Source organism: Anastrepha ludens, chromosome 6, assembly GCF_028408465.1.
Source record: "Anastrepha ludens isolate Willacy chromosome 6, idAnaLude1.1, whole genome shotgun sequence".
Classification (NCBI taxonomy): domain Eukaryota; kingdom Metazoa; phylum Arthropoda; class Insecta; order Diptera; family Tephritidae; genus Anastrepha; species Anastrepha ludens.
In genome coordinates, this window is record NC_071502.1 from 126,099,657 (window position 1) to 126,211,895 (window position 112,239).

Sequence of the window (112,239 nt, forward strand, 5' to 3'; positions counted from 1 at the left end):
TTGTGTTGTTTACAGTAACTTAAAAGATTCATCTCGGTCCAAAAATGGAATTAAATCGTGAACATTTTCGTGCGATTATTTTTTACAACTTTCGACGTGGATTAACTCAGCAACATTGCGTGGATGAACTTAATTCATTTTTTGGCGATGAAGCTTCATCAAGGACCAGTGTTTATCGATGGTGTGGTGAATTCAATCGTGGTCGTAGTTCACTCCAAGACGAATTTCGTGAAGGTCGTCCAAAATCAGTTGTTGTTCCGAAAACCCTTGATGCTGTGCGCGAACTGATATTGCAAGATCGTCATGTGACCTATCGTGAGATTGAGACAATCTTAGGCATTAGTGGGACCAGCAAACATTCAATATTGCATAAACATTTGACTGTCAAAAAAATTTGTTCGCGTTGGATCCCACACAATTTGTCAATCGCTCAAAAAAAGGCTCGTGTCGATTGGTCGAAGGAAATGCTCAAAAAATACGATCGCGGGGCTTCGTAACACGTCTATGACATCGTGACAGGTGATGAATCATGGATTTACGCGTATGAGCCCGAAAGTAAACAGCAGTCGACTGTATGAGTGTTTCAAGATGAGCCAAATCCAACAAAAGTTGTTCGCGCACGAAGCACGTCCAAGCAAATGGTCGCCTGTTTTTTCGGAAAAACTGGACATGTCGCAACCGTACCACTAGAACAACGGAGAACAGTAAATTCTGAGTGGTACACAACCATTTGTTTGCCAGTTGTCTTCCAAGAAATTAGGAAAACCAATCGCCAAAGACGGATCACTCTTCACCGGGACAATGCGAGCTCTCACAAATCGGCTAAACAACTGCATTTTTGAGCACCCAAAACATCGAATTAATGGGTCATCCGCCGTATAGTCCTGACTTGGCACCGAATGACTTCTTTTTATTCCCGTACGTAAAAAACAAACTGAGAGGTCAACGTTTTTCGACACCTGAAGAAGCGGTTGCGGCATTCAGAATGCATGTTTTGGAGGTACCTCATTCAGAGTGGCAAAAGTGCTTCGACAATTGGTTCAATCGCATGCAAAAGTGTATAGATCTTCTGGAGAATATTTTGAAAAACAATAAAGTGATTTTCGATGATTAAAATTTGTTTTTGTTCTCTAATTCCGAAATATAAAAGGCACCCCTCGTATAATTTATGAATAGACAATGCTTACGAACAAAAGCAAAAATAACGGAACTTTTTTCTGCGAATCCGTTCTCGCCGTATGCATTGTAAAATTTGTCTCAGAATTTATGGCAAGACTAATTATTTGATAGGATTTTGCAGCTGTTTTTCTTACAGTCAAAGGGAACTCCTATAAATTAAGGTGGGTGGCTGCGATGAAATAACATAGGCATCAAACTGAAAGCCAAAAACTCAAACGTTTTCTTATTCTGTATACTCTCTATGGAGCTTCTTATTTGAGATAAAATCTGTTTTCTAATTTTTGTCACGTGTCATAGTTGTATTTTATTCTAAGACATAAAATAAAAAATTGTTTCGTGTTTAAAGTAATATTTAAGCAAAGTCAAAGTTAATGAAAATTTTGAAAAAAGTATTATTTTCAGGATTTTTTGAATTAAGCCAAAAGATTATGTAACATAAATCCAATAAATATTACAAGAAAATATAAATATTGTATAATATAAGTATATAAAACGCGCCTAGATGTTGTTTTAAAATAAAACATTAAAAATAATTATGTGTCATTTAAATGTCGACCACGAACTCATCTACAGGCTGTCATACGAGAATTGAAAATTGCAAGGCCTCGGTCACACGAATTTTGCCATTTTCATAATAAGTTTGAAAATTTTATGTTTTTGTTATGGGGGTACACTCTTCATATGAACGTATGTGAAGTTTGGGTTTCAGAAAGCTGTGTGAATAATGGGAGCCGCATTCGCTAACAATAGAACAAAAACTCATTCGAACGCGGCTTTCTCAGCAACATTTAGAGCGTTTTCGAAAGGATAAAGAGTATTTTGTGCATCGATTCATCGCTAGGATGAGACTTGGGCCTATCCCCATCATTCTAGTAAAACAATAAATTCTGAATATTATTGTAACCTTCTAGACCAGATGAAGGAAACAATTCATGAAAAAGACCCACCTTGCAAAAGAAAAAAATTATTTTTCTTCAGAGCAATGCATTCTGGCAATGGCTAAAATCCATGAATTACAGTTCGCATTGTTGAGCATCCACAGTATTCACCAGATTTGACCCCTAGCGACTTCCATCTGTTTCCAGACTTAAACAAATTCATGCGTGGAAAGCGTTTTTCAACAAATTATGAGGTCATAAGTGCCTTCCAGATTCTCACTTCAGGGATGGAATTCATCAGTTGGAACCTCGTTGGAACAAGTGTATTGATGTTCTGAATAATAAAGTGCATTTAAAACCACAAAATTGTGTTTTTCTTATCGAACCGCATAACTTATTGAACAACCTAGTATTAATTATGTATGCGTGTATTTACAAACAACTGGCTCCGTTTTCATCATCGGTGCATTTTTTTACTTTTATTTAATTTTATTTTAGGTGCAAATATATATCTTAAAACAACTGTTTATATTTGGTCAATAAAATCAAGCAATTGCTTGTCTCTTAAGGTGTCAATGCCAATTTGCCAAAGTCTGGCAAGCATCTCTCACATACATATATGCATACATATTTACTTATGAATATTTGAATTTTATTTACTGACTGAAACACAAGACTTCAATTTAACCACCAAAAAGCAATGAGCAATGAGCGATAATTGCAAACATCAGCAAGTTCCTTGAGCTGAGCAATATGAGTTTATAAAACTAAGCCGTTTGTGGCGCTTTTCATTGAACGGTTTGGTAATTTAATATATTCAAAACAAATCTGAATCGGACAAAACCAACTAATTTCTAAATATGTCACTATTCCTATTGTAATGACGTACGTAAATACTTTGTTATACTAAATTTATTGTGTGCCGATGACAGTACTAAGTTAATACATTTGATTGACTGAATCAATTTCATCTATTTGTATTTGTTGGGTTGAAATTTTATCTTTGCATATTCTCATTTTGTTACAAAACTACTATTTTAGCTACTTATCTACATATGCAGGTGTGTTGTGAGACATTTTGTTGATTTTACTTAAGGCTCGTGCAATTTTATCTGTTCTATCTATATTTGTGCTGTGTCTTGAAATATGCCGCCTTATCTAATGCATACAAATATTTAAAACATACAAATGCTATATTAAAAAACAAAACAAAGAAGCAATACAAACTCACACTTATCGGACGATTTCAATACAATCGATTTTTATTGGATTTTCAATTTAAATTTTTATAAATAAAATTAGTTATTTACTCCATTCTGCTTATTTCATTTGAATTTTTAATGACTGGCGTTTCATCCTCGTACTGGTTTGACCAATTTTTCGCAAAAATTCATAAAATTCCAGCAATGCCCGTTTTGGCTCGAAACACATACACACACATACATATGTTGATTGCATCATCGCTAGTCGTAAATATCATCGACAACAGCATCGGCAGGCAGCCAGGAACATCATTCAAATCCCAGCCAGCGAACAGGCGTCATCATGGCAACGTCATTATTCCACACTCTGTACTCGCACAGCCGCTCATGTTCACTCATAGTGGTTTAGCTATGAATTTATAGCCTTCATTATTTAGTATTGTTGACAGGCATGTTGTTGCTGTCTGGGGATGGAGCAGTACACAAATGGCGCGCCGATTTCGCAAAACGAAAAAGCAAATATGAAATAATAAAAACAAGTCGATGAAGAATAGTAAATAGTGGATGACGTTGGGATTTGACATTTATCGACTCGACAGTATGCAGCTCTACACCTCTGTGTTGAAAATAAAAGGAGCGTGACGAGCTACCGAGTTTGAACTATGTTTTTGTGTTAATTTTTTTTTATGTTTTTATAAAAGTATATTGCATTCTAGAAAAAAGCTATCTAACTCAAAGCTCCACACTTTGTCCACGATAAATTTACAAAAATGTCTTGACTTGGCACCGAATGACTTCTTTTTATTCCCGTACGTAAAAAATAAACTGAGAGGTCAACGTTTTTCGACACCTGAAGAAGCGGTTGCGGCATTCAGAATGCATGTTTTGGAGGTACCTCATTCAGAGTGGCAAAAGTGCTTCGACAATTGGTTCAAACGTATGTAAAAGTGTATAGATCGTCATGGAGAATATTTTGAAAAACAATAAAGTGATTTTCGGTGATTAAAATTTGTTTTTGTTCTCTAATCCCGACATATAAAAGGCGCCCCTCGTAGAGTATGCCTTCTAGATTGAGCTATTCGAATCGCTGTCTCACAAAAGCACATACATACATAGCTACTTCCTGCTTTGTCATTCAGTTACAATCTATATATGTACATACGTAGATGACAAATATTGCATTCGGTTAACTTTCCCACTGCTCCTATACTTCTTAAATGAATACAGTCAAATTGCAAAAAAATTATACTTGCCTCTTGGACCCGCTAAGAGATTGGCAGGTATCATAATTTTTCGCCACAACCCAACAAACACTCGAAACTCGATAAACTGAATTTATAGAAGCAGCATAAAACCCCCACTTTGATGGTTGAAATATAAAATATGTGTGGTTTTTTTACATAAACGTTTATGTTTTTGGCTTTATTTCATTTTTATCTTTTTTATTTTTGTTTTTCCATATGTATTGGATTGTATGTATGTCAATTGTTTCAGAGACGATCAAAGATGATTTCTGTTTTGGAATTAATTCATCTCGAGCTTTGCCTCGATTTGTATTTTCGAAATGCAGCAACAACGCTTTTGTATTGTATTTATTTCGTTTGTTAATTTTGGTGCTATTTCATTAGTCTTCGTTTTTCTTTTGTTTATTTTATTTTTGGTTTTTATAGTTTTGCATATTTCATGTATGTATATTTAACACTTTATTATTACTAAATTATCAATTAAATATCCATTGTAAAAAATCATCGCTTTTTCATTTGGTTTTCGTTTTTTTTTCTTATTTGTATTTGTTCAAATTAAAAACTTACTAAATTACTTAGACCTTAAGCGTGTTTAGTGGTGTATTCTGGCGTACATTCATTACAAACAAGGGAATAACCATACTATATTTTTGTTATTTTCTATAATTCAGAATACATTAATGTATATGTATGTATGTAGTATTCACAACGCTGTCGAAACAGAGGATAGAAAAATAATATGCTGGAAGGAAGTAAGGTATGCATTTTTAACTAACATTTTTTACGGTTTAAAACACAGACTTCTAACACACTTGACGTTAAAAATCTTTATTACAAATAACATACAGATTCGTACTCACCACGTTTTAAAGTTAAGAGAACTAAAGCACAGCTTTCTGTAAAATAAGCGAGATTTGTTTCTCTGGCCATGTCGTCATCTTTCTTTAAGCTTCGACGTAGTTCCTTTATCGGGATTGTTACATTAGTCCCCTTCGTAAGTATATTTGTATTTCTTATTCAACACTTAGCACGAAGTATTTTTCAAAAATCCATTATTTCAATATTGTGGAGGCATCGGTTTCGAGTGCGGGTTCGGCTTCGAATTCGACTTCGAAATCAAGCGCACAATAGCATTTCGATTTGTAAACTGGCTTTACTTTTACATATTTTACCTTATTTGCTAGTTCTATTACTAGTTTGGTTTCTGCTTTTATTTTACTCACAACTGTATTTCCATGTAATAACATTTTAATTTGTAATACATTTTAAGGATAATTTAAGCCAATGCATACTTTTATATGAATTATACGTATATTCGTAAGTAATGCATTTATGAAATCCAATATTGTATTTGGGTTAAGTTAAACACAAAAAAAATGTTTCTATTTCGAGATTTCGGCTTAAAATCAAAAACGGAGCTTCTTCTATGTTTAACTCAATCGGCTTCGATGTCTGACTATTGAGTTTTATTTGTCAACCGCTGTCAATGTTAAACTCAAATGGAATTAAAAAATTGTATGCAGCTGCACAATGTAAGCCGAATACTGCGTTTGTGGAAGAAACTCGAGAGCACAATTTTCGCAGTCATAAGCGAGTTTTATTGTACTTTAATTCAAATAATCATTTTAATGTTCGCGTCATAGTTAAAAATTTAAATCTAATGAACAAAATCTTTCATCTGATAGCCGAAAAAAATAAGGATATGTAATCCTGTTGGCAAGAATCGCACTTTTAGAAATCTTTTCAACTTATTCTTCAAATGAACGATGATTTATCAACAGTATGTGGCGCTTTGGGAGACGCTCTTCATCGGAAGTAGAATTTTCAGTATCTAAAGCGCCCTTTTGAAATGCATGAGCTGTAGTGTTGTAACCATTCTTTCGATTTCTTTCACCGCTAGTTTAGAACTATTGACTATAATAAAATTAATTGAAACAAAAGAAATAAATAAGAGATGAAATTATAAAATAAATTAATATAACTGCACTCACAAGCATTGGATTCTAGCATAGATGTGTATGAACTCGATTTACTACAGCATTACCATAATTATTTTTTCTATTTTTGCTTTACTTACGCACTAAGGTGTGAATTTTGGAATTTCCGCCATGCTTGCAACTATTATATCTTGCCAGTTTTCATTTTCTTCCCTTTAAATGCGGCTACTCTCATTCGCATTCGCATTCGTATTCGCCACTCGCCAAACTAACGACGCTCTAGTACTCGCATGTAGTTATGTATTAACCACTACGTTTAGTATAGTAATTTAGTGTCTTATAATTCACGCACGATTTCATTGTTATTTATTCACTTTTGATATAATATTAGCATATTTTGTGTATTATATAATAGTAATAGTAACATTTAGAAAGCAGTTCTCTTCTTCTTGTATATAATCGTTTTTATGATACTTTTTTGTTTTTGCTTTACATTTTTGAGTTTATTTCTATGTGGGATAATATTAATGAATGGTCGCACGAATGCACATAACTCACCCTATAACTATGTATGAATATGTAGAAATATAAGCTAGATAAGAAATAACCCACACAAGGCGGTGTGTACGTGTACAAAAAGAAATATACAAAACAAACATTTGACACACATCTGTATATATAAATGTATAATACGAAATTTGGCTGTGTGCATATGTATGTATGTATGTATTTTCTTCATTTAAAAAAAAAAATTAAAATTTCAAAAGCAAGTAATGATTTTTGCAGCAATTAATTTTCACATATCGAAGTACAATACAATCAAACATTTTTAATTTAAATTACATTAAATTGAAGATGCTGCGAAGATGTTAAGGAACTATAGATGTGAAAAATATTCATATTTCGGTTTATGAGAAGTAATATACAGGAATAATACATTTCGGTAAATTTTGTACGAAGGACTTGGTTGGTTCCCTATCTGAAAGTGTTTTCCGTAAAGTACGATTCGTAGCAAAACAAAACCAAAAATGTGTTTTACTAAAACGGTGTATGTATGTATATATTTAAACTACTTTGTCAAAGTTTTTGTTTAAGAATAAAATTGTATGCTTACAACAAATGTAATATACCTAAATACAGCAAACAGCGTACGATCTGTTCCCAAATTTGTTTTTTTTTTTAATTTAGTATTTAGATTAACGATATATTACATTTAAATATTTTATATCTTTGAAATACTTCTTATCTAATACGAAAAAAAATTATAAATTTATGCTCGAAGAGTTAACTTCGAAAGATATTTTCGAAATTAGAAACGTTTGCCTGTATCCACCTGCGCAGCGCGATGGTAACTTGAACAATGGCAATCCATTCCCATTGAAAATGTGTATTCCTTCTTTATATTTTCGGAATATATTTTATGCAATTGGTATTTTTTTCGTTCAAAGCGAAAAATATCTGACATGCATTTTGTTCGTATAGAAAAATGCCTGTGTGCGCATATGTATGTAAATTAACGCATGAGAACACCGTGGACTTTTAGCAAGTGTGTTTTAGGGGTTTATTTTCACTGTTATTTTTTAACTACTACAATAAATTTGTATCATTTAAAATTTTTCAATACATATTCAGTTCATTGTTTATTCGTTTTTAGTTGTGTTTTCAATGCCATTGTTGTCGGATTTATGATCGCTAGATTATTATATACTATAATGGTAATTCCCAAAATTTCATAACTTGCGTAGCAAGTTTTTTTTTATTATTATTTTCTTTTTGTTGCATGTTTATGGAAGTATTTAGCTTCCATTTAAATGTTCGTATTTAATATGTAAAAAAGAATGTTAGTTGCATTTTTATATCTGCAGTTTGTAGATAAATTAAAACAAATAGGTCGCCGAGGGATTTTAACACCATCCACCTATTTTGTAACCTTACTACTCCGTTTTATCACCGACAAATATTTTTTTGATCACCGTTCGGCGGCTACTAACGCTGCTCGTACCAGACTGTTGCTGCTCTTATCTTCTATTGAATTCGGATTTTATAACTGCAAGTATTATCAAGGGTCATTTCATAACCACAGTTGTCAAAAATAAAAAACACAATTTCAGTAAAACCCATAGTTAATAGCTCACCTTCTATAATTTCTTGTTTGACCTTTTGAATCTCAGAGCGTATCTCTTTCAGTATATCAGCCTTTAGTGTGTCTAGCTCAGTGCTTGATAATGCCAATGACAGCCCATCACCATTAACCTGCTATACAACAAATAGTATATCATATATAAATGCAACAACATTTTGACATTATCTTGTCATATTACTGACCTTAAGTATCGTCTCCTCGCTGGCGCTGCCAAAACGTTTGCGCATCGGCCGCGGAGATTCGCTACCACTGTTCGATGTATTGTTTGAAGCAGCATTGCAGTTCGTGTTCGATGACGAGGAACCCAGCTTGTGTGGCAATGTGTTAGACTTCTCCCACGGACGCTGCTTTACTTCCGGCTCAGCTTCGGGCTAAGAGTATACCGAAGAGAGAGGTTTTCATTTACAATCTATGCCTTTCTCACTTTGGGAACTACTTGACGACTTACCTCTTTCTTCTCAGCCTGTGCGCGCCGTCGTGCCAATGTTTTAGCCATTTCATCCATCATGGAAGCCATACCTGTCGAGCTGCGGCCGATTGTGCCATAATTACCGCTGCCACCGCTCGAGGTGCTGCTTCCGCTGTTCTCTGTGGGTGCCGCCGAGGGCTGGTAGTGAATGAAGAATAGCGCATATATTGCATATCACAATCAATTTGGAATTAAACTCAATTTACCTTATTCTTCTTCAGCTTCGCCTGCTGCAACTGAGCCGCCAGCGAGCCCATGAGATCGGCTTGTGGATCTTCCTTTTTGGATGGTATCGCGCCTCCCGCTGGTGGCGGTGGAGGTGGTGGGGGCGCCGCAGCTGTTGCCGGCGGTGGAGGAGGCGCAGCAGGCGCTTGTGGTGCGCTACGATTTATAGTTGCCGGTGGTGGCATTGGTGCTGGAGGTACACCACCACTCATTAATGGAGGAACTGGAGCACTAGCGCCCCCAAACGGTGGTGGCGGAGGCGGTGGAGGTGCAGCAGCTCCCCCACCATTCTGCATAACTCCACTTGGGGATGGTTGTTGTTGTTGCTGATGCTGCATCTGAATCGGTTGGCCACCATATACGGCACTATTTGAGTTAACGGATGTGGGCAGCGCTGGCTGCGATTGCGATGAAGAAACATAGATTGGTCCGCCGACGCCGCTGCCGCCACCTCCACCACCAACACCATTCTGATGCGGTGGGGGCATCGGTGGCTGAGGCGCGCTCGGTATACATTGTGGCGGCGGCTGTTGCTGTTGTGAATATTGATGCAGATTAAGGTTCGGATTAGAATTAGATAACATAAAGTGGCTGGGCTGGTACTGTGATGACGATTGATGTTGTGGTTGGTTGCAATGGTTGGTGGTAGTAGTTGGTGTGATAAGAATGATGTTGGAGGCGAGCAGGTTGGATTTGGAAGGCAGAAACGCGTATACAAATCAGGCAATGAAGATAGACGGACGGGCGGACAGGCAGCAGGATTTTATTGGTTGGATGTTTACAATTTTTTTTTGTTGTACATGATCGTTTTTTTTTGCGTTCGAAAGCCAATTTTAAAACATTTTCAAAGTTGTGTGAAATAACCGAATTTAGAACCAGAGTTACAACAGAATATGTATATAAATAAAGCACACAAAAATGAGATGAAAAAAAGAGAAAATTAAGAAATAAGCAATCGAGCGTATGAGAAAGTTTCGCTAGAAAACATACCCAAATATATAAATATGCATATATCTACTATGTACATTATCTGAATTCTCAGCGGTTGCTTGTCCTTGATGGAAAATATTACCTGTGCTTGAGGCGGATAGCCGGTATTTACCAGCTGTTGTGCAGAATAGACGGCATGTGGAGCCTGTGGAGCTTGTTGCATCTGCTGTGGTGCGTGGTACTGTGGCTGGCCCGGAGCGGGCGGTATCTGTGCCTGTTGCTGCAATCCGTTCGACTGCCCCGCCTGCCCATATGTCGGCTGCGCCTGTTGCTGTGGTATTGTCATCTGCTGCGGTTGTGGAGCCGCTGGAGCGCTAAGGGAATTTCTTTAGTGGTGAAATGGATTTTTTCGGATAGGCGAATTCGATAAAGGAGGAATTTTTATTTTTGTGATGAGATGTGAATTGAGGATTTGAAAAAGTAATAAATGGAGGGTTAAATTGTGAAAGTTAGTAAGTAACGAATTGTATGTGGAATGAAGAGTATTTATAGCAGAAAAGAGTGCATTTTGATGCAAATACAAAAAAGGAAAATTCGTTAGTGAAAAAGTGGACGGTGTGGAATAAAAATAGAACAAACATAAAAAATACAAGAAAAGTGTAAATAAAATATATTCAAAATTTAAATTCAAGAAGTATAACTGAAGCAAAAAATAATTAAGAACAACATTATTTGGGCGGCTACATCATCAATGCGTATTTCAGACCATTTGTAAATGAGATATGATTTTTCAATTTGGATGCAGCCCTAATATATTCTACGAGACAACTTCGGAAGTAGGCTTTAAAATTTTTGTCACAAGTATGGAAATTGTATGTTTCAAAATTAAATCATTTAATGGTAGTTTCTTTGCATTTTTTGTTTTTTTGTATTGAACAATTATGCGCATATATAAATATGTATAGACAAATTCAATGCCCCAGACCAGATGTCTTATATACGTATATTTATAAGTAGTAAATTTTTATAGGAAATCATTACGGTGCCATAATTTTTTACGCCTCAACATGCATCTGGGCATATACATACGAGTATTTACCTGCTGGTGCGATGATGTCCCTGCGGGGTCGGTGGGCTCTGTGGTATGTTGTTTTGATTGGTCTGTGAAGTTGGCGTTTGTGCAGATGGTGTCATTTGTCCAGTAATTTGCTGTTGCTGTCGCAAAATCGCCGCATCCTCGCTAGTCATCGTACGATAGCCCATATCCTCCTCATAACCATTCCCATTTATAGGTTGACCGCCCATACCCATAGCGCCCATGACGGGATTGTTACCCACCCGGCCGCTGAGCACCTACAATATAAAAATAAATTCATAAATTTTTATGTACATACAAATATTACACTAATATGGCAACTCAATCGAAATTACTCACATCCAAAGCGTGCACCATTGCTCGGGCAAATGCTTCCGCATCATTTTGTGAGGAAAAGTTCAAACCATATACAAATTTCGAATCACGCCATTGATGAAATGTGGGCGTGGCTTGATTGTACTTGAGCCCCTTCAGTATGGAACAATTGATCACCACTTCGTGATCCTGAAGTTTGCGGCCAACAATGCGAAATGTGTTGTTCTGTTGATGGTGATAGATCTGCACTTTACTAAGACCAGATGAGGTGCCTGACGGTAACCACCGTTTCTGGTTATCATCATATACCATAACGGAGGCGCGGGCGCCAATAATACTTTGTTCACTGCAATAAATATAAGAATAAGAAAACAGAAATGAGATATGTGAGACATTTTTATATTATAATATAAAAAAGTAAATCAAATGTCAACAACTGGAATCAGATTAACAGGAAATGGCGTAAAGTGCTAAGCTCGTTTCCTCATACTCGACAGCTACGTACATTCTTTCATAAGTATGTGCATCAGGAACTCAAAACGAATGTAGCAATGGCAGAAAAAAGTGAAACGTAACACCTGATACATTGGATGCAGTATTAGCACATACAAACAAACATTTCCGTGGCATTGTGTGTGACGCTCAGCTAGCATTCTTTCTCACAATTGGCCACAGTGGCACAGCAGCATCGCATAACGAATGCAGTGAATCATTTCTAATGAAATCAAGAACAAATTCAAGTCATTGAGAAAACACAAGCATCGTTTCTTTGGCAGCAATAGAAAAATACAAATAAGTAAACGGAAGGTCAAACTCGAGTGCGGAAATTCTTCAGCAAATTTATCAGTGAATCATTATTATTGGCGAAGGCGATCTACTAAAATTAATCAGTTACAACTTTTCAGACCTCATCATAAATAGAATCGAGCGTAAGTAATCAAAGGTCTTCCTTCAATATGCCCTTAGGTCCTAGAATTTTCTGATCCTTCTTTGTCAAAAAAAGGATTCTTTAATTTACTAAATTTAGTATTATTTTTGTATTCTCCTCAAAATGTTATACTCTAGGTTATCGTGAGGTCGAAGTGCAAACTTCACATCAAATCAATCTATAGTTTTATACAGTGAGAACTTTTGTAGGCAGCGAAGAGAATAATGCATATTATGGCAAAAAGGAAATTCAAATAGGACTAAAGGTTTGCAAGCAAAAAGCAATGTATTAAGAATAAAACAACAATTTGGCAAAAATGAAATACAATAAAAGTAAAACGCTTATCTTTGCAGCAGTTTACACTTACTCAAACCAGCAAAAAACAAATCGGCAGAACAATGACTTAATGGATAAACGTGTGTGTTTACTCAAGTCCATGTCGGTGCTTATATGGGCCGACATAAATGATACGCGGCTAGTCGCGGCTAGCAAACATGCGCGCTACACAATACAAAAGAGTTGATTGTACGACGCACAACGGAAAGGAGGCCATTGTTTTGCAGGTACCAAAGTACGAATTGAAAAAGAGGACAACATAAATCAACGAAATAAGTTACAAATTATCAAAACAAAAACTGAGAAACGTAGAATTCTATGCGTACTTCGGAGGGCTTTGGCTGACGAAAACTAGATTTAAAGCAAACTGTTGTAATGCGAAGTTGACAGGGTAAAACATAGAAGCATTCAACACTTTTAATTGCATGTCAAGTCATCGATAAAAATCCAACTTTTGAAGGTTGAAAATTTTTACTGCTTGCAGTAATTACTTGTAGCGAATCTCAGCAGTCCACCTAACCGACTGCACCGCAGCTTGCCGAAATGAAAAAACTGCAATTGGCAAAAGCAAACATCAACAGAAGGCGGTCGAGTTGATGTGTTGTTGACCAAAAAACAGTAAGAAAAAAAGGTAAAAGCAAAGTCGCAACAAAATTAAAACGAATAAAAAATCATACTAAAGTGCAAAGCATACACGACAGAAAGGCAGGTAAAGGCTAAAGAACCAAACCAGTCGCATGTGACTTGGGGAGGGACATATGGCATAATAGTTCCAGTAGTGGCTGAATTAAGTCAAACCAGTTGAGTGCCAAGTTTGACGGTTATGCTGTAGCCGATTATGTGTTTCTCATTTTCTGCTGACGCTGACAACAACAAATGATGACAATGACGCCGATAACAAAAATTTATTAGGAGTTTTTATGTACCAACATAATTCGGTATTACGCTTAATGAAAGTGAACTTCTTGCTGGGCTGGTCGAGTTATAGTTGCACGTAAAGACATGATAGTACATATTATATTTTCACCAAGCATTTGAGCTAAAAGTGAAAATTTGTAAACTAAATTATGTATGTATGTATGTATGAGGCAAGGAGGCGTTGAGCTTTGAAAATTATATTTGCATGTTTACGCGCTAAATTGGAAAATTACAAGTGAAATTTAAAGGGTACTCGAGCGTTTCAAATATTTAGTTTCCAACTTTAATTGGCTAGAGTTCAAGCAAAATACAATACATACCAACATACATGGGAGTAAATAATATTACCATAGTAAATATCAAAAAACGCAAAGTTTTGGGTTTCTGCACACAAATCATGTGCTTATTGGAGTTTGCTGTTGTTATAAGCGTTGCGTTGAATTCGGATTGGAAACTTAATTAAACATAATTGAACGAAACTTGGGCGTTGTGCTTCCAATTCGAGCAAATCAAGGCCATGCGCATTCGATACAGACTGGAAAATACTTTGGATCTTCTTAAGCATTATTTCGTAGCGCACTAGCGGCTCTCGCTAAACACTAAAAAGTAGAAAATATCAAAAAACTTAGGCGTAAATATATATCGCAAATAAAATCGTCCGAACGGGCGCAGATTAAAGTTTGTATGCTTTAATGTTTTATGTTGGCCAGGCCAATGCTGTGTGCTCCATAAAAAATCCCAGCCGCTGCTGATGCTGCCAAAGTGTGATGCATACATAGCGCACATATTGAGGGCATGACTCACGAGGATATGTTATTGAACTCTCCACGGGCAAGTGTACGAGTATAAGTAGAATGCAATAAGAAAAAGGAAGTAAGTAAATGAAAATAAGAAATTAAATTCTGTGATGACACGTACGAGTATAAGAAAAGAAATTACAGTAGTGAGAACTGACAAGTGAGAAGTAGGAAGAAATGAACGAAATCCAACTCTCGTAGGGGCTATAACTGGTCAATAAACTCTTTCTGAAAACCTCTGCTTGAACTTACGGCTGGGCAACATAAATTCAATTTTAAATTTTATGATATCGATTATAGGGATCTTAGGGACAACAACTGTTGTTTTCTGAAGAAGTGCAGGATTGATTATATTATACATTCAAACCTGCACATATTGAACGCGTTACTCTCCTCACTTTCAAGTCTCTCGAGTTTTTTACAATGCGACGCAAAACATACAACTTAATACATGTATCGAAATCATTAAATTGCGAGCCAATAACTATGCAGTAACTCTTCAAGGATATCAATAAACATTTTACACATACCAAATCTTCAATTTCAACCAGCGAAAGTTTTGGTCACACAATCTGCTTATCGTAATATTTGAAAATTTTACCCGCAGAATATTTAGCAACAGTGAATTAGAGAATTCTGTCTCGTATTACTTGCAGCAGTTACGAGTATATACAAGGTGGCACAAAATAATCTTCAATTTTGTTTTTAAATAACATTTTTACTAATATAAATAAAGAAAATGATTTAGAATGGAAATGGAATGGAAATCTGCATTTTGACCTTTACGCATTCCATTTCTTGCTTGTCGGTTTATTTACCGCAGCTCTCTAATTCACAAATACCTAATATGATTGGCACACGATGCCATTTGCAAAAATCGTGTCTTCCGATAGGGTGATTAATTTTGTGCCACCTTGTATGTGTCGTCTATTCTACGTACACATTTCCAGCATCGCCTGTTGTTGACCAATTACTAATTAAATCCGCTTTGACCAAATTATGACGCGTTGGTTGAGGGTGATATTGTTCATTATGACTTTGTTGTAGTTGTTGCATCCTATATTGATGCAATTGTTGCAATCCGACACTGTTATCGTCGCCATCATTGCCTCCCTCTGACCTGTCGTTCTTCATGCGAATTGATGGCATCGAGTGCGTGTGTTGCAATTTACGTAAATTATTGAACGACAGCGAGGAAGAAAGCGGCGACGCGGATGCGTCGCTGGGAGGCGACGAACCCAGCAGTCTAGTACTTGTCGCTGCTTCAACAATAGGCAAAGCACCAAAGCCGGCAGTTTTACCCTTGTCGGCTGCCACAAAATCAGTATGATCATCGTCATCCAAAATATGACCATCATTGCCACCAGCAGCAAAGGTTGAGCGTAAGGAACGACGGGGATGGCAATTGTAGTCGTAGTCTAGTGAACGCGCGCCGCCGTTGACATTTACATTGTTGATCATTTGTGGTGCTTCATAGATAGGCGAAGTTGAAGTTGTTATTGGTGTTGTCGATGCATCAGGCATTGCCTTTGTTGTAGCCATGGGAAGCTGCAATACTAGTTTATTATGCTCATAGTATGAAACGGCCGAGGCGGATGTTGTTGCTGCGGCTACGGCTGCCACTGCTGCTGAATTGGATGGGCTCAGCAATTTATGCTGCTGATGACGATGAAAATACGGGTGGCGATGATCAAGCATATTAAGCTGTTGCAGTTCCTGTATGGAGTAATAGTAGTGCGCATCGTCTGGCTGAAAGTGACAAACGATGGAGGGGTTGCTCGCGGATAGCGACGGTCCAGAGGAGGATGTGCGCGACGGTGGTAGTGGGAAAAATGATTCATCATCATTATTGACAACTGCGGCGTTCGGAGCAGGCGGCAGTGCACCGGCAATGGTAGACCTTTTATGTAATTTGCGCATTGTTGTTGTGCTCATATCCATATCAACAGGATGTTGTTGCTGTTGCTGTGTGGGACTGCTTTGATAAGCAAGTATAATTGGACCATGTTGCGGTTGGCTTATGTATATGCCACCATCGGGGACATCCTGGCTGGCATGTTTGTGACTGGGCTTTTTACTTTTGAATGATGCTTTTGCATAGAGCTTTTTCATTTTTCACAATTATAATTTTTAGAGCATTTACAACAAATTCAATATTTTTTTATTACAATTTTGTGTTTTTTTTTTTTGCTTTTTTTTGTGGAACTCAGGAAGTAATTTTAAAAGAGCACCTAGTTTACCTAGCTTTTAAATAGTAGTAATGAGGAGTAACTGTATTCTCTGTTAGTTCGTTATTTACTTTTTACTGCGTGTTCATAACTTTTTCTCTGTATTCGCTGTACTTAAGTAAAAAAATATTAAACGTGCATATTATTTTTTCTTATTCCACAGCAATCGAAAGCACAATAAAAATCCAGTAAACGCTAACGCGAATTGGTGAAGAAAAAAAAACAAATCACTCGCACTCATCCACATCTACATAGATCAAAACACATTCTCTATGCTGAACTCGATTGCCAAAATTTCGCAATCGACTAGCTAAATAGACAATCGCCCGGTGGACAGCCAACAAGTCTCCAAAATATAGCAAATATCTTGCACTTCACAGCTATAAATTAACAACAGAACTCGCCCGCCAAACGCGATCACAACAAGACTTGATCAACAACTAAAACTCAAGCATGGATGTGGAATGTGTATTAATGGAAAGACTCGAAGCTAAGATTCAGACTGCGGTGGTAGAGCTAAAATCTGTATAAAAGCCAGCCGGCTGCCATCTAGCCAACGCCAACTGCTCGCTATGCCGATCAATTGACTCTCGAGAAATATTTTGGTATGCGGTTTGCGAGCGCGATAAAGTTCTGGAGAGGCAGTGAATGCAATGAGATACCTCAATGGATACGTACTTACATCCACATACACACGCACACATACACAACTGATTATTGGTATATCTTTCAGTTACTGACTATAATCATATTTAATGTTTTTGCCTTCCGCATAAAATAGTAAGTGTAAATATGAAGAAAATGTATTTGACAAAGCAAAGCGGCCAACTTGAAGGTGGTAGCGGAGGACGTGAACAGAATGAGGAACCATCAACCAGCAGAGAACATTACCGAAGAGAGCAAATAATTTACAGAGTCATAATTACTGAGCTCCCACCTCTGATTGTCTATTTCTATTCACTAACCGACCATTGCACCGCCGACTGCTAGAGCGCTGCTTGAGCTAGCCAAACAGATAGACAGCGATCAATAGAAGTCAATAAAAAATATTCATTTAACCATCACTGCCATCAAAAGGCGAAGTGCTCAGATAGAGAAACATAAAAATATGAAGAAATAAAAGTCATTACAAATAAGAGAATCGTTAGTGGTGCGAAACAATTTCTAGTCTCCGGCGCGCTGAAAGATATGGTATGTGTACTTGAAGCAATTGAAGGTATACCAGCAGCAGATATGCCCGTAGGTGTATACAAGTATGATACATATGTGTGTGCGGATGAGTTTGTAAATAAAAGTTATGGCAAGTACGTGTATATCTGGGCTGTTTGTGGCAGCATGTATGTATGTTGCAGATTTTATTCATTAAAGCAAATTGATATCATATGGAGAAAAGAAAACTGTACGGATAAACGAATATAAATGAAACCAAATTATGGGGCAATTAAAAAACGTGCGCGCATGCGTTTTCCACCAAAGGCTGATTACTAAGATACGAGTCAATACTGCGCCCTCAAGAAGCTAAACAAAAAAACCAAACAGGGAGCCACAAGAAATTATTAAATAGTGGATAAATAAATTCTTAAGCGCAACGGTGCATACTTTGTTTGGCACTAATTATGAATCAGTTGTTCGTGGATAGGCCAGTTGCCTTTTCTAGTGTCTTCCGTCTTGATTTTTGGGTCAAAGTAAAGTGATTTTAATTAGTTCCTCCCATTACGTAGTACTGAAAAGCTTCGTGTACATAAATAAGAATGGCTTTCTCGTTTATCTGTAAAAAAAATAAGAACCGAAAATTCAAAAATAAAAATCGACGGAATTAATTACTTATGGGTATTAAGTGTGCGCTATAGTTGCTTTTCAGCGCAATAGGATAAGCGCCTGAGGATAAGTGTCGTTCCAAATACAACATTTAGCTTACTCTCAAACCACTCAGCCACAATACTCTGATCACTTGGCATGAAATCGCTCAAATAGCCACAAGTGTTAAGAATAATTTAAAATTAGGAAAAATTTGAATTTGTAATTAATATTGAAAATATGTATTTACATATATGTATATTTTTATCAGTTCTCCAAAATTTGTTTTATGTACATAAAGGTAAACCATTAATGTTGATGACAAGAAAAACCATTAAAAAAATTTTACTGGGCGAAAATTATTTTAAAAACGTTAGAATATAATTTAACGTTTGCAATTACAATTCGAACACTGTATATTATGTATTTTTTATGAACTTAATTTTATTTTTTAGCTTTATCAAACTTGAAACCCCAGTCGGAACCTCTAAATCGATCGCCTTAAAATTATAACCATCCTAGTATACATATGAATTTAGATTTCAATGTCTCAAATTAAAAGTTTACGCAAAAGCTCATTGTGAATTCCTTTTATTTAAAGAGGCTAAACGTTGGCAGGCTTGAAAATTTTAAATATACCTCCATAATTGTAGGAATATTCGTTTGTTTAATTCAAAATCTCTGATTATTTCTCGGATTATTTACGAAAAGAATTATAACTAAATGAACCATGTAATATTTTGCTTTTTACTCAATTCGTATATGTGCGTGTGCGTTTTTTGTTTTTTTAACATACAGTCATGCATTTCGACTGGTTGGGTGACTAACTTCGACACTTCGATTTGGTTTGAAGTTTATCAACTTGGCACATTTTTTTTGTTTTAATGAAATATTTTCGTAACCTCTAGTACATACATATTACGAGTACTTGGCGGTTCAACAAGGAAAGCACAAACGTTGCTGTAGACATATATTATATTTTTATTTATCGCTTGACGCGACCGTGGTCAGCTTTTAAAGCATTGCAACCTACGAGTGAGCAAAGCAAATATCCCAAAGTATGCAAGGTTCGATTCTGCTTATCGTTGTTTCAAGTGAACAGGCATTTTTGCAATATTTTTGCATGGAAAACGCCGTAGTGCTGTTAAGCGATATCTTGGCATTTCTATGTCTGATGCATTGGACTTTCGAGGCATACAATAAGTAGAAAAGAATGAACATTTAGTTATACTTATATACAATTATAAATATACAGTGGCTCACAGAAGTATTGTGCATAATAGCGCGTATGTACAAATTTAAGATTTTGTATGTACTAAGTATCCGAAAATAAAAATGATAATACTTACACGCATTATTGAGCACTGTCTTAGCAATTGGGCTACACATCATGCACAAAAATTGTACCGTTAGGTGCATATAACAAAAAACGTGCGTAGCAATGAAAATGTGTGCTCACAAAAGTATTTTGCTTATTGTTTATAGATACCGTTACTGGACGCAGTTCAGTTACTTTTTCTGTTTTCGCTGAAGTTGTGGCTACAGGTGCGTATTATAATCAATTTTATTTGTAATTGAGTTCATTTCGTTTGTAATTGTGGTACTGTGCATATCGGAAATGCCAAAGGGTAAAGAACTAACTACAGCTGAAAAAACAATTATTTTACATCTCCATAATGAAAGAAAATCTACGAAATATATTTGCAATATGTTTAGTCATTGCCGCCAAACGATAGAAAATGTAATAAAACGGTGTAAAGAACGCGGTAATTTAGAAAATTTAACCCGTTTTGGTCGACCAAAGTTGCTAACTGAGAGAGAAGAACGCCAAATATTGAAAGAAAATCGCAAAAACCCACATTTATCAGCCCCAAAAATCAATGACAAAATAAAAGCAACCTTTCAGATTGAAGTATCCGATGAGACAGTGCGCAGAGCCCTCAGAAGCAACAATATTCACGGTCGTGCAGCAAGGAAAAAACCACTGATTTCACAAGTCAATAAAGTAAAGCGGCTTTTATTCGCCAACACCTATAAAACCAAAAGTTTTGAGTTTTGGAAAACCGTCATATTTAGTGATGAAAGCAAATACAACATTTTTGGTCCGGACGGACGTCGTATGGTATGGCAGAAGCCAAATGAAGAGCTGCGATTAAAAAATGTTAAATCCACTGTTAAGCACGGTGGAGGTTCCGTCATGGTGTGGGGTTGTATGTCGGCCCAAGGAGTCGGAAAGCTGGTGTTTATGGATGGAACGATGGATAAACATCTTTATTTGTCTATTCTCAAAGACAACTTACATTCCAGTGCAGAAAAAATGGGAATGTCGTCTAACCACTTTTTGTTTCAACACGACAACGACCCCAAGCATACAGCTCATGATGTCAAAATGTGGATACTTTTTAATACAAAACATTTGCCAACACCTCCCCAAAGTCCCGATATCAACCCCATAGAAAATCTGTGGGCCTATCTCGAAGAAAGAGTGCGAGAACACAAAATTTCGTCAAAAAGTGACCTTAAAGATGTTTTACTCCAAGAATGGGAAAAAATACCTCTTGACTTTTGTCGCAAGTTAATAGAATCTATGCCAAGGCGCTTGGAAGCAGTTTCCAAAAATAATGGTTATCATACGAAATATTGAATTAATAGAAATTAGTATATTTGTACACCACCTAGTCAAAAGCAAAATACTTTTGTGAGCAATGAATTCTATTTTATTTTACTTTTTTTACGTTTACATTGGAACATATTTTTCTTTTAAAGTTTTAATACATTGTTTATGTAGATATAAGGTTTATGTTTAAGAATTTATGAAATAATTAACAAATGAATTTAAAAAATATACAGGAATTGAAGCGTGAACTTATTTGTCTTCTCATGCAAAATACTTTTGTGAGTCACTGTATGTATGTATGCATGTGTATAGTTATGTCAGCGATGAGTGTCTCTAAACTCGATTTTTTCATTCATCTTTGTGAGGCTACACGAAAATTTAAAAAATTAACAATACTCATTCATTTGGCTTATTAAATAAATCAAAGTTAATTAAAATTAAAAATCAACAGGATATCGCCGCTAGCAGACAAAAAGCCGAGGCATCCTTGATCAAGAATGAAACTTTAACAAATGAAATAGTCAAAGGCGGAAGACATAAAACACAAAACTCCCTCAGACCATACAGACCTCAGCGAAAGGGATTTAAGGCAAAAATGTAACACAATTCAGAAGTTTTGCGTCCTAATGCGTTTGATAGGAAATGGCCAACATGGCATCAACAAAAAACACCAAAAAGTCCAACAAATGGGGAAAACCCCGAAATTATACATTCATACATACAAAATAGGTTAATGTGTATACGATTACATTATATGGTATATTGCTCGCCGACGGCAGACGAATAGACACTAACGACGTGCTACTTTGGCGCCAATGATGTGGCGGGTGTCCTGTCAGGACAGGATACTGAAAACAAGGCGTGTAAACTAAGATGGAAATGCGACGGAACAAACTAAATGGAAACAAGTGAGTAACAAAAACAAAAGTTGAATGACTGTTTGGCAGAGCAGGGCAGGACTACAAACGAAGGAAAACAGTAAACGGAATACGCATTTCACCAATCCAGCAACAACAATTTCGCATTGTTTATGATAGTAAATTTGCTTATGAGGTCGAGCGGCACTCCTGCGAATACTTCAGCGGAAATAGTCGAAAGAGGTAGATGAAGGGGTAAAGGAAGGGCAGTTTATGTATACAAATTTTAGAAGAGAGGGGGCATGTGGGCCCTGGAGTTCACATTAATAATTTGGAAATAAATAAATGGAGAACAAATTTGAATGGAGAAAAGAAGACGCGTATATTCATTAGTTTTGCCTCACGACAAATGCATATGTATATGTATATACAGTGGCGGTCAAAATAGTAGCATCGCGACGTACTGACAAATTTTGATTATTTATTTATTTTCTATTTATTTTTTTACACAAATACAACAAAAACCATATAACTCAAAGTTTTGAAGTTTGTATAAAAAAAAATATTTACAAATTTTCATCTGTTTAGGTAGGTTACAATGTTTAGAAAAATTCTACGTTTGCAGTTTTGTAGACCATCATATACATATTGTATATACTGTGAGCGTCAAAATAAAGTATACAAAGCATTTTGTTATAATATGGATTTTATTTCAGTCTTTTATAACAAAACAATATATTTTAATTTCATGTTTTTTAAATTAGTATTTGATTCCCTACTAATTACTAGAAAACAACAAAAAAAGAAATTACAACAACAAAAGTTGTAAGACAAAAACAAAATTTAGTGCATATTTTACGGGTCAAAATAAAGTGTACAGCGTACATCAGTAGCATTTTAGCGATGTTGTACGGTAAAAAATACCGTTATATTTGGTTGTTTACTTCCTTTTTCGATGCATTGAAACTTTTTTCATATTGTATTTTAATTGGTTGCGATGGGCAGAGTGAAAAGTTTTTGTCTACAGTAAATTAAATTCTATTATTTATTTTTTTAATAATGGGTAAACAAACTTCGACTGATGTTAGAGAACTGGTACTAAAGCTTCGCAATGAAGGTAAAACCTTTCGTGAAATTGGCTCTATTGTCAACAGAAGCCGTAATACTGTGAAAAAAATAGTTGACAAATAGAAAAAGTTCGGCAAAGAAGAAAATCGCCCAGGTGCAGGCCGTCCAAAAATTTTAAATGAGACTGAAGTAAGGTATATAGTGCGTGATGTGAAGAAAAATCCCTTTAAAAGTGCGGTCAAAATATTACAAGAAGTTTTAACTGCATCAGATACTAGCGTAAGTGCCAGTACAATACGTCGAGCGTTGCACGCAAATGGGTTACATGGTCGTGTTCCACGAAAAAAGCAGCTAATATCGACAGTTAATCAAAAAAAACGTCTTGATTATGCAAAAAAAATACGAAAATCGGGATGTTTGAACATTTGTGGGAGCACTTAGACCACCAAATCCGGAAAAGGACAATCACCAATATGGATATGCTGAGACTCGCTATAAAGGAAGAGTGCGATAAAATTTCATCTGACGTGACAAAAAAACTAGTTGAGTCGATGCCCCGAAGACTGTCTTCCAGACAAAATACTAAATCGATATCATTTTTGTAAAATATATCTCTGTACACTTTATTTTAACGCGTAAAATATGCACTAAATTTTGTTTTTGTCTTACAACTTTTGTTTTTGTAATTTCTTTTTTTGTTGTTTTCTAGTAATTAGTAGAGAATCAAATTCTAATTTAAAAAAACATGAAATTAAAATATATTGTTTTGTTATAAAAGACTAAAATAAAATCCATATTATAATAAAATGCTTTGTACACTTTATTTTGACGCTCACATAAAATATATATTAAGTTGCGTTATTGGTATCACAGAAACGATTATTTTCATTAAGTGTATGCGTGGCCACTAAAATAAGCCAAAAATATTAAACGTATGTAGCGAACGCTTTATTTAATAACTAATAATTAATATGAATTCCTCTCAAAGATCAGTCGGGCGCAGCATTGCACAGCTGAGAAGCAGAAGCTTTTTGTCAATCTTCCAAAACAAAAAACAATCGAACAATTTTATCGGTGAGTAACGTGGGCGGTCTAAAAAATGTGTTGCAAATGCCCTTAAGCCCAAAAAAATCAACAGAACGACATTGCGACCCCGACGACAGAAAACGGCTTTCACACTGATAATTTAATTATTACTCTTGCCAAAAGGCATTCTTTTAAGTCATCAAAGGCCATTGCAACTGAAGGTACCAACTTAGAGTCAGCGAGAACTGTACGGCATCGATTGTACAACATGAACCTACCGGGCAGAAAGCTCGTATAGCTCATCTGTATGTATGTAAAAATGGTAATATTATACATATGTATGTACTTTGGAGCGATGAAACAAAACTAAAATTATTTATTAATGATGTTGGGCGAAATGTCAAAAGTTCTGAAGGATAAGAGTTTTCACTGCGGTTCACAAAAAAACCAGTCAAGCACGGTAGTGGCAACATAATGATTTGAGGATGCTTCTCTTGGTATGGAGTAGGATCTATTCTCTCAAAACCAATAAATAAATGCTAAAATTTGCTGAGGAAATATGCCGCTTCGGTGGCTTTTTAGGCAAGATAATGGCCCAAAACACTCCTCAATGTATATATATTACATGAATGGTTTTTACAAATAATGTTAAAGTTATGGTTTGGCCAAGCCAGTCACCCAACCTAAGCTTCATTGAAAACCTTTAAGGATATTTAAAGAAGTGAGTCGGGAAGAAAACATGAGTAGAATTTATGGCAAAAAATCACAGAATTAAGGTAAGGTACTCTCACAGAAACCTGCCGTAGGATTATTAAGTCCAAGCCAAATCCCATACCAAAAGTCATTGACAATCCTGGTGGGCACAGTGGTTATTGATTATTTATATATTATATATAATTGGCGCGTACTCTCTTTTTGGATGTTTGGCTGAGCTCCTCCTCCTATTTGTAGTGTGCGTCTTGATGTTGTTCCACAAATGGAGGGACCAACAGTTTCAAGCCGACTCCGAACAGCAGATATTTTTACGAGGAGCTTTTTCATGGCAGAAATACACTCGGAGGTTTGCCATTGCCTGCCGAGGGGCGACCGCTATTAGAAAAATCTTTTTCTTAATTTTGGTGTTTCACCGAGATTCGAACCAACGTTCTCTCTGTGAATTCCGAATGGTAATCACGCATTGGATGGTTCCATGTGTAGAAGTCCACGCAAGTGGGGAAAGTTAATGATCCCCATTCACTTGGGAATGGCCAGGACGATTCTTCTGCATATGGTTCAAGCAGCTCACAACGGCCGGGATTACCCCACGTATCCTCTGGGTAGCTTCCGAACACCCGTTTGGGAGTGAGCTAACGTGAGAAGGCGAAACATTCCAGGATAGCTGGTTGTGCGTTGGGTTTGGGACCCGCCACTTAAAAATCCCCCCCAATGAAAAGTTTAAAAAAGCCACGGATGAGACCTCCCTATACTGATGACGACCACTGCAAACGAAATAAGGATTACGATTTGAGGGCATGCACCTGGAATGTCCGGTCCCTCAATTGGGAAGGTGCCTCTGCCCGGCTGGTTGATGTCCTCGTGAGAGTAAGGGCTGACATCACTGCCATTCAAGAGATGCGATGGACGGGACAAGGCAAGAAAAGAGTAGGACCTTGTGACATTTACTACAGCTGTCATGTAAAGGAGCGCAAATTCGGTGTTGGATTTGTTGTGAGAGAGAGACTTCGTCGCCAAGTACTGTCGTTCACTCCGGTGGACGAGCGTCTCGCAACAATCCGCAAAAAAGCCCGTTTTTTTCAACATATCGCTAATTTGCACCCACGCCCCGACGGAAGAGAAGGACGATGCGACCAAAGATTCCTTCTATGAGCGCTTGGAACGTTCCTATGAGCGCTGCCCCCGCCACGACATAAAAATCGTGCTTGGTGACTTCAACGCCAGGGCGGGCAAGGAGGGAATTTTTGGTCCCACAGTCGGAAAATTCAGCCTGCACAACGAAACATCCGGTAACGGATAGAGGCTGATCGACCTCGCCGGGGCCCGAAACATGGTATTCTGCAGCACCAGATTCCAGCATAAGAAGATTCCCCAAGCCACCTGGCTGTCTCCTGATCGACAAACACGAAACCAGATCGATCATGTTGTGATAGATGGAAGACACGACATGCACGAACAATGGAGCAACATTTATCGTTCTCTACGTACCGCCGCCGAAGAAGAAATCGGATTCCGGCGAGCCCGAAAAAACAATTGGTACGACGAGGAATGTCATGCTGCCGCAGAAAGAAAGGATGCCGCCTATAGAGCCACGCTGCGATCGGGCGCAACGCGAGCCATGTGGGATCGCTACAGAGAGCTGAAAAAGGAAGAGAGACTTATTATCCGACAGAAGAAACGAGAGGCCGAAATACGTGAGTGCGAGGAGTATGAGATGCTGGCCAATAGGAACAACGCCCGAAAATTCTACCAGAAAGTTCGGCGGCTTACAGGTTTCAAGACCGGGGCGTTTTCCTGCAAGAACAAAGTCGGCGATCTGGTGACTGACGTACAGAACAATATTAAATTATGGAGGGAACACTTCTCGAACCTATTAAACAGTGACAGCTGCGCATGTCACCGAGAATGTGAAGATTCCGGTATCCCAATCGTTGACGACGGAATTGTCGTTCCGCTACCCGATCATGACGAGGTGAGAATAGCAATAACGCGGCTAAAGAACAATAAAGCCGCGGGCGCCGACGGACTGCCGGCTGAGCTATTCAAACATGGCGGCGAGGAGCTGATAAGGTGCATGAATCAGCTCCTATGCAAAATATGGTCGGATGAAAGCATGCCTGCCGATTGGAATTTAAGTGTGCTCTGCCCAATCCATAAGAAGGGCGATCCTGCAATTTGTGCCAATTACCGCGGGATTAGTCTTCTAAATATCGCCTATAAGGTTCTAGCGAGCGTATTGTGTGAAAGGCTGAAGCCCACCGTCAACCAACTGATTGGACCTTATCAGTGTGGCTTCAGACCTGGAAAGTCTACCATCGACCAAATATTCACAATACGCCAAATCTTGGAAAAGACCCATGAAAGGTGAATCGACCATCTTTTCGCCGACTTCAAAGCTGCTTTCGACAGTACGGAAAGGAGTTACCTGTATGTCGCGATGTCTGAATTTGGTATCCCCGCAAAACTAATACGGCTATGTAAGATGACGTTGCTCAACACCAGCAGCGCCGTCAGAATTGTGAAGGACCTCTCCGAGCCGTTTGATACCAAACGAGGTTTCAGACAGGGTGACTCGCTGTCGTGTGACTTCTTTAACCTGATGTTGGAGAGCATCGTACGAGCCGCAGAACTGAATCGCTCAGGCACAATATTTTATAAGAGCGTACAATTGCTGGCGTATGCCGATGATATTGACATCATCGGCCTTAACAACCGCGCTGTTAGTTCTGCCTTCTCCAAGCTGGATAAAGAGGCAAAGCGAATGGGTCTGGTGGTGAACGAGGACAAAACGAAGTACCTCCTGTCATCAAACAAATAGTCGGCGCACTCGCGTATCGGCACCCACGTCACTGTAGACAGTTACAATTTCGAGGTTGTAAAATACTTCGTTTATTTAGGAACCAGCATTAACACCGATAACAATGTCAGTCTTGAAATCCAACGCAGATTCTCTCTTGCCAACAAGTGCTCCTTTGGACTAAGTAGGCAACTGAGCAGTACAGTCCTCTCTCGACGAACAAAACTAACACTCTACAAGGCTCTCATCATGCCCGTCCTAACGTATGGCGCAGAAGCTTGGACGATAACAACATACGATGAAGCGACGCTTGGAGTGTTTGAGAGAAAGATTCTGCGCAAGATTTTTGGACCTTTGCACGTTGGCAGCAGCGAATATCGCAGGCGATGGAACGATGAGCTGTATGAGCTTTACGACGACATAGACATAGCGCAACGAATAAAGATCCAGCGGCTACGCTGGCTGGGTCATGTTGTCCGAATGAATACAAACGCCCCGGCTCTGAAAGTATTCGATGCGGTACCAGCTGGTGGTAGCATAGAAAGAGGAAGGCCTCCTCCGCTTTGGAAAGATCAGGTGGAGAAGGACTTGGCTTCACTTGGTGTGTCCAACTGGCGCCGGTTAGCACCAGAAAGAAACGACTGGCGCGCTTTGTTAAACTCGGCCAAAATCGCCTAAGCGGTTATAGCGCCAATTAAGAAGAAGAAGAAGAATCACGCACCAACCCATTCGGCTACGGCGGCCGGTTATTGATTAAACTTCGATAATTTAAGCAGTACTTTTAATAAAATCACTAAGTTCTTTTACTATCGCTTCTATTTTCTCTTTCGTACCTATTCTTATGACCACATTAATATTTTCTTTTTATTCCTATTGTCACTAGTGTAAGTTTCAAAAGGTCCTTGAATTATTTATATTTGTTATATTAATCTATTAAATAAAAATCACATACAATTGAATATCTTTATTAAATAGTTAAAACTTTGCAATACAAATAAATGAAAAACTGGCAATACGTGGCGCTGCTTTTCTTTTCACTGCCACTATACGTATTATACAAGCAATGTTCAATAGAAAAATAGTTCCAGAACAAATGATGATATGTGCCTTAATATTAAGTAACACTTGGGGTTTCACTTAAATAAAGTGTTTAATAATGAAAACCATTGATTGAGAAGATCGCTTAAGCAATCGTAGTATCTGAACTATGAACTTCTAATGGAAATTGGAAATGGTGAACAGCTGAGGAAAATCTGGCCTGAATTGAATAATTAAAGTTGTTTTTAATGATACAAATTGGTAGGTAAAAAGGGTTTCTTAAAATGCATGACAAGCACAATTGAAGAATAAAAAATTAAATACGAGCTTATCTCGTGCGTTGTAAGCTTCCTACAAATGGAATTACTAGTCCCATGAGTCTATTTGACTGTGTAAATCAAATAACAGAAATCACTTTTTTTTTTAACCCGTTGCTCATCGGTATATATGTATATGTATACCTTCGGGTATATTTCTGGCATGAAAAAGTGTTTCAAGTAATAAAAACCAATTCAAAGACGGTATAAATTGTAAGTCCTTCAACTGATAGAACTTCAAGAAACTACATAGATTGAGGAGATTTGCCATTGTCTACCGAGGGGCGACCGCTCTTAGAAAAAACTTTTGTCTTCATTTTGGCGTTTCACGGAGATTCGAACATACGTTCTCTCCGAATTCCGAATAGTAGTTTCGCAGCAACTTATTTGGTTTTTCCAATTACTTTGGTTTTTCGCAACCTTAAACTGCTGTGAAATACTTGAACATTCGTTTTAATGTTTGCGATACAAATTTTAATATTAAAAATTGACAAAATACAAGTGTTGTCATTTATTCTACTTCAATATCAGCTGTTTATGGTTATGGCATGACAAATCGACACATGCTGTAATGTTGCAGCTTAGGTTGTGGTTAGGGCTATGGCGTTATGTCTACGGTACTTCTAATTGCAGCCTAACATAGGTATTTATATTTATCTCCGCGCAATGTGTATATTCTTGAGTGCGTGTTTGTGCCGGGCCTGTGCTGACAACCCCAGACTCAAGTGTACGGTTTGCATCAATTACCGCGTTAATCGCCAAGAAATCGTCACTCCAACGTTTGGGAACTCCAACAGCTATCTATCTCTATCTCACAGAAAACAATTTGCTAGAGGGCTAAGCCGCTGTTTTAGTATCGCTGATGAAGACGTTTTTGAGCGGTTAAGTAGAGCGCACCGAAGAGCGTGCCACTCTGCGTTGCTGTTTCCACTTTCGTACTTGCACCAACACTCCAGCTGAGGGGAGTGAGCACGTAATACTAGAGGAGTGGCAGTGGTGGAGTGGCACACCAACCAAGATGTCTCTAGCCGCTGCATACCACTCACTCACAGCACACACAATAAAAATTACACTGAATATACGAATGCACTTGTAGAGATACAAGTTTAAAGAATTCCCTAGTTAAGTAGAATTCTAACTATCACTAACTAACACAAGCATGCAGCTGCACACACACACTATATGTATGCAGAAGTACAATAAATACACAAAGTTACGGTAGCATGTATGTACATACAGATATGCATAGTTGCGCTACATGTCGAGCAGAAGAGTCGTTCAACGGCAATCTTTATGTTTTATAACATACCTCAAGGGGCTAAAAAGTGCAAACCAAAATAGGTTGCATAGCGTACTCCAGATGTTTAAACAAAAGCAAATACTATCGGCGTATATGTGGCCGAAGCAATATTTAGCAATGGCAGCGCCGGAATGCAGATCGCTAAGTGGAGTATAACCTGAAGCAGTCACGTTTGAAAATCCGAAATCGCCAAAAAGCTCTCCTACACGCGATTGTGCAAAATATTTTAACTTTGAATACGATTTTGAACATTGTATTGGAGTTATACAAGTTCTGCAGCTTCGTTTTAAATAATTGACACTTACTCATCGTGTTGGCACATATTTCCCATGATGCTGCAAGCGGCAGTTGATCCTGTGGCAGCAGCTTAGGCTCACTTTTTGGCTAACTCGCTTCAAAACGCGTTTCGACTGCGTTCGCGTCCTTCAACTGTGGTATCCTGCGGCAAATGAACACATTCAACGCGTGGCAAGCGATGTGTTGTACTACTCTTGCCGATTGCTTGACTTGAGCCACTCCATGCTTCACAAGCAGGCGATGAGAAGAAATATTTTGCATTTAATTTCACAAGGCATCATCACTGTCATCAGCACATCAACATTACACAGTGCCCACGTTCTTTAAATGTACATATGTGTTATATGTAATGGCTGTATGCTATGAGGGTTGGGAAAAGCCCACCGGACATACGACACACCCATGTTACGAGTTTACGTTTGTCACCGCAGTAGGCGTCCTTCGCGCCTTCTCTCATTGCTACCATTGTGCTATTTCCTGCCAGTTATGGAAAATGAGATAATGCAAACATCACCTACACCGCCAACAAACACACAGCCAGCAACATTAATTCAAGTCAAAACGAAGCCGCATGCCATAGTGCCATAATGTCACACTGCCACACTGAGCTAGCGCCCTAAGCCACCTACCCCACTCGCCGCTCTCCATTTGCCGTTTGCCCCAGTCGTTGTAAATACTCCACTCCTCAGGTTGCTGTGTTTTCAGCGAGTTTTAAGTGAATTAAGCAGTTTTGCGCTCATTCCGGAGTCACATTCGTATTCACGTTGAAAATTACTATATTTAAGTTTTCATATATACTCGAATAAGTAAATATGTATGTACGTATAACACCTGTGTACTTTCATACAAAATTATTCAGCGACATATGTATGAAAGCGCACATGCATTGGCAATGGTGCGTGTGTTGTGAAAAGCTTTTGCGGGCAGCACCAAATCATCAGATAATGATATTATGATGTTATTGCTAATATGCAAAGGAGACTTCAACAAACACAGTCAAAAACATTGAAAAACTTTGTGAGAGTAAAAGTGGGTGCGTTAGATGTGGTTGCCTCCGATAATCACAACAAAACAACTCACAGAAGTGCTGGCGTTTTGCTAAGGTATATCGCTCTTAAAATCCCCGCATCCTTTATCCAAGCCACCTACTCATTTTACCTCAATTATGCCACGTAGGGAAAAATGGGTCATTATTTATGTGTTTGTATTTGAGTATATGGTTTCAAACATAGTTCATCCGGAGCGTCCTTGAACACAAACAGCGGCAGCAACAACAAATGCAATTACAATCATTTCTCATTATATTTCCCGCTTTACCCTTTCCCTTTCAAACTTGTCGTAAATTGCCGCAATTGACTACAGAAAACTGATGGCAAATAATATACCAGTATAAGTGAGGCAACAAATAGCAATCAGTGGAACAAGTGCATATGTATGTATATGAATGGACGATCGTAAATTACAGACAATTACAAGCGGAATGAATTTCAGCTAGCAAGCATTTGTTATTAGGTACGTAGCAAAGCAGTTGGAAAAGCATTGTCTTAAAACTTTTGCGCATGTGATGAGCTTTTAAGAAATGTATGTTTGGTTTGTTTTAGTGAACAAGCTTGCAACTATAGGTGTTCATTCTATTTTTCTATATTTCCGGAATGGATAAAATCTCGACAAAGATCTCCTTTAACAATTGGATTCTGTTTTTTTTTTCAGATGATTCTGCAGACAGTTATGACATACACCTTTTGAGGCGCCTCTGGAGAATCGCCGGCACTCAATATTTTAGAAAATATTGTTGAAATGTTGCATTATTATATGACTGATTATTGACTGAATAAACGAACATTTTCTACATCACCAAAAAAAATCTTAAAAATATGCCTTTTTTCACCGAATTAACCTTGAATTCCTTATTTTTTTTCTTTGATTAATTTTTTTTTTTTGTATAAGAATAATTATTTTTTTAAGAATAATTTATGTATTCACCAAACAGTAGTTCCATTTTCGGAGAAAACAATTCTTCATGTTATCCAGGCCGTTGAGGGCAGGTGACATTTGCTTTACCGCCTTGTCAACAGAAGTTTTCTTCCCTTGCGTTTCTTAGCTCGGAATGTACCCACAAGCAGGTAAGCACTACCTACAAAACACCTAATAAGTATAATAGGCATGTTTTTTAAACTAAAATTATGTATCTTGACAGTTTCAAGCTAACTCCGAACAGCAGATGTTTTTCTTTTTTATGAGGAGCTTTTTCATGGCAGAAATACACTCGGAGGTTTGCCATTGCCATCACCGAAGGGCGACCGCTATTACAAAAAACTTTTTCTTAATTTTGATGTTTCACTATGGGTTATACAGTTAAATTAACGTTAATAACTTCCTTATCTTAACTGCTCAACTTCGTATGTTTATTTGAACACCAACGTTTATGATAGCACTGGCAAATGTTTCCTTTTTATTTTCTTTTGTTGAAAAACTTATTTGTGATGTAGTTTTAAGCGGAAATCAGACTCCGAGTTATCCATGATTACCGACAGTTTTTATGTCACCACATCGAGCTGCTTTTGCGGCAGCTATCTGGAGGATAAGGTGGAATAATCGCAACACCTACTCCCCAGCTGCCCTGCTTTCATCGATTAAAGCACCAGTGGAGATAGCAAGTTTGGGTATTAACGGCTTGCTGATTTTCATCATCAACAGGAAGCGGCGCAACTAGTGTCCGAATTTATAGGGCAACCGTCTAACCTAACCTAAAGTGAGCTACAGTTTTCTCTCCAAAGAGAAAAAAATCTCTACTCTACACACTGAAAAGATGTGGAAACGGCCTCTTAAACAAAGGGTTTTCCAATAACAGGTATGACAGGTGAATGAATTGCGCTATCGAGAGATGATTAACGATTTTTTATTTTCAACAAGACGACGCTACGTTCCACACAAGCAACGAAACCATTGATCTTTTACGGGAAAAGTTTCCGAACCGTGTTATCTCCCGAAGAGGTGATCACAATTGGCCACCGAGATCTTGTAATTTAACACTTTGTGACTTTTTTTTTTGGGGGCCACGTGAAAGAGAAGGTCTACGCCAACAGCCCAGGGTCGCTTCAAGACCTCAAAGATGGAATTCGTGAGGATATCGAGGACATAGGGCAGCAACTTTGCAATTCGGTTATGGAAAATTTCATGAAAAGGATATTGTCCTGAAAGCGTGGTCGTAGTGGTCATTTGCCTGATATTATTTTCCACTATTAACGGCATACCTTCCTCTTTATAATGAAATAAACATCCGATCATTTATATTAAAAAATAGCATTTTTCTTTGAATATCAAAATAACACCTCTTACTGGAAAACCATTTATTATCACCTTTACTCTACCTTCTGCCCGGAGGCAGAATTATGAATTCAAAGCTAAATTAAATAAGAATTACAACTGATAAAAGTTTATTTCAATAACTATTATAAAGAATACAATTATTAAAAATTAGTTCCTCTAAATGTGAACCGTTACGTCGGATACAATCCCTACCCGTGCCTCTCGCTGGAGAACTGACCTCGCGAACGATATTTTCTTTTAGTGTTGACATGGTCGCTGGGTTTGTTTCGTGGACTTTATTTTTGCGGTATCTACACAGAAAAAAGTCTATTGCAGTAAGATCGTCCGACCTGGGTGGCCAGGATATGTCACCGAAACGGATTATCAGTTTGTTAGAATAGAAATCATACAGTATCGTCATGGTCTCCCATCTAGAAGGACGTTCTCTAACAGAAAAAAATCATCCAGCATGCGCCGATAAGAGACACCATCCACAGAATTTGTTTTACCTCGACGATTTTCAAAAATGATGGTCTCATTATTCAACTGCTTGACAATGCACACACCAAATCGTTACTTTGAGACTGTTGATGCTTTCATAGTGGCTTCTGTTCTTTAGGTAACCAATAAGAGTAATTTTACTTATTAACACTTTCATTCAAATGAAAATGGACTTCATCACTCCAAAATATTGCGTTTGCCTTTCGAAATCGACCCCACATTGTCTCGCCGAAAATTCTACGCAAATTGTAAGACTTAAGCCCTTATACGAATTGTATTTTGATGGGGAGAAGCCTATAATCTTTCCTCAATATTTTTTGCACAATAGTTTCTGGGCACGGGTTGACGCAGATATGGTGCAAACTTATAGCGACGAGCTATGGGCCCTGGCCGTGGGCTGTTTGCAACGGAACTTGTTGCCCAAATCTTCTCTTAGAGTATCACGTAAACTTCGAATATTGTAACGTGAACAAAATCTACGAGTGGCTGCACTCGATGCATTGGCCTTGATATACCTACTCGATTGTGATCGCACGTTGTTCACCCGTCCACTGCGACACCGTGACTAAATAACCCGCACGAAAAACTAAGCTAACACGATCTCTTTCCCGCTCATACACTGAGTGGTTAGCGAGAAACTGCAAATTTAAAACCTAATTCTGCCACCAGACTCCCTGTACAATATTATTTTACATTCAGTTTAACTGAAAGATTCGTGACCGAAATATGCTTGAAAGTTTTCCATTGCCTACTGAGGCTGACTGTTTCAATTTTAGTTTTATAAGCCAGACACTACTACAAATAAACACACTAAAGCAGTGCTTTAGAGATGTAAGAGAACAGAAAAGGATCATAGAAAATTTTAGACATATCAGTAATGTGTAATGAGTGAAATTTTCAATTGTTTTCGGATACTTACGTCATTTTGTATAAAATATTTAAAAAACTGATGAACCGCTTCGTTCTAAATGGTTCTGTAGATTTTTTCTATTAAAAAGAATTTACTACTTCCGTCGAGTAAACAGCTATTTATTTTTGTTTTTGCTATCGATGTTGTCAAAGCTTTTTGCGTCCAACTTGTGAGAATATATATATATATATATATATATATATAAATGCAGTAAGAGGCGTTGGTTCTGAAACTTCCGGCTAGTCTTTCTTTCTGAGTTGCAAAGTAGACCGCAGTTAGATAATTTAATTATATTTATGAGATCTGCAAAACATAAAAAAAAATCCATTAATTACATAATTTTTCCCCATTAAGAAAATAAGAGAAGTAACAGTTCTCAATTATAAAATATTTCAATATTTTTTGTTTAAACGGAATTTTCGAACACACAAACACACTTGAATCGTCCCTTTAAGGAATCCTCATACTCAAATGAATCGTAAATCCCAGTTCACTGCATATCATTCATTGAAATCCTTTAAGAATCAATAAATACACAAAACCAACAGCACTAATGAAAGTAAACTAATAGCTTACCTTCTCAGAGCACTACGAACGACTTTTACACAAACAACACATTCATGACAAATACTCAAAAAGGACAAGAGTACTTACAGGAAAATAAAAACATGAACGCAAAGAAAAGAAAAAATCGATGAATTCACTCACGTGCGCACCACACGTTTTCTTTGCTTTCGAAGCAGAGAGGTGATGAACAGAGGGAAACCTTTTAGTTTTCCTTGCGCCTTCATCGATTTCCGCAATTGAGGCAAATGAAATGGTTTGTGGATGAAGACGGCCTGGGGAGGACGAAGGCGACGGCAAAGAATTCATAGCGCATGAATGGACGAATGAATGAAAGTCAAAAAACTCGCAAGAATGAGTGGAGCAAGTTTAAGAGAAATACGTGGAGAGCTAGTGGGAATGTGAGAAATATGGTATTGGACTGATTGGAGAGAAGGTAGTAAGGGACTAAAATGCAGTTAGTTGGTTTTGTCCGTTTGGTGGAAAGCGATGCAACAAGACGCATGAAATAAAATCAAAACCCATTGCAATCATGAAGAAAACAACATAATGAACCTTTTCTTACTTAGGTAGATTTGCATTTAAATATTTGTATGTATATGTATGTGCAAATTTAGATTTATAAGAACTTCTGCTTGTTTGACTTTTACGGAGCATTAACCTACGAACTTTATGCAATGGGCTATCAGAGCTGTTGCTGGGCAGTAAATTGAAGAGATTTGTAAGAATTCCACAAGTATGGACAACATTAGATTTGAAGATTATTGCAGCCGTTTTTGAAAATTCTACAATATATTTATTAGATAAGCAAATAGGTAGGTAAATAAATAAAGTGTGCTAAAATGATAATAGGGAAGGAATTCTTTTTGTCAGCATATTAACCTCTTCAAATCCGAGCAATAAGAAAACTGTAAACGAAAACTTTCATGGTAGTTTCGAGAACGCACAATACCCGTAAGATTTACCGAAGTACTTGTAATTAAATTCCAAGTCATTTAGTCTCAAATTCCCTCACAGTCTGTTTAGTCAATCAAGGTTTTCAGAAAAAAAGAAAAAGGGGTATACTAATTTTCGCTTAGTTATTGCGCATTTTTTTTCCATTAAAAAAAAATAGTGTATTCGTTACATGGACAGGATGCGCAATACCTCAGTGAAAAAAATAGTTTAAAAAACTAAAAAACACGCTTTTATTGCTAATCGAACTAAAAAGTAGAAAATAAATTTTAATGACAAAGAGACCTATAATGAAGTAATAGCGAATCGAACGATCAGTCATAGTCAACTACCTCAGAACAGAATTATAACAAAAATTAAGATACAAATAGAGTAATTCAAATTAGAGTTAAAAGCGTGGGATGCTTGATATAGTAAATATTACAATCATTCTATTGGCAACTACCTATGTACAGAGGGTTATGAAAGTGAAGCAAAATGCATCCCACGCTTTTAACTCGAATTTGAATTATTCTATTTGTAGCTTAATTTTTGTTATAATTCTGTTCTGAGGTAGTTGACTATGACTGATCGTTCGATTCGCTATTACTTCATTATAGGTCTCTTTGTCATTAAAATTTATTTTCTACTTTTTAGTTCGATTAGCAATAAAAGCGTGTTTTTTAGTTTTTTAAACTATTTTTTATTTTCTACTTTTTAGTTCGATTAGCAAAAAAGCGTGTTTTTTAGTTTTTTTTTTAAACTATTTTTTATTATGAATGAAAATTATTGTTATCATTGCAGTCAGTGAATTAATGATTCGATATATTCGTGTTATATAATATTTAATTCCTTTCTTATCGACTGTGAGTCTAAAGCTATGCAGTTATCGGCCGTGATAAAGAAGTAATCGGGATGAAGAACTTATTTCGTGGAGGGAGCCTGAGAAACTGATTTACAAGAATAAAAAAAGATTTTTCATTTTACAACCAAATTCACCTTACTTTTTGCCCACAGGTAAAAAAAAGAAAATATTAATCCTGGCAATCCTAATAAGGATAATGGAAAACTTTTATCAAATTATTGCATTGTCATCGGTCCTTGATAGGTGTGCAAAATTTCAAGTCGATCAGATTTTTAGAAGCCAGTGAAAATTAAGCTCAAAGATTCCGTTACATACATACATACATACATACATACATACACACATACATACATACATACATACAACCCGACCTAATAAAAGTGTGTTAAAAAAAGATTCAAAGATTCAAATTCACCTTACTTTTTGCCCACAGGTAAAAAAAGAAAATATTAATCCTGGCAATCCCAATAAGGATAATGGAAAACTTTTATCAAATTATTGCATTGTCATCGGTCCTTGATAGGTGTGCAAAATTTCAAGTCGATCAGATGTTTAGAAGCCAGTGAAAATTAAGCTCAAAGATTCCGTTACATACATACATACATACATAGATACATACATACATACATACATACATACAACCCGACCTAATAAAAGTGTGTTAAAAAAATAGTCCAAAACGCGAATTTTGAGCCACTTAAACCTTGTACTTTATTACACTATGCTTGAATCGGCTATGAAACTGCATACCCAGAATTTTCCTTTCCACTTAAACCTTGTACTTTATTACACTATGCTTGAATCGGCTATAAAACTGCATACCCAGAATTTTCCTAAAAATTCTAACTGAAAGACTGGAATATGTATGAAAATTTGAAAAGGAACGTTTCTTGATGCTATTCCATAAATTGGTTATATGCCAGAAAAATGAAACACTTACAATATTTTCATTATTTTATATTTACTCTCGCCCAGAAAACCCATATTTAAAAATAATAATTCGGCCTTTTTATATAGAGAACATAAAATTAAATGTTTAACATATTTTTAATAATCAATTAACACACAACATATTCGGCGCTAAATTGTTTTGGCGCTGTTTTCATGAAAACATTTTTTTTCCGTGGTCATCACTAAAATTTACAAGGAATAGTTAAATGATTTTATTACCATTGCTTTAGCATTCTTTTCTTCGGCATAGTCACCACAAAATATTTTGTTATTTTGTTTTTTTGACTGAATTCTGGAAATTCCAAAGTGCTCCTTGTGTTACTAAAAGTTTGATTCAATATCATAAAGTTGGTGACGACGTTAAGGGGTAACACCACTGTACACGCGTAAAAAAAACACGATTTTTAAAGAATTTTTTTGTATAGAAGGAAAGGGAAAGCAATCACTCTGATTTGGGAAGTTATTACTTATATACTAAAATACAAAACTACAAAGTTTGATCGAAAAATTTTACAAAATGGCGGCATTGGAGACATTTTTGTAATGTGGTTTCTCTTGAAGGAGCTCCGCGGCACGCAGCACAGAGGGTGCAAATTTTAATCTAGAAAAAAGAAACATTTTTTTTCTTAATTTAGATAAGAATAGCTAGAGAAACACGTAGGGGATTTAAAAAATATTTATTTTTGCGGAATTAGCAAGCATTTGAAGGAAAAAACTCTATTATGGACTAAAAAAACGGCACTTAAATAATTATAACAATCGTTTAAATTAATCTATCGAAAATCCCCTACGCTCTTCTCTTAAGAAGGTTATTATACATTATACTTAGTGAAAAACCTGATAAACAATATTTAAAATTGTTTGAGTTATGCTGCGTGCCAAATTTCAGAAAACGTGTTTTGAGAAAAACGCGTTTAAAGTTTGGAAATTTGGAGAAGTCGTTAGGTAGCAGTCACTAAGGCTTGGTTAAAAGCTTAAAATATTTATGAAATAAAATTTTTTGTTCTGTATTTTGAAAGGTTCAAAGAATTTTTAACCTTATAAAAAAAAATCAATTTTTTGAAATTTCTACAGTGGTGTTACCCCTTAAGAGCGTATGCGCATAAATATTCGCTTTCAAGCAATTACACCCCCGCCGGTGTACCACGATTATCTCATATGAACAAGTATCTAGGTTAGAATTTTGATGAAATCCGGATGTAGACATGTTGCCACAATTTAGCCAACTCCGTGTGTGCGTAAGGTTTGTGTCTGACATGACATAAACTTTTGCGAGCAACTGCAGTGCAGTCGTGTCCTTCATTAGCTAAGGATGTGTCCCCGTTTCCCAGTTCCCAGTTCCCTTTCAATATTTTAATAAAAACAAAACATAGCCAGTATTGAGGTTGGTACTTTGGCAGCCTAATGAATAGAGTTTACCTAAATGTGCATTCGTGCATACGCACACATCCATATGCGCATACATGTATACTTAATGTAAAGTGTATACTATTGAAAGTAGCTGCACTCTTGTCGAAAGAATTATGAAGGAGTTAAGGATAAGTAGCAACTAGCGACTGAGACTCGCGTAAAGCAACGGAAAGATGTTGAGCAATAAAACGAGAGTAAGGTGTCCACCACCAACAAAGAGTTGAAAAATGCAACACTGAGCCGACTTGCCAAATCCCAAAGAGACAAGTAAGCAAATGCCGAAAAACGATAACAATTCAGTTGGAGAATCATTTTATGAGAAGATGCAACGAAAGAAAAAAACATTTTCCACTGCGAACCACAGACAATAGCACCAGATAAAAAACTGAAGAAATGTCAAAAGAGAATATATATAACGGATGTCTAAGCAACACACATACACATATGTAAAGCTCCGGCAAACAAATGCACTTTTATATTTGTATGTATGTATAGGTATGTGTCTCTTATTCAGTTGTATTTAGCGAATCAGGGACGAAGATGTATTTACCAAAAATAGCAACTACAACAATATTACTATTTTACCGGCAGCCAGTCAGTTTGAGGCAGCAGATGAAACTCTGGAAAACTTGGGCATAAATGTAGGTCAGCCTTCGGAAGCCAGTCCGCAGCAGTCAAGGCGACCAAATGTGCGAGTTGGGGAAGTTGTGAGAATACAATTGAATATACGATACAGCATACCACATGCATCCGTAGGTATTTATATATACCGATACGTGTATGAAATTTACATAGTGCCTGGAGAGCTTATGTTTATATAAGTTATACATCACACATAAATCGAATGAGTACAATTTGAGAACAGAAAAGACTAACAAATCGCAATGTTGGTGGGGGAAACCAAGTGCAAGAGGAGGCCGTGCAAAAAAAGAAGAAAACTTGTAGATATGTATGAAAATATACATAAATAAATAAAAGCTAGTTCGGAAAAAATCTTACAAAACCCAGTTTATTTGACGGCAATCCATTCGCTTTGTTATATAAGATGAAGAAATTACAAAGTTTTGATGGATTTTGGCTTCCATTCAAATGGTTTGTCTTACTTTCATTGTTATGTGCATACGAAACGCATTTTCAATCACCGAGTTTGTGTAGGAAAGTGCGAAAATTACTTGGTAATTTTATTACAACAATTTAATGGCAGTTTCACAGCGTGCGTGAGCACAAACGGAAGGCCAACAACAACCACAACCAATTCATTATCAACAACGACATCAATTCTGTATACTAGTACTGCAACAACAACCGTATCACACAAACCATTGCTTGCCATCTCCCCACCTTCTTATGGACAACCTCACGCTTTAAATGAGCAGCCTCCCATAAAGTGATCACGAAACTCTCCTATAAAGTCCTCAACTTTGTCAACCACCAACAAAAAACAAAAAATAACAACGAACTTGAGCCAAAGCAAATTACCAAACTACTGGCTAAGCGGTGATACAAAGTCCACAAACAAATTTGCATCGAAACAAATACACAAGCGAACAGTGGGCAAAACTCTGTTCATAATGCTCAAAATTTGAATAGCGAAAAAAATAAAAATATTAATAATAAACCAAGGTGTGGAATGCATCAAGACACTAAAAAATGCTTTAAGTGCAATAGCAAATAGCAATTTTGTCCTAAAAATCCTAAGAAATAATGAAATACGAGTACATGCAAATGACTTAGGAACGTACATTCAAATACATCAAATGCTAAAACAAAAAGGAACAAAACTGCATACTTTCAAACCAAAAAATGAGAGGGGGTTTAAAGTAGTATTACGCAACATGCATCCTTCTGTGGACCAAGAAGAAATAAAGAGTGAATTAAGAGAAAAAGGTCATAAAGTCACAAATATATTTTATATAACATAAAGAACAACAAAAAAACCATTACCACTATTTTTTATTGAACTGGAAACAAACACTAATAACAAAGACATTTACAACATAGACAAATTAATGCACTGCAGCATCGTATCGTTTGAGGCGCCACATCATAAACGGACAATTGCACAATGCACGAAATGACAAAATCAACAGTAATACCAGGTATAAGTTATGCTGATGCAATAGCCTCATCAAATCCACAGGTAATAGAACCAGAACTAACTATCAAACCTCAAAACAACAAAGATATTGATGAACTCAAAGACATGATAAAAACTCTAATCACCCAAATGACTAATATGATGAACATAATTACAATGCTAATAAATAACTCGAATGGACGAAAGTAATAACACAAAAATTCTTATCTGGAATACAAATGGACTAACTCGGCAATATTTAGCGCTGAAGCGGTTTTTAATTGACAGAAAAATTGATATTGCGTTAATTGCAGAAACACATTTCACAGATAAAAGTTATTTAACATTTCCCGGATATAAATTATATGCAACTAATCATCCCGACGGAAAAGCTCATGGAAGAACAGCCATTATCATCAAAGCAAACATAAAGCATACTGAACGACTGCCCTATGTGTCACCTCACATCCAAGCAACGTCTATACAAATTGTTGACATCAATGGACCCATATCAATACCTTCTATCTACTGTCCACCACGTCACTTGATAAAGACGGATCAATATGATGATTACTTTAAGACATTATACAACAGATTCATTGCTGGAGGAGACTTAAAGGCAAAGCATTCTGACTGGGCTTCAAGGTTGACTAATAAAAAAGGTATATATTTAATTAACGCAATCCAAAAAAAAAATTCCAGGTTTATGTACGGGTGAACCAAATTACTGGCCTACGGATGTTAAAAAAATTCCAGATTTAATCGACTTCTGTATAACAAAAAATATTAACCATAACCAACTGAAGCTTAAACCAAGTTATGAACTATCCTCTGACCACTCGCCGATAATACTTGACTATACGTCAAAAATTTACCCTATAGAGATAACACCCCAAATATTTACAAAGAGGATTGACTGGGATGAGTATCGAAAACACATCTCCCAACAACTCATTCTAAGTATACCTTTGAAAACACAACTTGACATTGAGCGTAGCATCATACATTTTAATGGCATAGTTATTGACGCAGGATTCAGATTCACACCGCAGCAAAAATATAGCGCACAAAATGCTTCAAATGACATTTCTATTAAGAAGCAAATCAAGGAAAAAAGAAAATTGAGAAAAAGATGGCAAACAACCAGATCTCCTGCAGACAAACAGAGGTTAAACTTAGCTACAAAAAATTTGAAGGCTTGTTTATGTGACATAAAAAATAAGGAAATTGAAAAATATCTAAAAAATTTAACTCCTACACTTGACACAAATTATTCCTTGTGGAAATGTACAAAAAAACTTAAAAACCAGATAAAGCATCAACCCCCACTAAGAAAAGATGACAACACATTACAAATGATGAAAAAGCAGCGACATTGGGAAATTACTTCGAAAATGTCCTATCGAACGATGAACATAAACAAATTTTTTTTTTTTTTTTTTTTTTTTTATTATTAGTATTTTCATTGCAACTAGTATAACATTACTTATATATACTAACGAGCAATTTTTGTGGAGTTTTGTTACAACAAATAATTTGAGTTAATCCTCAGCAAAATACAATTCATACTTTTAACTGATTTTTATTTATTAATTAGTTTAAATCTAGAGGTTTTTTACGTTTGAGCCTTCGTTTCCATTTTGTATTATCGTTAAGAATCGAGGCTTCATTGTTCACATGCTTGCTTAGTCGCTCTGCTTGCGACTTTGCAAATTTCTTTATGGTTGCCGTAACCGAATCAATATTGAGGTCACGTTCTAGATCTTGCGTCCTAATATACCATGGAGCACAAACTGCATGCTTGAGTGCCTTAGTCTGAAATCTTTGTATATGCGCTGTGTTACTATAGCTGGTGCAACCCCATAGCTGAATCCCATAAGTTCAGATAGGTTTGAGAATTTGTTTGTAAAGCAGTATCTTGTTGGGTGCGGATAACGCTGATTGCTTACCCATTAGCCAATGCATATTTTGGAATTTTAGGTCCAGTTCTTCTCTTTTCTTTTTCACGTGCGCACTCCACCTAAGTTTCGTGTCGAGCGTCATACCTAGATACTTTGCTGTATTAGAGTATGGTACTTTAATGCTGTTTATGTATATTGGCAGGTAGTTGGTCTTTTTGTTTGTAAAGTTGATGTGTACAGACTTTGTTTCGTTCAGTTTAATGTGCCATTTATCTGTCCAGTTGTATATTTTATTGATAGCAAGCTGCAGTTGTGCAGTAGACTCTATTTCTGTCTTTCCGACGGTTAATATTGCAGTATCATCAGCAAATGTTGCTATAAAGCAATTTCTGCTGTTTGGCAGGTCGTGAGTGAAAAGTAGATAGAGAAGAGGTCCAAGCACACTTCCTTGCGGCACACCAGCTTTTATCTCTTTCAGTTCAGAGAACTCATCTTCGTACCTGACGCGAAAATAGCGCTCAGACAGGTAGGTTTTTAAGATATTAAAACATTTTGTTGGCAGTACATTCTTTATTTTCCACAGCAGGCCAGCATGACATACTTTATCGAAAGCTTTAGAGACATCGAGAAATACAGCCGAACAGACATTTTTTTCTTCAAATGTGTTCTCGATGATACGAGTTAATCTGGGAATTTGGTCAATAGTTGAGTGGCGCGCGCGAAATCCAAATTGGTGTGTTGGTATTATTTGTTTATTTTCTATGATATTGTTCAGGCGCTTTATCAAACATTTTTCCAACAGTTTTGACAAGATGGGAACAGTGAAATCGGTCGATATGATGCTACATCATTTGGAGGCTTTCCTGGTTTTAGAATCATGATGACATCAGCTATTTTCCAATAGATTGGAAAGTATTGCAGCTTAAAGCAAGCATTCATTATGTTTGTTAGCTTAGTAATGATGTTTCGTGGAACTTGTTTGAGGACTTCGGCAGTTATTAAATCAAACCCTGGAGATTTCTTCGACTTCAACTTTTTTATCTCGGCGCACATCTCATCTTCAGTTATGGGTACTATATCGCCATAATTATCATTGGCTATGCCATCATTATTTAGTATTGGTGATGTGTCGCTATTGGGTGTAAAGATTTTTGCTAGATAATCTGAAAATATGTTTGCTTTTTCTATGTTGGTTTTCGCCCATCCATTATTGCCTACTTTGATTGGTGGATTATGGTTAGCTGGCTGTTTAAGCTTTTTGGTGCATTTCCATAGTGAGTAGTTTGTGTCTCTTTTATTATTTAATTGCTGTGCGTAGTTTGTAAATGATTGATTTTTGTATTCTTTAATTTTATGGCTGAGATCTTTCGCTGCTTTGTTCAAAGCTGCTTTATCAACAGGTGATCTTGTTTGATGCCACCTACGCCGCATTTTTCGCTTCTTTAGCACCATTTCTTTTATATCTTTTGTGTATTTGTGGCCAGCGGAAATTTTCATTAAAGGAGGTGTGCTCGACCAAGCAGAGTGTTGTATTTCTCTCGTCAGTTTTAAAACTTCGTCATCTATCTTTGTTGTTGATTCCATTGGAAACGTATTGTCTTCAGATTTCTTCTAACATTTTGCGGAAATAATCCCAGTCGGTAAATTGACTAGTTAATTTGAGAACTGGATCACGTAACACTACCGTTTCGCTGAGAGTTAGATAGATTGGCGAGTGATCTGAATTCATGTCTAGCCCATTTTCAATATTAAGATAAGCACTGGAGACTTTTCTGGTGATGAAGAAATCGATAAGGTCCGAATTTTTTTGTGGATCAGATGGCCAATACGTTGGCATCCATGAAGATGCAGTGTTACAGTTTGTTTGTTGAAGCGCTTTGAAGAGCTCCCTTCCTTTAGTGGTTGTTTGCCTAGATCCCCAATGGATATGTTTAGCATTAAAATCACCGCCCATAATGAATTTTGTTTTATGACGCTCAATAAGATGGACATATTGATCGTATTTGATTTGGTGCCTTGGAGGACTATAAACAGCTGTCAATGCTAGATCACCTCCAGCATTAATTGTGATGGTGGTGGCTTGGAATTCATTGGTGCTGACTTTTTCTTGTTCGTAGTGTTTAATATTGCTTCTAATAATTACGGCACTTCCGCCTCGGGCACTGTTGCTTGGGTGAATAGTGTGGTAAGTTTCAAAGTTTTTGATCTTGAAAAAAGTTTGATTAGTGAAATGCGTCTCAGCAATTAAACAAATGTCGATTTTTTCTGAATTGAGAATCATTTCCAATTCTTGCTGGTGCTTTGGGAGACCGTTCGCGTTCCATAACATTATTTTTAAAAAATTAGGCATGTGTAATTGACTGATAAATTTTAAATTCAAGATTTTGCAACCTTTGCTCCAGTGATTTGTTAAATTCTTGTTGTTCTGTTAGTTTTTGCAATATTTTTGAAAGTATATTTTCTTCATGTGTAGTGACATTTTCGTTAGTTTTTGCCACTTGTGAATAGGTTGGTAGATTGCTTGGGACTGGAATTGGTATTGGTTTATGCGATATTGATTTCGTACTAGCTTCATCTTTATTTTTCTCTCTTCCTTTAGTTTGGCTTTCAGCCTCAGTGTTATTTTTCCGCTGTCCAATTTTTTTGTCGCGAATTTTTTGTAGTTCTTTGGCTACTATGCAGCCTCTGTAGCTAGCAGGGTGTGCTTCTCCACAGTTGCAGCATTTTGGCAGCTGCTCCTTTGATTTTGTGCATTCGATTGTTTTGTGCTTCTGCGCACATTTGACACAGCGTGGCTGCTTGCCGCAATAATTTTGAGTATGTCCGTAGGACTGACATGACTTACATTGAGGAATTAATGTTGTTTGTTTAATCGCTTCAATTTTGACAACCGCATGTAAGATTGTTTTTATTTCAAATATCTTTTTAATATCTTCAATTGATTCGAATGTGAGTAGAAACATATCTAGTGGCTCCTTTGTTTTCCATTTTAGCTTTTTAACTGCATTAGTGATTTTTAGGCCTTGTTTTTTAAGATCTTGTATGATATCAGTAGGATCGCACGAATGATGAAGATTTTTTGCTATAACTTTTATTGGTCTTGTTTGCTTGTTTTCATAAGTGTACCAAGAGATATTTTGTGTTGATAGCGACTTTGTAGTCTTTCTATAATCATCTGGATCAAATGTATTTATTTTATAGATCTTATTGTTCAGAAGTTTAATAGAGAACGTATTGCTAGACCCGTTTTTTACAATGTTGAACAGTTTTTGGTACTCACATTCAGCTGTTACCATAATTGGTGGCGGACGTGGGGCTTTTTTATCATCTTTTGGTGTTTTATTGTTGGCAATTACTGTATTCAAGTTTGAAGTTGAGCCTATTTGTTCAGGTGAATTGACAGCTTTTCGTTTTTTAGATGGACGCTTTTTTAGGATCCAGTCCGTCTCTCGATCTAGCTCTTCTTCATCGGTTTCGTATTGAGGTGGTGTTTTATTTTGCTGTGCACTGTTGGTTTTACTAGTGACTGCAGTTTGAGCTTTTAGTTTAGCGTTTTCTATTTTTAGCTGTTGCAGCTCATTTTTTAATTCAGCACAAATTTGTTGCATATTTTGTAGTTGTTTCGATAATATTTTAATATCTTCTTTCTCTGTATTTTCATGTTTTTTTAATAGATTTCCTCCTATAGATGGTGTTTTAATAGTGGCTCGATTTTTGAACGAATTTCCACCGCCCGGTGGAGGTGTTCTTTGCAAATTCATTTTTTTTTTTTAATTTTTTTTTTTATTTAAATGGCAACCCTATTCGATTTGGCATCGATAATGCAGGTAGTATTAAGATTTCTATGTCAGTGCATAGGTGGCGCGCCGCACAGTATTTAATTTTGATAAACAAGTACAGCTGGAGGCCGCTCTCCTCTCTCTGCCGCAATTGTTTCAGTTTTTTTTTTTTTGTTTTTTTTCTTTGTTTTGCTTACTTATCTATTTGTTTACTTATCAATTTGTTTGAAGTGATTTAGCTGATGTCCAAGACGGGTATCCAATCGCTGGTACCTAGTCACGGTAACTTTTGGTTTAATTTGACACTATAAAATTGTTTAAATAGATAATTTATTTAGAGCACAAGTTCGACACGTCCACTCTCGGCAACTGTTGTTTTCTGCCAAATTGACACGATTTGTAATTTTAATACTGACACCATCACAAAAATAAGAAAAACAAGCACACAAGAAGTGATATTATGCATCAAAACTCCAATCAAACATAAAAAAGCACCCGGATATGATATGCTGACAGGCAAAGCACTTACGGAGCTACCAATTGAGGCTTACCTATTTCTTAGAAACGTATTTAATGCAATGTTTCGCTTATAATACTTCCCAAAAGTATGGAAAGTCGCAGAAATCATTGCGCTACCAAAACCGGGCAAAAACCCAACAGCTTTAACTTCATATCGACCTATAAGCCTTCTTCCGACTATATCTAAAATTGCAGAAAAACTTTTACATGACAGAATTACCCCAATAATTGACGCGAAAAACATCATTCCAAATCATCAATTTGGTTTTCGAAAAAAACACTCAACTATCCAACAAATACATCGAGTTACACAAAAAATAATTTCAGACATGGAAAATAAACTATATTGCGTTGCTGTATTTTTGGGCGTCGCAAAAGCTTTTGACAAAGTTTGGCACAAATACCTCTTGCATAAAATTAGGACAATATTACCACTGGACTATTATTTAATTATCAAGAGCTACCTTACTGACCGATGCTTCTACATTAAATACAATGACAAATACTCACATATACATCCAATAACAGCAGGAGTTCCTCAAGGCAGCGTTCTAGGACCACTGCTATATGTCTTATTTACCTCTGACATACCACTCTCAGACGACACTAATTCTACTATAGCAACATTTACAGACGACACAATTTTATTGTCATCTGACAAAAACCTCTCAACCGCAACAACAAAATTACAGATGTACACCAACAATGTACAGAAGTGGTTTGACAAATGGAGTTTAAAAGTAAACGAGGACAAATCTGTATAGGTAATATTTACGACAAGAACAGAGATTGCTGCTAGCCCGATTAAGCTCAACAATAAAAATATACAAATTGAAACATCTGTAAAATATCTTGGAATCCATCTGGACTCAAAATTAACTTGGAAATATCATATCAAAAAGAAAATAAAACAAATAAAGGAAAAATTTCGACAATTGCATTGGCTGATAGGCAGAAATTCTAAGCTCAATATTTCCAACAAACTTTCAGTATACAAGGCGGTCATTAAACCAATCTGGACCTACGGACTTCAAGTGTGGGGAACTGCAAAAAGAACTCACATAAACAAAGTACAGCGACAACAATCAAAAATCTTACGTATAATAACAATGTCCGACAGGTACATAAAAATTGATGACATCCATACTACGTTCAATATACCATTAATCGATGAAGAAATAAAAGCGATAGAAACCGACCTATTGACCTATTAAATTAAATATTCATTTTCGTATGCTAAAATAACTGTTATATATAAAATGTAATTGTTTTCCTAAAATGTAATCGCTCTATTCGTCTTGGCACTGGCCATGATGAAATATATTTAATAATTTTCCTAACTAATTGTTAAAAAATGTACTAAATGTCAGTATGACAGATGTATGATTAATGTAGGAATAACAAAAACAATAAAAATAAAAATTTTGAAAAGTAAATGCAAAAAGAAAGTACGCATCAGAGACGTTAGCAGAGAATTTGTAAGTCGAAGCGAGGGAAACATTTTATTGGCGGCTATAAATTAAAATGCGCTTTGCACCAAAATTAATAGAAACCCATTAAAAAGTTCATGAACTGGAATTAGGCACGAGTATTGTTTTCCCAAGAAAGTAACTCCTGCATTGAAAAGAATCTGACTGATTTACTTTTTTCCAATTTTTTTTGTAATAAAAACAAATATATTGTACTTAATTCTCTGCTACAAAAAGTTTAAAAATCAAGCTCTTAATTTTCGTTCAATTTTATTCTTAACCTCCTCTATTTGATTGTGCGAGCCTCTTTGGACGGCACTATTTAATTTGGCAGCGTTTTTTTAGTTCAGCGACGTTATGAGCTACTCACCCTCCTTTCAGGATTTAAGAAGAGCAAATGCATAACTAGTGACAAAGATCGTCACACAGGTCAACATAAAAATCCAACAGCTCTGCATACTGATTAAAAATGAATGCAAATGCTCCAGCTCAGAAATTATTCGAAGCGATGCCTGCTGGTGGTGGTAGAAGATGAAATCGACACACTTTTTGGTCTGCTTTAAATTTAACATGAACTTAAATCCTGGTAGTAGAAAATGCAAATCTCTTTTCGATGTAATGGACGGGATTTAATATACATATTGTATATCATATCCATAACTTATAAACCTCATCCACAACCTTTCAGACTCTCCATATACACCATTCATATATGATATGTACAGACATAGCCACATGAGCCTAACTTTCCTCTCTGACGTTATTTCCAACATTGTTTTATATTTTATTTTCCGTTCAAAGCGTGCAAACAATACTAGCAAATCTTAATTTCGTATTATACTAATCCAATGTTTTTATTATGTACCCAATTACACAAAAAAAAAAAACAAACGCTTCAAGGCACAGTTATAAATCAGCCGGAAATGGTTTAGCGGGTTAAAAGCGAAATTTAAGCTCATCGTCTGAATGCGTTCACTCCACCCACTTACATACATGCAGTATCGTGAAGGTGTAAAGTGTTGTATTCATTCATATATATGTGTATACAACGAAAGAACAGTTAGTCTGCTCTTTTTCAAGGAAACCCTAAAACACTGAAACTGGGTCTTATTTCACTTGAGCTCTAAGAAAACAACAAACAACAAAACACAATAAAAAGAACATTAAAACATTACGGAAGAACTGAGCACACACGTAATCGTCCCTCGTCCCACCTATCGCCCTTATCTCACACTCATTTGCTGAAGTTCGATTTATTATTCCTCTCAGCTACATATAGCCTTAGCGCTCATTTACTTGCTTAAGTTGAGGGTGGTTTCGGAGGGTTTATTGATTGGCGCTACACCGGACTCACCTCTGGTGTTGTTATGTATGTATGCTTGTTCAATATTCTTGTTGCTTGTTTCTTCTGTAAAAAAAAACAACAAACCAGCATTGGTACCGAACCCTCCCATCATATTGCATCAGTAAACCCATCAACGCGTCCTCTCTTCGCCCCCAACCACTTAGTTTGAGTCTACACATATGTATGAATGTCGCGTAGTGTTAACGTTTGTTTGTTCGTCTAGTCAGCTAACTGACAATTGTTTGTCTCGTTGACACCAACTGCGACAGGCGCCACATCGAAATTGGCGGTTGTGCTGCAGATAATCATTGGATTGGTATTGTAGAAATTGATTAGTTTGGTTTGGTTAGTTGACTGGTGACAGTCCGTTGCACTATGTGCGCGAGCAGCGACAGGTGGTGGGTAGAAATTTTTGGTGGGATGGGAGTGCAACTGCTGTTGGAATATCTTCAGTGAAATCGTTGGTGTTATCAGTGTTATTTCAATTTACGGGTTACATTACCAATAAAATTATAACACCTACGCAGTTGATTAATTTTCGTTTAAATAGATAATACAATCTAATCTGTATATGTGTTATCATAACTAACTACACTTCACTTTTTTGTTTAAGAGCATGTTTACGTATTTTCAAGTAGCTACCTTCACGCATTCTTTCCTTTCGGATTTTCAAGTCCTAAGAGAAAGAAATTATTCACTGTTCCAAAATCCACTCCAAAAAAATTCACAAACAATTTTTACATGTTGCACTTACGTTTTTTCCTTATGGCATCCAAATCAGAAAGAAATATTGACACATTGTAACTCACACTGTCAATTTGACAGTTCAGTTCCGCCCCAAGCGTTAAAAAAGTAAGCGACATTATGGCTGGTTCAAAAGAACGCTGTACCCGTTGCCAGTGCTCCGAATTACAACCAAACTTTACGAAACCCATTTTCAATACTTACTTAACAATGTGCGTAAGTTTGGTTTAATTCGGTGCAAAGACATGGCGGGTCCACGTTTTGGCATATATTTCGAGACCCTAGTCATCAATAGGTATGAAAATTACCCCGTATTAAAGCACTTATCAACAGCTTTCTTTTGATACCCATATTGTACATACACAACCAAAGGTTACCCGAGTCCACGTTTTGACCTATATCTCGAGACCCCAGTCACGGAGCGGCATGAAAAATACTCTGTACTAAGGCATTCACCAACAGCTTCAATTTGATATCCATATTGTACAAACACATTCTAGGGTCCACGTTTTGGTCTCTATCTCGAGACCCTAGTCACGGAGCGGATGGAAATACTCTGAACTAAAGCATTCACCAACAGCTTTCATTTGATACCCAAATTGTACATACACATCCGAAGGTTACCCGGGTCCACGTTTTGACCTATATCTCGAGACCCTATCTACCAATAGGTATCCAAACTATACGGAAACCATCTTCAATACCTCCTTAACAATGTGTGTAAGTTTGGTTTAATTCGGTGCAAAGACACGGCGGGTCCACGTTTTGGCATATATTTCCAGACCCTAGTCATCAATAGGTATGAAAATTACCCCGTATTAAAGCATTTATCACCAGCTTTCATTTGATACCCATATTGTACATACACAACCAAAGGTTACCCGGGTCCACGTTTTGACCTATATCTCGAGACCCCAGTCACGGAGCGGCATGAAAAATACTCTGTACTAAAGCATTCACCAACAGCTTCAATTTGATATCCATATTGTACAAACACATTCTAGGGTCCACGTTTTGGTCTCTATCTCGAGACCCTAGTCACGGAGCGGATGGAAATACTCTGAACTAAAGCATTCACCAACAGCTTTCATTTGATACCCAAATTGTACATACACATCCGAAGGTTACCCGGGTCCACGTTTTGACCTATATCTCGAGACCCTATCTACCAATAGGTATCCAAACTATACGGAAACCATCTTCAATACCTCCTTAACAATGTGTGTAAGTTTGGTTTAATTCGGTGCAAAGACATGGCGGGTCCACGTTTTGGCATATATTTCGAGACCCTAGTCATCAATAGGTATGAAAATTACCCCGTATTAAAGCACTTATCAACAGCTTTCTTTTGATACCCATATTGTACATACACAACCAAAGGTTACCCGAGTCCACGTTTTGACCTATATCTCGAGACCCCAGTCACGGAGCGGCATGAAAAATACTCTGTACTAAGGCATTCACCAACAGCTTCAATTTGATATCCATATTGTACAAACACATTCTAGGGTCCACGTTTTGGTCTCTATCTCGAGACCCTAGTCACGGAGCGGATGGAAATACTCTGAACTAAAGCATTCACCAACAGCTTTCATTTGATACCCAAATTGTACATACACATCCGAAGGTTACCCGGGTCCACGTTTTGACCTATATCTCGAGACCCTATCTACCAATAGGTATCCAAACTATACGGAAACCATCTTCAATACCTCCTTAACAATGTGTGTAAGTTTGGTTTAATTCGGTGCAAAGACACGGCGGGTCCACGTTTTGGCATATATTTCCAGACCCTAGTCATCAATAGGTATGAAAATTACCCCGTATTAAAGCATTTATCACCAGCTTTCATTTGATACCCATATTGTACATACACAACCAAAGGTTACCCGGGTCCACGTTTTGACCTATATCTCGAGACCCCAGTCACGGAGCGGCATGAAAAATACTCTGTACTAAAGCATTCACCAACAGCTTCAATTTGATATCCATATTGTACAAACACATTCTAGGGTCCACGTTTTGGTCTCTATCTCGAGACCCTAGTCACGGAGCGGCATGAAAAATACTCTGAACTAAAGCATTCACCAACAGCTTTCATTTGATACCCATATTATACATACACATCCGAAGGTTACCCGGGTCCACGTTTTGACCTATATCTCGAGCCCTATCCACCAATATGTATCCAAACTATACGGAAGCCATCTTCAATACCTACTTAACAATGTGTGTAAGTTTGGTTTAATTCGGTGCAGACACGGCCGGTTAGCGAACACACACAAAAAGTTGACTTTATTTTATATATAAGATTTTTTTCAGTTTGTGTCCGAAAAATCCAAATATCTTACGGAACCCTATTTTTTTCCAAAATAAAATGTAATCCATGTTACTCTTGGATAATGTAGTTTTCGAATGGTGAAAGAATTTTTAAAATCGGTCCAGTAGTTTTTGAGCCTATTCGTTACAAACAAACAAACAAACAAACAAACAAAGTTTTCCTCTTTATAATATTAGTATAGAAGAATAGCAAAGTAGTTGCAAACCTTGGATGGTTGTAGGGCTGTGAGTTAGTAAAACTTGTGAGGTTTGAAGAGTATTTTACTTTGGTATAAAAAGTTGCATCATCGGCATAGATTCGGAAGCCTATAGTTTTGAAATTACATTCCATTTCGTTGAGCTTTTCGAAGGGTATTGTGAAGAGTAAGACCGAAAAAAAAAAAAAGAGAACTGACCCTTATCACTATTAATACAATAAATTAAAATTAAAATTTATTGTTCGGCTACATAATTACGGACAACCATGGATGGAGATAGGTACCCGTTATCGAGCATTTTATTGTATAAGAATAGCTATGAGATTTTGAACAAAATCTGTTTCCAAAGTAGTTGCAAACCTTGGATGGTTGTAGGGCTGAGATAGTATCAAATTTTTACGATTAGTATACTCAACTGAGAAATTGGAGTTCTTCTCATAATTTTACCAGATTGTACCGAAGGCGTTCGCTATTTCTGTAGTTTAATGGGTGGAGTACGGATGGCATCATCATCATGGTATTGCAGTCCGGGTGGACCTTTGCCTCCTGTGCAATACGCCTGCATTCTTCTCGACAGCCCGCTTTCGCTCTATGTTGCTCACTCTTAAAACGTGTCCATACCACCGTAGGCTTTGGTACTTTATAAACCGCGTTACATTTCTTCCCGCAATTAAAACACTGAGCTGGTGGTTATATCGTATACGGTATGTATCGTCTTCTAATCATATAGGGCCGAATACTCTTCTAAGAATTTTTCTTTCAAATCGCATCAGTAAATTCACGTCATTAACTTTAAGGACCCATGATTCACAGCTGTAGGTGAGAACCGGTCTTATTATAGTTTTATACATCTGGAGTTTTTGCTCCTTTGATATCAATGAAGACTTCAGAATTTTGATATGGCCAAAGTATGCTCAGTTAGCTGCCTGAATACGGTCTTGTTATTTATGCTGAGTACTACGCCTAAGTATTAAACTCTTGCATGAACTCAAAAACACAACTTCCGATTCTGATGTGACTATCATGAAAGGATCAAGTCATGCACTTCGTCTTTTCTTCATTTATATTGAGGCCCACTGGTCTTCTAGCTTGCACTAAGCACATGAAAGCGTTCTGAAGAGCCTACCTATTTCTCACAAGATTCACCATGTCGTCATCGTATGCGCATTTGTATGCGATTTATAAAATATTGTGCCACCTTGATCTTTTCGTTTATTGCTGAATGCAGTGTTAAATTAAGTAAAAGCGTTGATAGTGTTGATAGAAAGTCACCTTGCTTCATGCCGGATTTCATTTCGAATTCGTCAGATATTTCGCCATTCATTAGTACTTTAGCGTTCGAGTGTATAAGAGTCATATTGATCAAATTTATGTATTTTTGCGGTACGAGGGGTGCCTTTTATATGTCGGGATTAGAGAACAAAAACAAATTTTAATCATCGAAATCACTTTATTGTTTTTCAAAATATTCTCCATGAAGATCTATACACTTTTACATGCGTTTGAACCAATTGTCGAAGCACTTTTGCCACTCTGAATGAGGTACCTCCAAAACATGCATTCTGAATGCCGCAACCACTTCTTCAGGTGTCGAAAAACGTTGACCTCTCAGTTTGTTTTTTACGTACGGAAATAAAAAGAAGTCATTCGGTGCCAAGTCAGGACTATACGGCGGATGACCCATTAATTCGATGTTTTGGGGGCTCAAAAATGCAGTTGTTTGAGCCGTTGTGTGAGAGCTCGCATTGTCCTGGTGAAGAGTGATCCGTCTTTGGCGATTGGTTTTCCTAATTTCTTGGAAGACAGCTGGCAAACAAATGGTTGTGTACCACTCAGAATTTACTGTTCTGCGTTGTTCTAGTGGTACGGTTGCGACATGTCCAGTTTTTCCGAAAAAACAGGCGACCATTTGCTTGGACGTGCTTCGTGCGTGAACAACTTTTGTTGGATTTGGCTCATCTTGAAACACCCATACAGTCGACTGCTGTTTACTTTCGGGCTCATACGCGTAAATCCATGATTCATCACCTGTCACGATGTCATAGACGTGTTTCGAAGCCCCGCGATCGTATTTTTTGAGCATTTCCTTCGACCAATCGACACGAGCCTTTTTTTGAGCGATTGACAAATTGTGTGGGATCCAACGCGAACAAATTTTTTTGACAGTCAAATGTTTATGCAATATTGAATGTATGCTGGTCCCACTAATGCCTAAGATTGTCTCAATCTCACGATAGGTCACATGACGATCTTGCAATATCAGTTCGCGCACAGCATCAATGGTTTTCGGAACAACAACTGATTTTGGACGACCTTCACGAAATTCGTCTTGGAGTGAACTACGACCACGATTGAATTCACCATACCATCGATAAACACTGGTCCTTAATGGAGCTTCATCGCCCAAAAATGAATTAAGTTCATCCATGCAATGTTGCTGAGTTAATCCACGTCGAAAGTTGTACAAAAAAATCGCACGAAAATGTTCACGATTTAATTCCATTTTTGGACCGGGATGAATCTTTTAAGTTACTGTAAACAACACAAATAGCGCTGGTATTTCAAAACGTTCTGAGTACGTAAAAGCAAAAAAATGTCAAACTTTGCGTCACAGCTGTCAGTTGCCAGATTGCATTACCAGGGTTGCCAAATCCCGAAATATAAAAGGCACCCCTCGTATACCCAGTACTTTTAGGTGATGGTCGATATATTTTCTGTTGAGTTCATCAAACGCTTGCTTAAAGTCTATAAATAAACAGTGTAGATTAATGTTGATCTCATAACATTTTTCGAATATGTGCGACATGATAAAGCATTGATCTGTTGTCGAGCGTCCGATTTTACAACCGCATTAATAACCTCCCACGATCTCTCCTGCATACACATTTAGTTTCTCATACAGTATGTTTGATAGAATTTTGTAGCTCACGGTGAGAAGCGCTATCCCTCTATAATATACGAATGCCGGGTTAGGGGTTTTTTGTATCCCATATTTTATTTGGCAAATTAAAAATGTATAGCTTGAAGTAAACCTTACTGTGATAGAAGCAACAAACACCGAAGGCCCTAGCAGCCACTATGCTAGTATTGTCAGGATTATATTGTATACATCCCCAAAAAATAATATAACAAATAAATGAAACTATTATAGAACGAAATAAAAAATCATCGATTTGCATTTTTGTTTTCTTAAAACAAAAAAACATTAAAATTAAAGCAAGAAGTTAGAGTTATATTGTACATATATCCCCTATAAATAATAATAATAATAAAGCAAGAAGATGCAACAAATAAAATAAAAACGGAAATCTGTTTCCTAAAAACTTTTAGTGGGTTGCATTGAGTAAATGTGCGGGTATTCGCCGTTTAAGCACGCACATAATCGGTCAATAAAGCACACAAAAAACCACAACATGAGAGGGCACGAGGCAAGCAGAAACGTCGAAACTATGAAGTGAGTTTCAGTTAAACTGCAGACTCAATTGTCAAGAAAAAACCACTGCATACATACACAACTTCATACGTTTATAATCACGTTACGGCGTGCGCTCACCCGTGCAGAGGTCGACAGACGGTCGGTCAGTTTTGACCTTCATTAGCCAGTCAAATTGACCTTAATTTCACTTTTTTCATAAAAGTCCATTGTCTTTATTTTTTTTTTTCAACTATTTCGTTTGATAAACAATGCAGCAATGTTCGAAAACAAAATGTATTGTACAAAAATATTCAACATTAGCAACAAATGCATGTTCCATAACTTCTATACGTAATGCCACTTAAATGACATACATATGTATGTATGTGCATATATCAACACAAATTGCCAAGTAACCGGTGTTCGGTATTGCACTCTTCCGAACGAAAAAGTACGTCTGTATAAATTGAACCGACAGCAAGACTTAAGTGGTTTCTGCTGTGCCTTGGCCGTCCTTCCTTTTGTTATTCTTGTACAATTAACTTGCACTTCACTCCTTCTTCAGAATCTGCTGACATTTGTCAATTAATTGAAATTATGACAAAGTTATGAATAGTTGGACAAGTCCATTCAAATATCCAATTAAACCAGATAAATAAACTTGTGTGACCTTTCCTATCCGTTCATCTTCTTTGTATGCGAACTTGGTTGTTGTTGTTAAGATTACTTTCATTTCCAGCTTCAATTACTTCGCACTTTAATTTCTGCCTCATTAAATTAAAATTGTGCCTACGCTTGACTTTATTGACTTTGCTTGGAGGATCAAAATATATCTACAATCGGTTTTCTTTATACTTCCAATTAACACGAAACTTACATGTGTATATATGTATGTATTTATGCAAAAAAGATGTGTAGAAGCTCTATTCAAGCAGCTGCTACGAAGACGAACTGCAATGAACAGCGGGAGGTGATAAGAGCTAGCTATCTTAAATACACGCGCCCACAAAGATTAAAAGTTTCTTACTTACACACATGCATATACTATATGCGCCATGCCCTGTGGGATAATGAAACAATGGAAGCTCATGCTTTAAGTTTTGAATTAATTTTCGCGAGCCCCACATAAATGAATATGGGGCACAACTATCGTTTTCTTCCCCTTGTGGTGAAGTGGAAAGTCTAAAAGTGAAACCGGCAATACTTATTTCTTACTCCAACTATTAATTACACTGGTCACACACCCTCAAACGAGGCTTCCTCCTTGAATGTATTGCCCATAATTTGACGCTATTTATCTAGTTGGAGCCAACGAAGCAGTAAATGATGATGACAGCAGCGAAGACCGACTAAATAGGAATTTGGAAAAAATTTTTAATTTATGTGTAAGTATGTGTGAGAATATTACAGCGCGCAAACTAAACAACGGCATAATTAAGGATCGACAACAGTAAGATTTTAGTCTATTGATAAATGGGTATTTCAGCAGCGAAGAAATAATTTGTGGGCTTTACATAACATCCGAGTTATTGGCGTTCAAATGATATGGGCGTAAAGAATATTTTAGTAAAAGCTGAGTTTCATCATTTAGTTCAGTTCAGTTTTCATTGCCTTTATGCGCCCATGACTCCCAGGCCACATAAGTAAAGGGTTTTCTAATAAGAGGTGTTATTTTGATATTCAAAGAAAAATGCTATTTTTTAATATAAATGATCGGATGTTTATTTCATTATAAAGTGGAAGGTATGCCGTTAATAGTGGAAAATAACATCAGGCAAATGACCACCACGACCACGCTTACAGGACAATATCCTTTTCATGAAATTTTCCATTACCGAAAAGATCAATGGTTTCGTTGCTTGTGTGATACGTAACGCCGACTTGTTGAAAATAAACGTTCTGCAGATCAATACCATCCAATTCCGGCCATTAAAAATCGTTAATCATCTCTCGATAGCGCAATCCATTCACCCGTGACACCTGTTATTGGAAAACCCTTTATATACATACATAAATTAGGGATGTCAATCCCGGTACCACATCGAACTAGTTGATCAAATCCCTGGTTCGTTGAATATATGTATATTTTTTGCATTAGATGCAATCAGTAAAAATTTCCACACCAATAAGAAATGCTTTATTTGAAACGTTGGTTGGTTTTTTTTATAACACAGTAAAAGTAATCGATAGCAGCTCGCCTGGAGAATAAGGTGCATATATTTAACTCACAGTTTGCAAGCTCCAGTTAATAGCAAGTCGCGTGATAGTAGTTCTGATTAAGGAAATTGATATATTTTCTGTGATGACAAATACTCTTAGCTGCAGAAAGCATTTAAATTTTTATCGATGGAGCGGAACGGCGTTTTTTCATCATCTATCAATGATTTAATTTTTTTAGATCACATTTTAATCAAAACAAACAGAAATTCAATGAACTCAATTTTTTCAAGAGTGATTTAAAGTACTTTTAAATAAGCAGTTGCTTCTTCTTCCGTATAAACAATTCGAGTAATACTTTGTATGAAACAAAAGGAGTGACACCTCAGCGAAAAAAAATTTGAAAAATTAACGGTATTTTGTAGTTAATTTAAACTTACACTTTGTTGTCCTAAAATTCAATAGGCTATAAAGCTGCAAACCCAAAAAATACTGAAAAATCTGGATAAAAAGTTGAAAGTTTTGATGAAATTTTGACATTTTTTGAAATTTTTTGCAAAAGTTGAAACTTTGCGTTATCCAGTTTTTGTTGTAATATGAACTATATTTTTAGAAAAAAAAAATAGTGCTGTGTTTATAATTTTGCAACGGGAGAGAAAAGAAATCACAGTCGTACAAATTAAAAGTCTATATGTGCTACACTTATTTAAAATAAATTTCAACAAAATCAAAAACCTCTTAATTTCGGGTCACAATACGATTCCGAATATCCTGGGACTAGTAAAATCCCGAAAAGTAACATCCCTAACGTACGTACTTATATTACATACCTAAATGTTGTTGATATGCACTATAAGCGAAATTGCAAAAACCGGCCAGCCGAGTGTTTCGAGGATTGAGGAAACCAAGCGGTCGACAGTCAGGCACAAAGTCTTACAAATCAACATTCGTCACACCTGGATTACAATTCTGTTCCCACATTTCATTATTCATGCATAGTGCTCTCTACTTCATTGCTTCATCTTTGTGCGCTGCTCTATTAGCTCGTCCATGGCTACAGGCCACTTGCACACCAGCCAAGTCATGTGAATATGTGGGCATGGGCTGGCATTTGTTTTTTGTTCGACGTATAAGTCTATTTATGTGCTACGCATAGATCTCTTTTCCCCCTATTCTCTCATCTTAGTATAGATGGATAGCAGTAAAACCATTCAAAAATAAAGAGAGTAAAAGTACTGAGAATATATTAGTAGGCAAATGATATTCTACTTCAATCATTTCCCTGCAACCCACTGACCATATAAGCTGACTATTACTAAGCAGATTAATTAATGTGCAGTTAGTAAAATCAATTTAAAACCAAAGTAAGGCAAGCTAAGGTAAAGGCAGTCAACTATAGGTTCTGACTCGAACGCCCCTGCTTCTTAGGCACTTATTTTTCCCTTAGCCCCTAATAATGAAATTAACAAAAACCAACTAGCTTATAAACACCCTGTTAATTTTTTCGCGTCAATATGTACTATGTTTAAAGTAGTAGCGGTAGTCAGAGGCATTTAAAAAGTATTTGTCATACTTTTTTGTACCATTTCATTTGACACCAAACAAGGAAAATTCTTTGAGTTAACATTAAATATAGTACTTAACTGAAAGTTAAGCTTCTAAAACCTCACACCCAAGTTTTCAAGAAACAAAATTTATTGTTTAAAATAAACCGATGTGTATCAACAAAATCAATCAATACTATTTTCTTATGCATTCCATAAGCCGTACAAATTTCATTAAAATCAATCGAGGTTCTTGAGTTACAAATCTTTCATATGCCCATCGATGGCCCGAGAGCACCTCGATATTCTGATCAGTAGGACTTACTTTTTAATGCTTTTCTTTAAGCGTGTCACAAACAGTGTTGGAGAATAGAAATAAATTTTGACGTTAGCGGCTTAATTGAAAGCACTAAGCTACGTACCAAGTACCATTACTTAAAACGATTTAGAGTAAAGAAAATATAATGAAACCAATAATTGCAATAAAAATACTAAAATTTCTAACTAACAACTCCAGCAATACAAAATTAGTGGATCTCCTAAAAAAAATACTCACCAAATGGCAAGTAAAATATTTTTTAATCTACTCATTTGATGGATTACGAAGACAAAATTGTTCAAGCCAATACTTCAACGTCCATTTTCATAGCGAAATAAAATAAACAATAATTCTATTTCTATTCGTAAACGGAAATTGGGTGAACATTGCCGCTATGCGTAATCAACCGGAAATTTCGTTGGCACAAACAATTTATGGAAATAAAAACGAGCAGCTGAGGTTGTGAAACTCGAAATCACGATAAGTTGGCCCAAATAATGACAAACAAATTGTTTAAGTATTTTAAAACTCTAAGATTTAATTCAAGGCGCAAGAAATATCGAATTCCAGCTTGAAGAATAACTTTTGGCGGTTTCGTTAAGCTGCTCACTACGTGCTGCACATACGTGTATTCGAGCAATGCACTCGTGACATGTTTGATGACTCCAGAAAAGGATTAAAAGTGGACTGAGGGCAAATAGGGTTTCAGAATAAATTTCCATCTGTATGATTTAGATTGATTTTTAATGCGTAATTCAATTTTATTCCACTAAATTTTTACGTCAACTTTCATGAATCATTTCAATTCCAGATTCACACATATTTATAGATATATACAATACATACATAAATATACCTGTAAAAAATACTTAAAGAGAACAATTGAGTGGAAATTTACTGAAACGCATGCACTGGATTTCAGGGAGCGATGTAATTTCCTAATTGAATGATGTGAACAATACTTGAATATCCTATGGGGATTTTGCGCGATGATTTTTGTTATTTACTGTCTTGTTGAAACCATCTCATATTTTTCCACACAGCTTTGCAAGCAATACTCGACCAATAATTTTTTGTGAATATCTAATAAAATTTTATTCAAATATGTTGAATAAGAGCAAAACATTATGGAAGATTAAAATGGAAATGAAAATTTGTGGGGTGTGAACAGCAAAAATATCGAACACTTGTTCTTTCGCAAATGTGTAAACACAGAAGCTCTGACGAATGCCGGCATATCTGGCGTCTTTTATTATACTAGATTGTTTTCGAAAGGAAATTCTGAGAATTCTGATAGTCGATACAATTTCTTGAAATTGAAGGGAGATGGTAATTTCTAAGATATGAATAACGAACAGAGAAAATAAGAAGAAAACCCCACAGACGTTAAGAGATTTCGATTGAAAAGAATCTCTAGTCAGTGATTTGATCAAAGGTGTCTCAGCAGAAAAATTTAATTTTCTCCCAGCGTAAAATGGACTATACTACGGTAAACAATTCCAAACTTTAATTAAAAACTGTCTAGTAGCTGCATTTTGAGACAAGTAATTTAAGAAGCACATAAACGTTCCACTTCTGAATAGTAATTTTTTCGTAAATCATGCCTTTATCCCGTACGTGCATTATCTAAATGGCATCAGATGTTTAAATAAACACAGACTCTAACTAAAACTAATGGCCCAATACCACAAGTCGACGACTAAGGGATGATTAGATACCAAATACGACGATGGTTTGCACAGTCTGACAGCCTGAAATTTAATTGATTTTTATAATCAAGAACTAGTACACCATACTCTGAAAGTTCTTGATGTGCTGAATTCAAATCTGACCTCAGAAGAGCCCGGAACACGATTACTAGATTTTTTTTTTGTTTTTGTTTTAAGAAGTACGTATCAAGTACATAATTTTTTTGCATCTGTATTCTGTGTTGAATTTACAGTTTTACTTACTTGCAGTTATTTGAGCTTTTTTAATTTAACATCTGTACGAGAGTCGTTTGAAAAGTACATGCACAGTCAGAGAAATCGCGCTTATCGAGGTGGCTTTTAGTTAGCAGCATCTCTTGGAAGAACACACACCAAGTTTCAGCCAGATCGGTATATTTTGTGTTTGTCAGTCGTTTGAATCGAGGAAGTCGACGATTTTCCTTTTCCGTCACGACAATGCACCAATGCACCTCAGCAGTTGTATTCACAAAATCAATGGAAATAGGGTTCCAAATCAATTTTTTGGTCGGGCTTTTCAAACGACATGTTACATAAGATTAGGGTGGATAAAAAAGTAACTGGTGCATGTTTTGTATAAACAGATTATTCCGTTTAATTCAGCTAATATTCGCAGTCAGTTTGTATCGAGTCGTGGTACCAAAATTTTGGTTTAATTGTCATGTAATTTAATAAAAAAAGTTATTAGCCTCAACAACTTAATTTCTTCTGTTATTTTTCTGTGCGCACTGAAGTGTGTCTACTGGAAAATTTTCAGTGCGTGAAAAAGAAAACCGTAGAATTGTTAGCAAAAAGCGGAGAGAAAAAAATATGCAATTTTAGATTTTGTTATTCTTGCAGAAAAACCATTGTGTACTTAGTGTATTTGCAACTACCAACATATATGTATTTGTTCTTGTGCATGCATGTATGTATATGTCTGCCTGCCTTTTCGAGTAAGTATGTGTATTCGTGATAGACTTTGGAAATTTTACTTATTATAGATTTACAAGTATTAGCCACTATACTTCGTCCACTCTTGTTGTAGAGCCTGTTCAAGCCATTCTCATTCTGGCGAAATTTTGCTGTTCTTAGTGCAAAACCATATTACATTTTTTTACTCGTACATTAAGGGGGTTTTCAACTTAACACATACGCAATCATAAACAAGTATGCAAACAAACATACATATGTGCATGCCAGTCTATAGAAAATATACGGAGCTTTGATTTTCTGCTGAGGGCTCCAGTTGCATGCCTCCACTGACCATTCAAATGCATATAAAGTTTCTGTGCAGCCTAACCCTGTCGCCATATGATGGGCAAGTTGGCCGTGACAGAGCGACCGAATGCCAACTGTTCGTCGAATTCTGCAGCTCCAGATCTTCGCTTCTTCTGCTGGCGTTTTATATTTCATCTCATTTGCAAGACGGTGTTATATTACCTTCTTGCTGCACTCACCATTTTTGCCGATTCCGCACTTACCCAATTCAAAGTCATTATGACTAGCTTCTTACCTACACTCCATTGCTACAAACCTCGGTTTAATTTCTTTTTTGCTTATCTTTGCATTTTTTCCAAGTAGTACGACTATGTGAGTAGCTCTTCGCCATTATAAACATACATATGTATATATTCGTAAATATTTGCACGCAAACTTTAAATTTTTCGTGGACTTTTTATAGTGTTGAATTTCATTTAATCAAATCCATTGTAGCGATTGAATTAAATAAGAAGAATCCTTGTCTGCAAAAAATCACACCGCAAACGGCAACAATACCGACTAACATTTCGAATTAGCACTTAACTAAGTCGCACATCTAAAAAACTACCCATTACCTACAGTAATTACAGTCCCTCGGAAACATTAAATGGCCATAGATTTCTTGTTTTTTTCAATAATAAATAGAAATGTTATTAGTGGATTTACAATTTAAGCAGGCCCAAAGCCAACTACCAACGAAATAGCGACTAATTATGTCATAAACTGAAAATGCCTGTCAGAAACGGAAGAAGGTGCAAATGAAGACTACAAAGCGCATGCGGTACCAACTTCCAACCGAAATCAAAGCTACGACAGCAGTTATTTGCCGATAAATCCAAAGTCCGAATTCAGCCTAATTGTGCGAAATTAATTGCAAACAAAGGAGCGCAAATAGTTTATTTATGAACGAGAATAACTGTATGTGCAAAAGAAATGAGCGTCCCTACGCGATTAAGTCAATGCCGGGGGAAGTAATATGAAAAACCATTCAGTAAATGCGATGAGTTTAATTAAACAAAGCACGTTTCACGCATCCGTATGCGCGTGTGCTGACAACCAACAGACCACAGCACGAGTCCAAGAAGCGAACATTAATGATCAACGTACACCGGCCGGCATATCCGCCAAATGGAGCGGTTTGAATGAAGGAAGGGTATGAAAATATGGGAAAAAAGAATGGGAAGCACGGACTCAGAACGTGATGGTTAAGCCAGGCGATGATTCAACAACAAGAATGCTTTTACATTACGGCTCATAAATTATGACTAAAAAAGCATAATTCCACCAACTGAACAAATTTGGAAAGAAAGTGTTACAAGTTGAAGTTGAAAAGTAAGCCGGGAGTATAATTTGAGGTACGACTATAATTTGAGTGACTGCACCATGCTTCCACATATGTACACATGGGGATGTTTTGTGTGCAGCACATACGACAGCATTTAAGACACCGTGTGTTCTGCGTCAACCACAGATAACTTTCCGCATTGTGTGCATATGCGTGTATGAAATTATGCATAGTTCAGCTAACGTCAATAATATCTATCTCAATTCTATTGAAATTCAATCCGAATGCAATAGAAGACAACAACCACAGCGCCACAATCAGCAGTGGCCCAACTGAGCGTCTATATTTATTATACATACATATGCGGCAATTGCGCTGGCTGAGTGTGGCATGTGTTCAGTTTTATGGTTTAGAAATGCTGAGGGAGCACTCACATGCATAGTATATTATTTATTGTTTTGGATTTCTTTCGTTAAAACACTCAGTCTGGTTGCCAATATAAGAGCCAAATGGGCGGTGGGATGTACAACTAACAACAAATAAATAAATTACAGAAATCTAAACACAAAAGCCGCAATGTGTAGCAAAATAAAACTCAATCAGTAAATAGCAGTATTATAGAATCGATATCTAGGAAGACAAAACTGCAAACGTGAAATTTAAAATGACCTAAATTGAAAACGATGATGAAACAGTTAATAGTGATCAAGAGTATTTCCTGCACACACATACCTCTTCTATACGTACATAAGGTTATACAATTCCACAGCAAAAGGTTGGCGAAGGCCGAGAAATATACCACTACTCTGCCGTGGGGGTGAGCAAAACCAGGCGAGAGGCTAACCGCAATACCCATAAATTAAATTTTTAATCACAATTAAGCTGAAAGTGTGACAGCAGCCATGCCATGAAAGACTGCAATCAAGCGCGAACAAGTAAATTGCTTTATATTGAGGCACTTAATTCACGCTTGTAAAGCGTAACCTCAAATTCATAATAACCCAAAATTAAGTATACAAGTAACAAAAATAAAGGAAAAAATATGTATAGACAACAATATTCCATACGCAAATCTAAACTATTATTATGGTCTGAGGAATATTTCTACACACCAGAAATGTTTACTAAAACTAACATACATACATACATAATATGGTATTCAGAAAGGCGTGAGAATCCCGATTTGTATCAAAGATATGGAACCAAACTTCAATCGATGGAATTCGTCAAGTAATCGTCGGTACATTATGACGTTTACCATAAAAAACAGATACCCACAGAACATACGACCTTGTCTTCGCGTTGCTATATATATATATATATATAATTGACGCGTACACCCTTTTTGGGTGTTTGGCCGAGCTCCTCCTCCTATTTGTGGTGTGCGTCTTGATGTTGTTCCACAAAATGGAGGGACCTACAGTTTTAAGCCGACTCGGAACGGCAGATATTTTTATGAGAAGCTTTTTCATGACAGAAATACACTCGGAGGTTTGCCACTGCCTGCCGAGGGGCGACCGCTATTTGAAAAATGTTTTTCTTAATTTTGGTGTTTCACCGAGATTCGAACCGACGTTCTCTCTGTGAATTGCGAATGGTAGTCACGCACCAACCCATTCGGCTACGGCGGACGCCCGTTGCTATAGCGTTCATCAATTATTCTCCTTATTTTATGATATAGCACTTGTAATATTATTTTGCTGTTTTCCAACGCCAAAACTGCCTTCTTGAATCCTTAGGCAAGATGTACCTACTTGTACTAATTCAAGTTCGAGGTATTCTAGGATCTATTTCCTACAGTTTTAGGTAGTGCCTTTGCGATGTTTATTAAGCCGGTTCGACCCTTCTCACACACCAACGAACTAACCAAATCCTTTTTTTCTTCCCATAGAACCAAAATGGACACTTTTATGGGTATTTTCTTAAAATGCAGTATACTCAAAATGACCCATGCCATTGCGCCACTTGTCACAGCATGCCACGCTATATTAAAAAAAGGTGAATCATATATTATCTGGTAACTCCTACAATACTTCGTTCCCACTACAGTCGGTTCTCCCTTACCGGAACGACCCGGACTAATATCCGACCGAGCAACATTCCCCAAATATTTATATGGAGTGTTTTTGTCGTTACACCAACAACAACACTTCGAATGTAAGCTACTGCCTTTCCAACGTTTTTATGTTCGCAACTGTGTGAAGTATGCGGAATCAGGCAATAAGTTCCTAACTGCATACTACAACTTCGTATTTTTAATAACAAAAACGGCAATGTCTTCTATCAAATTTAAATATCTTGTTGTGAGCTGGCGGCAGACGAGTTATTAAGCGTTTGAAGTGAAATGGGAGAAGTTTTGTAGAGCAGCGGATAAGGATGGATATTAAAAGCCTACATAAAATTGAAAACAAAAAAAAAAAACGACTTCAATAGAAATTTGTGTGGCCAGTTAATTAAAATTATTATTTTTCTTAATATTGTAAACCAATCTTCCACTCCCGAACCCAAAGGATTATCTTTTAAAATTTTATTTTTCTTAAAGAAACCTCGCGTAAGCAACCTGCTGAATTCAGTTTAGATATTAACTGGTTTTAAGGGGGTATTCTAGTCTAGAGGCCCGAATTTCGAGGATTTTTTGACGATGAATAAAAAAACAGCTATTGATATTTTTACGATACATTTTTTTATCATTTATTTATTCATATATTAGGAGCACACAAAATAAATTTGAAAAAAAAAAAATGAATTTTCATGGAGTTATGCGTCCTTGAAGTGGAAGGGGGGAAAAAAGGCAGTGTCCCCGTCGTCACGATTTCTACCCTTGTGGTCATCTGAAAAAAAAAAAATACAAATTCTTAATTAATATGAATGTCATTATCGTATGAACCAGAAAAAACGGAAAAAAAAATTTTTTCCATAAAATGGCGGCTACTCAAAAAATTGAGGTCGATTTTTCTCTTATTTTTAAGCTTTCTCGAATTGTTTACACATATTAAAAAATTGAAATTTCCAGTTTTTCGAGCTTCATACGATAGAGATATATTTAAGGAATATTCATGACAAATTTCAAGCAAATCGGTTAATTAGAACTTGAGATATCGTGCCGACCGTACCGAAAGAAGTAGTTTCGAGAAAAACACGTTTAAAGTTCGCCGACCGCTCAAACCAGTCCAGCTGTCGCGTCACTAAAATAGTTGTAGCTTCGAAAATAATTCGAATTTTGAAAAATCCTTTTAGGGAGATATTTTTGAATAGTTAAACTATCAAATTTTGAAAAAAAAAATTTTCGATTTTTTTCAAATTTCTAGACTAGAATACCCCCTTAAGATAAATGGGAGCCAACGAAATTACAAGTAGCTGAGAACATAATTGAATTATATTTTAAATTTGATAACTAAACATATTCGATTGCAGCAATTTTAGAGGCGAAATTTTCAGTTCACTAGCAGTTACATTCTGATTGGTAATTTTTGTACGAAATATTGAGCTGGAATACCATTCAGACTCGCATCGATTTTTCTACGCTATCGCCCCAGAAAGCCTAAAAATACAGTTGAAATATACTTATCTTATCTTTGACAAAAAAACAACACCTCTGTTTACAAATAGTTGCGCATCTCTCACAAGCATAGGGAATAGACATTGTTTGGTTCTAAATCCAAACGCACGCTCCATATTTTTAAAATGCTTTTTTTCGGTTGATTGCATATCAATAACCCTGATCCGCTAATAAATATTATATATGCCGATAGCTGTGCATGGATGACTAAACGGCAATTCGTTGGAAACTGAAACCTCTACTTATAGGTATCAAAAAATTGCTTGGACAAAAGTCACTTGATGACTAATGCATTGAGCTGTTTGAATTTCAAGTCTTAGGTACTATCACTATCTGGATAACTTTTACTTAAAGCAAATATTTTCCTGGTTTGTAAATGTAAAACCTCTTAATTATGAATGCGAATATTTACGTTTGTATGTATGCAGTAAAAAAGCTGAAAATTCAACCTATTTACATCTTCCTTTATTTATGCATGAAAACACGAAGCAGAGCAATTCACAACAGACTATTCGCGAGATTATACTTCACAGGATCATTTCTGTAGTCAGTCCTCATTTACTTTCGATGCAACAGCAAAACCTGAAGTACTCACGTTGAAAACATAACACAATGCAAATCCGAATGCAAATCAGCACGCTCTAGAAAGACAAAGTAAAAGAACGAACGATTGCATAGTAATGGCTTGCTCACCGAATCTTATTTTGGCATAGGTAGGTAGGTAGCCGCCGACTATTTAACCGGCACAGTTCCAAGCAGCTGTTTTCATCTCTGAAATTACGTCGCTGTTGAATTTCGAATTTTGGTTACGTTACCGTTGCTTCTTTCCGGAGCAGGCTTCACTTCTTCAGCGAACCTGAACTGATTTGTCAACAACAGCGAGTAAACGAATCAGATCTTCGGTTGATCTGTTAGTTTTATATATGTACATCAGAGTTATGTACACATACACGTACATACATATACATATGTTTTAAGTGGAATATACCAGCTACACTCTGGTTGACCGGTCTCATTTTCAGTGTGTTTGTGGCCCTTCGGCCTGCACTGCTTTAGCGACTGCAATCTCAGCTGTGATTAGTAGGAGTGGGATTATTTTCGAATAATATTCGAATAAACATTATTCGAATAAAACGAATAATACTATTCGTTTCAAATAATTCGAATAGTTCATTAATCGAATACCTTAGTATTCGAATACCTCACTATTCGAATACCACCTCACTATTCGAATACCTCACTATTCGAATACCTTACTATTCGAATACCTCACTATTCGAATACTTTACTATTTGAATACCTCACTATTCGAATACCTTACTATTCGAATACCTCACTATATATTCATTTATATCAGGGAGAAAATGCTTTTAAAAATATAAAAATTACATTGGCCCTTCTCATGGTGCTAATCAGTTTTTCTCGATTTTTGAACATTGTGACTTTTTGATTTGACCGCTTCATGTTTCAATTAGCTAATATGATAAGATTTCTTCGGTATTGTTCTTGATAAAACATCGACAGGTTTACATACTTATATGTATGTGCATAACTAAATGTGCATAAAAACATCAGAGCGTTTCTAAAAAAATATTTGGTTTCCCCTCGTAACAATTCTTGTGTTTAGACGCCTTAATATTAATATTAGGGTGGCCCGCATCGCACTTTTCAATTTCCCATTTAAATTGTATGGAGAAATATGATTTCACATTTTCTATGTCCGCATCGTATTATACGATAACGGATCGAAATAATGGTTTTCTCTCAAACGATAAATATGGAGCCTTAAAATCTTCTTTTGCTTAATCTACAGATTTAGAAGTTATTCATAATACTTATTTATGTACACATGCAGATTGCTTTGAAATTGGATTGATGCGCAAATGCATGTGTGTATGTATTGAATTTGCATACATAGGTACATGCACTTGTACAGAAACCGATTAGTAGTCCGCTAATCTAAGTAAATATTTACCAAAAATATTCGAATAGTGATGTATTCGAATAGTAAGGTATTTGAATAGTGAGGTGGTATTCGAATAGTAAGGTATTCGAATAGTAAGGTATTCGAACAGTAAGGTATTCGAATAGTGAGGTATTCGAATAGTGAGGTATTCGAATAGCATTATTCGAATAAACGAATAAAAAATTCGAATAAATATTATTCGAATTACGAATACCTCTCGAATAAAAGATTTTATTATTCGAATAGTCCCACCACTAGTGATTAGAAATCAAGTGAAGTGAGTCACCACACAGCCTAGCGGTTTTATAATATACACCAGCACTTCGATCCACGCTACCACTGAAAGTTCACGTGTACTTTGTGCAAACACGGTGAACGTCGCGTGAACTCAAAGACTTTGCAGGCAGTCATTGAATTAGTTTCAGTTGGAGTTCGTATTGAATTTTTTTTTTTTTTTTTTAATATTTTTGCTTTATGAGTGTATATGCGTGCGCATGTGGAAGGCTTAATTTTTTACTGCTTATTACGGTTACGTGAGTAGAAAACTGGTTTATTTACGAGCAATTTATTGCACATCGAGTTTCGCCGACAGCCAAGCAAGTAATTCGAGTAAGTTTCTGTATTTCATTGCAGATTTTGAAGGGCACGTCGAGAGGCGCTACTGCGACACTTTATTTGTCATCATTCGCTTATGTATATTACATAAGTATTTATTTGTGGATGATCGTAGATTCAATATGTTGCTGAAATTCCAACGTTATTATACGTAAACTTTTTTTGAAGAACATTGTAAGTGTCTGAAATAAACTATAATAGAGTGTCAGAATAATATCAATGTAGTAGTTTATGATGCACTTACTAATGTTTTTTTTTCGTTATTGAATCAAAATGTATAATGTGGAAAAGTACTACATCGACGAGAATTATGAAGGAAATTTGTTTGAAAATACTACAATGGAACCCCACCCGGTTATTTGCTACTACAAATGCAACAATTCTATGATAGCCAGAGAGTTTTATATTTTCCTGTCAAATCCTCCATTACTAGAAAATTATAACAAAAATAAAGTAGAAGATAAATGAATGCACATAAAACCCAAAAGCAGGACAAAACAAAATTGATATATGTTGTCAGATAGACGAAAGAAAATATATTGAGAGCAAGGAAATTAAACAAGAGCAGAGATGTAAATGAATAAAACAAAATTAGAAGCGACAAATTTGTACAAAAATGTGCAAAAAAAAATGCAACCATATATGCAGGCACAGTACATTGAAAAACTGTTATGGTTGTGATAAAATATAATTTAATTTTCTTTTAATCACAAATTGTATGAAAACAGAACTAATTTTCATATTTATACCTCATTTAGCAGCTAAGCTACGGAGAAGTGTAACAAAAACAGAGAGTCGCACGACCGAAAAAGGGCGTGTAAGGAAGAGCTACAATAAGCGAAACAGAATTGCCTTAAAAAGAAGATGCGATTGCGAGCGAGGGCTCTGGATACATGCGCGCTGCAAGAGCTACTGCTGAAATTCATACATATAGTATGTATAGTCCTCCTGCGAGCCAGTGAACAGACTCACTTATTTTCTTTTGCCCATCTCTAGTACGAAAATTTTCGGGCCAAACGTACCGAGCGAAATTATTTGAAAATGGAGTTAGCTTTACCTTAAGTAGACACAATGCATATATGTACATATAAAATTCTATTAAAAACACTAAACAAAGATATTACGAAAGTTGCAAAATTAAATAATTTATACTCATGCACTTACCACATAATTTAATTTAATCCTTGATATTCCGCTTGATGCTCCCAATGCTTTCCTGATAGATCAGATGCCTCTGGGAACTTCTCGCTATACTATTTTAGTTCAATCTATTCTTCATACTCCAATTTTTTCTCCGCCTTTCCCTTCTCCTGGGCGGTAAATCGACCCCTCCAGCGGTATTTTCTCTTATTGCAATATTTATTTCACACTTCAATTGCTTTACTCTTTGTCACAATATTTAAATTTTTGCTCTCGCAAAGGTTTCAAATTTGGCATTTATTCCCGTTTAAACCCTTTTCTGCACAAACTTTCTTTTCTTTTTTTCACTACAATTTTTATCCTTTGAGGAAGATATTATAAACTATGCACTTTTAATACACTTGGATTGACTTTTTTGTCGTTGCTTTCTTTTCTTCACTTCGTCTTATTATCTTCAGTTCCTTTATTTATAGGCCCTTCTCATGTTGACTATGCGCGCCCACCGTCGTCATCAACTATGCCGCTGCTGCTGCTTTGCGCTACTGCAACCGATAAAACGAAAAATCAGAATGGAAACCCAACCCGAAATCAAAGAGCGCTCGTTTGCTCCGTATAAAACACACCCTATCCTTCCCCTAATCTATTTTACCAAATTGCACATTGTACACGCAAGAACAACACCTTAAATATGTGCCTACTCATGTACGAATCCATGCAAGCAAATGATACCACACCGAGGAACTGTTGACAAAATCGTAGCTTCATTGCTGGACTTTTAATAGAGCTAGCACCCAAGGGAAGTGATGCTCTCTGGTTTGATATCAGAAAACGTTCTCTAGCAATTCTTGCAACAAACAAACAAACATAAATAGGGCGATATTTCAATTTTCTCTTCGCCGCAACCTGTGTCTACACATACTCTCTCCCTTCACCCACACCCTGAGCTCTTTGAAAAATAAACGTTTCCATTCCTCTCGTTCCCTTGAGCGATGATTCGCAGTCGTCACAGCCAACTTTATTGCTATTCTTTGATCCCTGTATGTATAAAGCACCTAGAAAATTTTGACCATCCCTTTCCTTTAGAAAATTAGAAGGCTGAGAGTCTGAAAATCGCAATTTACACGGTTTTTTAGTTACGTGTAGAAGTCCTATGAACAAATTACAACTCAGAAAAAACTTTTGTAGAGTTTTCGTTACTGAAGTTCCGAGACTGCTGTCTCACTTATTCCTAGTGCCTCTTCCTGCTGCTCTGCTTTTATTGCTGCCATCGACGCTTTGTTTGGCTTAGCCAGTTCGTGTGTGTATGCTTATTTGTTTCACCGCCTGTTTCACTAAATTTTCACCCGACAACTAGGTAACTTTATGGACCTCTGCACGCACAAACGACGTCACTTTTACACCATTAACACTATGTAATTTTGTGGCTTCTATTAACTTTCTTTTTCATTTAAAAAAACGCCTTTTATTTTTAACCGAAACAAAATTTCCTTCCGCAACACACAAACACATATCACTCCAACGATGGCAACGATGTCAACGATCAAATAGCAGTTGCTTAAGTAGGGTTGTAAAAAGTTTCATTTTATGTATCCGCAGAGAGTTTTACGAAACAGTACTATTCGGAGTACATGGTTGCATGAGAACACCTTAATACACTTTCGAGCGTATCGTCGATATAATTAATAAATCAATCGTGTTTAAAACCTTTTTAAAATAGTAAAACCTCGTTAAAATACATAGTGAAGTAATAATATAGTTCACCAAAGAGTAGAATGCATGCATTTTCAAAGTTCTAGAAGGGGGGAAAATAATTCCAAGTTCGTTTAAATTAATAAAGACATTTAAAATAATATTGATAAGATAATTTCATTTGGTCTGAATTGAACATTATATGAATTTTAATGTAGAGAATAGACTTATCTCGTATGCAACAAAACATTTTAAAATTGTTTTATTTTACATTTCTGCTAAATATTATTCTATTTCAAATATTAAATAGTGTACTATTTTGTTTTTACTAGATATAGTATAATACCTGTTTATACAGTTGTGTAATTAAATAAAAATTTCATTATTTTCTTAACTGGATAAGATACGAGCAAAGAGATTTGAATACAAAAAGCTTTAATAAAAGGAAGTAAATGTCGCATGACTTGTCAATACCTTGCTACAAGTTTGCTAATCTCGATTAAAGTGGCAATATAAATGTGATCTTAGAACTTTTTTAATGCCTCCCAATTTGGTAAAGATGGGTCGGAGAGATGAACCACAAATCATTATCGATTATCGTTTGTCTTTATAATATATTATGTTCCCATAGAAGAATTTGTACATAAATAGAATTTGTGTACTGGGCAGTGGAGGTGACAACGATAATTAAGAATAATAAGACAATTGGGTTTATTTAACCATTCCATTATTATAATATAACTTTTGACGTGATAACGTCTTATAATTCGATTTAGCCGGCTGCACGCACGAAAAAATGTGTCGTTACCTTGCTAATTTGTCGTTACCTTGCTCATTGTCGTTACCTTGAATGAACTGCAAGCGAAAGCGCGGAACGAACGACAAAGCAAACGAACGGCAACGTTCAACATCTTGCTCTCTCCTACTTAAGTGAGCGTATATATGTATGTATATGCGCATATGTACATATATAAATTCACGTATTTGTATTTGCATATGCCTTCTTATTGATTATTATTAATTTGATTTACTTGAAAAATTTAAAATAAAACCAAGTTTGTTAATAATACCCGTTGTTTTAATGTTATTATTATTAATTTTTTTATTATATATGAAGGAAAAAATGTATGGTAATATTTACCACATACCGTATAAGATATGTTGTATGCTAATATATGTATATAAACATGCATATACATATACAATTTCGCGCAATTTTCAAAAAGAACAAATCTAGGGTATATTCAGAAACGCATTATAAATGCGCAGTAATTGCAACGCTGGCAACACTGCCAATGTGACAAGTGATGCAATTGATAGATTTGTTAACGATTTGCAAAAAGATTTGTTGCATTTATGAACGCGTTGTACACTAAAATGGAAGTATTATTGAGTTTAGTTGTTGACGATATATTTGAAGTAAAAAGTGATAGTTTTTTGCTAAATTTAAGAAAAAAAAGAAAATCACATATAGTAAGATGTTCATTAAAACGAAAAATTCCCAAAAATAAATCTTTTTTTCCTAGTCGCTAATGCTTTTTAATTTATTGTGATTGTAATTCATTACTTTTCCAATTTTGAAAAAAAAAAAAAAAAAAAATTTTTTTTTGAAACAATTAGAAAATTTTCGCTGCGCGATTTGCCCGTCTATTTTCAAATCTTTATTCACTTTTTTTATTTCTTCCGCCACCTTATTCCACAAAACACTCTTTTTCCTCCTCCCTGAAGCAAATTCACTTTCCATGCTCAGTCGGACTCTGAGAAGCAACTTTACTTCCGATGTACTTAGATAATCGCTAAAATCAAAAAAAATGTAATAAAATATTGTTTTAATAACGTATATTTAATATATCTTTGCATTAAAAGCTAAAAAAAAAAAATTTTTTAATCACTTTTCATCAGACATCATATTAGCGAATCAGCGGCAGTATTAAAATTTTTCCTGCAAATAATGCGTGACGTTCGATACAAAAATGGCGTTTTGGAATGCGATGCATTTGCAGTACTGCCATATTTGCATTTCTGAACGCATTGCCAACACTGCAAAAGTACGTTGCGCATTATAATGCGTTTCTGAATATACCCCTATATGTAAAGATGCATACAAATCATATGGACATATCAAATATACGAATCTATTCCGTACGCAAGCAAATGTAAGCTAAGGTGTTTGAACTGCAAGCGAGAGCGCGGAACGAACGACAAAGAGCACAATCGGCCCCCGCGTTCGGCAACGTTCGACATCTGGCTCTGTTCTACTTGAGTGAACATATATATGTATGTATATGTACCTATGTGTATGCGCATTTGTATATAAACTCACATACTCGTATTTGCATATGCCTTCTTCCTGTGTGCATGGTAATGAACCATTTCTCTGTTGAGAATAGGACGATGATAGAAAAAGTAGGAAATGAAAGGGAGTGTTTCGAGTGTAAAGTGTCTTGAAAAAGGCAAATCGATGATGGTGTGCCTCTTGACTTATTGACTTATTAACGTCTGATGCACAATCGAAATTGAAGATATCTTTCATGAATTTGATAAATGTTTCGTCATTTTTCACGTTTGTGTAAATGTAACTTGATCAATTCCATTTACCTCCTCCTCTATATCCATACAAAATATCTATCAAACAAATAAAATTAATTTTGTTTTGAAAATTGCAACCATTACATCAATATTTTCTTATGACGTTGTCACGTTAAACTATCGTCAGTAAACCGACTTTACAGACAACCTCTTTTTTTGGTTATTATTCAACTTAAGTTATTTTTTCGTTTGATTTTGACAGCTTATTTTGATAATTCCCGATAAAAATTAGGGAAGACAAAGATTTGTACATAATTCGCAAAATAATTGAGACTGGATTACAATAAAGGTGATTTACCCTCAAAAATTTATATGGCATAACCGGAAGGGTAATTGGGGAGTGAAGTACAAATGTAAGAGCGGATTACGTGTTGTGAAAACTTAACATAAGGCCAGATTTTCAATGCTAATTAGCTATGCTTTCTAATTAAATTATTGCAACTTTTCGATTTCGATCACTGGATTGCTAAATAAAAGTCATAAATTAATGGCAACACAACTTGCTTGCTTTATTAAATTTCACTTCTTAAGCACTTTACGTTTACACGTTCGCACACTCAACTCAAATTTCACCGGTTCAGCCAGCACTGAAAAACTACTAGAGCAACAACAACATTTACAAGAATTTTTTTTTTGCAGTCCAGTTTTTTTAATGTCAAAATTTGAAAAAAAAACAAGAAAAAAGTAGTGGTGGCTCTCCTTCATTTGATAGTCAACACTTGTCGGCTCGACACTTTAATTCGATATCCAACTATCTGCGAGACCGTTAGATATTTTAGGAAGTATTTCGAAAGTACATTGTATTTACCGAAAGCTGTGTGAAATAGATTAAGCATAACGAGTTATGGTGCTCACACTCACTAGCGTAAACGTACGTTCCGTGTCAGCTGACACGAAAACCTTATGAGAATCCCCTTATAAATGAAATGTTCCGTAGAAACGTGTCAGCTGATTGCTCTCCACCACACAGTGTTGCCAACATTCCAACTTGAATCCATTGCAGGTTTTGATGCCGTTGATGGTACGCATTTACAGTTGTTAAAATCTGTAGAAAATTAACACACATATTTTAGTAGAAAGGGAAAACTAAGCATAAAAACTGCGATTATAAGTATACACATGTTTTATGTATGAAATACAAACATTAATATTTTTAACTAATTTCTTGTTGCTGTTGACAGCTGTGAAAAAGCAAAGCGATAGCAAAAGTGCCATGGAACTTGTTTTGTTACGGCAAGCACCCTTGAACTGTCTCTGCAAAATATAGTGTGCGACCTGTAATAATTGCGGGAGTGTTATTTTTTTGAGATATGGTGCCCACATTCACCGACGTTATCGACAACTGTTTTCTTTTGGTTATATATTTACACAATACATGGGTTTGTGTTTCGTGGTAGCGACACAATGTTGCCATTGATATTTTTGTATACACATTTTTACACTCATCCGAGTTATCAGGTTTATTTGATAAATGATTTCGAAATGTACTGTATGGAAACACTGTATGTTGAGAGAGCACATTTTTACGGAAACAATACAAAATCCCACGACAACGGTTACGATACTACGGAACGGAACGGTGTGATTTTTAATTTACATGGGTCTCTCGTTAGTTTATTCGTGTCAGCTGACACGGAACGTACGTTTACGTTGGCGAGTGTGAGCACCAATCAAAGCGAGTTCTCTGTAATTCTTGAGTACCAATAGCGTTATGTTTTGTCTGAAATTTCTGCCACAATACCAACGTCACGCGTTTTGTCAGTAAAATAGTGGCAATGGGATGCTTATCATTGCTAATCAAGCGCAATATACAATTTTACATTGCGGAGTTAAAATGGAAGAGGAAAATTAAGTATTTTTAAATACTATTTTGATGTTTAAAATTGTTTTTTTTAATGGTTTTAGGGTAAAAATAAATTCAAATGAGTCGCAGTTATTGATCGAAGTTTGCGTATTTTCAAACATCGAGCTGACAAACTATGAAATGACAGCTATTGTGAAGACACTGATGGCATAACATAAATTGCATAAGACAGATGTCTTAACAGTGGAATTCGCAGTCTCCACCTTACATTTGGGGCAAACGAAATACAGCTGCTCTAGGACAACTCGAGAATATATGAAATTTAGTTGGTCATATCGAATGAGACACCATTTCTCAAATTAGATATCTCAGTTGTGGAAAATGTCGGAAAACAACATAGATACCTCTCATATAGTTTTGTGAATTATTTCATGTTTTGAGAAAAATACATTACTCTAATATATTAAGATGTGGTATAAACCCCATTAGGTACCTATACCCCTCCTCTTTCCTAGCCTTCTTATCTCCCTTATATTATTATCACAAAGGACGAATTTTTGATTTTCGTCCAAGTGTACCCTCTGTATAGGCAACCATTTCAACCTAACATAAAAAACTTTAAATAGATATCAGTTCATTGGAAAAATGTTCAACGACTATTATCACCAGGTTCAAATCCTTTCTTTTGGGAGTTAATCTTGTTATATTTTTAGCATATTTAGAATTTTTTTTAGTTTAAAATATGATGGTGCTGCTAATAAAACCTTGTACATATTCATATATTTTTATATGCGTTTTTGCGAAGCTTTGACTACAGTCCAAGCAAATAAATAACGATAGTTATACCTAAAGCGTTTATTTCTTCCAAAAATTTTAAAATCAGAAAATACCTTCGAGTTACACGATGAGCTTAGTTTTGTGTAGGCCACAAATAACCTGTTTCGGTAATAATACTAATTAACTTAAAATGTTTGTATATGAAAAAATAAGTAGTTACTTTTACATGATTTTTAGTTTAGAACAGATTAAAAATGTACGAATTAGACGTTTGCACTTTGTGTGTGGTGATATTTAAGCCCAATCAGTGCATATTATGGGAAAATACCAGAGTCCTTTGAGTCGGGCATTTCTTCAATTTAATTTCAGAAGTCGTCGTTGCGATAAGTGTCGATAAATTTTTGAACCAGATGCGGTAGTTGGAGTGCGCGACACAGAAACTTATGTCCGTAACCCGCATCGCCGTTGAAACGATGGAACTCAACAGGACCCCATGTTTTGCCACGCGTATCCAGTGCTGTTCGATAAAGTTTGTACCCTAGCTCGAATGGTACAACATAGTCATCTTCGGCATGAAGTATCATTACCGGCTGGCGAAATTCGGCAATGTGCCGATCCGACTCAAACCGCAATGAGTTCGAATACATTGGACGCGAAATGGTCAAATCAAACCAAGGCAGGTCTTTGAATGGCTAGCATAAGAAACAGTAATAATAAATTTTAAATATTTATATTGTATATGTATGTATGTATATTGGGCTATACACAAAACAAATTTATAATTTTGTTCTTACCCGTGCGAAGGGATGTAATCTTATTTCGTCACGTATATTCGTGAAAGGCGCCTCTAACACCACCCCACGTGGTAGCTTCATTTTAAAATTCAAACTCAACTCTGCACACAGATGGCAAGCCACGCCGGTACCAAGAGAATGCCCCCAAATAAAAATCGGATTCGTTGTCATATTCCTAATATATTCATACACGGCTAGCCCATCACGCACAATACCCTCTTCGGTGGGCGAAACCGGATCAGAATCACCATAACCACGATAATCTAACGACAATACGTGATAACCAAGTTTACGCAGCACCTGGTACATTTCCACGCGATGACCCGAACCACGAGACGCAGTATTGCCATGCAGGTAAAGAACTATGGTACCGGGCAATTTAAGCATGCGCTCATAAAAGAGCTGCTCATTCTCGACATTCACCTCAGGGAATTCCGATTCAAGAACGGGCACCAATTGCTCTATTTCTTCGTCTAGCTCAAGTGTGGCGTTCTGCAATTCCTCGTGCGTATGCTGTACGAAAGTAAGAAACGGTAATTAAAATACATACTCTTCCGTATGTGTGATTATAACATCAACCTACCGTATCAATTTTCAGTTCTTTAGCAAAACGCTTCACTAAGTGCAAGGGCAGCACATGCCAGACACCGATGCGTACTCCATCATGGCGTTCCTCAGCATCTGGATCAAGTACACTCAGATGTAGATTCCTGGTGCCAAAGAGTCCTACACTGGCCGGATTCGATAGATCGAGATCTTTCGGGTATGTGACTGTAAACGAGAAGATTTTGTTTTCAAAAAATATATACTAAATACTGATTTAGGATATTCACAACGCATACGATACGGTATCTATTGAAAATGCTTCATTTTTCAGAACTGTATTCAACTTTGCCATTTTATATTCGTATGCGTTACAAATATCTCAATTAATTTGAAGTGAGTTTTTTAAATACTTACTAAATGTTAGAAACAGAATGCCTTTTTGCAGTGTTATAGAATAACGAAATACTATTGGGAATCCAACAAATATTATGAGGAAAACAAGCATACATAATTGTACTACGGCAAGTGATATTCTATGAAAGAAACAAGAGAAGATAGTATCTAATAAGAATTTTCGATTTACAAACGTTTTCTTGAAGGTATATATTTATTGAAACCACAATTAAACCAAAAATTAATACAAAAGCTTATTAAGATAAAGGAAAAAAGTTAATCGTAATTCAGAAAGGAATCGAATATATCTTAGTGAAAATATGTAGATATGCTCAATATGTAATTACACAAAAATAATAAATACGCAAAAGAAGCAATAATGGGAAATGAGTTTCATTACTTAACTTTAAATCAACGTGCTTGTTCTTCATTTATTTAAACTGGGTAGAAAAAGACAAAATATGGAAATTAAAGAAAAGACAAATGGAACACGCAACAATTTTGCAAAGAAAAAAACAAAAAAGATATTCAAGAAAACCGTATTTGCAGATAAGAAAACACACGCGGGGAGATCAGTTTGGTAATTTTTATCTTATTTTAGTATTCGAAAAGTGAAGGAAAAGCACAGAAGAACTATTACTTGCGACAGTGTATGTATATTACAGTTACTATTTAGAATTATTAATATAAGTATCATACATAGAATTAGCGTACTTACATCCCAGCCAGCCAAATTAATATGAATGCTCCCGGAATGACTGAAGCACGAAATATTACATTTAAGAATTTATATGTTTCATACATTGCATATAAATTTGGATAACTTTGTGTATTATAAAATGAATTTACTGCAGGAGCCTCAGTCAATGATTGATAATTGCTGACATATGGCATTAAATTTCGCAGATTGCGGGAATGATGCTACAGAAAATTAACATTTAACTCGAGGAAAGATTAGAGTAAGTGGCGCAAACCAATAAGTGGTTGCAATGTCACACAAAATAAACCAAAAGTTCTGGAGTGGGTAGTTTGGGAATTGCTGCAGGTGCGCCTAGGCTAGTCAACTATGTGAGCGATATTAAATAAACATATGTTATAGATTTGTTATACACGCCAAATGCAATACTGGTGATTATTTGATGGAAGAGTTAGGGATTTAAGTTTCTTTCTTTTTCAAATCGTTCTATGTTGTTTAATTTCTTGTTCTTTATTTTATGGTAAGGACATTTGTGTGTTTGACTTGTGAGTGCAGGCGATTTCAATGTGCCTGCCAGCAATTTTTACTATTCGGATGAATACAACATGGAAGAGAGAAGAAAAAATAGATGTTTTATTAGCATTCACTATAAAGGTCGTAGAACAAAAAATATTTAAGAAACATATAAGAATGGAAAACTACAGCACTGCAATAGCGTAAAATACTCCAACAGTGTTTCAATTATCTTATTTCAACAATACCAAGCGTAAAAAAGCTAAGTAACTCAAACCAATTAGACAATTATGCTTGCACATAAAACCTGAAAACCAAGAAATACAAAATACTAAAATTTCATGCGCTCCAAAATACGAGTGGAAATGTCGTCTTCGTTTAAATTAATAATAAAGTGTTCTCCGAACGACAAACAATACAAAGTTCGTAACTACTAACATCTTTTGAAACGTGAAATCCCTTTTGCTTTGGATTCTACTCCTTAAAACTTTTATTTAAATACTTTGCTTTGTCTATAGGTATGTCTGTAAGGTTTTGACTGTCAGATTTTCAATTACATAGTCTTAGAAGACGGTAAAAACATTATTAGGTGATAGCTCATTTACATTTATTTATGAATTGTCTGTTTAATATCTTGATATTTCGAAGTTTTATGTGGCAAGCCAAAGTTCGAATCAAATTTCATTATTTGCTTTATTGTTAGTCTTCTAGCAGATACATCAATATACCTTAGAGTTAGTAAATTGAGAGATTATATTTGATATACCTGCGATGAAGCATTTCTCATTCACTGTATATTAACCAAACTGTGCTAAATCCAAATTAGAACAAAAGTAAAAACAATTTAAGTATTTCAATTTAAATTAAGATATGAAAGGGGCCCAAATTTAGTTCTGCAAAATACAAAATTTAGATGAATTTTAATTGTTACTGATTAAGCAATAAAACCGTTAATAATAGCGCGAAAAACATTTAAATACTTTTAATTAAAGATCTCACTCTTATCTAACGACAATGATTAGTAGCTGCATATAAATAAATAATATAATACACTTTGGCCAACTAAGGCACTCGCTTGCATGAGTCACTGTGGAATATACTCGTATAACAAAGATTGTGGCAATCACCTTTTAAAGAATTTCCCTCTACGCTTTAAAAACATAACTAGAAATAGAAAAAAAAAATGCAGAATAAATTTGTGAGTTAATGGTTTTTTGAATTGTAAAATATTGGGAGTTATTCAGTATTTAAAGCTATTTCTATTTAACACTATAAAAGCGAGAGTAAGAGATTTTAAAGAGAGAATTAATTGTTTTTTTTTTTGTTTTGTTTTTAATGTAGTCGGGGCACAACTATGTATTGTGTTGTTCGCTTGTCGGTGACAATGAACTCCAGCACAATAATGTGATAACTGTTGGAAAACCTCTCGCCTTTAGTCGCATTTTTGTTAACTTTTATATCCATTATGTAAATCATTTCGGTACTCGTGTTTTGCATTAAACTAGTTTGTATAATATAGTTGTTATACTATGATTATATTTAGCTCTATTCAGATACTTAGATACCCATGTTCCTTTTAATTGAAATAATAAATACCTAGGAGCCCCTCAAATTAAATAAGTCACGCAAACGAAAAGTTTAAAAAGTAGTTCACAAAATTGATTCGGGATTTTGAAGCAAATAAACAATTTTCATTTCGAATACTTTAAGGAGCTGTTCTTTATATGCGATTTTACTATACAAATTACACTTTTTCCGAAGGGTCCATACGATTTACCAAGTAACAGTTGAGAATACATATCGCAACGATTTGGCAAAAATTTCTGCCGAGATCAAGCGCGGCTTAGTAAAAAAATTATTGTAACTTCCGACACTATACAATTATACATTCATATGAACGCGATTGAAAGTGAAACGAGCCGTGTTTACTGTTAAAAACAATAAGTAAAAAGATTCAATCACAGGCAACTTGAATTCTCTTCCGTTTATACGATCGCAAAAGTAGCGCACACAAACTAAAAAAAAGAGTCAAATAACACCGCCATTTCAATCATAGTACAAGTAAAATGATTTATTGAAAAAATTCACACTACAACAAAGAATTAATAGGAGTGACACTGCGAATTCTAAATCAGCGAACACCTTTAAATAACATACTGGTTGGTCGGCGGACTCAGTCCAGTAAAGTCAAATGAGTTACTTTTGAGCAACATGCTGGAATGTCTGCGAAATTTAATGGTATGCTTAAAAGTGTACACATACATACAAATTAATATCGAAGGGAACTCAAACTATGCCATTATGAGCCAAAAGTCGCACTATATTTAATTGTTGCTTTTGTTACAAATTAATAGATATTCATTTACACTTCAAAATTGGCTTTAAATTCGAGACAAGTGTTTTTCGACAAATTTGCATTAGGAGAGCTCGAGACAAACGTGTGCTCAGCACTGGAGACCATTTCTGACTTGCGAGTAAACTTATTCGTCAAACGCTCTAGCTAGTCGCTTATATCAGCTAAAAGCCAGTTAGCTGTGAAATTCGAGAGCCACAATGTTTGTGAATGGAAATGTACTCTTTTATATTCGCTCAGCCATTATCACTACAAGCACTCGAGATAGAAAGAAAATGTATATAACTTTTTACATACGTATATGTATGTATTATTTAGCAATGACACTTTATTATTCTGATAGGCTGATTCAGAAATATTTTTTGCCGGTGTATGGCAAATTTTAAAGTGAAAAACGGATTTGACATTGATAAAATAGGAGAACCTATGGGCATTTGTACATATATAAGTATGTACATACGTACATCTATTATCTCCATACCTTTGCCTATGAAGTATGGGCGGCGAAATCGAATGGGTTTGTGCGTGACTACTATTCGGTAAGGCCCGGATTTGAAACGCTGTATGGACATTAGGAAAATTTGTTTTCTAATAGCAGCCGTCCGTCGACAGGTAATGGCGAATCTCCGGGTGTATTTCTGCCATGGAAATGCTTTTCATAAAAAAACTGTCTGACGTTCGGAGGTGGTATGAAACTGAAGTTAGAACAACCTTAGGAGGATGTACTATATGTGCCAATTACATATATACATATGTGCATCTCTGTTGAAAATAATAGCTATTAGAAATATAGCTATTAATATTAACTTTTTTTTTTTTAATTTAATTTGGTTTTGTGTTTTTATAAAAAATAGTGCATTTTACAACAAAACCCATCTAATTTAAAGCTCCAACTTTATACAATATTCCCAAAAATTGAACAAATTTCAAGGATTGAGATACAATTTTCTTCTTTTCTGGATCTTTACAAAACTTTATGGTTAAACGGTTTTATAAATACATAATATATTATTTTAGAATAATATAAAAATGAGAAACGCAATTAACATTGAAAGAAGTATTCGTAATAAAAACTTGTGTACACAGTATATCAAGGATCACTTTTCGATGTTAATGAGAAATTTATGTGAAAATATAATAGCAAACTGGTTATATTTTAAGGGGTTATACGCAGTTATGACTTTCAAAAAAATCGATTTTTTTTATTGCATTTTTGTAATGTACATATATTCAAAAGTATACGCACGAAATTTGAAGTAGATCTAAGCAATACTTTCGGAGTTATACCTAAATATGTAGAGATGCCTCGGCACGTTTTAAGGTAGGTATTGAAACTTTAAACGTGTTTTTTTCAAAACGGCATTTTTCAAGTCGGTGTACACGATATCTCGAAAACGGCTTGTTTGATCGGTCAACCGTTTTAACTCAATCTTTAAAGATACATTTTCTAGTAATTAATCGTTCCTTTTGTAAATCTGATTCTTATTTTCCATTTTTAAATCAATTTACGGCCAAATTTTAACGTAAAAATCGAAATCATTTCTTTTAAAAGCTGCCATTTTGTGAAAATTCACTATTTTGATTAGCCGAACGATTAATTACTAGATAATCTAATATATTAACAAAATTTGTTTGGTTTTTTGATTTCAGATAATCCAATCCTGAGTTACGATGTACACCGTAAATCGTCTTTTTTTAAAGGAGGTTCCAGAAATCGCCTGCAGCGCGCTCTATAATCAACATTTTCATAAATAAAAAATTTTGTTACGTTATTGAAGGATGCTTTTATAACCGCCAAAAATTTTCAAATTAAAATATTCTGAAGTTTCTTCAGGATAACTCCTTGACAACCCGTCTTTTATTTGCTTCATAACTGCGTATAACCCCTTAATTGAAATAGTAACTAGTATAGTTATATTACCTAACGGTGGATAAAATTTGCAGGTCCGGCCAGCAGCTTTTTAATGTCAAACAGCAACCAAGATACCGAATTGATTATATATGTAGTATAACACAAATTTACTTATTTTTGCACTTTTTTAAAGGTGTCTTATCTAAAAACAAAAGCATTAAAAAGTGAATTAAACATTACGTGGATAAAATGAAATGAAAATATTTATACATCTCGTAATACGTACGTATAATAGCCCCAAAATATGAAATTCTCATATAAATCAATCTGTACAATTGTAAAAATGCGTGTGAAACACAAACATTTACTTGAAGAAAAATTTTCTCCACAACAACGTATTTGATCATTGTGCAGAGAACATTTTTAATAAAAAAAAAACGCGCGATTCGCCTACCATATATGTTTCTTATATAAAACAATATTTTAATATACAGTGAAAATGTGTAACCTCTAAAATTAACTAAAAAATTATCGAATGTCGAGCTGCAGTGAGTGGTAATTCCCAGGCATTTCTTATATTTCTTTTTTTATTTTCGCCGCCCATTTTGTGTTTACATTTTAGTAATAGAAATATTTAAATAATTAACAAATTTTTCTGAAAATATAATGAATGCAGTTAGTGTTTAAGTTGTGCAATACGGCAATTTCGTGGGTATATAATGACGCTCACAACCTTAAGTGGGCCTTTGGTCGAGCTTCTACTATTTGTGGAGTATGTTTCAATGTTAATCCACAAATGGAGGAACCTGCAGTTTTAAGCCAACTCCGAACGGGAAACGGTTATTTATGAGGAGCTTTTTCATGGTTGGAATACACTCGGAAGTTTGTGTGGTTACCTGCTAAAGGGTATCGATTTGAGCAATTAGTGATACAAAATACAAAATTAATGGAATCGTTTTTTGTTAGTAAATTTTTAACGGTTTTAAAGAACATTAATATTGGAACTGAAACGCGTTACATTTTTGATATATTTGGACACCCGGGCTTTAAACTAGACAATTACCCTAATAAAACAAAGTGAACTTTTATTGAAAAGTAGAATAAATATATAAGAACATATTATAAAACTAAATCTGCCCCTTCATATACTCATATTCTGGAGAAATGCTGTATGATTTGTGTCGGTAGCAAATGCCTAAAAAATAACAAAAATTAATTGCATGTATTAAGCTCATGGCACGATATTGCATGCACCAGAGCTTGAAAATAACCAGAAAATACGTACGTCAAGATAAGCAAGAATTTCAAAGAAGTCATAAAAATTGTATAAGTAAACAATTTTTCTCAAACATTTTGGAAACCACTATTGATTTTTTAATTATGTATTAGGCCTTTAATTACCTAAAGAGATACTTACATCGTCGAAAGTATTTGTATTTACATTTTCTTTTCGCTTTTTTGCTACAATTTAGTATGTAACTGTTAATTTTTGCAGATTTTCTAATTAAAATATACAAATAGAATTTTTCAATGCTGAAAAATTTTCGCAAAAGCACACAAGTCTTATTTAATTCTTTTGCCAGCTGTCAAATATGAGGGTTGCTCAGTTCAATAGATTAAGTAGTGTTGTGTAAGGCCAAAAACCAAATTAGTATATTATAACTCACGAATGGCATTTCCAATCAATTAGCAATGTACATAGAATAAAAGCGAATGGCGAATTCATTAAATTTGCTGACACTAGAGCAGCTGATGTTGTTGTTGTTGTAGCAGTATCTTCGCCCTGTCAGTGTGGTGTAATTACAGGTCGTCTTCGTCTAGCTCATCTAACGGTAGGCCCAGGGGTTGGGTCCAGAGGGGGAGGGGTGTTAGATGAGTGGGTTTGTTGGGGCATGTGAAAAGGTGGTTAGTGTCGTGCGGGGTGCCTTCACATGCTGGACATATGTTTAGTATGTCGGGGTCGATTCTGGATAGGTAGGAGTTTAACCTGCTACAGTATCCGGAACGTAATTGTGCCAAGGTTACGCGGGATTCTCGGGGAAGCTGGAGCTGTTCGTCTGCGATGGGTGGTGGTTGGACTCCGATAACGGCATTCGGGGGTCGGGAGCTTAAGAAGGTGGTAAGGGTATCCCGATGGATGTCGTTAATGGCCTGTCTGTATACTGTCTGATCCTGGAGTGGTCTGTCTGTTTTGACCAGGATCTCGTCCACGTAGTTGAGGAAGTGTCTTCTGAAGTGCCTGGGAGGTGGCTCAGGCTCGAGCAGGTGTCTGCATGGGTGAGGCCTACGGTGACACCCTAGCAGAAACTGCTTGCCGAGCATTTTGTTGTGCTCCTTAACAGGGAGCATGTTAGCCTCGTCGTGTATTGTTGTTGAATTGGGGACATCAGGAGACATCCTGTCGCGGTCCTAATGGCAGTATTCTGGCAGGTCTGGAGCTTCGTCCACTGCGTATCACTGGTTCCAGGCGACCAGACCGGCGCGGCATAGTTAAGAAACGGTCGGCCTATTGCTTTGAAAGTCGACAGCAACATTTCTTTGTCTTTGCCCCAAGTCCTGCCGGCGAGCGACTTGAGGACCTTGTTGCGTTTCTGTACTCTCGTTTCAATAGCGGTTGTGTGCGCGGAGAAGGAGAGCAAGCTGTCAAAGGTGACTCCCAAAATTCTGGGGTTATTAACCGTCGATATTGGGGTATCATCGACGTGCACCTGAAGTTGCAGCTTGACCTCCTTTGTCCAGGTGGTAAAGAGGGTCGCCGTGGATTTAGTGGGAGAAAGTTTGAAGAAGCGAGAAAGGCGGGCGGGGTAGTCGTTTATTTTAGAGCACAGGCCATCAATGTCATTGCCCGACGCCATTATCGTACAGTCGTCGGCGTATGAGACCAGTGAGACGCCCTCTGGTGGCTGGGGGAGTTTCGAAATATAGAAATTAAAAAGCAAGGGTGAAAGGACACCACCCTGCGGTACTCCTTGCTTTATGTTTCTCTGTTTGGAGGTTTGGTCTCGAAATATCACCGACGAGTGACGACCACTCAGGTAGTTCGCGGTCCACCTCTTCAGCCCTGGCGGGAGTGTTGACTGTAAAATGTCATCTAGTAGCGTGGCGTGGCTGACTGTATCGAAAGCCTTTTGTAAGTCCAACGCTACTAGGACAGTTCTCTCGCAGGGGCGGTTTTGGTTTAGTCCGCGGTTTACCTGGGTATTTATGACGGTGAGTGCCGTGGTGGTGCTCTGCACTCTACGGAAACCATGCTGGTGTGGGGCTGGAGTCAGGTGTTCTGTGAGGAGTGGGAGTAGAAGGGCTTCAAGTGTGTTCACTACTGGGAAAAGGAGAGTTATCGGACGATAAGACTCCCCTTGGTTGGCGGGTTTCCCAGGCTTCAGTAGTGGGACCACTCTCCATAATTGCCACTTATCAGGAATGATGAGAGTGGCCATGGACAGATTGAAGACCTTAGTGAGATATTCTACTCCCAATGGACCCAGTTTTTTCCAAGAATGATAGAAAGAAGATTGCGCCCATCAGAGCGTACGTGACGTCACGTTTGCTGAGTTGTGCAGTATTGCCAACCATTTGCTCTTCGCAATAAATTTAGTGCTTTTTTATACCCAAAATGCAAAAATTTTTAAGTTTCGTGTTTTTTTTTTATAATAAAGCTACCGAAACTTTAAGTTAAAAAACAAACTATGTTATTAAACCAAAAAAGTTTAAAAAAGGTCACTCTGAGAAGATTTTAGTGCTAATGAAAATTTTTTTACTCTTATAAAATTTGATAATTTGAAAATGCAAATTTAATTTTTGGCTCCATTTAAGGTTATGCAAAAATATTAAATGCCCCTCTCTCAACTCTTCTTAAGATTGAAAACCTTTTTACACATTTTAAAAAGCCTTTGAATTTATTGAATGCGAATTAAAACCATAGAGGTGTAATCGTTTCTTCCGGTCATCAATTCTTAGTGAGACATAGGACATTAAGAGTTATATTCATTGTAAAAATAAACAAGAAAATACCAGAAAATACTAAAGAAAGCATACTGACATTTTTACTAAAAGAGTACCTTATCTTGTTACATAACTTCAAATATTGCAAAAAAGTCGTTCCCTTAACAAAAGAGTCTCGCTTAACAAAAAAACCTCATAAATTAAATTGTACATAAGCATAACACATTTATTATAAAAAAAACGCACATTTTAAAGACAATTTGTCACGCATACAAAGTTCTTTAAGTGGTTCAATAAACATTTGCTCGGTTATTTTCTTTGAATGGGCATTTTAGTGCGTTTTTATATCCAAAGCTAGACAACACTGCAGTAGCGACAGAGAGATTTGACTGCCGAAAGCAGAAGAACACCAACAACACCTGCAATCGCGGGCAATGCCACCAGATGTTAAAAAAAAGTAAAGCTAAATAAAACTGAGTGAATTATTTAAATACTTATTAAAAAATGTATATTTTACAAAATTATAAACATGACATTTTAATTAGAACAGCTAGAAAAATGTCATGAAGAAAGAACTAAAACTCCGAGACAGGGACCTTACGGTGGACCAGAGCTTGCTCACACCAGAGGTGAAGTTACAGGACTTCAGATGCTCTACCCATTTGGTCCGCTTATGTTGGGTGACCAGTTGCCGGATCTCCGAATTGAGATCCTTTATTCGAGGATCCCCGGGATCGGCCTGGCGTGGACGGTCACGCTCGTTTGCCAAAACGGCTGCTTCGGCTGGGAAATTGGGACGTAATTCCCGGATCCGTCCAGCGGGTATGAAGCGAGCTGCGGCGGCTGTGATCGCCTTGCGGAATGCGCGTTCGCCTGCGCGCACATCGGTGGGAGTGGGTAGGGCTGCGAAGATGTCTTCAGTAAATTCCGTGAATCTGGTCCAATCAGCTTTGTTAAAGTTGACGTATGACCGGTGATCCGCGGAAACGAAATCGGCAGGTCTCTCGATCGAGATGATAATGGGCAAGTGGTCTGATGCAAGCGATAGCATAGATCGCCAGGTTATGCTATTAATCAGACCAGCGCTAGCAATTGTTATGTCAGGCGAGCTGCTGCAATTGCCCACTACTCTGGTGGGGGCGTCGTCGTTTACAGTGCTGAACGTCGAATCGTCTATCTGCTCTACCAATAGCTGTCCCCTACGATCATTTGGCAGGCTTGAATGCCAAAGATCGTGATGCGCGTTAAAGTCACCTACTACCAATCGGTTTTCTCCCCTGATGAACGCACCAATATCGGGGAGATATCCTGCCGGGCAGCAGGTGACAGGGGGTATGTAAATATTGAATATTTCGAGCTCGGCATCGCCTGACCGGACAGCTATACCTTGACGTTCTAAGGTGCTGTCCCTGCGGTCTATGCCTTCATCAATAAGACGATACTGCCCTGAATGGTATACTATGAACGCTAGGCCACCACCGTTGTCTCGCTCGCGGTCCTTACGGTGTATATTGTAGCCATCCCTGGTAATCAGGGGGGAGCTAGCGTGCAGTTTTGTCTCCTGGACCGCAGCTATCTTGATTCCGAACCGACTCATGAAGTCGACTATCTCGTCAATCTTGCTCGTGAGTCCGTTGCAGTTCAGTTGCAAAAACTTGAAGCTTCGCGGGAGTGTCGTCGTAGTTCGGGGGGTGAGGGATGCGTGATGTTGTCTGCGTTGGTCCTGCTGTGCGTTCCGCAAAATGGGCAGTGGCCTGATGTTGTCTGATGGCCGCGCCACTGGGGGCGGTTGCGGGTGCAGAGCTCTGCAGCAGGGGGCAACGTAGTCGCGTGTCCACTCACGGGTGGTGTGCAGGCCGGAGCACCTCCGAAAATGGCACCAGCCACTGCAAGAATTGCATTGAACAGTTGTCAAGTTCCGAGGAACTACGGTCTGACCCACGGGGCAGACTGTGCGGGGGACCAAGAGCTGCTGGTTTGTCCCCGCACTGGGGTAGGAGCAGGAGGGTTGTGGGTTGGTGAGGGAGTTGTGTTGCTCTTGGGGGCTCCTTACCGTTGAGGTGTTGTTAGTGGCGGCAGTGTGATGTGCCGGCACTGAGGGCAGTGTAGCCGTAGAAGCAGGGGCGCCTGTGAGCGGGAGCAACACGTGGCCACATACCTTGTGGACCACTCCCTGTGTGTCTTAAGGCCTGAGCAGGTCTTAAGATGGCACCACCCATTGCACTGGTTACACCTAACCGAGGTGGAGTTCGGGTGGAGCCGTTTGTGGCAAATGCAGCAGTAGAATACTTCGGGTCCGGGGTTGAGTTCGACGTCAGCCCGGAAGAGAAGTATTTGGAGGAAAACTGGCTGCAATGAGTTGCTCCTGTGACGATAGATTTGGGGTAAAATACAGTACACTAGACAGGGCTAGTATAGTGGGGCGGCAGCCCTTGGTCGGGAATAAAAACCCGATTCATTCCGGTAACGTAGAACCGGCTGCCATGGGAATGCTAGAGCAGCTGATCTTGCGGTTTTGTGCCTTTATCGTCAAAGTGTCCTGCTTCTTTGTTGTTGCTTTGATTGTTGTTGATTTCATAAATACAGAAATCATCAAAATAATATTTAAAGAAATTAATTTTACACTGAAGTAAAATACTACAGCGTTCCATTGACAGTTTTCGTGCTAGAATATAAGTAGGGGGTTTTTTTTTAATTATATATTATGATCACATCGCACAATAAACTCGTGTTTATGGGTAATTTAAAGTTTAACGTTAAACACAAAATGTACCATAATTTTCTTTTAACTCGCCTTATATACATCTTTAATTTGGAATTATTGGACATGCAATTCTACTTTTTCAACCATTTAACGTCACTGTTAAAAATTGTGTTCGCATTGCTGACTGCTTTGACGGTTAACTCTCATATATACATTCGCATATCAGGCAAGGGGAAACTATTCAAGGTGATATCAGTAGAACATTTTTTTAAGTTTATTTTTGGGGTTTGTCAAAATGAGATGTTTGTAACGCGTTGCAGGATCACAAATTTGTTTGTGTTTTTGAATCTAATAATCAACTTTCTGTAAATAAATTATTCCTGACAAAGCGAATTCATTCGCCTTAGAAATAATCAGCTTACTTCGACAATCTGAAAGCCAAATGCAAAAGCAGAATAAATGTAATATTTGTTTTTGTACTACTGCTCCACCTTGAATAGAACTATAAATTATAACAATACCTCTAAATGCAATTTTTTAAATTTTTTTTCCCGATGTCGACGGGGTGGAAGTGCGTCATTTCATGTATTTTATATTTTCCACTTCCTTTCGGTTACTCTTCCTGTTTTTTTGTTTATTTATTCTTTCCCAAAGAGAAGAAGAAGAATCAAAAATATTAACGAATGGATAACACAGGCCGACAAAATTTAACCAACATTCAGACCCAGAAACCAGACTATATATTTCCGAAGGTTTATGATGCGCTGAATCCAAATCTGGCCTCAGAATTGCTCTATTAGTTTGAGTTTTCGAGATATCCTAACCTAAAAGTGCAAAAAACCCCATTTTTGCCCATATTTGAGGTTATGTAGCCTTGCAGATGTTTTCTTTCACCAAAATTAAAGGATGGCATCTTTAAATACAATCCTTCTTTTTTCAAATGGCGTTTTGTTTGCTCAAATATCATTTTTTTTCGCAGAGATATCGCATTTTGAAATTTTCATGTTTCGAAATTTTCCTACACCTGAAAATCGATTAAGATAACATAGACATGATATAGTCGCTTACTAATTTTCTTGGGTTTGAGGGCCTGAAATATATGGATTAATAGTATGTAAATTTGGAGTTTGTGGGAAAGCCTGCTTGCGGTTATGTGGGTTAGCCTGCTCGCGGTATGATAGGGGTGGTTTCTAGGGGTTAGGGCTGTGTGCGACTCGGTACCCAAAGGTTAGATAGTGTAGGGATGTGGTGAGTCAGCACACTTATGGTGTGAGACAAAATTTTAAGAAAAATAAGACTCAATTCAAGAAAATTAGTAATCGAATATATCATGTCTATGTTATCTTAATCGATTTTCAGGTGTAGGAAAATTTCGAAACATGAAAATTTCAAAATGCGATATCTCTGCGAAAAAAAATGATATTTGAGCAAACAAAACGCCATTTGAAAAAAGAAGGATTGTATTTAAAGATGCCATCCTTTAATTTTGGTGAAAGAAAACATCTGCAAGGCTACATAACCTCAAATATGGGCAAAAATGGGGTTTTTTGCACTTTTAGGTTAGGATATCTCGAAAACTCAAACTAATAAATTAATTTTAGTTATCAATCCGAATTTTGCATGGACAGAGAAGCAGATATTAGTTTAAATTATTTCGGATACTTTTCCTTGTAGACTAGTGTAATTTGCAAGAGCGGAGAGAAGAAAACATATCATGTGTTTTGTTGATAAATTTACCATTTTATGGTTTCTGACCAAGAATGATAGTGTGGGAACACAGCTGAAAGTGTCGTACGGGAACACACCCATACCTATCCTTTTTGCTGAAAATAGTGAACACCGCACGCAGTCCCTTACCGTGCACAAAAACTCAACCCCGAGAACAACTGCGTTCTTTTAATTACATATTTACACAATACATCGGTTTGGTTAGATCTACACAATGTTGCCATTGATATTTTTGCTTACACACTTTTTCACACATCCGCGTTATGAGTTAAAATTTTTCATTGATTAATAAACCAAAGCCAAAACCCAACAAGTGCAAATAGTTCATTTATCTAAAATTAACATTATTCAACAGTGTTTTTAAGCTATTTTAACAACAATTATCATTTTTCTAGCTTATTTTGTAAATGATTTCGAAATGTACTGCTTGGCAACACTGTGTGGTGAGAGAGCAATCAGCTGTTTCATAGAAAATAATTTTTTATTAATAACCATAATATTACAATACAGGCATCCGTTGCTATGCCTCGTGGAATAAAATCAAAACAACCAATCAGAAAAATATCTTCAAAATTATTTTTATTGAACTTTGCATTTGGGTCATAGTGCCCATTTACACGAGGAGACATCTGGAAGGGAAACATTTTGTTCGGGGGTGAAGGACGGCCGCGGAAGAGAGAAGGGAATTTGTCTCCTGTACTGGCGACACGCTTTGCTCTTCTTATTCGTATTTCCAATCTTAAAGCAATTTTTGACAGTTGCTTCATTTGTTTTCTTCTTTTGTGGGAGAAGGTTCTGAGTTATGTGTTGGTTTTCAAGCAAACGGAAGATAACAACGATGACAAACATCCGAACACTGCTTGGGAAATGCACGATTATTTTTGCTAGTAAAGTAGGTATAATTTAAAATATATTATGGGGCATTTTTATGTTGAACTCTAATTTTCCCCGCATTTCTAGATACTCAAGTTAATTTTAAGTTAATTATTTATGTATGAAGTATTTTTAATTTAATTTTTTTTATTCAAGTACAATAATTTATAAATATATTTAAATAAAAAAACAACAAATTATTTATTATTTAACCAGCTTGCATTTTTCATTCATATATTTAAGAAATTGTTGACGAACGTTTTCCGCTTTACATGTAAGCGCGTGTGAGAATACATCCGAACCAGACGATGCTAAAGCATTAAATGTCAAAATGTTGCCGAAAACAATTTTGCCCGTGTGGCCGCGAATGAGACATGAAAAGAGAATTTCCAGTGTCTCCCTTCCAGATGTCTCCACGTGTAAATCGGGTCATAGTTGAACAGCTTATGCGGATTATGAAGTCTAGAGTGTGCTATAAATAGTGGGAAATAGAAAAAACTAAGATTTTTTAGATTAAATTTAAGCAAATATTCGATTCTTGCAAACGACAAGACACATAAAATTAGAGTTCCTTTATAAGTTATAAGTTTTTATCTTAACTGTCTTGAATTAAACATCACAAATAAATAGTGTTAATATAAAATAAAAAGTACATGTGGGGGATCTATTCCCCCACAATAGCATAACAATTGCGCCTTCCGAATTCGCCGTGTCGTAAGAGCGGATGAATAATCAAACAAAAGGAAGGGGAATTGCTTGTTTGTGAAGAAGAAGCAATGGAAACAACCAAACACAAGAAATTATACACTCACGTACCCACACACATACTTTCTTGCCGCGACGTCTTCCGCATAAAAACGCAAACAGAGTTTAAAGTTTTTATATTATTTTGTGCTTTCCCAATTTAACACACGGAACTTCGTTTTCATTAGTTTGATTAGTTTAAATCTCACAAATCACAATATTACCAAGCCATTCACTGAATTTTCACAAACATGTAATTTCTGCTACTTTTGTTTGTTTTGTATTGCGAACTGAGCTGGCGTCAGACTTGTCAAAATCGCTAAAAATAAAGTAACTGTTTTTTAATGGCGCCACCTGAGATACTCTATTCGCCTTGGACTATAAACTGCAAATTTCAAACCGACATAAGGGCACAAGTGCACAAAACACCAAATTCCACAAAAAAATTAATTTGTTTGTTTATAATCATTTGCCTACAGACCATATGCTTCCTCCAAAACAATGTCTCACTTGCATCGCATTGCCTATTTGCTCTCTCAATTCGATTCAATTTCAGTGATGGATATTTTTTGGATTAACGGACGCAATCCATAACTATTGTGAAAACCAAATCAAGTGCATTGTAGAAGTGTTTTCCCATCAGGGTTCGTTGAAGTAATTCCAACTCAAAATTGTATTAACTTTCAAAATCATCATTTATTTATTAGAGATATTTACATTAGTAGTATTAATATTAAAAAAATTATAAGACAAAAGTAAGAAAATTATCAAATTGAACTTTTCAATAGATAGGTTATTTGAGCTATTTTTAGTCTTAAATACTTGTCACATGAAATACAATGTTGCCTTCGGTTGCCTGGAATATTTTATTTATACTTCGATAAACTGTAAACATGTTGTGTTATTAAAATTTAGAAATAAGTTTAAAATAATGGTAGAACAAATCATTTATTTATTAACATTTGAGATTTCGATGATGGATCGTATGCATATCATCTCATACGGTAAAATGCAAATGGGGCCCCTCTGCACGAGATATATCGGATGGAATGAACTGCCACTTTGATGTTTTGACACATATTTTTGTTTACGTCGAAATTGTTTAGTGGCAGCAAGATAAAATCAAAAGAGAAATTTGAAACAGAAGTCGGATGTTTTTTTTTCTTTTTTGCTTGAAAATCCAGGGAGTGCCTTTATCGTATTGAGTTCTAAAATTAAGGGTTTTTATGGCAAACTATAATTCTATCAGGCAGATCTTTCGGAGAATACAACCGTGGGGTAATTTGGCAGCCAAATGGCATGCAGCACTTGAAGCCCACAGTTTGTGGCAAGGTGGATTTATTAAGGTGACAGCATTCACCCAGCTGAATTTTTCGCCGTAGGTATGGCTTTCGTCAAAATGATATGCTTTGTTTGTATGTATTGGTATGTTTACATTCGTATGTTTACATTTGATTACTGATTTTGACGTGATGCTTGAACCAAACGCAACAAGAAATACATGTAGGGTTTTACTTATATGTGTTTGCTGTCACCTGTAATAAATTCGCCTTGGTTTGTGGGTTATAGATGAATTCCAAAAATAAGTAAAGTTTAAAACCATTTTGATTTCGTTTGACATTTTTAAAAGTTTTCGGGTTAAACTCACTCAGATTTTATACTCGTACATGGATTAGATTAGAAGGTTTGGTCAGAGAATGTTACTAGTACTAAATTCGGATGTAAGGTATAGGTATAGTATTAACTTACTTTAAGTATCTTTAATCTACTTATTTTTGTTATTTTCAAATTAAAATTTTCCATTTTCTTTATTACAATTTTCTAAATTCCAATAAAATTTTTACAAGCAAAAACTATCACAAATTATCAAACTTCGCAAGAAAGTGGAAAATTAATCAGCTCTTTCACTGAATCCATCGAAAAGGATCGCTATTTCCTCGATTTGTTTGCAACGTGTTTTGTTTACGGAGAAAAGTTTCAAAATAAAAACCAACTGATTTATTCCATCAAAGTCTTTTAACCAAATATGTATGCAATTTAAAATTGTGATTCCCAAAGTGATTCCGATCAGGATATTTTTGTGGCCATTATAACCACTTAAGGAAATAACCATGTAGGAAATAAGAGTTTCGTCGTCATTTATGGACTTCGCGATGCTTTTACAATTTGAACATATTGGTTGTATGTCACAGCACGAAGGGATTTAGCATTAAGGGAGATAGATACTATATAGTCACATATAAAGTATATAGCAAAATGCTCAGAATTACATATATCAGTCGATTTAACCTTTCCACTGTCTTTCCGTTTGTTCGTCTATTCGTGCGGATGATAAATTAACCCAAAATTAAATATCAATTAAACCTATCCAATTAAAACCTATTATACTTTAACCGAGGTAGAAAATGGGCGAAACCGGTCAATAGCCACGCCAATCTTCCATATAGAGGTGATTCTTAAAAAAGGAAAAAGGCAATAACTTTTATTGCTTATGATTTTTGTTTGATTCCAAAAATAACAGCCACCCCAAATTAAACTTAACTAACAGGAGATTTTTTAGCTATTATCTTTTTAAACAGTTAGTTTAAACAGCTGACGCACGTTTCGTGTTTTGTTTCACTGTTAAACATTTTCAGTTTGGTTTATAATTTAAAAATGAATCGTCTTACAAACGAACAACGCTTGCAAATCATTGAATTTTATTGTAAAAATGCGTGTTCTGTTAAGAAAGTTTATCGCGCGCTTCTTCCATTTTATGGTCAGTTTAATCGACCCACTGAAGCGGCTGTTCGAGCTATTGGGACTAAATTTAGAACCAAATTTATACTATTGGACATCAAACCACCAACACGCTTACTTAGAGTGCGAACTGAAGAAAATATAGCAGCTGTATCGGCAAGTGTTAATGATGACCATCAATTATCGATTCGTCGCCGTTCGCAGCAATTGGGCCTCTGTTACTCAACAGCGTGGAAAATTTTGCGAAAGGATTAAGTGTGAAGCCTTTCAAAATACAGCTGGTGCAAGAATTGAAGCCGAACGACCTATCGCAACGCAGAATTTTTGGTGCATGGGCTCTTGGAAAGTTGGCCGAAGATCCACTTTTTTATCGAAAAATTGTGTTCAGCGATAAAGCTCATTTTTGGATCAATGGGTACGTAAATAAGCAGAATTGTCGATTTTGGGGTGAAGATCAGCCAGAAGAATTGCAAGAGCTACCAATGTATCCAGAAAAGGTCACAGTTTGGTGCGGTTTATGGGCTGGAAGTATCGTTAGACCGTACTTTTTCAAAGATGCTGCGAATCGTAACGTAACTGTGAATGGTGAGCGCTACCGTGAAATGATGTCCAACTATTTTTTGCCCAAAATGCAAGAGCTTGACTTGCATGACATGTGGTTTCAGCAAGACGGTGCCACATGCCACACAGCATGCGTAAAATGGACTTGGAGTTCGGTGAACATATTATTTCACGTTCGGACTGTACTATCGATTTATGGCTGTACTATCGATTTAAATAAAAATTTTATGCATTTATCTGAATTTCACGTGTGTTTTTTTTTTAAACCTTTCCTATAGCTCTTAAAAAATCACCCTTTACTTATATATTGTGCGTGGGTGTATAAAGTTCGGTTCGGACTGAATTTGATTTATTTATTCACTTTTTCATTTAGTAAATCTACAGGGTGCGCCATCTTTTATGTCGGTATGAAAACATTGAATAACTTTGAAAAAAAAGAGGTTGTCTGTAAAGTCGGTTTACTGACGATAGTTTTACGTGACAACGTCATAAGAAAATACTGATGTAAGGGTTGCAATTTTCAAAACAAAATTTTAATTTTATTTGTTTGATAGATATTTTGTATGGATATAGAGGAGGAGGTAAATGGAATAGGTCAAGTTACATTTACACAAACGTGAAAAATGACGAAACATTTATCAAACTCATGAAAGATATGTTCAATTTCGATTGTGCATCAGACGTTAATAAGTCAACAACACCATCATCGATTTGCCTTTTTCAAGACACTTTACACTCGAAACACTCCCTTTCATTTCCTACTTTTTCTATCATCGTCCTATTCTCAACAGAGAAATGGTTCATTACCATGCACACAGGAAGAAGGCATATGCAATAATATGAATAATATTCGAATAAACATTATTCGAATAAAACGAATAATACTATTCGTTTCAAATAATTCGAATAGTTCATTATTCGAATACCTTACTATTCGAATACCTCACTATTCGAATACCACCTCACTATTCGAATACCTTACTATTCGAATACCTCATTATATATTCATTTATATCAGGGAGAAAATGCTTTTAAAAATATAAAAATTACATTGGCCCTTCTCATGGTGCTAATCAGTTTTTCTCGATTTTTGAACATTGTGAGTTTTTGATTTGACCGCTTCATGTTTCAATTAGCTAATATGATAAGATTTCTTTGGTATTGTTCTTGATAAAACATCGACAGGTATACATACTTATATGCATGCGCATAACTATGTATATGTATATGTATATGTATATGCAAGAAAGATTTAAACAAAAGTTTTGGTTTAAATATTGACTTTATTTCACTTTGACTGTTTAATCAACAATGATAACTTAATACTATTTTTCTGACTTCCCACACTTCGAGCTCCTATCTCTGAGTATGAGAGACGAAATGTGAGAGACTTTTGGGAGAGGAGTCATGTATGTAGTTGACATATATAAAGTATATAGGTATGTCACTCCTCCCAACTTTAAAAATGTCCACAGTTCTTAACTAATGTACTAATATACATATGCATTTTATATAATATATAAGATTTTCTTATTAATTCTTTATTTTTATCTATATATATAAATGTGAAAATCTGTCCCTATGTTCGCTTATAACTCGAGAATGGCTGAACGGATTTATCTTATCTTGGTCTTGAATTATTCGTGGAGGTCTAGGGAAGGTTTAAAAGGTGAGAAAAATTCGAATAATTGCCGGGAAAATGGTCAAAACGTGGACCCGGGTAACCTTCGGATGTGTATAGATAGACTAGACACATACATACATACACGTACACATGTGTAAGCTACCTAACAAATGTAGCTTAAATTTTACTTTGTTAATATTCATTTTTAACATTGTTTAAATGCAAACGATTTTTTTTCGTATGGGTATCAAATGAAAGCTGTTGGTGAATGCTTTAGTTCAGAGTATTTTTCATGCCGCTCCGTGACTAGGGTCTCGAGATAGAGACCAAAACGTGGACCCTAGAATGTGTTTGTACAATATGAATATCAAATTGAAGCTGTTGGTGAATGCTTTAGTACAGAGAATTTTTCATGCCGCTCCGAGACTGGGGTCTCGAGATATAGGCCAAAACGTGGGCCCGGGTAACCTTCGGATGTGTATATACAATATGGGTATCAAATGGAAGCTGTTGGTGAATGCTTTAGTTCAGAGTATTTTTCATGCGGCTCCGTGACTAGGGTCCCGAGATAGAGACCAACACGTGGACCCTAGAATGTGTTTGTACAATATGGATATCAATTGGAAGCTGTTGGTGAATGCTTTAGTACAGAGTATTTCTCATGCCGCTCCGTGACTGGGGTCTCGAGATATAGGTCAAAACGTGGACCCGGGTAACCTTCGGATGTGTATATACAATATGGGTATCAAATGGAAGCTGTTGGTGAATGCTTTAGTTCAGAGTATTTTTCATGCCGCTCCGTGACTAGGGTCCCGAGATAGAGACCAACACGTGGACCCTAGAATGTGTTTGTACAATATGGATATCAATTGAAAGCTATTGGTGAATGCTTTAGTACAGAGTATTTCTCATGCCGCTCCGTGACTGGGGTCTCGAGATATAGGTCAAAACGTGGGCCCGGGTAACCTTTGGTTGTGGATGTGCAATATGGGCATCAAATGAAAGCTGTCGATAAGTGCTTTAATGTGGGGTAATTTTCATACCTATTGATGACTAGGGTCTCGAAATATATGCCAAAACGTGGACCCGCCGTGTCTTTAAACCGAATTAAACCAAACTTACACACATTGTTAAGTAGGTATTGAAGATGGTTTCCGTATAGTTTGAATACCTATTGGTAGATAGGGTCTCGAGATATAGGTCAAAACGTGGACCCGGGTAACCTTCAGACGTATATGTACAATATGGGTAGCAAATGGAAGCTGTTGATGATTTCTATAGTATAGAGTATTTTTCATACCGTTCCGTGACTAGGGCCTCGAGATAGAGACCAAAACGTGGAGCCTAGAATGTGTTTGTACAATATGGATATCAAATGGAAGCTGTTAGTGAATGCTTTAGTTCACAGTATTTTTCATGCCGCTCCGTGACTAGGGCCTCGAGATAGAGACCAAAACGTGGAGCCTAGAATGTGTTTGTACAATATGGATATCAAATTGAAGCTGTTGGTGAATGCTTTAGTTCAGAGTATTTTCCATGCCGCTCCGTGACTAGGGCCTCGAGATAGAGACAAACACGTGGACCCTAGAATGTGTTTGTACAATATGGATATCAATTGGAAGCTGTTGGTGAATGCTTTAGTTCAGAGTAGTTTCCATGCCGCTCCGTGACTAGGGCCTCGAGATAGAGACCAACACTTGGACCCTAGAATGTGTTTGTACAATATGGATATCAATTGGAAGCTGTTGGTGAATGCTTTAGTTCAGAGTATTTTTCATGCCGCTCCGTGACTAGGGCCTCGAGATAGAGACCAACACGTGGACCCTAGAATGTGTTTGTACAATATGGATATCAATTCGAAGCTGTTGGTGAATGCTTTAGTACAGAGTATTTTTCATGCCGCTCCGTGACTAGGGTCTCGAGAGATAGGTCAAAACGTGGACCCGGGTAACCTTCGGATGTGTATGTACAATATGGGTATCAAATGGAAGCTGTTGGTGAAAGCTTTAGTACAGAGTAGTTTTCATGCCGCTCCGTGTCTAGGGCCTCGAGATAGAGACCAACACGTGGACCCGGGTAACCTTCGGATGTGTATGTACAATATGAGTATCAAATGGAAGCTGTTGGTGAAAGCTTTAGTACAGAGTAGTTTTCATGCCGCTCCGTGACTAGGGCCTCGAGATAGAGACCAACACGTGGACCTTAGAATGTGTTTGTACAATATGGATATCAATTGGAAGCTGTTGGTGAATGCTTTAGTGCAGTGTATTTTTCATGCCGCTCCGTGACTAGGGTCTCGAGATATAGGTCAAAACGTGGACCCGGGTAACCTTCAGATGTGTATGTACAATATGGGTATCAAATGGAAGCTGTTAGTGAATGCTTTAGTTCAGAGTATTTTTCATGCCGCTCCGTGACTAGGGTCTCGAGATAGAGACCAAAACATGGAGCCTAGAATGTGTTTGTACAATATGGATATCAAATTGAAGCTGTTGGTGAATGCTTTAGTTCAGAGTATTTTTCATGCCGCTCCGTGACAGGGGTCTCGAGATATAGGTCAAAACGTGGACTCAGGTAACCTTCGGATGTGTATGTTCAATATGGGTATCAAATGGAAGCTGTTGGTGAATGCTTTAGTTCAGAGTATTTTTCATGCCGCTCCGTGACTAGGGTCTCAAGATAGAGACCAAAACGTGGTATTGAATAAATAAATAAATAGTATGAGAATAAAGAAATAAATAATATGAAAACCATATCTTTTCTGTTCTAAACCATATCTATTCTATTTTAGTGTGCCCAGCGAAGCGGGCCGGGTTTGCTAGTATTCTATAAAATTATTTTTATTATTTATATATTTTTTTTCTTTTTTTTTAAATTGCTAGATTTAGATGATTCGTTAACATAGCTTTCATTAATTATTATTTACATAAATAAAAATAAAATTCCAATTAAATAAGAACTTTCATTTACTCAATATATTTTCTTTTTCCTTTTAAACTGGTGTTTATATTTTCTGACTTTCTGATTTTTAAATTTTATAATATGGTGCTCCCCATCTTCTTCCGTATTTAACAATCTTACTTGGCTATACGGGTAACATATTTTATCTAATCGTTTTCTTGCATTTTCCGCATTTACAAAATTAGTATCCATTTCATTTTCTGGTCTGTGTTTATTAATATTTTCAATTCTTTTTTCTTTGATTATTTGGGGATCATTTTTTGGTGGTTGTTTATTGAAAAATATATGGTATGGAATTTCCCCTGTAGTCGAGTGAATAATTATGTGATTATAGGTATAAATTGCTTGCTCTATTTCTAAGTATTTTAATTCTTTGTCGTCTGATGTATGTATTATTCTTAACTTTTCATTGAGTGTTTTGTGAATATTGCCGATACCTGTTTTTCCTGTTGTTACTTCAATTTTTATGTTCATCTGATCACACCACTGTTTGATGTTTGTGTTATTTAGGCCCTGATCTTGGTCAACTTTCATAACTTTGGGAGGTCCCATAGTATTAAATATTTTTAGTAAAGTTCTTTTCGATTCAAGCCAGTTTAGTACCTTTACCTTCTCTACCATAGCGAATTTAGAAAATAAATCGATACACGTCAAATAATATTCGTTGTCCCATTTCCAAAAGTCTAAAACAAATTTTTCTCTGATTTCGTATGTCGGCGGGGTAACTTTGAATGGAAGCTTAGATGTAATATTGTCACTTTTGCAGTGATTACAAAGCTCGCAACTATTAATAATGTTTGAAATTTCTTTCAGATAATTTGGATAGTAATATTTTTCTTTAAAACATTTTGCAACTTTCTCTATTCCCTGGTGAAGTCCATTTATATGCATTTCTGTTACTATAGTTTTAAAATCAGAATAATCAAAAATATTTTCCAATTCCTTAGTTGTCCTGTAAACTCTATTTCTACTAGTATTAATCAAAAATTTGTACACATTTTGAAACTGCAGGAAATCATTATCATTTGGCATATATATAACTATTTTGTTCTTTAAAAGGTGAGTTTTAATTATTTCTTTAATATAATCTGCGGTTAGATCTTTATACGTAACCAAAGTAAAATTATTCGTTAAAACTTTTTTTGTGTTGCTACTATTTTGTTTTCCTCTTACTATTTTGAGTTGATTTTTATATACATTTAAGGGTCTTTCAGTTATGTGAATAAAACATTCGCTGTCCTCATCAGCGGAATGAATGGTTGCACAATTAGAAGCGATGTCATCTTCTTCTACATTACATTCCTCAACTTTAATGCGAGAAAGTGCATCTGCAACATGATTTTCCCTTCCCGGGATGTATTTCACGTCGAAGTCATACTCGTTGAGGCGAATCTTCCACCTTTGCAGCTTTGCATTTGGCTCTTTCAAATTATGTAGCCATTGAAGTGGTCTATGATCGCTATTTATAGTAAATTTCCTTCCAAACAAATATGGTCTAAAATATTTAGTGGGCCAAACCATTGCTAATAACTCTTTTTCTGTCGTAGAGTAGTGAAGTTCATGCTCATTCAGAGTGCGGTTCGCGAAGCAAATAGGATGGCTTTGTTGGCTTAACACTGCCCCTAAGGCGACGTTAGAAGCGTCTGTAGTTAGCGTAAATAGTTTTTCATAATTTGGGTACACTAATATAGGATCTTCTGTAATCAATATTTTTACAAATTTATCCTATTTCCCTTTTTTAAAGAGTTTGTCAGCGGTTTGGTAATCTTGGCAAAAACTGTTTAATCTCTTTTTCTGTTTGAGGTACAGGATAATTTAATATCGCTTTAATTTTATTCGGGTTTGGCTTTATGCCTTCTGGGGTTACTATGTGCCCCAAGAACTCTGTTTCGTGTTTCAGAAACTCACACTTAGCAAGCTTTACTTTAAGGTTAGCATCGAATAATCTTTGAAAAACTTTATCGAGCGATTCGATGTGCTCCTGAAGGGATGTGCTAAAAATGACAATATCATCTAAATACACCATACAACTCTTATCAATTAACCCTTCCAATACTGTATTCATCAGCCTTTGGAATGTGGCTGGGGCATTTTTCAGGCCAAATGGCATACGTAGAAATTCGTAGTGACCTCCTTGCGTAGAGAAAGCAGTCTTCTTTCTGTCGGCAGGGTCCATTTCTATTTGGTGGAAACCCTGTGCCAAGTCCAAGGTAGAAAAGTACATACATTTACCCCACTTATCTGAAATTTCATCCATGTTTGGGATCGGGTACCTATCGTCTACGGTAATGGTGTTTAACTTACGAAAGTCGAAAACTATTCTCCATTTATCTTTCCCAGAGTGATCTGGCTTTTTGGGCACAACCCATAGCGGTGCAGAGTACGGAGAATTGCTATGGCAAATAATTTCTTGCTTCAGCATTTCCATTATTTGCTTATCCACTTCCGATTTGTGCACTTCCGGATATCGGTAAGATTTCACATATGAATTGTTTTGATTCTATGTTTAATTTTGTGGGTAAAAGTAAGGTGGTCCCCATCCTTATAAAATACTAGCGTACCCTCGCCCGCTTCGCTAGACGATAAATTCAATGATTTGCTGAAAGAGAATAAAATTAATACGAAACAAAGCAAATTCTTTGATACAATTTCATACGAACTTTATTGTAACACTTTTTGGTAGACAACGTTTTTGGTTTTTTCATCTGTCGCGTGAATAATGACGATGGTTTGCCAACTCGTAAGCAAGCTACATACATACAATCGTCCATGAGAAAAAATTGGGTATTCTAAATTAATACCGCACATTTGTAGAGACTGTCCTTGCGCCTTATTAATTCTCATAGCGAAGGCAAGGCGAATAGGGAACTACAAACGTTTGAAATCGAAGGGTAATCCGCCGGAATCAGTGGAATTCAGGGTATCAAAATGTCTTCTCCTTTGTTGCTTCGATAACGTTACCCATTAGCTTCTTCACAGCGAGTCTGGTACCGTTGCAAAGTCGGGGCACATTACTATTGCGCAGCATAATAATCGGTGCTCCAATTTTTAATCGTAAATTATGAGGTGGTAAGCCTGGCAAATCGAGTGAGTTTAAGAATTCAGTTGGATAATTTACGACCTCATCTTGATCAGTAATAGTGTCCATTGACTTATACGCAACTATGTCACCAGGTATTTGATCTAAAATAGCTGAATTTATATCATTGACGTCCTTATTTTTCCCAGCTAAAATTGCTCTTTCGCTGAGTCAATCATGGTTTTTGTAATGTTGAACTATGTTTGGAAATACACTCTGTATCAATGCCTCTTTAGACTGTGCAAAAGTGCAGAAATTGTTAGGCAATGTTATCATTCCTGTTGTTTTTGAAAAAAGGTTTATTTTTTTTGGTTAAAAAGTGTTTTTTGAAGTTTTGAAAAACACTTCGCTCTAACAAATTTCTTCTCAGTTAATTGCTGAAAATTAAATATTTTGAAAAAACTATTTTTTTTTTAATTTAACGTTTTTGAGAAAATTTTGTTCTTGAAAAAATTTCATACTTTTGTAAAAGTTTAAATTGATTTGTTAAAAAAGATTTTATTCCGCTTTGAACACCCCCTCGCAAAAATGTATTCTCTATTAATAGTGGAATATGAAATGCTTTGAAAACACTTTTTTTTTTTTAATTTTGTTTGGTTTTCAGAAAATTTTGTTTTGAAAAAATTTCATACCCTTGAAAAAGTTTTATTTTATTTTATTTGTTTAAAATTTTTGAAATTTTTTTTTTTTGTAATTTTAGAAAAACACCTCTTCGAAGAAATTTCTTTTATCTTTTTGAGGAAAATTTGGTTTTGAAAAAATTTCATGCTTTCGAAATTTTTTTATTTTACTTTATTTCTTCAAAATTTTTGAAAACAATTTTTTTATTGTATAATTTTCGAAAACACCCCTTTGAAAAAATGTTTTCTATGTGTCATAGTGGTATTCCATGAACTTTTAGGATTATAGTCAAATACTTACAAATATCTACGCTTTCACAAATAGCAACAATAAACAAATTTCCTCAAAACCAAAAAATTTACTTTTTTTCTAAAAAAATTCTAAACAAACAACGTAATAAATTTAGAATTTTGTGTTCACGAGAAAACAGTATTGTTTTTATTGTATTAACTGAAAACCAAAATGTTGCAAAAAATCAAAACAAAACTAAATTATTTTTTTGTGTTCATTTGGTCCATATGTTCCATAAAAAGTTGATATGGTAAATAATATGCAGGGTCTGATACACGCAAATTTCCATTGACCATTATAGTGACAAAATTATCGATCACCAATTCCAACAGGATTTCAAAATCAGAGTTGGAATGAGTTGTTGTGTGGTATACTTCTGAAAAAATGAGAAATAAACAAAATAAATCTAAAAATTCGAATTCTAACTTTATCTTGTGTATGTTCTTATTACCTTTGAATTTTTCCAATGAAGCACCATTCATTTTAAATTTTCCAAGAATTTGTTTTATCATTTCGCGTTTCTTTCCTTTTTCATTCGATTCCAACATTTGTTCATAGCCGAAAACATCGTTTGCAAACGCATTCATTTCCATATAGAATTGGTCAAAGAAAGTATTGCTCAATTGAATTGAAACATTATTTTCATAAATACTTAGGACCTTAACTAATGCACCTTGGTACATACCTAACGCAGATATTCATCGCGACCTTGACATCGATACTATTGATGAAACAATACAAAGCGCTAGCAGAAGACATATAAATAGACTATTAACGCATACAAATCCTATGATGAGAAGACTACCAAATAAAGAAAAATCTACCCAAAGTCGGCTTAACCGTCAAACATCAACAGATCTTGCAAAATCCTTGTAATCAATTGTCAACTAATCGTATATGTCATTGTTTGTTAACCACTTGTTTTTAAATAATATGTATACTGTATATTTCTTCTAAATGAGCTTGGGGGCATTGGCCCTTCAATATCACTCTCATTCCATCTTTTTGTAAATCAAATTACTTATTGTCTAACGACAGGTGTAATATTTTATGGAAGAAATAAAAAAAAAAAAAAAAATTTCATTCGAATCATTTGAAATTTCTGTATACAATAACGAAAAATTCAAAAAAAGTTGTACACATAAAATGAATGTCGATTCGAAACTTACTTTAATCTAAGAATCAAGCAAGTTTTGTTTTGTACAATATTTTGATTTTTTCTTTTTTTTATATGAAGAAAATATTTAAAAGAAATTTTTTTTGCTAAAAACCTTCCCCTAGTGGATCCCTATAATATGAAAAAAGAACGAATAAAATTGGCCTCGTATCGGCCCAAAAAAATGCGTACAAACGAACATCATTTCATTTTTATATATATAGATGTGTTTAAATTTGTTTAATAAACCTTTGAGGCTTTTACATTCCTTTCCCAATTGAAGTAAAAAGCTCGCTCTGCTGGTTGCGTTGGTACAATCTCAGGCAATATGGAATCAATGCTGTCGATATATAGTGCTAAATAGTTTGCATCACCATCAAAAGGCTGAATTAACTTAATATTTTGCATAACTAGTTCTCTTTGTTTTTGTTCCTCAGCCATGTTTGTGTTTGTTTCAGCGCTAATATTTAATGTTCTTAAATACTCATTCAAGTTTTCTAACTCTTCATTTAAGTCCATTTATTTATTTTATATATATATTTTTTTTTTTGATTTTATTTTATTTATTTATTTTTTTTTGTAGTTAGCAGTTTGTAGTTTTTACTTTCTCACTATATCAAATGTAACAACACCAAAGTGCAAATGTAAATCTACTGAGAGTGAAAGCTAAACAATGATTTTGTTGTTACTAAGCATTGCATTTGGCACACGTATTTTCGTTTCTTACGCTCTTAGTTGTACAAAATTGTTTCTTTTAGTAACTGCGGCCAAGATCAATTGAAAGTCACCCGAAGTCAATGGTATTTACACCAACCAAACGTAAACTCAAGTAACAAATGTTGTTGTTTTTTGTTGTTGTTGTTTTCTGTCACTTTTGTTATCAATGTATCACTACTTACTGCTCTTTCTAACTAATTGCTTATTGATGAAGTTACTCTTGAATCTCACTTTTTACTTTTACACACGTTGTTCTTCTAAGCATCCATTCCGAATCAGAACTTTTCTCGTCACTATTTGTTGAAGTGGAGAAATGCGCGAAAGACCAATTCAAAGTCACACCAAAGCCTATTATCCAAATGTGCATTGAAGGTTAAATGAAGGCCGATTCCGAAGCGATCGTAAGTTTTCCTAATTAAGTCGTTTTTGTTTTTTTTTTTTTTGGTTTGTTTTGGTATTTCAATTATTAAACATTATATGTATGCACCATGTACCTTTTTCATTCGTTTTCCTTTTTAGCTTTTCAATATTCAATATTTTGTTTTGATTCCTTTTTTTTTTTTTTTTGTTGCCAGTTTATTAGCGTGTTTGCTTTCAATTTTCTTCAGAACCGATATTTCAAAATAAAAATAATAATTTACACTTCTTCGCAAGGAATATGTATTTACGTAGATTCGTTTTTTATTAGGATCTTTTTCACAGATCCTACTGACTGCGCCAGAAAGATTTAAACAAAAGTTTTGGTTTATATATTGACTTTATTTCACTTTGACTGTTTAATCAATAATGATAACTTAATACTATTTTTCTGACTTCCCACACTTCGGGCTCCTATCTCTGAGTATGAGAGACGAAATGTGAGAGACTTTTGGGAGTGAAGTCATGTATGTAGTTTACATATATAAAGTATATATGTCACTTGCATGTTTATATACATATATTAGTATACAACATATCTTATAAGGTATGTGGTAAATATTACCATACATTTTTTCCTTCATATATAATAAAAAAAATTTATAATAATAACATTAAAACAACAGGTATTATTAACAA

At 36.1% G+C, this 112,239-nt stretch overlaps 2 protein-coding genes, 1 long non-coding RNA gene and 1 pseudogene across 16 annotated transcripts; 1 reads left to right on the forward strand and 3 right to left on the reverse strand.

Moving 5' to 3' along the window:
- Positions 1-7,937: 7,937 nt before the first annotated feature.
- Positions 7,938-16,989, reverse strand: LOC128868335 (protein enabled). Of its 5 annotated transcripts, none has more exons than XM_054110315.1 (9): positions 15,538-16,989; positions 11,643-11,964; positions 11,307-11,560; positions 10,350-10,581; positions 9,259-9,879; positions 9,032-9,190; positions 8,766-8,954; positions 8,576-8,696; positions 7,938-8,487 (listed from the first exon to the last, which is right to left on the reverse strand). In XM_054110315.1, the coding sequence occupies exons 1-9, from the start codon at positions 16,707-16,709 to the stop codon at positions 8,459-8,461; spliced, it is 3,099 nt and encodes a 1,032-aa protein (XP_053966290.1). In that variant the 5' UTR covers positions 16,710-16,989; the 3' UTR covers positions 7,938-8,458. The 5 variants fall into 5 exon arrangements, with proteins under 5 accessions (XP_053966290.1, XP_053966293.1, XP_053966291.1 ...); XM_054110318.1 differs by having other exon boundaries at positions 8,576-8,693; positions 15,538-16,986; XM_054110316.1 differs by having other exon boundaries at positions 9,259-9,810; positions 10,350-10,593; positions 15,538-16,985.
- Positions 16,990-18,575: 1,586 nt separating this feature from the next.
- LOC128868336 (uncharacterized) lies at positions 18,576-74,998 on the reverse strand. The gene is made up of 4 exons (XR_008455096.1): positions 74,634-74,998; positions 73,461-73,978; positions 35,383-35,676; positions 18,576-18,593 (listed from the first exon to the last, which is right to left on the reverse strand). It is a non-coding gene; the product is annotated as an uncharacterized LOC128868336 (long non-coding RNA).
- LOC128868990 (small nucleolar RNA U3) lies at positions 70,232-70,342 on the forward strand (annotated as a pseudogene).
- A 5,360-nt stretch (positions 74,999-80,358) lies between the features above and the next one.
- On the reverse strand, positions 80,359-89,036 carry LOC128866341 (lysophosphatidylserine lipase ABHD12). 10 transcript variants are annotated; one of them, XM_054106973.1, is made up of 9 exons: positions 88,861-89,036; positions 87,513-87,645; positions 84,366-84,402; positions 84,005-84,131; positions 82,747-83,311; positions 82,050-82,168; positions 81,673-81,860; positions 81,090-81,602; positions 80,359-80,987 (listed from the first exon to the last, which is right to left on the reverse strand). In XM_054106973.1, the coding sequence occupies exons 5-9, from the start codon at positions 82,920-82,922 to the stop codon at positions 80,661-80,663; spliced, it is 1,323 nt and encodes a 440-aa protein (XP_053962948.1). In that variant the 5' UTR covers positions 82,923-83,311; positions 84,005-84,131; positions 84,366-84,402; positions 87,513-87,645; positions 88,861-89,036; the 3' UTR covers positions 80,359-80,660. The 10 variants fall into 10 exon arrangements, with proteins under 10 accessions (XP_053962948.1, XP_053962951.1, XP_053962950.1 ...); XM_054106976.1 differs by lacking the exon at positions 87,513-87,645; XM_054106975.1 differs by lacking the exon at positions 84,366-84,402.
- Positions 89,037-112,239: the final 23,203 nt, after the last annotated feature.

Bases quoted from the DNA above. Each gene is read 5' to 3' on its own strand.
- LOC128868335 (XM_054110313.1), bottom strand. From the start codon at position 16,709: ATGAAAAAGCTCTATGCAAAAGCATCATTCAAAAGTAAAAAGCCCAGT. The intron at 10,594-11,306 runs GTAAATACTCGT...TCACCACTAAAG, and splicing joins GGACATCATCGCACCAGCAG to AAATTCCCTTAGCGCTCCAG. The intron at 9,191-9,258 runs GTAAATTGAGTT...ATTCACTACCAG, and splicing joins CGAAGCTGAAGAAGAATAAG to CCCTCGGCGGCACCCACAGA.
- LOC128866341 (XM_054106979.1), bottom strand. From the start codon at position 82,922: ATGCCATATGTCAGCAATTATCAATCATTGACTGAGGCTCCTGCAGTA. The intron at 81,603-81,672 runs GTAGGTTGATGT...ACTTTCGTACAG, and splicing joins AAGAACTGAAAATTGATACG to CATACGCACGAGGAATTGCA. The intron at 80,988-81,089 runs GTAAGAACAAAA...TTCTTATGCTAG, and splicing joins GATTACATCCCTTCGCACGG to CCATTCAAAGACCTGCCTTG.